At 46.3% G+C, this 132,692-nt stretch overlaps 1 protein-coding gene across 1 annotated transcript; it reads left to right on the top strand.

Annotated features, from left to right (window-relative positions):
* Positions 1 to 28,186: 28,186 nt before the first annotated feature.
* LOC143809414 (cytochrome P450 2C23-like) lies at positions 28,187 to 108,929 on the top strand. Its single transcript, XM_077292482.1, has 9 exons — positions 28,187 to 28,399; positions 58,126 to 58,288; positions 87,009 to 87,158; positions 88,870 to 89,030; positions 93,619 to 93,795; positions 95,823 to 95,964; positions 103,014 to 103,201; positions 105,990 to 106,131; positions 108,554 to 108,929. Exons 1-9 carry the CDS (start codon positions 28,220 to 28,222, stop codon positions 108,736 to 108,738), a joined length of 1,488 nt encoding a protein of 495 aa, XP_077148597.1. The 5' UTR covers positions 28,187 to 28,219; the 3' UTR covers positions 108,739 to 108,929.
* The last annotated feature ends 23,763 nt before the right edge of the window (positions 108,930 to 132,692 follow it).

The following is a 132,692-nucleotide window of genomic DNA, read 5'->3' as shown; positions in this document are numbered from 1 at the left end:
AAATGTAATATGAACAATACAAGACGGAGGTCAGGGAGAAATTGTACCAGGGATTCACCATGATAACAAAAGCCTGCTGTGCAAGAATTCTGTGAGAGTCCCTATTTTGGGGCAACAGGATATAGCTGTAGTGGCCTGAGTACAAAATCCCTTTGCCACATACTGTAAGAACAAAGCATATGGTAAATAGGGTACCCAAGATGAAACAATACCAAATGAGGGTAAGGTGGGATTCCCTAGATGCAAGTATACTCCCTTGATGTGATTCCTGTGGGGAAGCTTTGGTTGTCATTATACCAATAATGGGGGCTCTGGGTGTGATTACTACAGATGAGCGAACTTGTTCGGAAAACCGTCGCCTATCACAAATTCGGCATTAACGTACCTCATTTGGATTTGTGTTCAAATTCTCAAGCATTTTTCCTAAAAATAGGCAAAAGTTGGCCAAAGTTCGGTAAATTACTGAGTTCACTAAGGGCTCTCAGACTTAAGTGTTTCTGAGATCAGCCAGGGAACCAAAACGTCCCACACACGTGCACACTGATGATACATGGATAACATCCGTGTGTCATCAGTGTGCCACATGCTGACACCTGGGAATCAGCGGTACTGTTCCCCGGCACCGTGTGCTGAAGTGAAGGCAGCTAACATCACTTTCCCCTGCTCGCGCTGCGATCAACACTAGGAGGGGACAATGTTGAGAGTTGTATTCAACTGATAAAAGTGAGAGCAGGAGGTAGCTGATTGGAGTACACATCAGTAGTGTTGAGCGATACCTTCCGATATCGGAAAGTATCGGTATCGGAAAGTATCGGCCGATATCGTCAAAGTATCGGATCTAATCCGATACCGATACCCGATCCCAATGCAAGTCAATGGGACGAAAATATCGGAATTAAAATAAACCCTTTATAAACTTGTAGGTTCATTCTACATGAAGGAAAACAACTAAGAATAATGTAGGATGTATTGGGGGACGTGGCGGAGACATTAAAGGCACAGAGGTTTAGCCCAATCTAATAGAATAGCAGGATTTTGTTTTGTTTTTTATGACGTTCGGCGTTAGAAAGATTTTGACTATGTTAATTTTTTTTTTATTTTGTCAGATATTGATGTTTCACTACTTCCATGCCCTTCACCTTCTTTTTTACTTCTCCCACACTTTCTTCTTCATTATCCTCATCATCAGCTTCTTTGACATCAACTTCTTCACCTTATTCATCTTCTTCTTCATCTTCTACCTATTATTTTTTTTGTTACATTGTTCATATTCTTTTTATTTTACTATTATCTTCTTCTTTATATTCAACTTCTTCATCATATTCTTATTTGTGACAGGCATTCCCGTAGTTGTTATCTATAAAAGTTTGAAGATTACACCTTCCGTTCTGCCTGTCACAAAACAGTTACATTTGTCCGCGTTCAGTTTGGCCTGCAGCATCAGGCTTTATCCAGGGGCACCACGAGGAGGAACGGACTCACCCCCATACACTGCTTAGTCTTCTTCTGCTTATAATTTAGATAATATTTTTTGCTCTGATATTTAGTGTTATGCTTAATGTTCTTCTGCTCTTTGTTCTGCAGCCTCTTGTTCTTCTGCTTCTCGGTCTTCCAGGTCGTCGTCGTCTCCAGGGTCGTCGTCTCCGGGGTCGTCGTCATCGGGGTGGTCTTCAGGGTCATCGTCTCCAGGGTCGTCGTCATCACGGTGGTTGTCGTCTCTGGTGTCGTCGTCATCTTAGGGGTGGTCTTCCGGGTCATCGTGTTTAGTCTCTTGAACTTGGAAATGTAGCAGAAGGTACAAGAAGGCTGAGAAAATGCCGAGAAACAGCTGATGGAACTGGAACTCGGATGGCTACCCGAAGGTCCAAGAGCCAATGGAACTACCGAGGACCAGCTGACGTTACTGGAACCCGGTTACTAAGCAGGAGGTACCCGTGCCTGAAAGCACTACCAAGGACCACCTGACGTTGGTGGAACTCGGATACCCAGAGGGAGGCACCTAAGCCAAAGGCTCTGCCCGGAACCAGCTGAAGGTACTGGAACCAGGATGGGGAGCAGAAGGTACAAGAGCAAAAGACACTGCCGAGAACCAGCTGACGGTGCTGGAACCCGGATGGGTAGCCGAAGGTCCAAGAGCCAATGGAACTACCGAGGACCAGCTGACGTTACTGGAACCCGGTTACTAAGCAGGAGGTACCCGTGCCTGAAAGCACTACCAAGGACCACCTGACGTTGGTGGAACTCGGATACCCAGAGGGAGGCACCTAAGCCAAAGGCTCTGCCCGGAACCAGCTGACGGTACTGGAACCAGGATGGGGAGCAGAAGATACAAGAGCAAAAGACACTGCCGAGAACCAGCTGATGGTACTGGAACCCGGATGGGTAGCCGAAGGTCCAAGAGCCAATGGAACGACCGAGGACCAGCTGACGTTACTGGAACCTGGTTACTAAGCAGGAGGTACCCGTGCCTGAAAGCACTACCAAGGACCACCTGACGTTGGTGGAACTCGGATACCCAGAGGGAGGCACCTAAGCCAAAGGCTCTGCCCGGAACCAGCTGACGGTGCTGGAACCAGGATGGGGACCTATTCAAGCTTGTCTTCCTAGAGCCCCAACTAGCAGTGTTTGAGCCAAGGGTCAGCAGGAGGAGAAGAGGGAGCAGAGTGTAGGCCGAAGCCTGCACTGGTGGCAGCTTTGGGTCTGTTGTGTCTGCGTGGCAGTTGCAGGACACGTTGCCGGCTGCACAGCAGGGGAACAGCTGGCGGTGCTGAACCCCACTGACACATTGGCTGGTGTTTTTCTCTGTGCAGCTAGAAGTACCGGGCCCCAACTGGCGGTGTTGGAGCCCGGGCTCTGCAGGGGGAGCAGAGTGTAGGCCGAAGCCTAATTGAACCAATTTCAAAGGTAACCTTTAACCCCCCCTCAGGTGTTACAAAGTAGAAGAGCCACAGCTTATGCAGCAGTAGTGCTGCACAAGTCAAAGGTTGCTCTTTTAATTTTTCTCCTTGCACACGCTGAATGAAACACGTATAACATTTAGCCCTTTATACAGTCAAACTGTGTTGGAGGCGCGAGTTCCCTTCGTAATGAGACGCAGCACAGGTGCTGGGTGCAGCCTCCTGAGCATTGTTATTTGCTGTACAGGAGTCTGCGCTGTCGTGTTATCCCCTGGCCTAGCGCTGTTAGCGCTGCCCATCTTCTGACATCATTTAATGTCGGCCGGTGCGGTTCGCGATGACCATGAATCCCAGCCCCGCAGTGTCTTAACATTGTTAAAACACTGCGGGGCTGGGATTCATGGCCTGGCGCAGCACATATGTTCGCCTCTCACACTCGGGTCCTTACACCCGCTTCAGACTGTGCGGCGTCAGCTGATCCCTTATCGCATGCCACGGCCATGAAGCCGCACAGTCTGAAGAAGGCGGAAGGAGATGAGGGACAGGCGAACTGATGCACTGCTCATGCCCATCAATCACACCCTCGCAGTCCCAATAAATAAGACACCGAGGGGCGTTGTGTGGGTCAGGGCGGCCGCAGAGGCGCAGGCAGCCAAACAATGATGCCAGAAGATGGGCAGCGCTACCAAGGGGGTTGCAGCGTGTCATTACAAAGGAAAGTCACACCTCCGGGACGGTTAAATGGTCACACAGAGGACACATTTTAGACGTGTTTTCAGTTCCACATGTGCGAGGAGAATACGTTTATGAGCCACCTTGCACACATGCAGCATTACCGCTGTACAAGGTGGCTGTAAAACGTACAAACGCCTGGGGGAGGGGGGACAGGTTCCCTTCAATTTCAGTTCTTGTGTCTGCGTGGCTTTTGCAGGACACGATGCTGGCTACACAGCAGGGGAACAGCTGGCGGTGCTGAACCCCACTGACACATTGGCTGGTGTTTTTCTCTGTGCAGCTAGCAGTACCGGTGGCAGCTTTGGGTCTGTTGTGAACCAATTTCAAAGGTAACCTTTAACCCCCCCTCAGGTGTTACAAAGTAGAAGAGCCACAGCTTATGTAGCAGTAGTGCTGCACAAGTCAAAGGTTGCTCTTTTAATTTTTCTCCTTGCACACGCTGAATGAAACACGTATAACATTTAGCCCTTTATACAGTCAAACTGTGTTGGAGGTGCGAGTTCCCTTCGTAATGAGACGCAGCACAGATGTCAAGAATCCCACCTTGGTGCTGGGTGCAGCCTCCTGAGCATTGTTATTTGCTGTACAGGAGTCTGCGCTGTCGTGTTATACCCTGACCTAGCGCTGTTAGCGCTGCCCATCTTCTGACATCATTTAATGTCGGCCGGTGCGGTTCGCGATGACCATGAATCCCAGCCCCGCAGTGTCTTAACATTGTTAAAACACTGCGGGGCTGGGATTCATGGCCTGGCGCAGCACATATGTTTGCCTCTCACACTCGGGTCCTTACACGCGCTTCAGACTGTGCGGCGTCAGCTGATCCCTTATCGCATGCCACGGCCATGAAGCCGCACAGTCTGAAGAAGGCGGAAGGAGATGAGGGACAGGCGAACTGATGCACTGCTCATGCCCATCAATCACACCCTCGCAGTCCCAATAAATAAGACACCGAGGGGCGTTGTGTGGGTCAGGGCGGCCGCAGAGGCGCAGGCAGCCAAACAATGATGCCAGAAGATGGGCAGCGCTACCAAGGGGGTTGCAGCGTGTCATTACAAAGGAAAGTCACACCTCCGGGATGGTTAAATGGTCACACAGAGGACACATTTTAGACGTGTTTTCAGTTCCACATGTGCGAGGAGAATACGTTTATGAGCCACCTTGCACACATGCAGCATTACCGCTGTACAAGGTGGCTGTAAAACGTACAAATGCCTGGGAGAGGGGGGACAGGTTCCCTTCAATTTCAGTTCTTGTGTCTGCGTGGCTTTTGCAGGACACGATGCTGGCTACACAGCAGGGGAACAGCTGGCGGTGCTGAACCCCACTGACACATTGGCTGGTGTTTTTCTCTGTGCAGCTAGCAGTACCGGGCCCCAACTGGCGGTGTTAAAGCCCAGGGTCAGCAGGAGGAGGAGAGGGAGCAGAGTGTAGGCCGAAGCCTGCACTGGCGGCAGCTTTGGGTCTTTTGTGTCTGCGTGGCAGTTGCAGGACACGTTGCCGGCTGCACAGCAGGGGAACAGCTGGCGGTGCTGAACCCCACTGACACATTGGCTGGTGTTTTTCTCTGTGCAGCTAGCAGTACCGGGCCCCAACTGGCGGTGTTGGAGCCCGGGCTCTGCAGGGGGAGCAGAGTGTAGGCCGAAGCCTAATTGAACCAATTTCAAAGGTAACCTTTAACCCCCCCTCAGGTGTTACAAAGTAGAAGAGCCACAGCTTATGCAGCAGTAGTGCTGCACAAGTCAAAGGTTGCTCTTTTAATTTTTCTCCTTGCACACGCTGAATGAAACACGTATAACATTTAGCCCTTTATACAGTCAAACTGTGTTGGAGGCGCGAGTTCCCTTCGTAATGAGAAGCAGCACAGATGTCAAGAATCCCACCTTGGTGCTGGGTGCAGCCTCCTGAGCATTGTTATTTGCTGTACAGGAGTCTGCGCTGTCGTGTTATCCCCTGGCCTAGCGCTGTTAGCGCTGCCCATCTTCTGACATCATTTAATGTCGGCCGGTGCGGTTCGCGATGACCATGAATTTCAGCCCCGCAGTGTCTTAACATTGTTAAAACACTACGGGGCTGGGATTCATGGCCTGGCGCAGCACATATGTTCGCCTCTCACACTCGGATCCTTACACCCGCTTCAGACTGTGCGGCGTCAGCTGATCCCTTATGGCATGCCACGGCCATGAAGCCGCACAGTCTGAAGAAGGCGGAAGGAGATGAGGGACAGGCGAACTGATGCACTGCTCATGCCCATCAATCACACCCTCGCAGTCCCAATAAATAAGACACCGAGGGGCGTTGTGTGGGTCAGGGCGGCCGCAGAGGCGCAGGCAGCCAAACAATGATGCCAGAAGATGGGCAGCGCTACCAAGGGGGTTGCAGCGTGTCATTACAAAGGAAAGTCACACCTCCGGGATGGTTAAATGGTCACACAGAGGACACATTTTAGACGTGTTTTCAGTTCCACATGTGCGAGGAGAATACGTTTATGAGCCACCTTGCACACATGCAGCATTACCGCTGTACAAGGTGGCTGTAAAACGTACAAACGCCTGGGGGAGGGGGGACAGGTTCCCTTCAATTTCAGTTCTTGTGTCTGCGTGGCTTTTGCAGGACACGATGCTGGCTACACAGCAGGGGAACAGCTGGCGGTGCTGAACCCCACTGACACATTGGCTGGTGTTTTTCTCTGTGCAGCTAGCAGTACCGGGCCCCAACTGGCGGTGTTAAAGCCCAGGGTCAGCAGGAGGAGGAGAGGGAGCAGAGTGTAGGCCGAAGCCTGCACTGGCGGCAGCTTTGGGTCTGTTGTGTCTGCGTGGCAGTTGCAGGACACGTTGCCGGCTGCACAGCAGGGGAACAGCTGGCGGTGCTGAACCCCACTGACACATTGGCTGGTGTTTTTCTCTGTGCAGCTAGCAGTACCGGGCCCCAACTGGCGGTGTTGGAGCCCGGGCTCTGCAGGGGGAGCAGAGTGTAGGCCGAAGCCTAATTGAACCAATTTCAAAGGTAACCTTTAACCCCCCCTCAGGTGTTACAAAGTAGAAGAGCCACAGCTTATGCAGCAGTAGTGCTGCACAAGTCAAAGGTTGCTCTTTTAATTTTTCTCCTTGCACACGCTGAATGAAACACGTATAACATTTAGCCCTTTATACAGTCAAACTGTGTTGGAGGCGCGAGTTCCCTTCGTAATGAGAAGCAGCACAGATGTCAAGAATCCCACCTTGGTGCTGGGTGCAGCCTCCTGAGCGTTGTTATTTGCTGTACAGGAGTCTGCGCTGTCGTGTTATCCCCTGGCCTAGCGCTGTTAGCGCTGCCCATCTTCTGACATCATTTAATGTCGGCCGGTGTGGTTCGCGATGACCATGAATCCCAGCCCCGCAGTGTCTTAACATTGTTAAAACACTGCGGGGCTGGGATTCATGGCCTGGCGCAGCACATATGATCGCCTCTCACACTCGGATCCTTACACCCGCTTCAGACTGTGCGGCGTCAGCTGATCCCTTATGGCATGCCACGGCCATGAAGCCGCACAGTCTGAAGAAGGCGGAAGGAGATGAGGGACAGGCGAACTGATGCACTGCTCATGCCCATCAATCACACCCTCGCAGTCCCAATAAATAAGACACCAAGGGGCGTTGTGTGGGTCAGGGCGGCCGCTGAGGCGCAGGCAGCCAAACAATGATGCCAGAAGACGGGCAGCGCTACCAAGGGGGTTGCAGCGTGTCATTACAAAGGAAAGTCACACCTCCGGGACGGTTAAATGGTCACACAGAGGACACATTTTAGACGTGTTTTCAGTTCCACATGTGCGAGGAGAATACGTTTATGAGCCACCTTGCACACATGCAGCATTACCGCTGTACAAGGTGGCTGTAAAACGTACAAACGCCTGGGGGAGGGGGGACAGGTTCCCTTCAATTTCAGTTCTTGTGTCTGCGTGGCTTTTGCAGGACACGATGCCGGCTACACAGCAGGGGAACAGCTGGCGGTGCTGAACCCCACTGACACATTGGCTGGTGTTTTTCTCTGTGCAGCTAGCAGTACCGGGCCCCAACTGGTGGTGTTAGAGCCCAGGGTCAGCAGGAGGAGGAGAGGGAGCAGAGTGTAGGCCGAAGCCTGCACTGGTGGCAGCTTTGGGTCTGTTGTGTCTGCGTGGCAGTTGCAGGACACGTTGCCGGCTGCACAGCAGGGGAACAGCTGGCGGTGCTGAACCCCACTGACACATTGGCTGGTGTTTTTCTCTGTGCAGCTAGCAGTACCGGGCCCCAACTGGCGGTGTTGGAGCCCGGGCTCTGCAGTGGGAGCAGAGTGTAGGCCGAAGCCTAATTGAACCAATTTCAAAGGTAACCTTTAACCCCCCCTCAGGTGTTACAAAGTAGAAGAGCCACAGCTTATGCAGCAGTAGTGCTGCACAAGTCAAAGGTTGCTCTTTTAATTTTTCTCCTTGCACACGCTGAATGAAACACGTATAACATTTAGCCCTTTATACAGTCAAACTGTGTTGGAGGCGTGAGTTCCCTTCGTAATGAGACGCAGCACAGATGTCAAGAATCCCACCTTGGTGCTGGGTGCAGCCTCCTGAGCGTTGTTATTTGCTGTACAGGAGTCTGCGATGTCGTGTTATCCCCTGGCCTAGCGCTGTTAGCGCTGCCCATCTTCTGACATCATTTAATGTCGGCCGGTGCGGTTCGCGATGACCATGAATCCTAGCCCCGCAGTGTCTTAACATTGTTAAAACACTGCGGGGCTGGGATTCATGGCCTGGCGCAGCACATATGTTCGCCTCTCACACTCGGGTCCTTACACCCGCTTCAGACTGTGCGGCGTCAGCTGATCCCTTATGGCATGCCACGGCCATGAAGCCGCACAGTCTGAAGAAGGCGGAAGGAGATGAGGGACAGGCGAACTGATGCACTGCTCATGCCCATCTTTCACACCCTCGCAGTCCCAATAAATAAGACACCGAGGGGCGTTGTGTGGGTCAGGGCGGCCGCAGAGGCGCAGGCAGCCAAACAATGATGCCAGAAGACGGGCAGCGCTACCAAGGAGCTTGTTGCGTGTCAATACAAAGGAAAATCACACCTGAGGGACATTTTAATGGTCGCAGAGGACTCATTTTTAGACGTGTTCAGTTCAACATGGGCAAGGAGAATAAGTTTCTGAGCCACCTTGCACACATGCAGCATTACTGTCGTACAAGGTGGCTGTAAAACGTAAAAACGCCTGGGGGACGGGGGACAGGTTTCCTTCAATTTCAGTTCTTGTGTCTGCGTGGCTGTTGCAGGACACGTTGCCAGCTACACAGCAGGGGAACAGCTGGCGGTGCTGAACCCCACTGACACATTGGCTGGTGTTTGGCTCTGTGCAGCTAGCACATCTGGGCCCCAACTGGCGGTGTTAGAGCCCAGGGTCAGCAGGAGGAGGAGAGGGAGCAGAGTGTAGGCCGAAGCCTGCACTGGAGCAAGTTGAAAGGGAAACTTTAACCCCCCCCAGGCGTTTGTAGCTGAAAGAGCCATCGTGTACAGCACTAATGCTGGAAAAGGTAAACTTAGCTCTTTTAATTATGGTCCTTGCACATGCTGAACCTAACACTTATGAAAAGTGTCCCCTCCTACCGTGATACCGTCCGGTAGGTGGAACTTTCCTTTGTGATGTGACGCAGCACAGCCGTCATTCTTACCCCCTTGGCGCCGTGCGCCGCCTCCTCAGCGTTGTTTGAATCAGTCCCGTAGCCTGCGCTGTTAGGTTAGCCCTTGGCCATGCACACATTTTGCGCTGCCCGTGTTCTGACATCATTTGGTGTCAGACTGGCTGCGCCTGTGCGGCTGCGCTGGCCGAGATCCCGCCTCGCAGTGTCGTCTAATGTAATCCCACCGCGGGCCTGGGATCCGTGGCCATGCGCAGTGCATATCCTCACCTCTCACTCCCCTCCCTACGGCTTCTTCAGACTGTGCGGTGTCACGGCCGTGGCATGCTATTAGGGACCAGCTGACACCGCACAGTTTGAAGAAGCCGTAGGGAGATGAGTGAGAGGTGGAGGTTCAGATATGCACTGCGCATGTCCATGGATCTCAGGCCCCCAGTGGGATTAAATCAGAAGACAGTATGAGGCGGGATCTCGGCCAGCGCGGCCGCACAGGCGCAGCCAGCCTGACACCAAATGATGTCAGAAGACGGGCAGAGCAAAATGTGTGCATGGCCAAGGGCTAACCTAACAGCGCAGGCTCCGGGACTGGTTCAAACAACGCTGAGGAGGCGGCGCACGGCGCCAAGGGGGTAAGAATGACGGCTGTGCTGCGTCACATCACAAAGGAAAGTTCCACCTACCGGACGGTATCACGGTAGGAGGGGACACTTTTCATAAGTGTTAGGTTCAGCATGTGCAAGGAGCACCACGAAAAGAGGCACTTTTTCCCTTTGCATCATTACTGCTGCACAAGGTGGCTCCTTCAGTAACAAACGCCTTGGGAGGGGGACAGGTTCCCTTAAATTTAACTTGTTGTGCCTGCGTGGCGGTCGCAGTACACGTTGCCGTATACACAGCAGGGGAACAGCTGGCGGTGCTGAACCCCACTAACACATTGGCGAGGTGTTTGGCTCTGTGCGGACAGCACTTCTGGACGGCAACTAGCGGTGTTGGAGCCCAGGGACAGGAGGAGGAGGAGGAGGTGGAGGAGATAGGAGGGATTGCCACACACACAGCTGGGGAACAGCTGACGTTACTGAACCCCAATAACAGAGGAGCGACTGTTGACTGTGCGTACAGCACTACCAGGCAACAACTACCGGTGTTGGAGCCCAGGGACAGCAGGAGAAGCAGAGGAACACAATGTAGGCCGAAGCCTGATTGGAGAAAGTCGAAAGGGAGCCTTTAACCCCCCCCCCCCAAGGCGTTTGTAGCTGAAAGAGACAGCTTGTGCAGCAAAAAAGATGCAAAAGGAAAAGGTGGCTCTTTTCATGATGCTCCTTGCAAACACAGAACTAAACACTTATAAAATGTGTCCCCTGATACCGTGAGACCGTCCCGGAGGTGGGACTTTCCTTCGTAATATGACGCAGCACAGCCGTCATTCCTACCTCCTTGGCGCCGTTCCCCGGCTCCTCAGCGTTGTTTGATTCCGTCCCGGAGCCTGCGCTGTTATGTTATCCCTTGGCCAGGCACACTTAGCGCTGCCCATCTTCTGACATCATTTGGTGTCAGGCTGGCTGCGCCTGTGTGGCCGCGCTGGCCGAGAGCCCGCCTCGCAGTGTCGTCTAATGTAATCCCACCGCGGGCCTGGGATCCGTGGCCATGCGCAGTGCATATCCTCGCCTCTCACTCCCCTCCCTACGGCTTCTTAAGACTGTGCGGTGTCACGGCCGTGGCATGCTATTAGGGACCAACTGACACCGCACAGTCTGAAGAAGCCGTAGGTAGATGAGTGAGAGGTGGAGGTTCAGATATGCACTGCGCATGTCCATGGATCTCAGGCCCCCAGTGGGATTAAATCAGAAGACACTGCGAGGCGGGCTCTCGGCCAGCGCGGCCGCACAGGCGCAGCCATCCTGACACCAAATGATGTCAGAAGACGGGCAGCGCTAAGTGTGCCTGGCCAAGGGATAACATAACAGCGCAGGCTCCGGGACGGAATCAAACAACGCTGAGGAGCCGTGGCACGGCGCCAAGGGGGTAGGAATGACGGCTGTGCTGCGTCATATTACGAAGGAAAGTCCCACCTCCGGGACGGTTTTACGGTATCAGTGGACACATTTTATGTGTTAAGTTCTGCGTGTGCAAGGAGCTAAACAAAAATAGCTACCTTTTCCTTGTGCAGCATTACTGCTGCACAAGGTGGCTCTTTCAGTAACAAACGCCTTGGGGGGGGGGACAGGTTCCCTTACATTTCAGTTGTTGTGTCAGCGTGGCGGTCGCAGGACACATTGCCGGCTACACAGCTGGGGATCGGCTGACGTTACTGAAACCCAATAACACTGGGTCGTATGTTTTGACTGTGCAGACGGCACTTCTGAGCCTCAACTGGCGGTGTTGGAGCCCAGGAATTAAAGTTCAGGTGGTAGAAAGATGAACACAACAGGAGACCTGGATACTGTAGACAGTCACCTAATTATTTAATCAGGAAGAGGAGTGGCAAATTCCTGCGAGATCCAGGCCTTGTTCATTTTCAGGAAAGTAAGCCTGTCAACGTTATCGGAGGATAGTCGCATGCGACGGTCAGTTAGTACACCACCTGCAGCACTAAAGACACGTTCCGATAATACACTGGCCGCAGGGCAAGACAGCACCTCCAATGCATACTGGCTTAGCTCTGGCCATGTATCCAGCTTTGAGACCCAAAACTTGAAAGGTGAAGAGCCGTCTGGGAGTACAGCAAGAGGGCAAGACATGTAGTCTGTCACCATCTGACGGAACCGTTGCCTCCTGCTGACTGGAGCCGTCTGTGATGGTGTAGACTTTTGTGGCGGGCACAGAAAACTGTGCCACAGTTGGGCCATACTGGTCTTGCCTTGGGCAGAGGCACTGCTTCTGCTCCCTCTTTGTGCAGAGCCTCCACCACTGCCTGGACGCACTGAGCTGCTTTGGAATGCACTAGCAGCACTTCTCTCAGTTGGAATGGAGAAGATGATGGAATTCACCAGTGTGTCTTGGTACTCCCGCATTTTTCGCTCCCGGTTTAACAGTGTGATGAGGCTTTCTACGTTGTCCCGGTAGCGAGGATTGAGGAGGGTGAACACCCAATAATCAGACATGTTGAGAATGTGGGCGATGCGGCGGTCGTTTCTCAGGCACTGCAGCATGTAATCCACCATGTGCTGCAGACTGCCAACTGCCCAAGAAACGCTGTCCCCTGCTGGAGGCGTGATCTCTGCCCGCTCGTCATCACCCCACCCTCGCTGTACACACTGAGTACTGGACAATTGTGTAACTCCCTCCTCTGGACGGATGTCTTCCTCCTCCATTGACTCCTCCTCATCCTCCTCACAAACTGTCCCCTGCCTACGCGTTTGTGAGGAACCACGTGGCGCTGACTGTCCAGAAGATGATGGAAATGCTGAATCCTCATCCTCCACCTCTTCCACAACATCAACCCTTAGCGCTTGCAGTGATTTTTCAAGCAGGCAGATAAGGGGGACAGTCATGCTGACTAGTGCATCATCTGCACTCACCATCCGCGTGGAATAATCAAAGGGACGCAAAACCTGGCAGACGTCATTCATAGTGGCCCACTCTGTGGTTGTGAAGTCTGTACGGCGCTGAGTGCGACTTCTTTGCGCCTGAAGCAGCTGGTACTCCATTACAGCTTGCTGCTGCTCACACAACCGCTCCAACATATGTAACGTGGAATTCCACCTGGTAGGTAGGTCACATATGATGCGATGTTCCGGCAGGCGGTGTCGGCGCTGCAGAGCCGCAATGCGCGCTTTTGCTGTGCTGGAACGCCGCAAGTGAGCACACTCTAGGCGGACCTTGTGCAGCAGTGCATCAAGATCCGGATAGTCCCTCAAAAAACTCTGCACGACCAAATTGAGCACATGTGCCAGACATGGGATGTGAGTGAGGTTGCCGAGGCCCAGAGCTGCCACCAGATTTCGGCCATTATCACACACTACCATGCCTGGCTGGAGATTCGCTGGCACAAACCACACATCGCTCTCCTGCTTGATGGCATTCCAGAGCTCCTGCGCTGTGTGGCTTCGATTCCCCAAATAAATTAATTTCAAGACGGCCTGTTGACGTTTGGCCATGGCTGTGCTCATGTCGGTTGTAACAGGTAAACGTTCATCACGGGTCCATGTGGAGGTGGACTGTGACGGCTCCTGCAGCGATGATTCTGAGGAACTGGTGTAAGAGGAGGAGTCAATGCGTACAGAATGGATTCCTGCAATCCTTGGAGTGGGCAGGACACGTCCTGCGCCACTCGCACGGTCTGTACCTGGCTCAACGACATTAACCCAATGGGCAGTGAAGGAAAGGTATCGCCCCTGTCCATGTTGACTGGTCCACGCATCGGTGGTGAGGTGGACCTTGCTACTGACGGCGTTCAGTAGCGCGTGTTTTATGTGTCCCTCCACATGCTTGGGCAGGGACGGCTTGCCTGCTGAAGTAAAAGCGGCTGGGCACATTGTACTGTGGGACTGCCAATGACATCAAGTCACAGAAGCTGTCAGTCTCCACCAGCCTGAATGACAGCATTTCCAGTGACAGAAGTTTGGCAATGCCTGCAGTCAGAGCCTGTGCTCGTGGGTGGTTTGACGAGAAAGGCCGCCTTTTCTCCCATGCCTGTACTACCGATGGCTGTAGACTGGGCTGGGAGTGTGTGGATGACTGGGAAAGTGGTGCTGCGGGTGGAATTACAGCGGGTCTCTGGACAACAGGGCCAGAGGTTCTTCCACGGCGATCCTGGGAGGAAGCCGAACCAGCTGCGTGTGAGCTGGAGGAAGAGGCAACACGAGCTGAAGAGGTGGTAGCTGCCGCTGTTGGTTGGCCTAGCTCTTCAGTGTGTTTTTCTAACTCCGCCGGGTGCCTGGTGCGCACATGTTTCCACATGTTGGAGGTATTGAGGTTGCTGAAATTTTTCCCTCTTTTGACTTTGTGATGACACACCTTGCATTTGACATAGCAAATGTCATCTGCAACTGTGTCAAAAAAGGACCAGGCACTGCAAGTCTTGGGAGCGCCCTTTTTGGCTTTTGGAAGAGACATGCTCCTAACGGGTGCTAAAGTGGAGGCTGCAGGATCCACAGTCTTCCCCCTCCCTCTCCCTCTTTGGGCCGTACGGGGAATCTCTACCTCAGAGCTGCTCCCACCACCTTCCTGTCCCTCACGCCAAGATGGGTCAAGGACCTCATCATCTACACTACCCTCTGCCCCCAACTGCTCCTCCTGGGTAGTCTCAGCAGCAGAGCACGCACCAGTAAGTGGCACCTGAGTGTCATCATCAGCTGATGCGGCCTGCGATGTGGTGAACGGAGCCACTGGCCCACCCGCCTCTTCAGAGGAAGAGAGAAAAAGCTGTTGGGCATCACTGCACCCTGCCTCTTCTTCCATTTTTCCAATGCTGCTTGGCTGGCCCCCTGTTTCCAAGCCAAGAGATTCAGAGAACAGAAGTAGAGACGGCTCCTGTCCTCGGCTCTCTGTCTGCCTGGGCAATTTGGCAGGTGGTGAAGAGACAGATGGCTGCTCTCCAGTGCTCTGTGTCTGAGAGGATGTGGCACTAATTGAAGTTGATGCATTAGCTGCCATCCATCCGACAACGGCTTTAATTTGTTCTTCACGCAGCAGCGGTGTACGGCGCTCTGCGACAAAGCTGCGCATGAATGACTGTTCCCTGGTGAAAGTGGGTGCTGATGAGTCACCGGTGCCCGCAGCAGGCACAGAATCCCCACGTCCCCTCCCTGCTCCGCGCCCACGCCCACGTGCCTTACTCACTGCCTTCTTCATCTTGGTTGACTGATAAAGATAAGCAGAAAAGTACTAACGGATTTGTGTGCTTATTCCTGAACAACTCCTCCTAACAGGTATAAGAAACACTAATTTTCTAAAGTGTGGACTAGACTTTAATATGAGCTAATGTGGCCTACACAAATGTAAAGTGGTGTCACTGGTGTGTTTGGTGAACTTTATTATTTATTTATTTTTTGGGGGCTGAACTGACAACAGATAGAGCTGCAGTCACACGGAGACCGTGCAGACAGCCGTAAACGGCGCTGCAAGGCCCAAAAACCCTCCTCTACGTTATCCTATGTAGTGTTTTTCCACAAGTTAGCTGGAGACGGGTGGAAAGACACTAATAGGAATTTTTTGAAAAAATGTGCAGCAGCCTGCACTACTTAAAACAAAATGAAAATTGATTTTGCGGTATGACGCAGTGAAGAACCCTGAGCTGGAGACAACCAGGCTATGGCTGCTCACAGACTACAGGGCGAGCTGCAGTCACACGGAGACCGTGCAGACAGCCGTAAACGGCGCTGCAAGGCCCAAAAACACTCCTCTACGTTATCCTATGTAGTGTTTTTCCACAAATTAGCTGGAGACGGGTGGAAAGACACTAATAGGAATTTTTTTAAAAAATGTGCAGCAGCCTGCACTACTTAAAACAAAATGAAAATTGATTTTGCGGTATGACGCAGTGAAGAACCCTGAGCTGGAGACAACCAGGCTATGGCTGCTCACAGACTACAGGGCGAGCTGCTGTCACACGGAGACCGTGCAGACAGCCGTAAACGGCACTGCAAGGCCCAAAAACCCTCCTCTACGTTATCCTATGTAGTGTTTTTCCACAAATTAGCTGGAGACGGGTGGAAAGACACTAATAGGATTTTTTTGAAAAAATTAGCAGCAGACTACACTACTTGGAAAAAAAAAAAAGAACAGTATGAGGCAATGAACCACCCTCCCTGAACTGAATACAACCAGCTATGGATGGCCTATGGCTGCACTCAGACTAGAGAGTGGGCTGCACTCACACACACACACACACACAGACCTTGCAGATCGCTGTGAAAACAGCGCTACAAGGCAAAAGCAAGGTGAATAGTAGGTGAACACAGCGGTTGCTAAATTAGCCTTTGGAAAGCACAAAGAAGCAAATCGCTATCTCTAAACTGGCCCTCAGTCAGCAAACAGCGTCCTGTCACTAACTGAATTCACAGCAGAGTGATCGCAAAATGGCGCCAGCGACTTTTAAACTGCATCATGACATCATTTTAGCAGCCAATCACAGCCATGCCAGTAGTTTCATGCCCTCCATGCTGAACAGGATGTGCCCACACTTGGAATCATTCTCATTGGATGAATTTGTGCAGTTTGAATCTGTGAACTTCCGATTCCGGTATCCGATACGCGGCAAGTATCGGAATCCTGGTATCGGAATTCCGATACCGCAAGTATCGGCCGATACCCGATACTTGCGGTATCGGAATGCTCAACACTACACATCAGCCGTCACCTGCGGTATAAATATAAAAAAATTATCTGGGGTTCCCCTGTATTTTTGATATCTAACCAGGCCAAACTGAGAGCTGAGAGCTGCGGGCTGCAACCCTCAGCTGTCAGCTTTATCAAGGCTGGTTATCAAGAATAGAGGGGTTCACACTGTATATTTTAAATATTTAAGTAAATAATTTTAAAAAAATGGTGTGGTCTCCCTCTCATTTTTGACAACCAGCCAAGCTAAAGAAGACAGCTGAGATCTGGTATTCCCAGGCTGGTAAGGGGCCATGGATATTGCCCCCATCTAGCCTAAAAATAGCAGCCCATTGCCGACCCAGAAAAGGCGCATCTATTAGATGCGACAATTCTAGTGCTTTGACTGGCTCTTCCCACTTGCCCTGTGACAGTGACAAGTGGAGTTCATATTTGTGGATTTGATGTCACCTTTGTATTGTGTGGTGACATTAAGCCCATGGGTTAGTAATGGAGAGGCATTTATGAGACACCTATCCATTACTAATCCTATAGTTATATTGTAAATAAACACACAGCCACAACAAAGTCTTTTAATTTAAAGATTGAAACAGACTCCTTTAATTAATCTAAATTAACCCATACTCACGTAATCACCCAGTCCACAAAAGCTATGGCCTCCTGTAACAAAACTAAAATATTAAACCACAATATTCCTTACTTGTCCACCAAAAAGATAATGTTCAATTTGACCAGCAGCGTGTCTAGCGCTGATACATCTAGATGGCAGGTTGCATTGTTGCATCATGCGACTATACAACCTTCCATCAAGCAGAGACAATGAGCAGCGTGTGCTACCGCTGCTCAGTGTCTCACGGTGTTCTCCTATGACCTGACTGATGTCACCACGAGCGTGAGATAGTTCCCACGCTCGTGGTACCATCAGAAAGGTCCTGGGAGTTCACAGACAATTAACTCAGTTCAATTCACTGACATCAGCGCAAGCGCCAGTACAAATTTTCCCATGGCAGCCGTTTTGACATCAGTGAGTTGAACTGAGTTCATTGGCTGTGAACTCCCAGGACCTTTCTGACGGCACCGCTAATGTTAGAACTTTCTCATGCTTGCGGTGATGTCAGTCAGGTAATTTTCTGCAGACAAGTAAGGAAAATTGTGGTTTATTATTTTAGTTCGGATACAGGAGACAATGGCTTCTGTGGACTGGATGATGATGTTAGTATGGTTTAATTTAGCTTCAATAAAGGAGTCTGTGTCATTCTTTCAATTAACCCCTTTCCGACATCGGGTGTAATAGTACGCCGATGTCGGGCTCCCTCCCTTTGATGTGGGCTCCGGCTGCGAGCCCACATCTCTCCCAGGACATGTGAACTGTTTTAAACATCTGACATGTGCCCGCAATAACCGGAGGTGGAATCGCGATCCACCCGTGGCTAGTGTTGAGCGATACCGTCCGATACTTGAAAGTATCGGTATCGGAAAGTATCGGCCGATACCGGCAAAATATCGGATCCAATCCGATACCGATACCCGATACCAATACAAGTCAATGGGACTCATGTATCGGACGGTATTCCTGATGGTTCCCAGGGTCTGAAGGAGAGGAAACTCTCCTTCAGGCCCTGGGAACCATATAAATGTGTAAAAGAAAGAATTAAAATAAAAAATATCGCTATACTCACCTCTCCGACGCAGCCGGGACTTCAGCGAGGGAACCGGCAGCGTTGTTTGTTTAAAATTTGCGCTATTACTTGGTTACGTGAATTCCCGGCTTGTGATTGGTCAGGTCGGCCATGTTGCCGGGACGCGGACCAATCACAGCAAGCCGTGACGAAATTACGTCACGGCTTGCTGTGATTGGTCCGTGTCCCGGCAATATGGCCGCCCTGACCAATCACAAGCCGTGACATCACGGGAGGCTGGACACGCGCTCATTTTAAAATGGGCGCGTGTCCAGCCTCCCGTGACGTCACGGCTTGTGATTGGTTGCGCCGCGGTCAACCAATCACAAGCCGGGAGGCTGGACGCGCTCATTTTAAAATGGGCGCGTGTCCAGCCTCCCGTGACGTCACGGCTTGTGATTGGTTGCGCCGCGGTCAACCAATCACAAGCCGGGAGGCTGGACGCGCTCATTTTAAAATGGGCGCGTGTCCAGCCTCCCGTGACGTCACGGCTTGTGATTGGTCAGGGCGGCCATATTGCCGGGACGCGGACCAATCACAGCAAGCCGTGACGTAATTTCGTCACGGCTTGCTGTGATTGGTCCGCGTCCCGGCAACATGGCCGACCTGACCAATCACAAGCCGGGAATTCACGTAACCAAGTAATAGCGCGAATTTTAAACAAACAACGCTGCCGGTTCCCTCGCTGAAGTCCCGGCTGCGTCGGAGAGGTGAGTATAGCGATATTTTTTATTTTAATTCTCTCTTTTACACATTTTAACATTAATGTTGTTGCGATACCCGATACCCGATACCACAAGAGTATCGGAATCCCGGTATCGGAATTCCGATACAGCAAGTATCGGCCGATACCCGATACTTGCAGCATCGGAATGCTCAACACTACCCGTGGCTATTAACCAATTAAATGATGCTGTCAAACTTTGACATTTAACAAGCGCTTCCAGCAATCGCGCCGGAAACACGCACATTGGTGACCCCGTCACATGATTGCAGGTCACCAGTGTGTTGGCATGACAATCAGAGGTCTCCTGGAGACCTCTATGGTTGTCAGTGCCAGCTTACTGTGAGAGCCACCCAGTGGTCGGCGCTCATAGCTAATGAGTAAATCTGCTATATAGAGGCGATCTGATCATCGCCTCTATGTAGCAGAGCCAATCGGGTTATGGCAGCTTTTAGTGTCCCATGGAGACTATTGAAAGATGCCAAAAGTAAAAAGAAAATATTTTTAAAAATATAAAAAATAAAAAAGTATAAAAGTTCAAATCACTCCCCTTTCACCCCATTTAAAATAAAACAATAAAATAAACTCAAACATACCCATATTTGGTATTGCCGCATTCAGTATCGCCATCTATCAATAAAAGAAAAGACTAACCTGATCGCTAAATGGCGTAGCTAGAAAAAAAGTCAAAATGCCAGAATTTAGTTTTTTTTGGTTGCTGCACATTGCATTTAAATGCAATAACAGGAGATCAAAAGATCGTATCTGCACCAAAATGGTGTTAAAAACATCAGCTTGGCATTCAAAAAATAAGCCGCCCTCACCCAACCCGAAATCACGAAAAATGGAGACTGTACAGGTATCGGAAATGGCGCAGTTTTTTTTAACAAAGTTTGGAAATTTTTTTCAACACTTACATAAAAAAAGAACTGAAACATGTTTGGTGTCTATGAACTCGTAATGACCTGAAGAATAGTAATGGCAGGTCAGTTTTAGCTTTTAGTGTGGGATTGCACTTTTTTGCAATTTAATCGCACTTGGAATTTGTTTCCCATTTTCTAGTACACAACATGATAAAATCATTCATGTTTTTCAAAAGTACAACTCGTCCTGCAAATTACAAGCCCTCACATAGCCATATTGATGGAAAAATGAAAAAGTTATGGCTCTAGGAAGAAGAGGAGCGAAAAACAAAAATGCAAAACTGATGGGCTTGATGTCAACTGACAAAACAAAGGTGACATCAGCCTCCCCAATTGTGACCCCACTTGCCACCGAACCAGGACAAGTGGGAAGAGTGTGGCTAAGTGTCAGATTTGGCGCATCTTATGGATGTGCCATTTCTGGGGCGACTGAAAGCTGGTGTTTTTAGTCTGGGACGGGTCAATATCCATGACCCCTTCCTAGATTGTTAATATTAACCTGCAGCTATCTGTCTTGCCTTTCCTATTTATTAAATATAGGGCACTCCTACGTCATTTTTTATTAACCAGGAAAGGCTAAGTATACAGCTGTAAGCTTATATTAATCACCTGGGAACCTTTATGAATATTGCCTGTTTCCCAGAATATTAATAGCCCCCAGCCGTCGGCTTTCCCTCTAGTGATTATGAAAATTATGGGGGACCCCCATGCTTTTTTTTTTATTACTTTTTTTAATTATCAACAAGAACAGTAAGGTCACCTGAGATCATAACAGCTGTTTCTCCTGCTTTGCAAGTGCCAGTGCCAAACTGATGAAAGTCTATAAGACGCCTCTCCATTACTAATCCTTTAATTATATTGTAAATAAACACACAGCCAGAATAAAATCCTTTAATTGGAAGAATGACGCAGAGTCCTTTAATTAAACTAAATTAAATTACTAAGCTGTGTGCTTGGTGTCACCTGACAATACAAAGGAGACATAAACCCCAGAAATATGAACTCCACTTGACACTGCCATGGGACAAATGGGAAGAGCCAGGCAAAGCGAAAGAATTGGTGCATCTAATAGATGCATTTTTCTGGGGCGGCGGCGGGCTGCTGTTTTTAGGCTGGGGTGGGCCAATATCCATGGCCCCTTACCAGCCTGAGCATATCAGTCTCCAGCTGTTAGCTTTAGGCTTTAGCTTGGCTGGTTGTTAAAAATGGGGGGGTACACACGCCATTTTTTTTAAAATCATTTATTTAAATAATTGAAAAACAGAGTGGGGACCACTCTATTCTTGATAACCAGCCTTGCCAATGCTGACAGCTGAGGGTTGCAGCCCGCAGCTGTCAGTTTTGCCTGGTGAATTGTCAAAAATACAGGGGAACATACATCATTTTTTTTAAATTATTTATTTAAAGTGCAATTGATGGGTCAATTGATGCCACTTTACCTGGTGTCTGCCCCTAATTGTAACTGTTTTGGCAGCTTTTGTTTTGTCTCCCATTGAAGTCAATGGAGTTCGGGTATGTTCATCGAACCGTTCAGCGTACAGTAAATCGAAACATCCGCCGATCCGAACTGAATCAAACCTTGAAAAGTTTGCTGATCTCTAGTCATTACTGTGGGTGAGGAAGGAGCTGGATGTCACTTAGGGTTGGACTGGCCCACACAGAAGGCCAAAGTATTCTCCGGTGGGCCCAAGTGCTGGCACTGTCTACAGCTACAGGCACAGTGGTAACAAAATCCCAGCTGATCAGAACAGTGTTCTGTTCAGTACGCAAACTGCAGTCTTCACGAGAAGAGAGATTCCCCAACGAGCGCACCGCTTGGCATGGTTGTTCCAGGTGCAGTATAGCAGTGATAAGGATCCAGAAGGATTGATCAGCATTATTATCAGTATGACAAGTGAGCAGCAGTCTGAGTACTGATGACTCCTCCCGGGATGCCTAATGCTGGGAGGAGTCAGCAGTAGAGTTGAGCGACTTTTACTTTTTTTGGATCAAGTCGGGTTTCGCGAAACCCGACTTTGTCAAAAGTCAGGTGGGGTGAAATCGGCCGATTATTGCGAAAAATCGGAGGCCGACTGAAACACGAAACCCAATGCAAATCAATGGGGAATCAAAGTCGGCAGTGAGTGGAGGACAGGAAAACACCTACAGTGCCCATTTTAATGCCAAAAACATCAATTCTTATTACTGAAGCTTGTCAATCTTAATTTACTTTATAATAATAGTTAGGCATTGAAAACTGGGGGTCATTTGGCTAAAGTTGTGGGGGGTAGGGCTGGCTCAAGATTTTTGTGGGCCCAGGAAACGCGGAATACTTCACGGCGGTGGAGCAGGGAGAGGTAAGTATTTGAACTTTGCAAGTGCTGAGATCCTGAGCAAGCAGGGGGGGGCCCACTCGTTCGCATTGGCACTGGCACAGGGACCCTCATAGTACGGTGGTGTGTTTGACGGCGGGTGGCGCCTCCCACCGGCAGAGACACTTTTGCGTACTATGAGGGGCCCTGTGCCAGTGACGTCGCCAACGAGTATGCCCCCCACCTGATGAAGGAACCTGAACTTTCATCTGCACCTTCCTCTTTGTCCCCTTTTAAGGTGGTATATTATGCGGGAAGGGGAACCTGACTTTCAGCAGGGTCAGATTCTGGCTGTGTAGAGTGCAAGGGGAATGTAGTGGTTTGGGTCAATGTACCAGCAGACTCATTTAGCAGTGGCTGGGCAATGGGCAGGATGAGGAGGAAACACAGATATAGGCCCAAATATTAAAGTGGGCTAAATGCAGTTCAAATGTGGTAACAGGACTAAACAGGCGGCATTGCTTTGTTCAGTGGAGGACAACTGTAATGAGTGGCAGACACAGTTAGTAGGCCCAAATAATAAAGTAGGCTAAATGCAGTTCAAAACTGGTAACAGGACTAAACAGGCGGCATTGCTTTGTTCAGTGGAGGACAACTGTAATGAGTGGCAGACACAGTTAGTAGGCCCAAATAATAAATTGGGCTAAATGTCTGCCAAAAAATTGTTCATAAATAAACAGGTGGCATAGCTAGGTACAGGCGTGGGCTCATCTGCTGAGTAGCAGACAGTGGTAGTAGGCGCAAAGTATCAACTGGTCTAAATGGAGGCCAGGGCCCCTGTATATTTTAACTATCATCTATCATTTCAACAAATTTGTATTGGCAGTGCCATTGAAGGATTTAACAGCACAGACTACACAGTGGTGGAGCAGGGAGAGGTAAGTATTGCAAGTGGTAGAGCACTGTTCGAGCTGGGGGGTAACACTCTCTCGTGGGCGGCGGTACTGGCACAGGGCCCCTCATATTACGACAATGTGTCTGACGTTGGTTGTGCACCACCACCGTCAGAGACACTTCATTGTACTATGAGGGACCCTGTGCCAGTGCCGTCACCCAAGAGTGGGCCCACCCACCTGTCCAGGCAAACGGCACTCGCGCGGGTGCTTGCGCCAGGTGGTGACCACGGCCCTGTGGGGGGAGTCAGCCCTTTTAGGGAGGTATAAAAATGGCCTATGGTGGACATTCAACAGCTGCAAATGGAGGAATTGGAGAAGTCAGTAAGAGGAGGCCAAAAGCAAGACATTTTTCAGGCAAGCTACGTGTCAGCAGGGGAAGGTGGGGCCAAATAATTTGAAATCCATGATAGGTTCATTTTAATGAAGGTTAGATCATCAACATTTTGAGTAGCCAGACGAGTCCTTTTTTTGGTCAGTATTGAACCAGCAGCACTGAAGACTCTTTCTGATAGCACACTAGCAGCAGGGCAAGCGAGCTCCTGTAATGCATATTCTGCCAATTCAGGCCAGGTGTCTATTTTAGATGCCCAGTAATCAAAGGGGAATGACCTGTGAGGGACAACAGCTCAGGCTTTAAAAGCTGTTTTCCTACTCCCAGATAAGGGAGCCTTCGAGGCCTTGTGTAGCCAGACAGTGACGCTGGCTCAACACCTCCAGCCTTAGGTGCTATGTGCTTTTGCCACTACCACCAGATGCACCACCACCACCATCAGTACCAGCTGGCAACCACCACCCACGGGCTCTTCCACCAGACTTCCTCATTTTTTGGAAAATCTAACCAAAATAACAACCGTTATATGGTACTGTAAAACAAGGTAGAAGGTGTACATAAACTTGATGAGAATTTAAATCTCCCTTTTTTTTGGGAGACTGAACCAAAACTCAGGCCCTGTGCATAAAACAACACAATGTAAGTGGCAGAAAGTGGCTGGCTGATATAAGACAAACTAACAGGACTGAAGTATATCCACTTTGTGAGAATTTGAATCTCACTTTTTTGGGGGGAGACTGAACCAAAACTCAGGCCCAGTGTATATAACAACGCAATCTAAGTGGCAGAAAGTGGCTGGCTGATATACGACAAACTAACAGGACTGAAGTATATCCACTTTGTGAGAATTTGAATCTCACTTTTTTTGGGGGGAGACTGAACCAAAACTCAGGCCGAGTGTATAAAACATCACAATGTAAGTGGCAGAAAGTGGCTGGCTGATATACGACAAACTAACAGGACTGAAGTATATCCACTTTGTGAGAATTTGAATCTCACTTTTTTTTTTGGGGGGGGGGAGACTGAACCAAAACTAAGGCCCAGTGTAAAAAAACAACACAATGTAAGTGGCAGAAAGTGGCTGGCCGATATACGACAAACTAACATGACAGAAGTATATCCACTTTGTGAGAATTTGAATCTCACTTTTTTTGGGGGGAGACTGAACCAAAACTCAGGCCCAGTGTATATAACAATGCAATCTAAGTGGCAGAAAGTGGCTGGCTGATATATGACAAACTAACAGAACTGAAGTATATCCACTTTGTGAGAATTTGAATCTCACTTTTTTTGGGGAGACTGAACCCAAACTCAGGCCCAGTGTATAAAACAACACAATGTAAGTGGCAGAAAGTGGCTGGCTGATATACGACAAACTAACAGGACAGAAGTATATCCACTTTGTGAGAATTTGAATCTCACTTTTTTTGGAGACTGAGCCAAAACTCAGGCCCAGTGTATATGATATATGGAAGATATATGAAAAAATACAAGGACTGTAGTACAATTTCAATCTCCCTACAATGATCTCAGGACAAGTATGGCAGCAATAAAAAGGACTGCTGCACACAAAAGTGTGGACAAATAAACAAGATAACTGTGCAGAAAGGAGCAACAGGATTTTTGCTTATAAAAAAGCAGTTGGTTTGCACAGCAGCGTGCAAACAGCAATGCAGCTATCAGGGAGCCTTATAAGGCAGCCTAATAAGCTACAGAACTAATGCACAAAAATATAGCCTCCACTGTCCCTGCAAAAAAAAGGTGGTGTTGGACAGTGGAAATCGCTACAGCACAAACAGTTTGGGGTTAATCTTCCCTCCCTAACTATATCCCTTCTTCTGATGAAGCTGCAGCAACCTCTCCCTATGCTAAGCTCGGCAGAAGTAAGATGGTGGTCGGCGTGCACGCCCCTTTATAGCCCCTGTGACGCCGCAGAAAGCAAGCCAATCACTGTCATGCCCTTCTCTAAGATGGTGGGAACCGAGACCTATGTCATCACGCTGCCCACACTCTGCGCCCTCCTTCATTGGCTGAAAAATGGCACTGAAAGCGTCATACGAAACGTGACTTTGGCGTGAAGATCGCCGACTGCATGGCCGATCCCACACTGGGATCGGGTCGGGTTTCATGAAACCCGACTTTGCCGAAAGTCGGTGATTTTTGAATTTGTCCAATCCGTTTTCGCTCAACCCTAGTCAGGAGTACTCAGTGGCACTAGCACATGACCTGCAATCATGGTAGCACACAAATGTTAGTGCTATTAGTTACACAGGTTGCTGAATCTCTGCAGACTGCAGCTCACTTCTCATACAGAACTGTACGCTGATCAATCCTGTCCTGCTGGATCCTTATAACTGCTATACCATGCCTGGGGCAACCAAGGCAGAGTGGAGCTGCTGTTGCTAATGCAACACCCACTAGGGCCGTGGGGTACTCGGAACTGGGTCGACAGCTCTTAAAGGGGTGGTCACGGCAGTGGTGACCCGGTCCGTGGCCCTGGGCATGCAATAAAAATAAGAAAGGGGAAGTTCATAAGGGATTGTGTGTGACGCCACCTGTGGTGTTCGGCTATAAATGGCTGACGCTGCTTAAGGAGACCAATGGTCATGCAAATGGGATGATTCTGCTCCCCGTAGGTGGAGCAGGGCCCCAGGGCTACCTGCACAGTTTTGTAAGGGATTTGTGGATATTGGGGTGCAGGACTGAGGGTGCAAGAATAACTAGAGGATACAAGGGTTGCAGTTTTCTTTACCTTTAATCCCAGGTTGCAGGTGCATTACAGGGCACAAGTCACAGCTGGTGATGGAGATCCGGGCAGCCTGGAAGCAATTTAGAGTCCACCTAGCCAGGTGGGGATGGAGGCCTTCCTAAAGCGCTGTTCTCTGGGTGCTTGGTGCTTTTACTTCTCCTCAAGTCCCTCTCTTAGTCTGTCCACTAAATGGAACACTACACGCATGGTAGGCAGCTTGGGCCGGTTCTAGGTGTCACTCCCTCGTGGTTACTTTGGGCTCTCATATGCTGTTGTACCTGGGGCCAGGAGACCTGCAATCTCCTGTCCTCCGGATTTGGTTGCGGGGCCTGCAGTTCCCACACAACCATGGACTCCGTTGTCCGGTCTTCGGCGCTCAGTCTTGGGATGAGCTCAGTCACAGCTCCTATCCCCCAGATTCTCCTCACTTCTCTCCTTCCAGACTCTCACTCTCTGACTCTCCCTGACTCACTAACCCTGCCTCCATACCAGAACTTATAGGGAATTTTCCCCAAAAACCGGGTTAAAGCTCCCCCGTCTGGTCTGGAGTCAGAAAAGATGTTGGATGCAGACATCAGCTGGTAAGGGGACCCCTCTTTGCTTCCAGGCATTGCATCACCCCCCCTGAGGAAGGCAATACCACTGTGGCAACTGGACTCCTGGGGTGCCACACTAGCAGCACAGCCAATCAGTGTTAGTTTTGTTTGTGGGGCCCTCTTCCCTGCGCTGACAGAACAACTCTGGTAATGAAGGTAATGAGCTGTGCTATGGTTAGTAATCAGTGCTCCTTCCCCACAATTATTAAAAAATGGAAGAAACACAAGATGTCTGTCAATCTTCCTCAATCTTGGGCTCCATGCAGGATCTCGCTTCGTGGGGTAAAGAAGATTCTGAGAAAGGTCAGGAACCAGTCCCAAATTACAATGACCTGTAGAAAGCTGGGACCACAGTCTCAAACAATACCATTAATAACACTCTACACCATCATGGATTAAAATAGTGCAGGGCACACATGCTCCCCCAATTCACTCCAGCACATGTTCAGGCCTATTTGTAGTTCGCAAATGAACATCTGAATGATCGAGAGGAGGCATGGGAGAAGGTCATGTGGTCAAATTAGATAAAAATAGAACTTTTTTGCATAAACTTTACTCGCCGTGTTTGGAAGAAGAAGTATGAGTAGAACCTAAAGAACATTGTCCCAACCATGAAGCATGTTGAGGGAAACATAATACTTTGGGAGTGCTTTTCTGCAATGGACGACTGCATAGTAATGAAGGAAGGATGGATGGGGTCATGTGCTTCGAAGTTTTGTCCTACAACATCCTTTCAACAGTAAGAGCATTGAAGATGGGTTGTGGTTGTGTCTTGCAGCATGACAATGACCAGAAACAAACAGCCAGAGCAACTAATGAGTACCTCCATAAGAGCATTTCAAGGTCCTGGAGTGGCCTAGCCAGTCTCCAGACCTGAACCCAATAAGAAATCTTTGGAAGGAACTGAAACTCAAAGTTACCCAGCGACAACCCCGAAACCAGAAAGATTTGGAGAACAACTGCATGGAGGAGATGGCCAAAATCTTTGCTGCACTGTGTGAAACTTGGTAAAAACTTCAGGAAACGTCTGACCTCTGTAATTGGAAACAAACATGTACGAGTAGACTTAGAATGCTATTTATCTGCAGTAACGGGGTCATATATGATTTTTTTTAAAATTGCTCCATATTATCTTGCAGCAAAGTTTCATAACATGAACGTTTTATGCAATCAGTATGAAGACTATACATTTCTGTTCTGAGCAATGATTGTTTTTCTTTTGTTTGGCTCCTTAATCCGCTTATCATAGCTAAATCCCATATAATATTTTCTGATTCAGAAGCAAAATGCAATTCAAAGAACTTTGGGGCATTGGATTGGATCTAGTGGGACCTAACAACACCCACATACCAACGTGAAAAGGATAAAGGAGTGAAAGAAGAACAGTCGTAATCAGCTGGAGGGAAAATCAGAGCCATGACAGACCAGCAGAATGTCACCGTTGTCTTGATTGGAATTATCACCTTTATTTTGGTCTTCTTTTACTGGAAATATGCATGGGAGAGAAGAAAGATGCCCCCTGGACCATTCCCATTACCTATTGTAGGGAACTTTCTAAAGATTCAGAGAGATGGACTAATTCCAAGCTTAACAAAAGTAAGTTGGGTCTAAATATCGAAAAGTAAAAGGACTGGGATCAAAATTTTCTACGTGCATTTGAACACTTTAAAAGATTTGATGATTTGAAAAAATTGAGTTATCTCTTTTATTTGTCTTTAAAAAGGGTTGTCTACTGTTCTTTTCTCAGGAACCACCACTCCTCTGCTTCTTGACTTCCTGCTTTCCAGAGATGGATACATTTCTGAACATTGACCTTTAAGGCTATGTGCACACGTTGCGGATTTTGCTGCGGATCCACAACGGATCTGCAGCTGCGGTTCCGCAGCAGCTTTCCATGTGTTTACAGTACAATGTAAACCTATGGAAACCGCAATCTGCAGTGCCCATGCTGCGGAAAAAACGTGGGTTACATTCCGCAGCATGTCAATTCTTTGTGTGGATTCCGCTGTGGTTTACACCTGCTCCATAATAGGAATCTGCAGGTGGAAAACCGTGTGCACATACCCTTAGACCCACAGCATGTTCATTGGGTGCACTTCCCAATGCTGTTAGCAGATTTTTCGTCGGTAGCATCAGAGGAGCAGCACTTTCAAGCTCTACAGTATAGCAAACAGCTTGCAAGCACTGTGCTCCTTTCCTTGGAAACTGGATACCCCTGCTAGTCTGCAGAAGTAGTCAATAACTTAGACAACAAGCAATAAACTATAGATTTTAAAATACTTTAGAGTGGAGAGGGTTTTTCAATAAGTCTAACAATTTTTTTTAAATTTATTAATTGTTTTTTTCCTATCTGCTTTTATTGACATTTTAAATGACAAACATATAACTGCAAAAACTAAGATATGGAGATACCCCTCAGGGTACCCCACAAGAAATTAAAAGTGTTTTCCAGTCTTGGGGCTCAAGTCTATAGTCAATTTACGTGACTGCAGACTTGTGAATCTTCATGCGAGCTGTCAGGATTCTCCAGTGCTGGAGTTCTAGTATGCAATTTACAGACATACGATTACAGTGGTGAAAAAAAGGTATTTAGTCAGCCACCAATTGTGCAAATTCTCCCACTTAAGAAGATGAGAGAGGCCTGTAATTGACATCATAGGTAGATCCGAGTCTCATATCAAAATTGGGCATGAGACAAAAAGAAATGGAAGACGACACCATTCAACCTGTGTGTTTTAACCTGTCCTTAAACCCAACTTTGGCCAGAGCAATCAAGCCTGCAGGTACCGGGTGCTCACATAATAAAGTGCAAACATTAGGGTTGAGCGACTTTTACTTTTTCAGGATCGAGTCGGGTTTCGCGAAACCCAACTTTGTCAAAACTCGGGTCGGGTGAAATCGGCCGATCATTGTGAAAAGTCAGGGGCCGACTGAAACACGAAACCCAATGCAAGTCAATGGGGAATAAAAGTCAGCAGTGAGTGGAGGACAGGAAAACACCTACAGAGTCCATTTTAAAGTCAAAAACATCAATTATTGTTACTTAAGCTTGTCAATCTTAATTAACCTTATAATAATAGTTAGGTTTTGAAAATTGGGGGTTATTTGGTTAAAGTTGTGGGGGGGGAGGGCTGGCCCAATTTTTTCTTGGGCCCAGGAAATGTGGAATACGTCACGGCGGTGGAGCAGGGATAGGTAAGTATTTCAACTTTGCGAGTGCTGTGATCCAGAGCAAGCAGGGGGGCCCACTCGTTCGCATTGGCACTGGCACAGGGCCCCTCAAAGTACGGTGTTGTGTTTGACAGCGGGGGCGCCTCCCACCGGCAGTGACACTTTTGCGTACTATGACGGGCCCTGTGACAGTGACGTCGCCAACGAGTATGCCTCCCCCACCTGATGAAGGAACCTGCACTTTCATATGCACCTTCCTCTTTGTCCCCGTGTAAGGTGGTATAGTATGCGGGAAGGGGGACCTGACTTTCAGCAGGGTCAGATTCTGGCTGTGTAGAGTGCAAGGGGAATGTAGTGGTCTGGGTCAATGTACCAGCAGACCCATCAAGCAGTGGCTTGGTAATAGGCAGGATGAGGAGGAAACACAGATATAGGCCCAAAATAAAAAAGGAGGCTAAAAGCAGAAAAAAATTGGTAACAGGAGTAAACAGGCAGCATTGCTTTGTTCAGTGGAGGACAACAACAAGCAGCAGCAGACACTGTTAGTAGGGCCCAACCAAACTAGTAGGGCAAATACAGTTTCAAATTCTAAATACAGGCCGAAAGCCTGTAGATTGAAACTCAGCTTTGTTTCTTTGAGGAAACCAAGAGGCAGCAGCAGACGTCACTAGGCCCAAACCAAGAACCAGGCCAAATGCAGTTTCATATTGCTGATAGAGGCCGAAAGCCTGTAGATTGAAACTCAGCTTTGTTTCTTTGAGGAAACAAAGAGGCAGCAGCAGACGTCACTAGGCCCAAACCAAGAACCAGGCCAAATGCAGTTTCATATTGTTGATAGAGGCCGAAAGCCTGTAGGTTGAAACTCAGCTTTGTTTCTTTGAGGAAACCAAGAGGCAGCAGCAGACGTCACTAGGCCCAAACCAAGAACCAGGCCAAATGCAGTTTCATATTGTTGATAGAGGCCGAAAGCCTGTAGATTGAAACTCAGCTTTGTTTAGTAGAGGTAGAGTGGGCGCACCCACCTGTCCAGGCAAACGGCACTTGCACGGGTGCTTGCGCCAAGTGGTGACCACTGTCCTCTGGGGCGAGTCAGCCCATTTAGGGAGGTATAAAAATGGCCTATGGTGGACATTCAGCAGCTGCAAATGGAGGAATTGGCAAAGTCAGTAAGAGGAGGGCAAAAGCGAGTCATTTATCACCCAAGCTACGTGTCAGCAGGGGAAGGTGGGGCAAAAGAATTGGCAATCCATGATTGGTTCATTTTAATGAAGGTTAGATCATCTACATTTTGGGTAGCCAGACGTGTCCTTTTTTCAGTCAGTATTGAACCAGCAGCACTGAAGACTCTTTCTGAAAGCACACTGGCAGCAGGGCAAGCGAGCTCCTGTAATTAGTGTTGAGCATTCTGATACCGCAAGTATCGGGTATCGGCCGATATTTGCTGTATCGGAATTCCGATACCGAGATCCGATACTTTTGTGGTATCGGGAATCGGAATCGGAAGTTCCCAGTGTATGGTTCCCAGGGTCTGAAGGAGAGGAAACTCTCCTTCAGGCCCTGGGATCCATATCCATGTAAAAAATAAAGAATTAAAATAAAAAATAGGGATATACTCACCCTCGGACGTGCCCTGGTAGTAACCGGCAGCCTTCTTTGCTTAAAATGAGCGCGTTCAGCACCTTCCATGACGTCACGGCTTCTGATTGGTCGCGTGCCGCTCATGTGACCGCCACGCGACCAATCACAAGCCGCGACGTCATCCCTCAGGTCCTAAATTCCCTTCTAGGAATTTAGGACCTGAGGGATGACGTCATGGCTTCTGATTGGTCGCATGGCGGTCACATGAGCGGCACGTGACCAATCAGAAGCCGTGACGTCATGGAAGGTACTGAACGCGCTCATTTTAAGCAAAGAAGGCTGCCGGTTCACAGCGGTAAAGTCCAGGCTGCGTCGGAGAGGTGAGTATATCAATATTTTTTATTTTAATTCTTTATTTTACACATTAATATGGATCCCAGGGCCTGAAGGAGAGTTTCCTCTCCTTCAGACCCTGGGAACCATCAGGATACCTTCCGATACTTGGTGTCCCTTTGACTTTTATTGGTATCGGGTATCGGTATCGGCGATATCCGATACTTTTCGGGTATCGGCCGATACTATCCGATACCGATACTTTCAAGTATCGGACGGTATCGCTCAACACTACCTGTAATGCATATTCTGCCAATTCGGGCCAGGTGTCTAGTTTAGATGCCCAGTAATCAAAGGGGAATGACCTGTGAGGGAGAACATCGATAAGGGATGAAAAATAGTTTGTAACCATACTGGACAAATGCTGTCCCCTGTCACTTTGAATAGATGCAGCAGTCCCTGTTGTGTCAGCGGTCATTGAAAAATCACTCCACAACCTTGTCAGAAAACCCCTCTGTCCAACGCCACTCCGGATTTCGGCACCTCTAGCACCTCTGTCATGTTGCCCCCTACGGCAAGTGTGAGGACCATCACCGCCTCTGTGTGCTGGGAATGCCTGAACCAAACGGTCTACAAGAGTTGCTTGTTTGGTAGCCAATATTTGCTCAAGGTTCTCATGTGGCATGATGTTTTGCATTTTCCCTTTATAGCGTGGATCCAGGAGGCAGGCCAACCAGTAATCGTCATCGGTCATCATTTTGACAATGCGGGGGTCCCTTTTTAGAATACGCAAGGCATACTCAGCCATGTGGGCCAATGTTCCTGGTGTCAATTCACTGGTCCTGCTGGGTTGAGGAGCACTTTCTTGGAAATCCACATCACAAGTGTCCCGCAAGAAACCTGTAACTGACCTTGCAACGCCACCAGTTTCAAGTGGCCCCTGAGAAGCATCCTCCTCCCATACATAGTCATCCCCATCATCCTCCTCCTCATCCTCTTCGACCGCCACCTCGTCCTGGACAGTTCCCTGACCAGACAATGGCTGACTGTCATTAAGGATTCCTTCCTCCTCGGCTGCAGACGCCAGCTCCTTGATGTGCATCAAACTTTGCATCAGCAGACGCTTAAGTGGGATGCTCATGCTTATGATGGCATCGTCTGCAGTTGCCAGCCGTGTGCATTCCTCAAAACACTGAAGGACTTGACAGAGGTCTTGTAGCTTGGACCACTGCACACCAGACAACTCAATGTCTGCCATCCAACTGCCTGCTCGTGTTTGCGTATCCTCCCACAAATACATGACAGCACGCCTCTGTTCACACAGCCTCTGAACCATGTGCAGTGTGGAGTTCCACCTTGTTGCAACGTCGATAATTAGGCGGTGCTGTGGAAGATTGAGCGATCGCTGATGGTTCAGCATACGGCTGGAGTGTACGTGCGACCGGCGGATGTGCGAGCAAAGTCTTCGCACCTTCAGGAGCAGGGCTGGTAACTCCGGATAATTTTTAACAAATCACTGCACCACCAGGTTCAAAGTGTGAGCCAGGCAAGGCATGTGTTTGAGTTGTGAAAGGGCTATGGCAGCCATAAAATTCCTTCCATTATCACTGACTACCTTGCCTGCCTCAAGATGTACACTGCCCAGCCATGACTGAGTTTCTTGCTGCACGAACTCGGCCAGAACTTCCGCGGTGTGTCTGTTGTCTCCCAAAGACTTAATTTCAAACACGGCCTGCTGAGGCTTAACACTAGCTGTTCCATAATGGAACACCTCGTGTGCAACACTGGCAGCTGCAGATGGAGTGGTCGTGCGACTGCGCTCTGTATACGAGCTTTCGCTTTTTGAGGAGGAGGAGGAGGGGTGGCGAACGCCTACAGCCAACTGTTTCCTAGATCGTGGGCTAGGCAGAACTGTCCCACTATTGCTGTCCCCTGTGGACCCTGCATCCACGACATTAACCCAGTGCGCCGTGATGGACACGTAATTTCCCTGGCAATGCCTACTGGTCCATGCATCTGTTGTGAGGTGCACCTTCCCACTGACAGACTGCCTCAGTGCATGGACAATGCGGTCTTTGACATGCTGGTGGAGGGCTGGGATGGCTTTTCTCGCAAAGAAGTGGCGACTGGGTAGGTCATAGCGTGGTACTGCGTAGGCCATCAGGGTTTTGAAAGCTTCGCTTTCAACCAACCGGTAGGGCATCATCTCTAAGGAGATAAGTCTGGCAATGTGGGCGTTCAAACCCTGTGTACGCGGATGACAGGATGAGTACTTTTGTTTCCTAACAAGAGTCTCTTCTAGGGTGAGCTGGACTGGAGAGCTGCCTATGGTGGAACTAGCGGTGGTGGTGGTTGTGGACATGGCAGACTGAGAGTGAGTTGGTGATGTTGGCCTACATACAGTGCTTCCTGCCAATAACCTTCTGACTCCCTGACTGCTTTGGCCTAGCGACGATCCCTCCACATTTGCTGCTGGTGTCCTAACCGGTGGGCTTACAGTGAGGGAAGCAATGTTGCGGTGCTGACAACCTTCATTCAGACCTGGTGCACCAACGGTACGGGACGTTAGGTAGTTAGTCCAGGCTTGCAAGTGCATGCTGTTTAAATGTCTACGCATGCACGTTGTATTTAAATTGTTAAGAATCTTCCCTCTGCTAAAGGTCTTTTTTACAGATCACTTTTGACTGATCATTGGGATCTTGGTCAAAAAAATGCCACACTGCACTCTTCCTATTATGGAATTCCTTTTCAGGCATTGCACGCTGTGCAACTTTCACAGGATGGCCACGCTGTCCTAAATTTGGTTTTGTCAAACGTTTTTTGCCTGATACGGGCCTGCCAGATGACAGCTGTTGCGATGTAGATTGGTGCTGCTGTGGATAACCCTCCTCCGCTTCTGAGCTACTGGCAGCGCGACCCTCTTCCCCCAATGGCTGCCAATCTGGGTCAACAACTGGGTCATCTATCACCTCCTCCTCCTCAATGTCATGTGCACCTTCCTCAGTGTCACCGTGTAAGGTGCTATAGCGTTCGGGACAGGGCACCATAGTCTCATCAGGGTCAGATTCTGGCTCAGCAAACTGCGAGGGCAATGTAGTGATCTGACTCAATGGAACAGCATCATAATCTAGCTGTGGCTGTGCATCAGTGCACTCCGTGTCCGATTCTTCTAGTAATGGGCAGGGTACAATTTCCCTTTCTAACCCAGGCACGGTATGTGTAAAGAGCTCCATGGAGTAACCTGTTGTGTCGCCTGACGCATCCTTCACTTTTGGTTTGGGAGAAGGACACAAGGAAACGTCTTGTTCCTGACCGGGAGCATCCACTGACGACTGGCTGCTGTGACATTTTGAACTTTGGGAAGAGGAGGCCAAAGAGCTAGAGGCTGAGTCAGCAAGGAAAGCCAAAACTTTTTCCTGCTGCTCCGGCTTTAAAAGCTGTTTTCCTACTCCCAGTTAAGGGAGCCTTCGAGGCCTTGTGTAGCCAGACAATGACGCAGGCTCAACACCTCCAGCCTTAGGTGCTACTGTGCTTTTGCCACTACCACCAGATGCAGCACCACCATCAGTACCAGGTGACAACCCCCGCCCATGGCCTCTTCCACCAGACTTCCTCATTTTTTGGGGGGAGACACAGAACCACAACTCTGGCCCAGTGGTATAACAGTAAACTATGAACGTGGCAGAAAGTGGCTGCCTGATATATACGACACACTAGCAGTACAGCAGAATATACACTGTGTGCGAATTTTAATCTCCCTTTTTTTGGGGGGGAGACACAGAACCACAACTCTGGCCCAGTGGTATAACAGTAAACTATGAATGTGGCAGAAAGTGGCTGCCTGATATATACGACACACTAGCAGTACAGCAGAATATACACTGTGTGCGAATTTTAATCTCCCTTTTTTTGAGGGGGAGACACAGAACCACAACTCTGGCCCAGTGGTATGACAGTAAACTATGAATGTGGCAGAAAGTGGCTGCCTGATATATACGACACACTAGCAGTACAGCAGAATATACACTGTGTGCGAATTTTAATCTCCCTTTTTTTTGGGGGGAGACACAGAACCACAACTCTGGCCCAGTGGTATAACAGTAAACTATGAATGTGGCAGAAAGTGGCTGCCTGATATATACGACACACTAGCAGTACAGCAGAATATACACTGTGTGCGAATTTTAATCTCCCTTTTTTTGAGGGGGAGACACAGAACCACAACTCTGGCCCAGTGGTATAACAGTAAACTATGAACGTGGCAGAAAGTGGCTGCCTGATATATACGACACACTAGCAGTACAGCAGAATATACACTGTGTGCGAATTTTAATCTCCCTTTTTTTGGGGGGGAGACACAGAACCACAACTCTGGCCCAGTGGTATAACAGTAAACTATGAATGTGGCAGAAAGTGGCTGCCTGATATATACGACACACTAGCAGTACAGCAGAATATACACTGTGTGCGAATTTTAATCTCCCTTTTTTTGAGGGGGAGACACAGAACCACAACTCTGGCCCAGTGGTATGACAGTAAACTATGAATGTGGCAGAAAGTGGCTGCCTGATATATACGACACACTAGCAGTACAGCAGAATATACACTGTGTGCGAATTTTAATCTCCCTTTTTTTGGGGGGGAGACACAGAACCACAACTCTGGCCCAGTGGTATAACAGTAAACTATGAATGTGGCAGAAAGTGGCTGCCTGATATATACGACACACTAGCAGTACAGCAGAATATACACTGTGTGCGAATTTTAATCTCCCTTTTTTTGAGGGGGAGACACAGAACCACAACTCTGGCCCAGTGGTATAACAGTAAACTATGAATGTGGCAGAAAGTGGCTGCCTGATATATACGACACACTAGCAGTACAGCAGAATATACACTGTGTGCGAATCTTAATCTCCCTTTTTTTGGGGGGGAGACACAGAACCACAACTCTTGCCCAGTGGTATAACAGTAAACTATGAACGTGGCAGAAAGTGGCTGCCTGATATATACGACACACTAGCAGTACAGCAGAATATACACTGTGTGCGAATTTTAATCTCCCTTTTTTTGGGGGGGAGACACAGAACCACAACTCTGGCCCAGTGGTATAACAGTAAACTACGAATGTGGCAGAAAGTGGCTGCCTGATATATACGACACACTAGCAGTATAGCAGAATATACACTGTCTGCGAATTTTAATCTCCCTTTTTTTGGGGGGGAGACACAGAACCACAACTCTGGCCCAGTGGTATAACAGTAAACTATGAATGTGGCAGAAAGTGGCTGCCTGATATATACGACACACTAGCAGTACAGCAGAATATACACTGTGTGCGAATTTTAATCTCCCTTTTTTTGGGGGGAGACACAGAACCACAACTCTGGCCCAGTGGTATAACAGTAAACTATGAATGTGGCAGAAAGTGGCTGCCTGATATATACGACACACTAGCAGTACAGCAGAATATACACTGTGTGCGAATTTTAATCTCCCTTTTTTTGGGGGGGAGACACAGAACCACAACTCTGGCCCAGTGGTATAACAGTAAACTATGAACGTGGCAGAAAGTGGCTGCCTGATATATACGACACACTAGCAGTACAGCAGAATATACACTGTGTGCGAATTTTAATCTCCCTTTTTTTTTGGGGGGGACACAGAACCACAACTCTCTGGCCCAGTGGTATAACAGTAAACTATGAATGTGGCAGAAAGTGGCTGCCTGATATATACGACACACTAGCAGTACAGCAGAATATACACTGTGTGCAAATTTTAATCTCCCTTTTTTTTGGGGGGAGACACAGAACCACAACTCTGGCCCAGTGGTATAACAGTAAACTATGAATGTGGCAGAAAGTGGCTGCCTGATATATACGACACACTAGCAGTACAGCTGAATATACACTGTGTGCGAATTTTAATCTCCCTTTTTTTGGGGGGGAGACACAGAACCACAACTCTGGCCCAGTGTTATAACAGTAAACTATGAACGTGCCAGAAAGTGGCTGGAATTATTATTTAAAAAAACAATAAATAAAAAATAAAAAAATAACAAGCTCCCTACAATGAGCTCAGGACAAGTATGGCAGCAATAAAAAGGACTGCTGAACACAAAAATGTGGACAAATAAACAAGATAGGTAACTGTGCAGAAAGGAGCAACAGGAATTTTGCTTTTAAAAAAGCTGTTGGTTTGCACAGCACCGTGCAAACAGCTATGCAGCTGCTGCACTAAAATACGACCTCCACTGTCCCTGCACAAAAAGGTGGTGTGGGACAGTGAAAATCGCTCCAGCACAAGTGGTTTGGGGGTTTATATTTCCTCCCTAACTCTGTCCCTGCTTCTAACTAACTGCAGCAACACCTCTCCCTATGCTCAGATCGGCAGAAGTAAGATGGCGGTCGGCGTGCATGCCCCTTTATAGCCCCTGTGACGCCGCAGACAGCAAGCCAATCACTGCCATGCCCTTATCTAAGATGGTGGGGACCGAGACCTATGTCATCACGCTGCCCACACTCTGCGTCCTCCTTCATTGGATGAAAAACGGCGGTGACAGCGTCATATGAAACGCGACTTTGGCACTCTGATCGTGTACCGCATGGCCGATCCCACACTAGGATCGGTTCGGGTTTCATGAAACCCGACTTTGCCTAAAAGTTGCCGATTTATGAAAATGACCGATCCGTTTCGCTCAACCCTAGCAAACATGTGTATGAAAAGAATAAATAGTGGCACTAACCGTTCCTGTAAAATTCAATGTTTTTAAAAAAGAAAAATATCTCTAAAACTGGTTACAGTAAGAGAAGGAGCACATGTGTGGGACGACAATCGTTTGCCAAATAAATCTTGCGAAATGAGACAAGGTGATTTTCTGGATTTGTTTTCTCATTTTAACTCTCATAGTTGTGGTCTACCTATGATGTCAATTACAGGCCTGTCTTATCTTTTTAAGTGGGAGAACTTTCACAATTGGTGGCTAACTAAATACTTTTTTCCCCACTGCACATGTCAACTAGACATGCATGTCTTCACTCAATACAAGTGAATTGAGTGAGAATGGACATGTCTAGTTGAAATGTGGCTGGAAATTTGCAAAGTTCAAACTTATGGTCACCCGACCGCTTACTCCCAGTCCTAACACCAAAGAATCCTGATAAATTCTTCAAAAGTGGTGGCATTTACTATGCCTGAAATAGTCCTAGTCCTTTATTGGAGTAACATTTCTAGCGATATGCATGGAGGCACATGCCGCTTCTGAAATGCACCAAATTGATTAAGCGGAGTGTGCTTGTCCATGAATTTGGCACATCTTATTCCCGCACTCCCCTCATTAAGACTGGCATACGGAACAACAGTCTTAATGTCGGGGTTATATGTGTCAAATCATTTTAATTTCTTGTCTCATGGCCTCCCAAAAATGGTACTATTTAGGCAGGTCATCTAAATGTGAGAAGTCCTACATTTGCTAGATATACTGACTTTTTGCATCAGCGTTTGAGAAGCTTAAGGGTATATGCACACAATGTCTTTTTCAGGAGGATTCCTGATGCGACTTTGCATGGGAAAACTTGGCGATAGTGCAGGCATCTAAATAACGCTAAGTTCACATAGCTTGAGGGAGTTTTTCCTTGACCTTTACACATCTGGAGAAACCATGAAAGTTAGGCCTCATTCAGACGTCCGATTTTCCAATACGTTTGCTTTCCGTGGTTTTCACGAATTGAACTCGTACCTACTATGAGACCATTCACAGGCCTGTGCTTTTAATACAGGCCTCTGAGAGGTCTGTTGGAAATTGCTGAGAGATGCCCAGGACCAGTAGACGTGCAGGAAAATGCAAAACGATTGTCAACCCACACATGTGCTCCTTCTCTTACTGTAACCAGTTTTAGAGATATTTTTCTTTTTTAAAAACATTGAAGTTTACAGGAACGGTTAGTGCCACTATTTATTCTTTTCACATACATGTTTGCACCTTATTATGTGAGCACCCGGTACCTGCAGGCTTGATTGCTCAGTCCAAAGTTGGGTTTAAGGACAGGTTAAAACACACAGGATGAATAGTGTCGGCTTCCATTTCTTTTCTCTCCCATTTTCTTACAAAATATGGTATTGTTTTAGGAATCTCCTTAAAGCACCACTTACACACTTTTTTCTTTATTTCACCACCAGGTGGTATTATTAATGTTAGGTCTCTGTCCCGCTGCTTCGGTCCTGTTGTGTAACCGTAACTCCTAACTGACCGGAAGTGAGAGGTAATGGTCACATGCTCTCAATGTAAGTCTATAAGATTCCCCATCTGGCCTCGTTCTGACTTTCATAGATTTACATTGAGAAGTGACTTCTGGTCGGCCAGCAAGCACTGGTGCGATCCGGCAGGTCATAACCTGCAGAAGATGACCGGAGCAGCTCTGAGAACAGCAAAAAACAGCAGCTTCTAACTATTCTACTACAAGAAAAGCTTTATCTTGCTCTCATCTGTGTTCACAAGACACTTTCACGGAAGGATTTTGGCTTACTCATTTAGATTTTGGCAAAACTGCAGTCTAACTTTTTATGTGTCTGTGTCAGCAGTGGGGTCCTACTCGGTCCTCTGTCATAGTGTTCAATTTCATTCAATTGTGTACGGATAGTTCTTGCTGACACTGATGCACCCTGAGCCTGCAGGATAGCTTGAATTTTTTTGATTGGGGCTGCTTATCCACTATCCGGACTATCCTGCATTGTAAACTTTCATTGATTTCTCTCTGCCTTCAGTGTTCAGGGAGATTAGCTACAGTGTCATGGGTTGTAATCTTCTTGATTATGTTGCGCACTGTGGACAAAGGAATATCCAGATCTCTGGAGATGAACTTGTAACCTTGAGGTTGTTGATATTTTTCAAAGCAAGGAAAAAGTGAATGGCACTAGGGTATACAAATCACCCCTTAGACTCAGATCCACAAAAATCTGAACTCCGCGGTAGAGTAATAGCTGGTATTGGTGCTTACACGAACTCAGGGCAAATCCAAGTAAACAATATAAAGAAAAAAGTGTAGCACTCACCAGCATGAAGAAAAATCCAATAGTAATTTATTCACATATGTGCCACGGATAACGGTTAGACATACAGGACGTGTGAGACATGCGCATGTCAGCTCCAAACACCCAACCACATACAGCAACACTAGGGAAGGGGATAATTAGGAGCTTTCACCAGATAACATACTGTACACGCATCCACACACACACACGATATTAGGTTTATACTTGTGCATGGCCGAGCGGCCATGCAAGCCTTTTATAGATGTAGCCTTCCGGAACCTTCCTAGTGGTCCAATCGAGATGCTACAGGACCTGAGCATGTGACCTCCGACCTCCAATGAGAGGTCGTCCCATGGGCATGCTCAATAGATGAAAAGCAGGACTTAGTCCCTGGAACATCTGCTCACTGCTGATCAATGCTGGTTACAAAGGCTGAACCTAAGGCAGCAGCTGTAACCAGACGCACAGTATCAGCTTGAGCCAGATGCTGGGACCAACGTCTCTGCTGAGCAGAGTCCACTGCAGCTGGGGAAGAATGGGAGACCACAGAGGACATGGTTCGAGATTCCCCCTGTGCAGAGGCGAGAACTTGACACCTAACAGATGTTTTCCTACAATTTTGTCAAGGTGTTTTGTGTGAAATTATGTCAAGTTTGCCTTTTTTTCTCTGTTTTTTTTTTTTTTCCAATACACACAAAAAATAGATATATGTATTTAAAAAAAACATGTGTTGTCTTAATTTTCTTTGAGAAATTCTTTATTTTGTGGAACAACTTCAAGGGTGCCAACACTTTCGGCCATGATTGTAATAGGTGCAGAGGTTGAGACTTGAGGGGCTCCAAAGGTTTCCTTACCCCATATGAAAAGATGATCACTATTAAAGATCTACTTTAGCTGAGGGCCCCATTGCAGATTTTGCAATGGGGCCCACAATTTTCAAGTTATGCCACTGCTAGTGTTGAGCGATACTTTCCGATATCGGAAAGTATCGGTATCGGAAAGTATCGGCCGATACCGTCAAAATATCGGATTTAATCCGATACCGATACCCGATCCCAATGCAAGTCAATGGGACGAAAATATCGGAATTAAAATAAACCCTATATAAACTTGTAGGTTCATTCAACATGAAGGAAAACAACTAAGAATAATGTAGGATGTATTGGGGGACGTGGCGGAGACATTAAAGGCACAGAGGTTTAGCCCAATGTAATAGAATAGCAGGATTTTTTTTTTTTTTATGACGTTCGGCGGTAGAAAGATTTTGACTATGTTAATTTTTTTTTTATTTTGTCAGATATTGATGTTTCACTACTTCCACACCCTTCACCTTCTTTTTTACTTCTCCCACACTTTCTTCTTCATTATCCTCATCATCAGCTTCTTTGACATCAACTTCTTCACCTTATTCATCTTCTTCTTCATCTTCTACCTATTATTTTTTTGGTTACATTGTTCATATTCTTTTTATTTTACTATTATCTTCATCATATTCTACTTCTTCATCATATTCTTATTTGTGACAGGCATTCCCGTAGTTGTTATCTATAAAAGTTTGAAGATTACACCTTCCGTTCTGCCTGTCACAAAAGAGTTACATTTGTCCGCGTTCAGTTTGGCCTGCAGCATCAGGCTTTATCCAGGGGCACCACGAGGAGGAACGGACTCACCCCCATACACTGCTTAGTCTTCTTCTGCTTATAATTTAGATAATATTTTTTGCTCTGATATTTAGTGTTATGCTTAATGTTCTTCTGCTCTTTGTTCTGCAGCCTCTTGTTCTTCTGCTTCTCGGTCTTCCAGGTCGTCGTCGTCTCCAGGGTCGTCGTCTCCGGGGTCGTCGTCATCGGGGTGGTCTTCAGGGTCATCGTCTCCAGGGTCGTCGTCATCACGGTGGTTGTCGTCTCTGGTGTCGTCGTCATCTTAGGGGTGGTCTTCCGGGTCATCGTGTTTAGTCTCTTGAACTTGGAAATGTAGCAGAAGGTACAAGAAGGCTGAGAAAATGCCGAGAACCAGCTGATGGAACTGGAACTCGGATGGCTACCCGAAGGTCCAAGAGCCAATGGAACTACCGAGGACCAGCTGACGTTACTGGAACCCGGTTACTAAGCAGGAGGTACCCGTGCCTGAAAGCACTACCAAGGACCACCTGACGTTGGTGGAACTCGGATACCCAGAGGGAGGCACCTAAGCCAAAAGCTCTGCCCGGAACCAGCTGACGGTACTGGAACCAGGATGGGGAGCAGAAGGTACAAGAGCAAAAGACACTGCCGAGAACCAGCTGACGGTGCTGGAACCCGGATGGGTAGCCGAAGGTCCAAGAGCCAATGGAACTACCGAGGACCAGCTGACGTTACTGGAACCCGGTTACTAAGCAGGAGGTACCCGTGCCTGAAAGCACTACCAAGGACCACCTGACGTTGGTGGAACTCGGATACCCAGAGGGAGGCACCTAAGCCAAAGGCTCTGCCCAGAACCAGCTGACAGTACTGGAACCAGGATGGGGAGCAGAAGGTACAAGAGCAAGTGTCTGCGTGGCTTTTGCAGGACACGATGCCAGCTGCACAGCAGGGGAACAGCTGGCGGTGCTGAACCCCACTGACACATTGGCTGGTGTTTTTCTCTGTGCAGCTAGCAGTACCGGGCCCCAACTGGCGGTGTTAGAGCCCGGGGTCAGCAGGAGGAGGAGCAGGAGGAGGAGCAAGGGGGAGGGGAGTGTAGGCCGAAGCCTGCAGCGGCGGCAGCTTTGGGTCTGTTGTGCCTGCGTGGCGGTCGCAGGACACGTTGCCGGCTACACAGCAGGGGAACAGCTGGCGGTGCTGAACCCCACTGACACATTGGCGAGGTGTTTGGCTCTGTGCAGCCAGCACTTCCGGACAGCAACTAGCGTTGTTGGAGCCCGGGCTCTGCCGGTGGAGCAGAGTGTAGGCCGAAGCCTAATTGAACCGATTTCAAAGGTAACCTTTAACCCCCCCTCAGGGGTTACAAACTAGAAGAGCCACAGCTTATGCAGCAGTAGCGCCGCACAAGTCAAAGGTTGCTCTTTTAATTTTGCTCCTTGCACACGCCGAATGAAACACGTATAACATTTAGCCCTTTATACAGTCAAACTGTGTTGGAGGCGCGAGTTCCCTTTGTAATGAGACGCAGCACAGATGTCAAGAATCCCACCTTGGTGCTGGGTGCAGCCTCCTGAGCGTTGTTATTTGCTGTACAGGAGTCTGCGCTGTCGTGTTATCCCCCGGCCTAGCGCTGTTAGCGCTGCCCATCTTCTGACCTCATTTAATGTCGGCCGGTGCGGTTCGCGATGACCATGAATCCCAGCCCCGCAGTGTCTTAACATTGTTAAAACACTGCGGGGCTGGGATTCATGGCCTGGCGCAGCACATATGTTCGCCTCTCGCACTCGGGTCCTTACACCCGCTTCAGACTGTGCGGCGTCAGCTGATCCCTTATCGCATGCCACGGCCATGAAGCCGCACAGTCTGAAGAAGGCGGAAGGAGATGAGTGACAACAGGCGAAGATATGCACTGCTCATGCCCATCAATCACACCCTCGCAGTCCCAATAAATAAGACACCGAGGGGCGTTGTGTGGGTCAGGGCGGCCGCAGAGGCGCAGGCAGCCAAAGAATGATGCCAGAAGACGGGCAGCGCTACCAAGGGGGTTGCAGCGTGTCATTACAAAGGAAAGTCACACCACCGGGACGGTTAAATGGTCACACAGAGGACACATTTTAGACGTGTTTTCAGTTCCACATGTGCGAGGAGAATACGTTTATGAGCCACCTTGCACACATGCAGCATTACCGCTGTACGAGGTGGCTGTAAAACGTACAAACGCCTGGGGGAGGGGGGACAGGTTCCCTTCAATTTCAGTTCTTGTGTCTGCGTGGCTTTTGCAGGACACGATGCCGGCTGCACAGCAGGGGAACAGCTGGCGGTGCTGGACCCCACTGACACATTGGCTGGTGTTTTTCTCTGTGCAGCTAGCAGTACCGGGCCCCAACTGGCGGTGTTAGAGCCCGGGGTCAGCAGGAGGAGGAGCAGGAGGAGGAGCAAGGGGGAGGGGAGTGTAGGCCGAAGCCTGCAGTGGCGGCAGCTTTGGGTCTGTTGTGCCTGCGTGGCGGTCGCAGGACACATTGCCGGCTACACAGCAGGGGAACAGCTGGCGGTGCTGAACCCCACTGACACATTGGCGAGGTGTTTGGCTCTGTGCAGCCAGCACTTCCGGACAGCAACTAGCGTTGTTGGAGCCCGGGCTCTGCCGGTGGAGCAGAGTGTAGGCCGAAGCCTAATTGAACCGATTTCAAAGGTAACCTTTAACCCCCCCTCAGGGGTTACAAACTAGAAGAGCCACAGCTTATGCAGCAGTAGTGCCGCACAAGTCAAAGGTTGCTCTTTTAATTTTGCTCCTTGCACACGCCGAATGAAACACGTATAACATTTAGCCCTTTATACAGTCAAACTGTGTTGGAGGCGCGAGTTCCCTTCGTAATGAGACGCAGCACAGATGTCAAGAATCCCACCTTGGTGCTGGGTGCAGCCTCCTGAGCGTTGTTATTTGCTGTACAGGAGTCTGCGCTGTCGTGTTATCCCCCGGCCTAGCGCTGTTAGCGCTGCCCATCTTCTGACCTCATTTAATGTCGGCCAGTGCGGTTCGCGATGACCATGAATCCCAGCCCCGCAGTGTCTTAACATTGTTAAAACACTGCGGGGCTGGGATTCATGGCCTGGCGCAGCACATATGTTCGCCTCTCGCACTCGGGTCCTTACACCCGCTTCAGACTGTGCGGCGTCAGCTGATCCCTTATCGCATGCCACGGCCATGAAGCCGCACAGTCTGAAGAAGGCGGAAGGAGATGAGTGACCACAGGCGAAGATATGCACTGCTCATGCCCATCAATCACACCCTCGCAGTCCCAATAAATAAGACACCGAGGGGCGTTGTGTGGGTCAGGGCGGCCGCAGAGGCGCAGGCAGCCAAAGAATGATGCCAGAAGATGGGCAGCGCTACCAAGGGGGTTGCAGCGTGTCATTACAAAGGAAAGTCACACCACCGGGACGGTTAAATGGTCACACAGAGGACACATTTTAGACGTGTTTTCAGTTCCACATGTGCGAGGAGAATACGTTTATGAGCCACCTTGCACACATGCAGCATTACCGCTGTACGAGGTGGCTGTAAAACGTACAAACGCCTGGGGGAGGGGGGACAGGTTCCCTTCAATTTCAGTTCTTGTGTCTGCGTGGCTTTTGCAGGACACATTGCCGGCTACACAGCAGGGGAACAGCTGGCGGTGCTGGACCCCACTGACACATTGGCTGGTGTTTTTCTCTGTGCAGCTAGCAGTACCGGGCCCCAACTGGCGGTGTTAGAGCCCGGGGTCAGCAGGAGGAGGAGCAGGAGGAGGAGCAAGGGGGAGGGGAGTGTAGGCCGAAGCCTGCAGTGGCGGCAGCTTTGGGTCTGTTGTGCCTGCGTGGCGGTCGCAGGACACGTTGCCGGCTACACAGCAGGGGAACAGCTGGCGGTGCTGAACCCCACTGACACATTGGCGAGGTGTTTGGCTCTGTGCAGCCAGCACTTCCGGACAGCAACTAGCGTTGTTGGAGCCCGGGCTCTGCCGGTGGAGCAGAGTGTAGGCCGAAGCCTAATTGAACCGATTTCAAAGGTAACCTTTAACCCCCCCTCAGGGGTTACAAACTAGAAGAGCCACAGCTTATGCAGCAGTAGTGCCGCACAAGTCAAAGGTTGCTCTTTTAATTTTGCTCCTTGCACACGCCGAATGAAACACGTATAACATTTAGCCCTTTATACAGTCAAACTGTGTTGGAGGCGCAAGTTCCCTTTGTAATGAGACGCAGCACAGATGTCAAGAATCCCACCTTGGTGCTGGGTGCAGCCTCCTGAGCGTTGTTATTTGCTGTACAGGAGTCTGCGCTGTCGTGTTATCCCCCGGCCTAGCGCTGTTAGCGCTGCCCATCTTCTGACCTCATTTAATGTCGGCCGGTGCGGTTCGCGATGACCATGAATCCCAGCCCCGCAGTGTCTTAACATTGTTAAAACACTGCGGGGCTGGGATTCATGGCCTGGCGCAGCACATATGTTCGCCTCTCGCACTCGGGTCCTTACACCCGCTTCAGACTGTGCGGCGTCAGCTGATCCCTTATCGCATGCCACGGCCATGAAGCCGCACAGTCTGAAGAAGGCGGAAGGAGATGAGTGACAACAGGCGAAGATATGCACTGCTCATGCCCATCAATCACACCCTCGCAGTCCCAATAAATAAGACACCGAGGGGCGTTGTGTGGGTCAGGGCGGCCGCAGAGGCGCAGGCAGCCAAAGAATGATGCCAGAAGACGGGCAGCGCTACCAAGGGGGTTGCAGCGTGTCATTACAAAGGAAAGTCACACCACCGGGACGGTTAAATGGTCACACAGAGGACACATTTTAGACGTGTTTTCAGTTCCACATGTGCGAGGAGAATACGTTTATGAGCCACCTTGCACACATGCAGCATTACCGCTGTACGAGGTGGCTGTAAAACGTACAAACGCCTGGGGGAGGAGGGACAGGTTCCCTTCAATTTCAGTTCTTGTGTCTGCGTGGCTTTTGCAGGACACTTTGCCGGCTACACAGCAGGGGAACAGCTGGCGGTGCTGGACCCCACTGACACATTGGCTGGTGTTTTTCTCTGTGCAGCTAGCAGTACCGGGCCCCAACTGGCGGTGTTAGAGCCTGGGGTCAGCAGGAGGAGGAGCAGGAGGAGGAGCAAGGGGGAGGGGAGTGTAGGCCGAAGCCTGCAGTGGCGGCAGCTTTGGGTCTGTTGTGCCTGCGTGGCGGTTGCAGGACACGTTGCCGGCTACACAGCAGGGGAACAGCTGGCGGTGCTGAACCCCACTGACACATTGGCTGGTGTTTTTCTCTGTGCAGCTAGCAGTACCGGGCCCCAACTGGCGGTGTTGGAGCCAGGGCTCTGCAGGGGGAGCAGAGTGTAGGCCGAAGCCTAATTGAACCAATTTTAAAGTAAACCTTTAACCCCCACTCAGGTGTTACAAAGTAGAAGAGCCACAGCTTATGCAGCAGTAATGCTGCACAAGTCAAAGGTTGCTCTTTTAATTTTGCTCCTTGCACACGCTGAAAGGAACACGTATAACATTTAGGACCTTACACAGTCAAACTGATTTTGAGGCGTGAGTTCCCTTCGTAAAGAGATGCAGTACAGCTGGCAAAAATGCCACCTTGGTGCTTGGCGCGGCCTCCTGAGCATCGTTATTTGTTGCACAGGAGTCTGCGCTGTCGTGTTATCCCTTGGCCTTGCGCTGTTAACGCTGCCCATCCTCTGACATCATGTAATGTCGGCCGGTGCGGTTTGCGATGACCATGAATCCCAGCCCCGCAGTGTCTTAACATTGTTAAAACACTGCGGGGCTGGGATTCATGGCCTGGTGCAGTACATATGTTCGCCTCTCGCTTGGTTTCTTACACCCGCTTCAGACTATGCGGCGTCAGCTGATCCCTTATCGCATGCCACGGCCATGAAGCCGCACAGTCCGAAGAAGGCGGAAGGAGATGAGGGACAGGCGAAGAAATGCACCGTTCATGCCCATCAATCACACCCTCGCAGTCCAAATAAATAAGACACCGAGGGGCGTTGTGTGGGGCAAGGCGGCCGCAGAGGCGCAGGCAGCCAAACAATGATGCCAGAAGACGGGCAGCGCTACCAAGGAGCTTGTTGCGTGTCAATACAAAGGAAAATCACACCTGAGGGACGTTTTAATGGTCGCAGAGGACTCATTTTAGACGTGTTCAGTTCCCCATGGGCAAGGAGAATAAGTTTCTGAGCCACCTTGCACACATGCAGCATTACTGTCGTACAAGGTGGCTGTATAACGTAGAAACACCTGGGGGAGGGGGGACAGGTTTCCTTCAATTTCAGTTCTTGTGTCTGCGTGGCTTTTGCAGGACACGATGCCGGCTACACAGCAGGGGAACAGCTGGCGGTGCTGAACCCCACTGACACATTGGCTGGTGTTTTTCTCTGTGCAGCTAGCAGTACCGGGCCCTAACTGGCGGTGTTGGAGCCCAGGGTCAGCAGGAGGAGGAGAGGGAGCAGAGTGTAGGCCGAAGCCTGCACTGGAGCAAGTTGAAAGGGAAACTTTAACCCCCCCCAGGCGTTTGTAGCTGAAAGAGCCATCGTGTACAGCACTAATGCTGGAAAAGGTAAACTTAGCTCTTTTAATTATGGTCCTTGCACATGCTGAGCCTAACACTTATGAAAAGTGTCCCCTCCTACCGTGATACCGTCCGGTAGGTGGAACTTTCCTTTGTGATGTGACGCAGCACAGCCGTCATTCTTACCCCCTTGGCGCCATGCGCCGCCTCCTCAGCGTTGTTTGAATCAGTCCCGGAGCCTGCGCTGTTAGGTTAGCCCTTGGCCATGCACACATTTTGCGCTGCCCGTCTTCTGACATCATTTGGTGTCAGGCTGGCTGCGCCTGTGCGGCCGCGCTGGCCGAGATCCCGCCTCATACTGTCTTCTGATTTCATCCCACTGGGGGCCTGAGATCCGTGGCCATGCGCAGTGCATATCCTCGCCTCTCACTCCCCTCCCTACGGCTTCTTCAGACTGTGCGGTGTCACGGCCGTGGCATGCTATTAGGGACCAGCTGACACCGCACAGTTTGAAGAAGCCGTAGGGAGATGAGTGAGAGGTGGAGGTTCAGATATGCAGTGCGCATGTCCATGGATCTCAGGCCCCCAGTGGGATGAAATCAGAAGACAGTACGAGGCGGGATCTCGGCCAGCGCGGCCGCACAGGCGCAGCCAGCCTGACACCAAATGATGTCAGAAGACGGGCAGCGCAAAATGTGTGCATGGCCAAGGGCTAACCTAACAGCGCAGGCTCAAGGACTGATTCAAACAACGCTGAGGAGGCGGCGCACGGCGCCAAGGGGGTAAGAATAACGGCTGTGCTGCGTCACATCACAAAGGAAAGTTCCACCTACCGGACGGTATCACGGTAGGAGGGGACACTTTTCATAAGTGTTAGGTTCAGCATGTGCAAGGAGCACCACGAAAAGAGGCACTTTTTCCCTTTGCATCATTACTGCTGCACAAGGTGGCTCCTTCAGTAACAAACGCCTGGGGGGGGGGGACAGGTTCCCTTAAATTTAACTTGTTGTGCCTGCGTGGCGGTCGCAGTACACGTTGCCGTATACACAGCAGGGGAACAGCTGACGTTACTGAACCCCAATAACAGAGGAAGGACTGTTGACTGTGCGTACAGCACAACCAGGCAACAACTAGCGGTGTTGGAGCCCAGGGACAGGTGGAGGAGGAGGAGGTGGAGGAGATAGGAGGGATTGCCACACACACAGCAGGGGAACAGCTGACGTTACTGAACCCCAATAACAGAGGAGGGACTGTTGACTGGGCGTACAGCACTACCAGGCAACAACTAGCGGTGTTGGAGCCCAGGGACAGGTGGAGGAGGAGGAGGTGGAGGAGATAGGAGGGATTGCCACACACACAGCAGGGGAACAGCTGACGTTACTGAACCCCAATAACAGAGGAGGGACTGTTGGGACTGTGCGTACAGCACTACCAGGCAACAACTAGCGGTGTTGGAGCCCAGGGACAGGTGGAGGAGGAGGAGGTGGAGGAGGTAGGAGGGATTGCCACACACACAGCAGGGGAACAGCTGACGTTACTGAACCCCAATAACAGAGGAGGGACTGTTGGGACTGTGCGTACAGCACTACCAGGCAACAACTAGCGGTGTTGGAGCCCAGGGACAGGTGGAGGAGGAGGAGGTGGAGGAGGTAGGAGGGATTGCCACACACACAGCAGGGGAACAGCTGACGTTACTGAACCCCAATAACAGAGGAGGGACTGTTGACTGTGCGTACAGCACTACCAGGCAACAACTAGCGGTGTTGGAGCCCAGGGACAGGTGGAGGAGGAGGAGGTGGAGGAGATAGGAGGGATTGCCACACACACAGCAGGGGAACAGCTGACGTTACTGAACCCTAATAACAGAGGAGGGACTGTTGGGACTGTGCGTACAGCACTACCAGGCAACAACTAGCGGTGTTGGAGCCCAGGGACAGGTGGAGGAGGAGGAGGTGGAGGAGATAGGAGGGATTGCCACACACACAGCAGGGGAACAGCTGACGTTACTGAACCCCAATAACAGAGGAGGGACTGTTGGGACTGTGCGTACAGCACTACCAGGGAACAACTAGCGGTGTTGGAGCCCAGGGACAGGTGGAGGAGGAGGAGGTGGAGGAGGTAGGAGGGATTGCCACACACACAGCAGGGGAACAGCTGACGTTACTGAACCCCAATAACAGAGGAGGGACTGTTGACTGTGCGTACAGCACTACCAGGCAACAACTAGCGGTGTTGGAGCCCAGGGACAGGTGGAGGAGGAGGAGGTGGAGGAGGTAGGAGGGATTGCCACACACACAGCAGGGGAACAGCTGACGTTACTGAACCCCAATAACAGAGGAGGGACTGTTGACTGTGCGTACAGCACTACCAGGCAACAACTAGCGGTGTTGGAGCCCAGGGACAGGTGGAGGAGGAGGAGGTGGAGGAGGTAGGAGGGATTGCCACACACACAGCAGGGGAACAGCTGACGTTACTGAACCCCAATAACAGAGGAGGGACTGTTGGGACTGTGCGTACAGCACTACCAGGCAACAACTAGCGGTGTTGGAGCCCAGGGACAGGTGGAGGAGGAGGAGGTGGAGGAGGTAGGAGGGATTGCCACACACACAGCAGGGGAACAGCTGACGTTACTGAACCCCAATAACAGAGGAGGGACTGTTGAGACTGTGCGTATAGCACTACCAGGCAACAACTAGCGGTGTTGGAGCCCAGGGACAGGTGGAGGAGGAGGAGGTGGAGGAGGTAGGAGGGATTGCCACACACACAGCAGGGGAACAGCTGACGTTACTGAACCCCAATAACAGAGGAGGGACTGTTGACTGTGCGTACAGCACTACCAGGCAACAACTAGCGGTGTTGGAGCCCAGGGACAGGTGGAGGAGGAGGAGGTGGAGGAGGTAGGAGGGATTGCCACACACACAGCAGGGGAACAGCTGACGTTACTGAACCCCAATAACAGAGGAGGGACTGTTGACTGTGCGTACAGCACTACCAGGCAACAACTAGCGGTGTTGGAGCCCAGGGACAGGTGGAAAAGCAGAGGAACACAATGTAGGCCGAAGCCTGAGAAAGTCGAAAGGGAACCTTTAACCCCCCCCCCCAAGGCGTTTGTAGCTGAAAGAGCCAGCTTGTGCAGCACAAAAGATGCAAAAGGAAAAGGTGGCTCTTTTCATCATGCTCCTTGCAAACACAGAACTAAACACTTATAAAATGTGTCCCCTGAAACCGTCCCGGAGGTGGGACTTTCCTTCGTAATATGACGCAGCACAGCCGTCATTCCTCCCCCCCGGGCGCCGCGCCCCGGCTCCTCAGCGTAGTTTGATTCCGTCCCGGAGCCTGCGCTGTTATGTTATCCCTTGGCCAGGCACACTTAGCGCTGCCCATCTTCTGACATCATTTGGTGTCAGGCTGGCTGCGCCTGTGCGGCCGCGCTGGCCGAGAGCCCGCCTCGCAGTGTCTTCTGATTTTATCCCACTGGGGGCCTGGGATCCATGGCCATGCGCAGTGCATATCCTCGCCTCTCACTCCCCTCCCTACGGCTTCTTAAGACTGTGCGGTGTCACGGCCGTGGCATGCTATTAGGGACCAGCTGACACCGAACAGTCTGAAGAAGCCGTAGGGAGATGAGTGAGAGGTGGAGGTTCAGATATGCAATGCGCATGTCCATGGATCCCAGGCCCCCAGTGGGATTAAAACAGAAGACACTGCGAGGCGGGCCCTCGGCCAGCGCGGCCGCACAGGCGCAGCCATCCTGACACCAAATGATGCCAGAAGACGGGCAGCGCTAAGTGTGCCTGGCCACGGGATAACATAACAGTGCAGGCTCCGGGACGGAATCAAACAACGCTGAGGAGCCGGGGCGCGGCGCCGGGGGGGGAGGAATGACAGCTGTGCTGCGTCATATTACGAAGGAAAGTCCCACCTCCGGAACGGTTTTACGGTATCAGTGGACACATTTTATAAGTGTAAAGTTCTGCGTGTGCAAGGAGCTAAACCAAAATAGCTACCTTTTCCTTGTGCAGCATTACTGCTGCACAAGGAGGCTCTTTCAGTAACAAACGCCTTGGGGGGGGGGGACAGATTCCCTTACATTTCAGTTGTTGTGTCAGCGTGGCGGTCGCATGACACATTGCCAGCTACACAGCTGGGGATCAGCTGACGTTACTGAAACCCAAGAACACTGGGTCGTATGTTTTGACTGTGCAGACGGCACTTCTGAGCCTCAACTGGCGGTGTTGGAGCCCAGGAATTTAAGTTCAGGTGGTAGAAAGATGAACACAACAGGAGACCTGGATAACGTATACAGTGACCTAATTATTTAATCAGGAGGAGGAGTGGCAAATTCCTGCGAGATCCAGGCCTTGTTCATTTTCAGGAAAGTAAGCCGGTCAACGTTATCGGAGGATAGTCGCATGCGACGGTCAGTTAGTACACCACCTGCAGCACTAAAGACACGTTCCGATAATACACTGGCCGCAGGGCAAGACAGCACCTCCAATGCATACTGGCTTAGCTCTGGCCATGTATCCAGCTTTGAGACCCAAAACTTGAAAGGGGAAGAGCCGTCTGGGAGTACAGCAAGAGGGCAAGACATGTAGTCTGTCACCATCTGACGGAACCGTTGCCTCCTGCTGACTGGAGCCGTCTGTGATGGTGTAGACTTTTGTGGGGGGCACAGAAAACTGTGCCACAGTTGGGCCATACTGGTCTTGCCTTGGGCAGAGGCACTGCTTCTGCTCCCTCTTTGTGCAGAGCCTCCACCACTGCCTGGACGCACTGAGCTGCTTTGGAATGCACTAGCAGCACTTCTCTCAGTTGGAATGGAGAAGATGATGGAATTGACCAGTGTGTCTTGGTACTCCCGCATTTTTCGCTCCCGGTTCAACGGTGTGATGAGGCTTTCTACGTTGTCCCGGTAGCGAGGATCGAGGAGGGTGAACACCCAATAATCAGACATGTTGAGAATGTGGGCGATTCGGCGGTCGTTTCTCAGGCACTGCAGCATGTAATCCACCATGTGCTGCAGACTGCCAACTGCCCAAGAAACGCTGTCCCCTGCTGGAGGCGTGATATCTGCCCGCTCGTCATCACCCCACCCTCGCTGTACACACTGAGTACTGGACAATTCGGTAACTCCCTCCTCTGGACGGATGTCTTCCTCCTCCATTGACTCCTCCTCATCCTCCTCACAAACTGTCCCCTGCCTACGCGTTTGTGAGGAACCACGTGGCGCTGACTGTCCAGAAGATGATGGAAATGGTGAATCCTCATCCTCCACCTCTTCCACAACATCATCCCTTAGCGCTTGCAGTGATTTTTCAAGCAGGCAGATAAGGGGGACAGTCATGCTGACTAGTGCATCATCTGCACTCGCCATCCGCGTGGAATAATCAAAGGGACGCAAAACCTGGCAGACGTCATTCATAGTGGCCCACTCTGTGGTTGTGAAGTCTGTACGGCGCTGAGTGCGACTTCTTTGCGCCTGAAGCAGCTGGTACTCCATTACAGCTTGCTGCTGCTCACACAACCGCTCCAACATATGTAACGTGGAATTTCACCTGGTAGGTAGGTCACATATGATGCGATGTTCCGGCAGGCGGTGTCGGCGCTGCAGAACCGCAATGCGCGCTTTTGCCGTGCTGGAACGCCGCAAGTGAGCACACTCTAGGCGGACCTTGTGCAGCAGTGCATCAAGATCCGGATAGTCCCTCAAAAAACTCTGCACGACCAAATTGAGCACATGTGCCAGACATTGGATGTGAGTGAGGTTGCCGAGGCCCAGAGCTGCCACCAGATTTCGGCCATTATCACACACTACCATGCCTGGCTGGAGATTCGCTGGCACAAACCACACATCGCTCTCCTGCTTGATGGCATTCCAGAGCTCCTGCGCTGTGTGGCTACGATTCCCCAAAAAAATTAATTTCAAGACGGCCTGTTGACGTTTGGCCATGGCTGTGCTCATGTCGGTCGTAACAGGTACACGTTCATCACGGGTCCATGTGGAGGTGGACTGTGACGGCTCCTGCAGCGATGATTCTGAGGAACTGGTGTAAGAGGAGGAGTCAATGCGTACAGAATGGATTCCTGCAATCCTTGGAGTGGGCAGGACACGTCCTGCGCCACTCGCACGGTCTGTACCCGGCTCAACGACATTAACCCAATGGGCAGTGAGGGAAAGGTATCGCCCCTGTCCATGTTGACTGGTCCACGCATCGGTGGTGAGGTGGACCTTGCTACTGACGGCGTTCAGTAGCGCGTGTTTTATGTGTCCCTCCACATGCTTGTGCAGGGCAGGGACGGCTTGCCTGCTGAAGTAAAAGCGGCTGGGCACATTGTACTGTGGGACTGCCAATGACATCAAGTCACGGAAGCTGTCAGTCTCCACCAGCCTGAATGACAGCATTTCCAGTGACAGAAGTTTGGCAATGCCTGCAGTCAGAGCCTGTGCTCGTGGGTGGTTTGACGAGAAAGGCCGCCTTTTCTCCCATGCCTGTACTACCGATGGCTGTAGACTGGGCTGGGAGTGTGTGGATGACTGGGAAAGTGGTGCTGCGGGTGGAATTACAGCGGGTCTCTGGACAACAGGGCCAGAGGTTCTTCCACGGCAATCCTGGGAGGAAGCCGAACCAGCTGCGTGTGAGCTAGAGGAAGAGGCAACACGAGCTGAAGAGGTGGTAGCTGCCGCTGTTGGTTGGCCTAGCTCTTCAGTGTGTTTTTCTAACTCCGCCGGGTGCCTGTTGCGCACATGTTTCCACATGTTGGAGGTATTGAGGTTGCTGACATTTCGACCTCTTTTGACTTTTTGATGACACACCTTGCATCTGACATAGCAAATGTCATCTGCAACTGTGTCAAAAAAGGACCAGGCACTACAAGTCTTGGGAGCGCCCTTTTTGGCTTTTGGAAGAGACATGCTCCTAACGGGTGCCAAAGCGGAGGCTGCAGGATCCGCAGTCTTCCCCCTCCCTCTCCCTCTTTGGGCCGTACGGGGAATCTCTTCCTCAGAGCTGCTCCCACCACCTTCCTGTCCCTCACGCCAAGATGGGTCAAGGACCTCATCATCTACACTACCCTCTGCCCCCAACTGCTCCTCCTGGGTAGTCTCAGCAGCAGAGCACGCACCAGTAAGTGGCACCTGAGTGTCATCATCAGCTGATGCGGCCTGCGATGTGGTGACCGGAGCCACTGGCCCACCCGCCTCTTCAGAGGAAGAGAGAAAAAGCTGTTGGGCATCACTGCACCCTGCCTCTTCTTCCATTTCTCCAATGCTGCTTGGCTGGCCCCCTGTTTCCAAGCCAAGAGATTCAGAGAACAGAAGTAGAGACGGCTCCTGTCCTGGGCTCTCTGTCTGCCTGGGCAATTTGGCAGGTGGTGAAGAGACAGATGGCTGCTCTCCAGTGCTCTGTGTCTGAGAGGATGTGGCACTAATTGAAGTTGATGCATTAGCTGCCATCCATCCGACAACGGCTTCAATTTGGTCTTCACGCAGCAGCGGTGTATGGCGCTCTGACACAAAGCTGCGCATGAATGACTGTTGCCTGGTGAAAGTGGGTGCTGATGAGTCACCGGTGCCCGCAGCAGGCACAGAATCCCCACGTCCCCTCCCTGCTCCGCGCCCACGCCCACGCCCACGTGCCTTACTCACTGCCTTCTTCATCTTGGTTGACTGATAAAGATAAGCAGAAAAGTACTAACGGCTTTGTGTGCTTATTCCTGAGCAACTCCTCCTAACAGGTATAAGAAACACTAATTTTCTAAAGTGTGGACTAGACTTTAATATGAGCTAATGTGGCCTACACAAATGTAAAGTGGTGTAACTGGTGTGTTTGGTGAACTTTATTATTTATTTATTTTTTGGGGGCTGAACTGACAACGGATAGAGCTGCAGTCACACGGAGACCGTGCAGACAGACGTAAACGGCGCTGCAAGGCCCAAAAACCCTCCTCTACGTTATCCTATGTAGTGTTTTTCCACAAGTTAGCTGGAGACGGGTGGAAAGACACTAATAGGATTTTTTTAAAAAAATGTGCAGCAGCCTGCACTACTTAAAACAAAATGAAAATTGATTTGGCGGTATGACGCAGTGAAGAACCCTGAGCTGGAGACAACCAGGCTATGGCTGCTCACAGACTACAGGGCGAGCTGCAGTCACACGGAGACCGTGCAGACAGCCGTAAACGGCGCTGCAAGGCCCAAAAACCCTCCTCTACGTTATCCTATGTAGTGTTTTTCCACAAATTAGCTGGAGACGGGTGGAAAGACACTAATAGGATTTTTTTGAATAAATTAGCAGCAAACTACACTACTTGAAAAAAAAAGAACAGTATGAGGCAATGAACCACCCTCCCTGAACTGAATACAACCAGCTATGGATGGCCTATGTGGCTGCACTCAGACTAGAGAGTGGGCTGCACTCACACACACACACACACAAACCTTGCAGATCGCTGTGAAAACAGCGCTACAAGGCAAAAGCAAGGTGAATAGTAGGTGAACACAGCGGTTGCTAAATTAGCCTTTGGAAAGCACAAAGAAGCAAATCGCTATCTCTACACTGTCCCTCAGTCAGCAAACAGCGTCCTGTCACTAACTGAATTCACAGCAGAGTGATCGCAAAATGGCGCCAGCGACTTTTAAACTGCATCATGACATCATTTCAGCAGCCAATCACAGCCTTGCCAGTAGTTTCATGCCCTCCATGCTAAACAGGATGTGCCCACACTTGGAATCATTCTCATTGGCTGAATTTCTGCATTTTGAATCTTGGAACTTCCGATTCCGGTATCCGATACGCGGCAAGTATCGGAATCCCGGTATCGGAATTCCGATACCGCAAGTATCGGCCGATACCCGATACTTGCGGTATCGGAATGCTCAACACTAGCCACTGCTGATTTAAGTTTAAATATAAGCAAATAAGTTGAAAATTTCAGATTCACATTCCATCACCAAATCAAATTGTCTTAAGATATGTTTGACTCCATGTGAATGCCTCTTTTAAAATGCTGTCGATTTTGACAATTTCACAGATGGCAAGAACATATGGCCCCATTTATACTGTTTACTTTGGCACAAGACCTATTGTAGTTCTCACTGGATATCAGATTATAAAAGAAGCACTTGTTGACATGGGAGATGCATTTTTGAATCGTGGTGCCCTTCCATTGGTGGAATGTATTTTGAATCATGGTGGTAAGTCATAAATTAATTATCCAAATTAATATCCAAATATTAATATTCCAAATTGCCAGTTCACATCGAGCTCCATAGGCTTACATTGTAAGGGCTCATTCAGACATCTGTCAAATCGGTCTGAGATCAAACTGCAATCCAAGAGAAGAAAATGTCCAGCTTCACCGAATCCGTGAAAAAAAAGTTTTTTTTATTCACAAACTTAAACATGGAGGATACAAACTTCAGCACAAACCATATGGGTAAGAATCTCAACGCGTTTCTGGAGACTAAGCTCCCTTAATCATGATTCTTACCCATATGGTTTGTGCTGAAGTTTGTATCCTCCATGTTTAAGTTTGTGAACAAAGAAAACTTTTTTTCATGGATTCAGTGAAGCTGGACATTTTCTTCTCTTGGATTCTACACGCCTGGACACAGCAGGTCCGTGCTCCCAAAACTCAGCTTATGCATCACGGGTGAGCTGGTTTTTATTCCTTCTCATCAAACTGCAATGCATGGATTGGCCGTGACTCTCTCGATCCGAGTGTGACAGCCTCTTAGGAATACAAGAAGCTGTGATACTCAGGTCGGGAGATCCGTGGTCAGTCTGTGCATTGCCGTTTGGTACTGGTGCCATCAGTGTTTTACATCAGTTCGTCATCCGCCTGTCCATAATTACCATCAGTGTCTCCTCCGTGTGTCTTTTTTTCCCATGCGTGTGTTATCAGTGTTTTTCTGGTATGACTAAAGAAAAAAATTATAAAGTTTCTCCTATACTTTGCAATTTTAAACATGGAGAGCACATGCCATCCGTGTGCTATATGTATTTTCTATGGACCCATAGACTTGTAGAGGTCCTTATTATCGGTGCTGCGCATATGTCTCTGTGTGTGTTACATGGACACATGGTTGCTGTAAAAACATGGACATGTGCATACCAGAATAGGTTATAATGGGTTTGTGTTCTATCTGTGAGAAAAAAGGATATAACACATACTGAAAACGTGGAAGTGTGAATGAGGTCTAATGCTGTACTTAGACAGGCTAGTGTGCTTGGCTTCTCCTGAAATGTGTTGAAGGGGTATTTTAGTTATTAAAAGTTACCAACTATCCACATGATAGGATAATAGGTTAATAGGCTAGCCAATAAGCTAATGCTGTTCTAACTGCTGCAACCAACTTTTGCACACCCTCAAAGCACACACTGTTTCACACTAGTCTGCTGCCGCCAGTGCTGATACCTCCAACAGGCACACTGTTCATAATGTTCTGTCTGTATTATGCTGTTGTTGACAGAGCTTGCAGTGTTTGTCTTAGGCTACGTTCACACGATCCGGATTTTGATCCGGATCCGTAGCGGATTTTCAGCTGCGGATCCGGATCAGTTTTCCATGTTGGTTACAGTACAATGTAACCCAATGGAAAACCAAAACCGCTGTGCTAACGATCCGTTTTTCCGCTGGAAAATCCGCGCGGATTTTCCAGCGGAAAAAAGAAGTAGCATGTCAATTCTTTCAGCGGATTCCGCACCGGTTTTCCAGCAGCTCCAATAGGAAACTGCTATTGGAAACCCGCAGTGGAAAACGCTGAAGAAAAAGGATCAGAAAACGCAGCTCAAATTCACTGCGGAATTTAGCTGCCGTTTTCCAAAAACGGGCAGGAAAAAAAAAGGATGGAAATCCTGATCGTGTGAACGTAGCCATACACATCCCCTACCTGTCCATCATGTCCTATAATCTGCTGTTGCTTCCACTGCCACTAATCAGTAATCTCCTGTCCATTGTGTTCTCTATACTACACTGCAAGCCTAACATATCTTGCCTGTCCTATCATATTCTATACTATGCTACTGCTGCTGCTAAGTGCATCTCATGCCTATCCATTATTTTCTTTTTTTTTAAATCAGACACATTTTTATTAACAAAATGTAAATCAACAGACAATCTCAATATTGCCAAATTTAACAGAGTCACAAATTTCAAAACTACCTTCCCTCCCCCTCCCCTTGTATTACATATATGAACAGCAAATGATTAATAATACATTCACCTTCATTCAGGATCATCTTCTCTCCACCCATGGTGTCCACAATGTCTTAAATGTTTTTTCCCATTTTCTTTTAACATAAATTCTCTTTTCTATGTTCACAATAGAATCAGAATGTCTCAGAAATTCTCTCAGTGTCGGTGGTTCTTCATTTATCCAGTATCTGGCGATTAGTTTCCGCGCAATATATAGTAATCTAGGTATTGTCACCTTATATTTATTATGTACCCGAATCTCCTCCACATATCCAAGAATACACACCACAGGATTCCTTCCAATCCTACAGCTATATGCTTCCTCAAGGGCATTAACCATTGTTATCCAATATGGGTTCAGCCTTGGACACTGCCATAGCATATGGAGGATCCCTGCCCCTTCAGCCTGACAACGAGGACACTCAGAACTCTGTCTCAGATCAGCTCTATATAGCCATTCAGGAGTCCTATATACTCTATGAAGTACATATATCTGCGAGAGTCTGCCCGGTTCACGCAATGACAGTTGGGGTATATATTCCATGATCACCTCCCATTTGTCCTCCTCTATCCTTCCCAGTTTCTCCTCCCATTTTCCTTTTGCTTTAATTGGATAATTATTTAAGAAGGTATACATTAAATCTTTATAAATATGTGACACCACCCCTTTTGTTCCCCCTTCTGCGCAAACATAGCCCTCCAGTATATCTTTATGGATGTCCATATTAACCGTTTTGCTCTGTGTTACATATGCATATCTAAGCTGTCCATACTGGAAACTACAGACCTCCGATAGCCCATAGTCCTCCTGTAACTTTTCAAAAGACACTAGTCCTTCTATGTCTTGTACCTGAACCATGTACTGTATTCCCAGTCTCTTCCAACTTTTAAATTCCCCCATTTTATCAAACTCCAGCAATGTTTCATTTTGTCATATCGGGGAAAAAATTGTCAAATTCTCCAATTCCCTAGTCTTTTTTATTGCCTCTCAAACTTTATGTATCAGCGCTAATGTGGGGTATACCAATCTCAACCTCCTAAAGCTACCTGCCTCCAGCTCCTGAACCAATGGATCCATCCCCAACACCTGAACCAACATCTGTTGTGCTAAACCCGTGCCAGCTACTTCCCCCCACCCTTTCATCTGTTGGCCCGGAGCAGCTAAATAATAGATCCAAGGGTTCAGAAGGGCCAATCCCCCTGCCTCCTTGGGCCTCTGCAATAACTCAAGCCTGATCCTCAACTGCTTTTTCCCCCACCCAAGATCTCTTTATTTAGAATCAATGATACGGAACCATCTTTTGGGAAACTATATGGGGGCATTGTGTAACACGTATAACAGTTGGGGCATCAGAATCATCTTAATCAAATTTATTGTTCCCACCACTGAAATATGCAATTTACACCATGTCCATATTTTACTCCTAAATTTACCCAACAATGGAATCAGATTCAAGTCTATATAGCTCAAAAGCGGAAGTGATACCTGAATACCCAGATACTGTATTTAAACTTTTGCACCACTGCCAACCTACCACCCTCCCCTGGTAACAGTAAATCATTGCTACATTCATCTGCAGCTAGAATATTGGATTTCTCCCAATTAATTCCTAGGCCCGATATAGTCTTAAATGTCTTAAGAATATTCATCACTCCCAACAACGAATCTCCAGAGTCCTCCAACAAAAGCAGCACATCATTCGCATACAGGGATATTTTTACTTCTATTAGTCCATATCTAAACCCCCTAACTGAGGCCACTTTCCTCACTCTCTGCGCCAGGGGCTCCACTGCCAAAGCAAAAAGCAGTGGAGAGAGCGGACACCCCTGTCTAGTCCCGCTATGAAGAATAAAACTTCTAGACATTTGCCCATTAACTCTAACCCTAGTGGTCAGGGATATATACAGCAGCCGTATCCATGATATAAAAGTCCACCCATATCCAAAACATCTCAGCACCCTCCACAGATAATGCCATTCAACACTATCAAACACTTTATGCGCATCCAGCGACACCACAGCTCTACGACCAATGTTTTCCGAAGGCAGCTGCAAGTTCAGAAGGAGTCTATGCAAATTTATCATTCTATAAACATACTGACCAACTATGCACTTATTAAACTGCATGTTGAATCAAAGAGTGTTGTTTCTTTTTTTTATAAAAAGTTATAACTTTATTGACACAGACAATACACATATTTAATTAAAATAATGCCTCTAAGCCGTAGAAAATTTGTAATAACAGGTAAGCATAGAGAAAGTTTTACAATAATAGCAGGTAAGCACTAAATAACATTACAAAACAGCTTGATTTGTTAGTATTAATGATAGAGCATGCTGAGATAATATCTCAATTCAATTAAAGCATACTAAGAAAATATCTCAATTAGATTAGAGCATGCTGAGAAAATATCTCAATTCAGGTAAGCATTAGATAGATAGATTTTGTAATGTTATTTAGTGCTTACCTTATCAAATGCTTACCTGAATTGTCTGTGTCAATAAAGTTATAACTTTTTATAAAAAAAAGAAACAACACTCTTTGATTCAACACGCAGTTTAATAAGTGCATAGTTGGTCAGTATGTTTATAGTTTGTATAGAGGGTTACCCATCCAGAGTGTGAGGTAATGGGTTTGGGTCATATGTTTGCAAATTTATCATTGTAGACTTATTCGGCATAATCCCAGATTGGTCAGGGTGGACAAGATTCTGAACCACGCCTGCCAGATGGCGAGCCAAGATCTTAGCTGAAATCTTAACATCCGCTGTAAGCAATCAAATGGGCCTATAGGATTCCGCCAACCCTGGATCTCTACCCTCATCAGGGATGACCACTGCCTCTCTAATGGACAGCGGTAATTCACCATCCCATAACGCCTCCTCAAAGACTACCTTCAGTTTAGATGCTACTATCTCTACCATTTATTTATAAATCTCACCCGGGAGACTGTCTGCCCCTGGGGCCTTATTATTTGCTATAGGCATAATAGCTATTTCAATCTCTTCCAGTGTTATGGGCTCTTCCAATCTCCTCCTGTCACTCTCTTTAATACTAGGAAGTCTCGCCACCTCAAGAAACCCTTCTATATCTCCGGATGAGTCCCCTGACCCAGAAGAATACAACTGCTTATAGAACCATCTAAACTCCCCCAAAATAACCTCTGTATCCACTACCTCAGTTTCTTTATCAATCTTTAATTTATATGCATAAGACTAGGGTTGAGCGAAACGGGTCGATCATTTTCAAAAGTCACCGACTTTTGGCTAAGTCGGCGTCTCATGAAACCCGATCCGACCCCTGTGCTTGTCGGCCATGCGGTACGCGACTTTCGCGCCAAAGTCGCGTTTCAATGACGCGAAAAGCGCCATTTCTCAGCCAATGAAGGTGAACGCAGAGTGTGGGCAGCGTGATGACATAGATCCTGGTCCCCACCATCTTAGAGAAGGGCATTGCAGTGATTGGCTTGCTGTCTGCGGCGTCACAGGGGCTATAAAGGGGCGTTCCCGCCGACCGCCATCTTACTGCTGCTGATCTGAGCTTAGGGAGAGGTTGCTGCCGCTTCGTCAGAAGCAGGGATAGCGTTAGGCAGGGTCCACTAACCACCAAACCGCTTGTGCTGTAGCAATTTCCACTGTCCAACACCACCTTCGGTGTGCAGGAACAGTGGAAGCTATTTTTATTTTTTTTTCCCCTCAGCGCTGTAGCTCATTGGGCTGCCCTAGAAGGCTCCGTGATAGCTGTATTGCTGTGTGTACGCCACTGTGGAAACCAACTGCTTTTTTCAAAGCACATATCCTCTTGTTCCTTCCTTTCTGCACAGCTATCTTTTTTGTTTGTCCACACTTTTTATTTAATTTGTGCATCAGTCCACTCCTATTGCTGCCTGCCATACCTGGCTTAGATTACTGCAGGGAGATAGTAATTGTAGGACAGTCCCTGTTTTTGTTTTTTTTTTTTTTTTGTGGGAGATTAAGATTGGCATTTCTGCTACAGTGCCATCCCTGTGTGTGCCATCTCTCACTGAGTGGGCCATAGAAAGCCTATTTATTTTTTCCGTGATTTGTGTTCTAAATTCTACCTCAACACAAAAACACTACATCAATCAGTGGTAGAAAAATATTGGCCTCAGTCAGGGCTTGTGTGCCACTGCTGTGTGTGCTATCTCTCATTCAGTGGGCTATAGAAAGCCTATTTATTTATTTATTTTTTTTCTTATTATTTGGTTTCTAAAGTCTCCCTGAAAAAAAAAATAAAAAATAAAAAAACAGTGGGAGAGTAATATTGCCCTTTCAGCTTGTGTGCCAGTCTTGACTCCTGGGTGTGCCACCTCTCTCTCATTCAGTGGGCCATAGAAAGGCTATTTATTTTTTTGGTTTTTTTAATATTATTTGGTTTCTAAAGTCTCCCTGAAAATAAAAGAAAAAAAACTTAAAAAAACAGTGGGAGAGTAATATTGCCCTTTCAGCTTGTGCGCCAGTCTTGACTCCTGGGTGTGCCACCTCTCTCTCTCTAATTGTGGGCCATAGAAAGCCTTTTTTTTTTTTTTTTTTTTTTTTAATATTATTTGGTTTCTAAAGTCTCCCTTAAAAAACAAAAAATACATAAAAAAACAGTGGGAGAGTAATATTGCCCTTTCAGCTTGTGTGCCAGTCTTGACTCCTGGGTGTGCCACCTCTCTCCCTCTCATTCAGTGGGCCATAGAAAGCCTATTTATTTTTTTTTTAAAATATTATTGGGTTTCTAAAGTCTCCCTTAAAAAACAAAAAATACATAAAAAAACAGTGGGAGAGTAATATTGCCCTTTCAGCTTGTGTGCCAGTCTTGACTCCTGGGTGTGCCACCTCTCTCTCTCATTCAGTGGGCCATAGAAAGGCTATTTTTTTTTTTGGTTTTTTTAATATTATTTGGTTTCTAAAGTCTCCCTGAAAAAAAAAAAAAAACATAAAAAAACAGTGGGAGAGTAATATTGCCCTTTCAGCTTGTGTGCCAGTCTTGACTCCTGGGTGTGCCACCTCTCTCCCTCTCATTCAGTGGGCCATAGAAAGCCTATTTATTTATTTTTTTAATATTATTGGGTTTCTAAAGTCTCCCTTAAAAAACAAAAAATACATAAAAAAACAGTGGGAGAGTAATATTGCCCTTTCAGCTTGTGTGCCAGTCTTGACTCCTGGGTGTGCCACCTCTCTCATTCAGTGGGCCATAGAAAGCATTTTTTTTTTCCTTGATTTGTGTTCTAAAATCTACCTCAACACAAAAACACTACATCAATCAGTGGGAGAAAAATATTGGCCTCAGTCAGGGCTTGTGTGCCACTGCTGTGTGTGCTATCTCTCATTCAGTGGGCTATAGAAAGCCTATTTATTTATTTTTTTTTTTCTTATTATTTGGTTTCTAAAGTCTCCCTGAAAATAAAAGAAAAAAAACTTAAAAAAACAGTGGGAGAGTAATATTGCCCTTTCAGCATGTGCGCCAGTCTTGACTCCTGGGTGTGCCACCTCTCTCTCATTCAGTGGGCCATAGAAAGGCTATTTATTTTTTTGGTTTTTTTAATATTATTTGGTTTCTAAAGTCTCCCTGAAAATAAAAGAAAAAAAACTTAAAAAAACAGTGAGAGAGTAATATTGCCCTTTCAGCTTGTGCGCCAGTCTTGACTCCTGGGTGTGCCACCTCTCTCTCATTCAGTGGGCCATAGAAAGGCTATTTATTTTTTTGGGTTTTTTAATATTATTTGGTTTCTAAAGTCTCCCTGAAAATAAAAGAAAAAAAACTTAAAAAAACAGTGGGAGAGTAATATTGCCCTTTCAGCTTGTGCGCCAGTCTTGACTCCTGGGTGTGCCACCTCTCTCTCATTCAGTGGGCCATAGAAAGGCTATTTATTTTTTTGGGTTTTTTAATATTATTTGGTTTCTAAAGTCTCCCTGAAAATAAAAGAAAAAAAACTTAAAAAAACAGTGGGAGAGTAATATTGCCCTTTCAGCTTGTGTGCCAGTCTTGACTCCTGGGTGTGCCACCTCTCTCATTCAGTGGGCCATAGAAAGCATTTTTTTTTTGTTTGTTTTTTAATATTATTTGGTTTCTAAAGTCTCCCTGAGAAAAAAAAAAAAATAAATTAGGTGGGAGATTAATATTGACATTAGTGCTTGAGTGACAGTCCTGCGTGTGTGTCATCTCTGTGATTTTGTGCCACAGAAAACAGAGTGTGTAACATTGTGCCTGATTTTCCTTGTGGTCTCACCAACCTGTTAAGGGATATTGAAATCATACTGAAGTTATAGCTCACCGTGTAAGTTGTTTGACAGCAACAAATAAAGTTACTTTGGTTGAGATTTTAAAACAATGAGGAAGTCTGGTGCAAGAGGTCGTCGTGGGCGTTCATTGTCAGCTGGTAATGATGGTAGTGGTAGTGGAGCATCAGGTGGTCGTGGGGATAAAAATATTCCACCTAAGTCTGGAGCTGTGGAGCCAGTTTCGTCGTCAGGCTACACAAGGCCTCGAACGCTCTCTTTTCTGGGAGTAGGAAAACCGCTTTTAAAGGCGGAGCAGCAACAGCAAGTTTTGGCTTACATTGCAGACTCAGCCTCTAGCTCTTTTGCCTCCTCTTCCGAAACTGGTAAATGTAAAAGCAGCGCGTCGCTTGTGGATGTTCACGGTCAGGGACAAGTCGCTTCCTTGTCCTCCTCAGCAAAAACTACAACAAGAGAGAAGGATGCAGCAGGCGACACAACGGGTCACTCCATGGAGCTCTTTACACATACCGTCCCTGGCTTAGAAAGTGAAACATTTAACAGGCCATGCCCATTACAAGTAGATTCTGACATGGAGTGCACTGATGCACAGCCACAGCCAGAGTACTATGCTGCTCCTTTGACTCAGACCACCACATTGCCCTCTCAGGGTACAGATCCACAATCAGACCCTGATGAGACTATGTTGCCCCGCCACGAACGCTATACCACCGACCGACACAGTGACACAGACGAAGTTGCACACGAGCTCGAAGAGGAGGTAATAGATGACCCAGTTATTGACCCCGATTGGCAGCCATTGGGGGAACAGGGTGCAGGCAGCAGTAGTTCAGAAGCGGAGGTGGAGGAGGGGCCGCAGCAGGCATCAACATCGCAACAGGTTCCATCTGCCAGGCCCGTATCTGGCCCAAAACGCGTGTCAAAGCCAAAACCTGTTGGAGGACAGCGTGGCCATCCGGTTAAAGCTCAGTCTGCAATCCCTGAAAAGGGATCCGAGTCTAGGAAGAGTGCAGTCTGGCATTTTTTTAAACAACATCCAACTGATTAGCGCAAAGTCATCTGTCAAAAATGTTCAACTAGCTTAAGCAGAGGTCAGAATCTGAAAAGTCTAAATACTAGTTGCATGCATAGACACTTAACCACCATGCATTTTCAAGCCTGGACTAACTACCAAACGTCCCTTAAGGTTGTAGCACCCTCGGCCAATGAAGCTAGTCAGCAACGCAACATCCCTTCCGTCACTGTAAGGCCACCATTTTCCGCACCACCGGCAGTATCTGTGCAGCTTTCTTTGCCAGCCAAAAGCAGTCAGGGTCAGGGAACCACCAGTTTTGTAGGAGGAAATATTGCATCTAGGGCACCGGCGGAAACAATACCGTCTCCAACCGTCTCTCAGTCTGCCATGTACACCGGCACACCCGAAAGTTCCACGATCTCCAGCTCTCCAGTCCAGCTCACCCTACATGAGACTCTGGTTAGAAAAAGGAAGTACTTATCCTCGCATCCGCGTACACAGGGTTTTAACGCCCACATAGCTAGACTAATCTCGTTAGAGATGATGCCCTACCGGTTAGTTGAAAGCGAAGCTTTCAAAGCCCTGATGGAGTACGCTGAACCACGATACGAGCTACCCAGTCGACACTTTTTTTCCAGAAAAGCCATCCCAGCCCTGCACCAGCATGTTAAACAGCGCATCGTCCATGCACTCAGGCAATCTGTGAGTACAAAGGTGCACCTGACTACAGATGCATGGACCAGTAGGCATGGCCAGGGACGTTATGTGTCCATCACGGCACACTGGGTGAATGTGGTGGATGCAGGGTCCACAGGCGACATCAATTTAGGGACAGTTGTGCCTAGCCCACGGTCTAGGAAACAGTTGGCTGTAGGCGTTCGCACCCCCTCCTCCTCCTCCTCCTCGTCCTCCTGCAGAAGCTACAGCTCTTCCACAGAACGCAGTCTGCCAACCACTCCATCGGCAGATGACACTGTTGCACACCAGTTGTCCCATTATGGGCCAGCTACTGCCAAGCGTCAGCAGGCTGTATTGGCTATGAAGTGTTTGGGCGACAACAGACACACCGCGGAAGTTCTGTCCGAGTTCTTGCAACAAGAAACGCAGTCGTGGCTGGGCACAGTAGATCTTGAGGCAGGCAAGGTAGTGAGTGATAACGGAAGGAATTTCATGGCTGCCATCTCCCTTTCCCAACTGAAACACATTCCTTGCCTGGCTCACACCTTAAACCTGGTGGTGCAGTGCTTATTGAAAACTTATCCTGGGTTCTCCGACCTGCTCCTCAAAGTGCGTGCACTTTGCTCACATATCCGACGTTCGCCTGTACACGCCAGCCGTATGCAGACCTATCAGCGGTCTTTGAACCTTCCCCAGCATCGCCTAATCATAGACGTTGCAACAAGGTGGAACTCAACACTGCACATGCTTCAGAGACTGTGCGAACAGAGGCGTGCTGTTATTTATTTGTGGGAGGATACACGGGCAGGCAGTAGGATGGCAGACATGGAGTTGTCAGGTGTGCAGTGGTCTAAGATACAAGACATGTGTCAAGTCCTTCAGTGTTTTGAGGAATGCACACGGCTGGTTAGTGCAGACAACGCCGTAATAAGCATGAGCATCCCCCTAATGCGTCTGCTGATGCAAAGTTTGACGCACATAAAGGAGCAGGCGTCTGCACCAGAGGAAGAGGAAAGCCTTGATGACAGTCAGCCATTGTCTGGTCAGGGCAGTGTACAGGACGAGGTAGCGGGCGAAGAGGAGGTGGAGGACGAGGAGGATGATGGGGATGAGTATATTTTTAATGCCGAACCTTTCCCGGGGGCACAGGAAATTGGTTGCGTGTCACGGCCGGGTTCTGGTTTTTTGAGGGACACAAGTGACGTAGATTTGCCTGCAACTGCCCCTCAACCAATCACAACCGGAGATTTGACAACTGGAACTTTGGCCCACATGGCGGATTATGCCTTACGTATCCTAAAAAGGGACACACGCATTACGAAAATGATGAACGATGACGATTACTGGTTGGCCTGCCTCCTTGATCCACGCTATAAAGGCAAATTGCAAAATATTATGCCACATGAGAACTTGGAACTAATATTAGCAACCAAACAATCAACTCTTGTTGACCGTTTGCTTCAGGCATTCCCAGCACACAGCGCACGTGATCGTTCTCACACGAGCTCCAGGGGGCAGCAGACTAGGAGTGTTAGGGGTGCACACATCAGAAGTGGCGTTGGACAGAGGGGTTTTCTGACCAGGTTGTGGAGTGATTTTGCTATGACCGCAGACAGGACAGGTACTGCTGCATCAATTGAAAGTGACAGGAGACAACATTTGTCCAGTATGGTTACTAACTATTTTTCATCCCTTATCGATGTTCTCCCTCAACCGTCATTCCCATTTGATTACTGGGCCTCCAAATTAGACACCTGGCCAGAATTGGCAGAATATGCATTGCAGGAGCTTGCTTGCCCGGCAGCAAGTGTCCTATCAGAAAGAGTATTCAGTGCTGCAGGTTCAATATTAACCGAAAAAAGGACTCGTCTGGCTACCCAAAATGTTGACGATCTAACATTCATTAAAATGAACCACAACTGGATTTCAAAATCTTTTGCCCCACCTTGCCCGGCCGACACCTAGCTTTCCTATGAAAAGCTCTTGCCTGTGAATTACTTTTCTAATGTCTAATTTGCTGCAGCTGATTGTACAGCATACGACATGTTTACACCTCCCTAAATGGCAAAACTCCCCACACGGGGCCGTGGTATCGCGACTTGGCGCAAGCACCCGTGAGACTGCTGTTTGTCTGAAGAGGTGGGTGTGCTCGCTTTTGGTTGACGGCATTGCTACTGGGTCCCTCATAGTACAATGTAGTGTCTCTGGCGGTGGTGGTGCGCACCCAACGTCAGACACACCGTTGTAACATGAGGGGCCCTGGGGCGGTCCCGCCGGCCTCAAGAGAGTTCCCCCCTACCCCAGCTCAAAATGTGCTCTACCACGTGCAAAATTATGTCGCACAGCTCCACCAATCTTTAGTCTATTCGCTGACATCATTCAATGTCTGGCACTGACAATACAAATTTGTAGACATCTATGATGCAACTTAAAGTAGTCTGTGTCTGTGTCCTATATTGGCACCATTAAATAGTTACTGCCAAATTACTATGTCAGAAACTCAGTAGATGAGCCCACCCCTGTACCTAAGTATGCCACCTTTTTTTTTGTTTTGGTTGTTTTGCGAGACATTAACATCTATTTATATTTTGGGAGTACTGGGACAGACACTCCTTGCACTACTCCTCCACTCACCACCAAGCTGCCTGTGTATCCATGTAACCGCTGTAAAGCTGCCATGAGCCTATTGTTTGTTATTTTAGGCCTTTGATAGCCTGTCTGCGGTCCCTACTTTAAATACTCCTCCACTCACCACCAAGCTGCCTGCCCGTGTATCCATGTAACCGCTGTAAAACTGCCATGAGCCTATTGTTTGTTATTTTAGGCCTTTGATAGCCTGTCTGCGGTCCCTACTTTAAATACTCCTCCACTCATCACCAAGCTGCCTGCCCGTGTATCCATGTAACCGCTGTAAAACTGCCATGAGCCTATTGTTTGTTATTTTAGGCCTTTGATAGCCTGTCTGCGGTCCCTACTTTAAATACTCCTCCACTCACCACCAAGCTGCCTGTGTATCCATGTAACCGCTGTAAAGCTGCCATGAGCCTATTGTTTGTTATTTTAGGCCTTTGATAGCCTGTCTGCGGTCCCTACTTTAAATACTCCTCCACTCATCACCAAGCTGCCTGCCCGTGTATCCATGTAACCGCTGTAAAACTGCCATGAGCCTATTGTTTGTTATTTTAGGCCTTTGATAGCCTGTCTGCGATCCCTACTTTAAATACTCCTCCACTCATCACCAAGCTGCCTGCCCGTGTATCCATGTAACCGCTGTAAAACTGCCATGAGCCTATTGTTTGTTATTTTAGGCCTTTGATAGCCTGTCTGCAGTCCCTACTTTAAATACTCCTCCACTCACCACCAAGCTGCCTGCCCGTGTATCCATGTAACCGCTGTAAAACTGCCATGAGCCTATTGTTTGTTATTTTAGGCCTTTGATAGCCTGTCTGCGGTCCCTACTTTAAATACTCCTCCACTCACCACCAAGCTGCCTGCCCGTGTATCCATGTAACCGCTGTAAAACTGCCATGAGCCTATTGTTTGTTATTTTAGGCCTTTGATAGCCTGTCTGCGGTCCCTACTTTAAATACTCCTCCACTCACCACCAAGCTGCCTGCCCGTGTATCCATGTAACCGCTGTAAAACTGCCATGAGCCTATTGTTTGTTATTTTATGCCTTTGATAGCCTGTCTGCGGTCCCTACTTTAAATACTCCTCCACTCACCACCAAGCTGCCTGTGTATCCATGTAACCGCTGTAAAACTGCCATGAGCCTATTGTTTGTTATTTTAGGCCTTTGATAGCCTGTCTGCGGTCCCTACTTTAAATACTCCTCCACTCATCACCAAGCTGCCTGCCCGTGTATCCATGTAACCGCTGTAAAACTGCCATGAGCCTATTGTTTGTTATTTTAGGCCTTTGATAGCCTGTCTGCGGTCCCTACTTTAAATACTCCTCCACTCATCACCAAGCTGCCTGCCCGTGTATCCATGTAACCGCTGTAAAACTGCCATGAGCCTATTGTTTGTTATTTTAGGCCTTTGATAGCCTGTCTGCGGTCCCTACTTTAAATACTCCTCCACTCACCACAAGCTGCCTGCCCGTGTATCCATGTAACCGCTGTAAAACTGCCATGAGCCTATTGTTTGTTATTTTAGGCCTTTGATAGCCTGTCTGCGGTCCCTACTTTAAATACTCCTCCACTCACCACCAAGCTGCCTGCCCGTGTATCCATGTAACCGCTGTAAAACTGCCATGAGCCTATTGTTTGTTATTTTAGGCCTTTGATAGCCTGTCTGCGGTCCCTACTTTAAATACTCCTCCACTCACCACCAAGCTGCCTGCCCGTGTATCCATGTAACCGCTGTAAAACTGCCATGAGCCTATTGTTTGTTATTTTAGGCCTTTGATAGCCTGTCTGCGGTCCCTACTTTAAATACTCCTCCACTCACCACCAAGCTGCCTGTGTATCCATGTAACCGCTGTAAAACTGCCATGAGCCTATTGTTTGTTATTTTAGGCCTTTGATAGCCTGTCTGCGGTCCCTACTTTAAATACTCCTCCACTCATCACCAAGCTGCCTGCCCGTGTATCCATGTAACCGCTGTAAAACTGCCATGAGCCTATTGTTTGTTATTTTAGGCCTTTGATAGCCTGTCTGCGGTCCCTACTTTAAATACTCCTCCACTGACCACCAAGCTGCCTGTGTATCCATGTAACCGATGTAAAACTGCAGTATTTTGCTTATAAAAAAGAAAATACTGGAGAGATATCAAATGCAGACATTTTAACATTAAAAACAAAAACATATACAACAAAAAACTGGTACAGTACAAAAATTGGCCACCAGCTACAAAAACTTTCTCCTGCAAGTAGTTAACTGAAAGGTTTTTTTCCATTGAAAACACAGATATGGCATCCACCGAGTGTTGTCCTGTCGCGTCTTCTTTATATTATTGCCAAGAAGCTGCAACTGAATAAAGCTGAGCTTCTACCTTCTGCCTCTTATTAACTGCTTTTTTTAAAAAAAATTGTCCACCAGCTACAAAAACTTTCTCCTGCAAGTAGTTAACTGAAAGGTTTTTTTCCATTGAAAACACAGATATGGCATACACCAAGTGTTGTCCTGTCGCGTCTTCTTTATATTATTGCCAAGAAGCTGCAACTGAATAAAGCTGTGCTTCAACCTTCTGTTCCAAATTACCATTTTTAAAAATGCCATTGGCTGTTCCGGCCTACTAAAGGTGTCTGTCTGCCCCTGCCTGGTGTTGTCCTCAACTGAATAAAGCTGAGCTTCAACCTTCAGTTCCAAATTACCATTTTTAAAAATGCAATTGGCTGTTCCGGCCTACTAAAGGTGAATGTCTGCCCCTGCCTGGTGTTGTCCTCAACTGAATAAAGCTGAGCTTCTACCTTCTGTTCCAAATTACCATTTTTAAAAATGCCATTGGCTGTTCCGGCCTACTAAAGGTGAATGTCTGCCCCTGCCTGGTGTTGTCCTCAACTGAATAAAGCTGAGCTTCTACCTTCTGTTCCAAATTCCCATTTTTAAAAATGCCATTGGCTGTTCCGGCCTACTAAAGGTGTCTGTCTGCCCCTGCCTGGTGTTGTCCTCAACTGAATAAAGCTGAGCTTCAACCTTCAGTTCCAAATTACCATTTTTAAAAATGCAATTGGCTGTTCCGGCCTACTAAAGGGGTCTGCCCCTGCCTGGTGTTGTCCTCAACTGAATAAAGCTGAGCTTCTACCTTCTGCCTCTTACTAACTGCTGTTTTTTTATAAAATTGGCTGTTCCGGCCTACTAAAGGTGTCTGTCTGCCCCTGCCAGGTGTTGTCCTCAACTGAATAAAGCTGAGCTTCTACCTTCTGTTCCAAATTACCATTTTTAAAAATGCCATTGGCTGTTCCGGCCTACTAAAGGTGAATGTCTGCCCCTGCCTGGTGTTGTCCTCAACTGAATAAAGCTGAGCTTCTACCTTCTGTTCCAAATTACCATTTTTAAAAATGCCATTGGCTGTTCCGGCCTACTAAAGGTGTCTGTCTGCCCCTGCCTGGTGTTGTCCTCAACTGAATAAAGCTGAGCTTCAACCTTCAGTTCCAAATTACCATTTTTAAAAATGCAATTGGCTGTTCCGGCCTACTAAAGGTGTCTGTCTGCCCCTGCCTGGTGTTGTCCTCAACTGAATAAAGCTGAGCTTCTACCTTCTGTTCCAAATTACCATTTTTAAAAATGCCATTGGCTGTTCCGGCCTACTAAAGGTGTCTGTCTGCCCCTGCCTGGTGTTGTCATCAACTGAATAAAGCTGAGCTTCAACCTTCAGTTCCAAATTACCATTTTTGAAAATGCAATTGGCTGTTCCGGCCTACTAAAGGTGAATGTCTGCCCCTGCCTGGTGTTGTCCTCAACTGAATAAAGCTGAGCTTCTACCTTCTGTTCCAAATTACCATTTTTAAAAATGCCATTGGCTGTTCCGGCCTACTAAAGGTGAATGTCTGCCCCTGCCTGGTGTTGTCCTCAACTGAATAAAGCTGAGCTTCTACCTTCTGTTCCAAATTACCATTTTTAAAAATGCCATTGGCTGTTCCGGCCTACTAAAGGTGTCTGTCTGCCCCTGCCTGGTGTTGTCCTCAACTGAATAAAGCTGAGCTTCAACCTTCAGTTCCAAATTACCATTTTTAAAAATGCAATTGGCTGTTCCGGCCTACTAAAGGGGTCTGCCCCTGCCTGGTGTTGTCCTCAACTGAATAAAGCTGAGCTTCTACCTTCTGCCTCTTACTAACTGCTGTTTTTTTATAAAATTGGCTGTTCCGGCCTACTAAAGGTGTCTGTCTGCCCCTGCCAGGTGTTGTCCTCAACTGAATAAAGCTGAGCTTCTACCTTCTGTTCCAAATTACCATTTTTAAAAATGCCATTGGCTGTTCCGGCCTACTAAAGGTGAATGTCTGCCCCTGCCTGGTGTTGTCCTCAACTGAATAAAGCTGAGCTTCTACCTTCTGTTCCAAATTACCATTTTTAAAAATGCCATTGGCTGTTCCGGCCTACTAAAGGTGTCTGTCTGCCCCTGCCTGGTGTTGTCCTCAACTGAATAAAGCTGAGCTTCTACCTTCTGTTCCAAATTACCATTTTTAAAAATGCCATTGGCTGTTCCGGCCTACTAAAGGTGTCTGTCTGCCCCTGCCTGGTGTTGTCCTCAACTGAATAAAGCTGAGCTTCTACCTTCTGTTCCAAATTACCATTTTTAAAAATGCCATTGGCTGTTCCGGCCTACTAAAGGTGTCTGTCTGCCCCTGCCTGGTGTTGTCCTCAACTGAATAAAGCTGAGCTTCAACCTTCAGTTCCAAATTACCATTTTTAAAAATGCAATTGGCTGTTCCGGCCTACTAAAGGGGTCTGCCCCTGCCTGGTGTTGTCCTCAACTGAATAAAGCTGAGCTTCTACCTTCTGCCTCTTACTAACTGCTGTTTTTTTATAAAATTGGCTGTTCCGGCCTACTAAAGGTGTCTGTCTGCCCCTGCCAGGTGTTGTCCTCAACTGAATAAAGCTGAGCTTCTACCTTCTGTTCCAAATTACCATTTTTAAAAATGCCATTGGCTGTTCCGGCCTACTAAAGGTGAATGTCTGCCCCTGCCTGGTGTTGTCCTCAACTGAATAAAGCTGAGCTTCTACCTTCTGTTCCAAATTACCATTTTTAAAAATGCCATTGGCTGTTCCGGCCTACTAAAGGTGTCTGTCTGCCCCTGCCTGGTGTTGTCCTGAACTGAATAAAGCTGAGCTTCAACCTTCAGTTCCAAATTACCATTTTTAAAAATGCCATTGGCTGTTCCGGCCTACTAAAGGTGTCTGTCTGCCCCTGCCTGGTGTTGTCCTCAACTGAATAAAGCTGAGCTTCAACCTTCAGTTCCAAATTACCATTTTTAAAAATGCAATTGGCTGTTCCGGCCTACTAAAGGTGAATGTCTGCCCCTGCCTGGTGTTGTCCTCAACTGAATAAAGCTGAGCTTCTACCTTCTGTTCCAAATTACCATTTTTAAAAATGCCATTGGCTGTTCCGGCCTACTAAAGGTGAATGTCTGCCCCTGCCTGGTGTTGTCCTCAACTGAATAAAGCTGAGCTTCAACCTTCAGTTCCAAATTACCATTTTTAAAAATGCAATTGGCTGTTCCGGCCTACTAAAGGGGTCTGCCCCTGCCTGGTGTTGTCCTCAACTGAATAAAGCTGAGCTTCTACCTTCTGCCTCTTACTAACTGCTGTTTTTTTATAAAATTGGCTGTTCCGGCCTACTAAAGGTGTCTGTCTGCCCCTGCCAGGTGTTGTCCTCAACTGAATAAAGCTGAGCTTCTACCTTCTGTTCCAAATTACCATTTTTAAAAATGCCATTGGCTGTTCCGGCCCACTAAAGGTGAATGTCTGCCCCTGCCTGGTGTTGTCCTCAACTGAATAAAGCTGAGCTTCTACCTTCTGTTCCAAATTACCATTTTTAAAAATGCCATTGGCTGTTCCGGCCTACTAAAGGTGTCTGTCTGCCCCTGCCTGGTGTTGTCCTCAACTGAATAAAGCTGAGCTTCAACCTTCAGTTCCAAATTACCATTTTTAAAAATGCAATTGGCTGTTCCGGCCTACTAAAGGTGAATGTCTGCCCCTGCCTGGTGTTGTCCTCAACTGAATAAAGCTGAGCTTCTACCTTCTGTTCCAAATTACCATTTTTAAAAATGCCATTGGCTGTTCCGGCCTACTAAAGGTGTCTGTCTGCCCCTGCCTGGTGTTGTCCTCAACTGAATAAAGCTGAGCTTCAACCTTCAGTTCCAAATTACCATTTTTAAAAATGCAATTGGCTGTTCCGGCCTACTAAAGGTGAATGTCTGCCCCTGCCTGGTGTTGTCCTCAACTGAATAAAGCTGAGCTTCTACCTTCTGTTCCAAATTACCATTTTTAAAAATGCCATTTGCTGTTCCGGCCTACTAAAGGTGTCTGTCTGCCCCTGCCTGGTGTTGTCCTCAACTGAATAAAGCTGAGCTTCAACCTTCAGTTCCAAATTACCATTTTTAAAAATGCAATTGGCTGTTCCGGCCTACTAAAGGGGTCTGCCCCTGCCTGGTGTTGTCCTCAACTGAATAAAGCTGAGCTTCTACCTTCTGCCTCTTACTAACTGCTGTTTTTTTATAAAATTGGCTGTTCCGGCCTACTAAAGGTGTCTGTCTGCCCCTGCCAGGTGTTGTCCTCAACTGAATAAAGCTGAGCTTCTACCTTCTGTTCCAAATTACCATTTTTAAAAATGCCATTGGCTGTTCCGGCCTACTAAAGGTGAATGTCTGCCCCTGCCTGGTGTTGTCCTCAACTGAATAAAGCTGAGCTTCTACCTTCTGTTCCAAATTACCATTTTTAAAAATGCCATTGGCTGTTCCGGCCTACTAAAGGTGAATGTCTGCCCCTGCCTGGTGTTGTCCTCAACTGAATAAAGCTGAGCTTCAACCTTCAGTTCCAAATTACCATTTTTAAAAATGCAATTGGCTGTTCCGGCCTACTAAAGGTGTCTGTCTGCCCCTGCCTGGTGTTGTCCTCAACTGAATAAAGCTGAGCTTCTACCTTCTGCCTCTTACTAACTGCTGTTATTTTATAAAATTGGCTGTTCCGGCCTACTAAAGGTGTCTGTCTGCCCCTGCCAGGTGTTGTCCTCAACTGAATAAAGCTGAGCTTCTACCTTCTGTTCCAAATTACCATTTTTAAAAATGCCATTGGCTGTTCCGGCCCACTAAAGGTGAATGTCTGCCCCTGCCTGGTGTTGTCCTCAACTGAATAAAGCTGAGCTTCTACCTTCTGTTCCAAATTACCATTTTTAAAAATGCCATTGGCTGTTCCGGCCTACTAAAGGTGTCTGTCTGCCCCTGCCTGGTGTTGTCCTCAACTGAATAAAGCTGAGCTTCAACCTTCAGTTCCAAATTACCATTTTTAAAAATGCAATTGGCTGTTCCGGCCTACTAAAGGTGAATGTCTGCCCCTGCCTGGTGTTGTCCTCAACTGAATAAAGCTGAGCTTCTACCTTCTGTTCCAAATTACCATTTTTAAAAATGCCATTGGCTGTTCCGGCCTACTAAAGGTGTCTGTCTGCCCCTGCCTGGTGTTGTCCTCAACTGAATAAAGCTGAGCTTCAACCTTCAGTTCCAAATTACCATTTTTAAAAATGCAATTGGCTGTTCCGGCCTACTAAAGGTGAATGTCTGCCCCTGCCTGGTGTTGTCCTCAACTGAATAAAGCTGAGCTTCTACCTTCTGTTCCAAATTACCATTTTTAAAAATGCCATTGGCTGTTCCGGCCTACTAAAGGTGAATGTCTGCCCCTGCCTGGTGTTGTCCTCAACTGAATAAAGCTGAGCTTCTACCTTCTGTTCCAAATTACCATTTTTAAAAATGCCATTGGCTGTTCCGGCCTACTAAAGGTGTCTGTCTGCCCCTGCCTGGTGTTGTCCTCAACTGAATAAAGCTGAGCTTCAACCTTCAGTTCCAAATTACCATTTTTAAAAATGCAATTGGCTGTTCCGGCCTACTAAAGGGGTCTGCCCCTGCCTGGTGTTGTCCTCAACTGAATAAAGCTGAGCTTCTACCTTCTGCCTCTTACTAACTGCTGTTTTTTTATAAAATTGGCTGTTCCGGCCTACTAAAGGTGTCTGTCTGCCCCTGCCAGGTGTTGTCCTCAACTGAATAAAGCTGAGCTTCTACCTTCTGTTCCAAATTACCATTTTTAAAAATGCCATTGGCTGTTCCGGCCTACTAAAGGTGAATGTCTGCCCCTGCCTGGTGTTGTCCTCAACTGAATAAAGCTGAGCTTCTACCTTCTGTTCCAAATTACCATTTTTAAAAATGCCATTGGCTGTTCCGGCCTACTAAAGGTGTCTGTCTGCCCCTGCCTGGTGTTGTCCTCAACTGAATAAAGCTGAGCTTCAACCTTCAGTTCCAAATTACCATTTTTAAAAATGCAATTGGCTGTTCCGGCCTACTAAAGGTGAATGTCTGCCCCTGCCTGGTGTTGTCCTCAACTGAATAAAGCTGAGCTTCTACCTTCTGTTCCAAATTACCATTTTTAAAAATGCCATTGGCTGTTCCGGCCTACTAAAGGTGTCTGTCTGCCCCTGCCTGGTGTTGTCCTCAACTGAATAAAGCTGAGCTTCAACCTTCAGTTCCAAATTACCATTTTTAAAAATGCAATTGGCTGTTCCGGCCTACTAAAGGTGAATGTCTGCCCCTGCCTGGTGTTGTCCTCAACTGAATAAAGCTGAGCTTCTACCTTCTGTTCCAAATTACCATTTTTAAAAATGCCATTGGCTGTTCCGGCCTACTAAAGGTGAATGTCTGCCCCTGCCTGGTGTTGTCCTCAACTGAATAAAGCTGAGCTTCTACCTTCTGTTCCAAATTACCATTTTTAAAAATGCCATTGGCTGTTCCGGCCTACTAAAGGTGTCTGTCTGCCCCTGCCTGGTGTTGTCCTCAACTGAATAAAGCTGAGCTTCAACCTTCAGTTCCAAATTACCATTTTTAAAAATGCAATTGGCTGTTCCGGCCTACTAAAGGTGTCTGTCTGCCCCTGCCTGGTGTTGTCCTCAACTGAATAAAGCTGAGCTTCTACCTTCTGTTCCAAATTACCATTTTTAAAAATGCCATTGGCTGTTCCGGCCTACTAAAGGTGAATGTCTGCCCCTGCCTGGTGTTGTCCTCAACTGAATAAAGCTGAGCTTCAACCTTCAGTTCCAAATTACCATTTTTAAAAATGCAATTGGCTGTTCCGGCCTACTAAAGGTGTCTGTCTGCCCCTGCCTGGTGTTGTCCTCAACTGAATAAAGCTGAGCTTCAACCTTCAGTTCCAAATTACCATTTTTAAGTATGCAATTGGCTGTTCCGGCCTACTAAAGGTGTCTGTCTGCCCCTGCCTGGTGTTGTCCTCAACTGAATAAAGCTGAGCTTCAACCTTCAGTTCCAAATTACCATTTTTAAAAATGCAATTGGCTGTTCCGGCCTACTAAAGGGGTCTGCCCCTGCCTGGTGTTGTCCTCAACTGAATAAAGCTGAGCTTCTACCTTCTGCCTCTTACTAACTGCTGTTTTTTTAAAAAATTGGCTGTTCCGGCCTACTAAAGGTGTCTGTCTGCCCCTGCCTGGTGTTGTCCTCAACTGAACAAAGCTGAGCTTCCACATTCTGGCTTTCACCCTATACTATCAGATATTAAATTGCATTTGGCCTACTAGTGTGGTTAGACCCTTGAAACAGTGTCTGCTGCTCTTGGGTTTGCTACTCCACTGAACAAAGCAATGCCGCCTGTTTATTCCTGTTACCAATTTTGAACTGCATTTAGCCCACTTTATTCTTTGGCCCTATATCTGTTTCCTCCTCATCCCGCCCATTGCCCAGCCACTGCTAGATGAGTCTGCTGGTACATTGACCTAGACCACTACATTCCCCTTATACTCTACACAGCCAGAATCTGACCCTGCTGAAAGTAAGGTTCCCCTTCCCGCATGTTATACCACCTTACACAGGGACAGAGAGGAAGGTGCAGATGAAAGTGCAGGTTCCTTCATCAGGTGGGGGGGCATACTCGTTGGCGACGTCACTGGCACAGGGCCCCTCAGAGTACGCAAAAGTGTCGCTGCTGGTGGGAGGCGCCCCCGCCATGCAAACACACCGCCGTACTTTGAGGGGTCCTGTGCCAGTGCCAATGCGAACGAGTGGGCCCCCCCTGCTTGCTCAGGATCACAGCACTTGCAACGTTGAAATACTTACCTCTCCCTGCTCCACCGCCATGGCGTAGTCCATGTTTCCTGGGCCCACTAAAACCTTGAACCAGCCCTACCCCCACAACTTTTGCCAAATGACCCCCAATTTCCAGTGCCCAACTATTATTATAAAGTTAATTAAGATTGACAAGCTTCAGAAAACAAGAATGGATGTTTTTGGCAGTAAAATGTGCACTGTAGGTGTTTTCCTGGCCTCCACTCACTGCCGGCTATGCTTCCCCATTGACTTGCATTGGGTTTCGTGTTTCGGTCGATCCCCGACTTTTAGCGATAATCGGCCGACTTCACTCGACTCGACTCTGGACTAAATCGGGTTTCACAAAACCAGACTCGATCTTAAAAAAATGAAAGTCGCTCAACCCTACATAAGACGATTATGTCTGCGCCGCCGTCACAACTGACAACAGATGTCCCACTCTTTCACCTTCATCATAAAATTGTGTTTTCTGGAAGGCTCTCCTCTGCTCTGCTTTTATTGTATATACCTTATTAACCTCTTCCTGGGCTCCCGAAAGCCTACTCTGATTTCCTACTGACGGGTTCGCTATCATATCCATTTCTGCCCTCTCCAGAGTCTCCGTGACTTCCCGGTCCTCTAAACTAGTTTTAGACTTAATGTCAGGACTCTGAATATTTTTTACCTTTTGTGCATTACTGCCCTTTCCCAACATGGCACTTTGGTCTCATGTGCACTGTGTCTTCCTGCTATAAAACTCCACCCCAGCCTTCAGTCTGTGCTAGAGTATTCTGCCTTGTATCCAGCTCCTGACCTCTGATTACTCCCTGGCTATACACCTGCTCCTGTGAACCTGTGTGGTGATCCTGCTACTCTGCTCTGAGTTCCTGCTGCATACACCAGTTCCAGTAATCCTCCTTCATCTGCTGCTCGTGTTTACTTCATCTGCATTTGCTGGACATGTAAGCTGCTGCTGGAATAACCTGAGACTATTAACCAGGCCTCCCTGGTTGAGCTTAGATATTATTTGAACTGCCTTATAAGCATATCTATCTGTGTTTGGACTAAGACAAGGATTTATTCGTGTCAAGTTTCCTCAAGAATAACTGTGCTTCATAGACTTTCTGCTTGATTGCATTTCCCTCTGAAGTTTCCTATAGACTGCTAAGCTGCATATATTATTTGCACCAAGTGTTGTGGACTTGAGTTTCTCTCTGTACCTGTTTGAATCACCGTGTGATAATATAGACTTTACCACTTATAAAACTGTGTTCTGTAGTTGTCTTGTTCCACGCAAAGAGTCTCCTGAGTTATCCCCTATAATTATTATACTTACATCTAGAGATTTACCGAAACAAGAGGCCCCTCAGAACTGCCTTCATAGCATCCCACACCATCCGGTTATCAGCACTCCCCTCTTTAAACTGCCAATTCTCTCCCATTCCTTTCTTGTTGACATTCATATTAATATATTCGAGCCATAACAGGTGCAACCTCCACCCATCTCCCTGCCCAATCCTCCCCCCTTTCCGCTAAATAAACAGCTCTATGGGCTTCTGGTCTGAGATCACCCTCTGGAGGTATTCCACTCTGCAGGCCATTTGTGTCATTAGATCATTACCCAACGCTATATCTATTCATGAGAGAGACCCACGAGTCACAGAATAGCAAGAACAACACACTTCATTCTCATTTCTCACTCTCCACAGGTCCACCATTCCAAGCTCTTTTATATAATTCCCAAATTACTTCAATTTCTTGATACCTTTACCTATTTCCTGTTTGTGTCTATCCCACTCCTCATCTATAATATTATTGAAATCACTAGGGTTGAGCGAAACGGGTCGTGCATTTTCATAAGTCGCCGACTTTTGGCAAAGTCGGCGTCTCATGAAACCTGACCCGATCCCTGTGCGGGGTCGGCCATGCGGTACGCGATCTTGGTGCCAAAGTCGCGTTTCGTATGACGCGTTTAGCGCCATTTTTTCAGCCAATGAATGAGCGTGGGCAGAGTGATGACATAGGTCTTAGGGGAGTGAACGCCTATCGTCATGTTATCGCTTGTGCGCAGTAGGGATTTGGAATGTGCAATACGAAATTTTCTGTGCTGGGACGACGGAGGAGAGAGAGAGAGAGAGAGAGAGAGAGAGAGAGAGAGAAAAAAAAATTTAAATTCCTTCATTGGGTTTCGTGTTTCGGCCGAAACCCGACTTTTCACGGTGGTCGGCCGATTTCACTCGACTCGACTTTTAAGACAGTCGGGTTTCACAAAACCCGACTCGACCCTAAAAAACTAAAGGTCGCTCAACCCTAGAAATCACCAATAATCAATAATGGTGATCCCGTGCCCCGCTTAAATAGTTCTAGTATCTTGTGAATCTTTTTCCTGCAGTACCGAGGTGGTATGTACATGGCCATTATACATATTGATTGACAATAAATTTTACAAATTACAAAAATATACTGGCCTTCACTATTAATATGGCTTTCAATTTCTTGGAAGGGCATAGATGCTCCTATCAGTAAAGAAACCCCCCTAGCATATGAAGAATATGTGGAATGATTTGCTTTCCCAATCGATCTTCTCTTCATCACCTCCACCTTCTCCCCAAGTAGATGTGTCTCCTGAAGGCAAAGTACATCCAGTTCCTTCTTCCTAACATATTCCATGATGGCCGTTCTCTGTGTTCCCTCTGACAATCCTCTTACATTCCAGGTAAGGATTTTAATTCTATCTCCCATCATATGATCCTATTTGCGCAAGTTCCCGACCTCTTAAAGTACTATGCTGTTTCTTGTATTTAACAAAACCCATCCCTAAACAGTTAACCCCATCCCTCCCCTCCCTCCTCCCTCCCCAATATTCAATAATCTAACAAACCATAACAATTCTCTTGTTGTATTTCTCCTCTGTTACCAGAGAGTGGGTGATCCTACATTTAGCTACCCTATAAACATTATCTCTCAACCGCTATCTATCTATAGCACCTCCACATTTCCTCCTCCTATACATATCATCATTATTACGATTACAATTAGTCCCTCCATGGTCCATATCAATTAATATACAGGAACAGAAAAGTCTCCATATAGTAACACCATCTTCGCTTTCTCCCTCTCAGGAAACAACTCAGCATTAGTGATGAGCGAATATAGTCGTTACTCGAGATTTCCCGAGCACGCTCGGGTGTCCTCCGAGTATTTTTTAGTGCTCGGAGACTTAGTTTTTATTGCCGTAGCGAAATGATTTACATCTATTAGCAAGCATAAGTACATGTGGGGATTTCCTAGCAACCAGGCAACCCCCACATGTACTTATGCTGGCTAACAGATGTAAATCATTCAGCTGCGGCAATAAAAACTAACTCTCCGAGCGCTAAAAAATACTCGGAGGACACCTGAGCGTGCTCGGGAAATCTCGAATAATGAGTATATTCGCTCATCACTACTCAGCATTCCTCTCCGCTCACTTCCTCCTGTCCTTGTCTGCCTTGAGCCTTTTGTTATTTAAGTAAAGCCACTTAGTGGCCTCTTCCGGTGTTGGGAGATAATGAACCGTTCCCAGGGCTACAACCCTGGGCTTTGCTGGGTACAAAGTAGAATAAATCAAATCCAAGTCTCTCATTCTTTTCTTTACCGCTCCATATTACATTCTCTGCTTCTGCACCTCAGCCGAGTAGCCAGGGTAAATGGAAATTTTGTGGCCATTAATGCACACATCATTAGCCATACTTGCTTTTCTCAGTATAATGGCTCTGTCTCTGTAGTTAAGGATCCTAGCAAGCATATTATAATTGCAAAATTCAAATATGTATATGAAGAGCTACGCAGATACATTGAGCATTGAAGCAGATTTGTGTTTATTACATCATCAGTCACTTATATATATATATATATATATATATATATATATATATATATAGATAGATTTCTTGGACCTTCATTGTAGCAATATAATTGGCTACTCTTATCTCTAAATATGTGCTGGCATTAGCATACATACATCTTATTGGCTCAAAGTGATTCCGTCGACACCCAGCTGAAGAGTCTAGGTCTCACTTAGTTTTGTTTTCTCCCACTTTCCTATGTTTTTTCTCCCACTTTCCTATGTTTTATCTAAGGCTAGGTTCACATTAGCGTTTCTGTGCACAGCGTATCATCTACATGCGCAAACGCATGCCAAAATGCATTCAAAAGCATGCTTTCGCCTGTGCATCATTTTGCGCATGACACAAGCAAAAACGCTGCGTGTGCATGCATTTAAATGCGTTTTGGCATTTGGTTTGCATTTTTTTGCATTTGGTGGAGGTGACATCATTTCCTGGACATGCGCAGTCTAAAGTACGCATGCGTATCGAACGCATGCGTACGCATGTCCTTGCGTACCAATGTGTTCCCATACACAGTAATGCATTTTTTTTACGCAATCATCCGCAATCGTCCACATGTGGATGATTGTACAATGTTTGACACCTCAAAAAAATGCAACATGTTGCGTTCTTTGGACACCGCCGCACAACACGAAATGACACATGCGTACGCAACTGCATGTGAACACATGCAAAAGTATGTCCCTGCATACACCATGTTAAAGATCTGTACGCATGACACATGCGGATCGATGCGGATTGTACGCTGCGCACACAGACACAAATGTGAAACCGGCCTAAGTCTGTTAGACAAAGATATTCCTAAGGCATCTTTTACACATACCGTTGTTTTGCGGCACGTTTTTGCGGACCAAATAGATTTCTATGGGGCCGCAAAAATGGGCCGCAACAATTTCATGGTGCGCCATATGTCCATGAGGGCCGTATTTACGGACGTGAAAAAAGATTGAGCCTGCTCGATCTTTTTCACGGCTTACAGACACGGCCCCCATTGAAAATCAATGGGGCTGCAAAAACAACGGAAGTTTGTTTTTGCAGTGCACCGTGAGTTCCGGTTTTCCGAACACGTTTTTTTTTTTCCAATATTATTTCCATAGTATAGGAAATCTGAAAAACAGCGATCCGCAAGTTATTTTTGGTCCATTATGATGGCAGGCTATGAAAATTGTGGCGATACAGACCGCAATAACAGGCCGCAAAAAACACAGTATGTGTAAAAGAATCCTTACGGACACCTTATCACAAAACACACATACTGGCTCAAACTCAATCTTGGAAAGCAGGAGAAAATACATGTATAATATCCGCAATAGAGTCAGAATAGATACACGATTCCTGCTCTCACAATGCAGTACTGCTGTGCACCCAATCTGCACAGTTTAAATATAAGAAACTTGAAACTGCTCAAAAAAGGAGACGCTTTTTGCACATCTTAAAAAGCCGATGTTTCCTCACTTTCCAAACAAGAAACCTGTTACCACTCTCCAAAAAGGGTCATTATTTGTACCAGCGCTCGTCAAAAAACCTGGTCTTCTTCCTTATACAGAGAATAAGTATAAACCAGCTCACCTGTGATGCAATGGCTGAACTTCGGGAGCACGGACCCGCTGTGTCCAAGCATATACAATCCAAAAGAAAAAAAATTGTCCAGCTCCACAGAATCCGTGAAGAAAAAATTTCTTTATTCACAAACTTTAACATGGAGGGTACAAACTTCAGCACATACCATATGGGTGTGAAACTCAACACGTTTCTGGAGACTGAGCTCCCTTAATCATGACTTTCTTCCTTATAAACCTCATGTGCTTTATCAGTGACATAGTTGTCATCTGCCTCCAAAAAAGAATAATTTTTGGATTTTTTCATATTTTTATTTTAAATGCATAAAAAAAGTCAGTGCAATGTGTTATTAAACCGTGCAATCTGTGATTTTTTGCCTTGGACAGATTCAGAGGAATATTTCATGTGCATGGTTTCACTGAGTAAAAATGGTCCGAGTGCGATCCGATGTTTTGACGAATTGTACTCGGACCAAAACTACTGTTATCTACACAAGACCTAATAGTGAGTCATTTATTACAGAGTACGGTGTTAGTAGATTTTGATTTGGGTGAAGAAAATAACAATACACTTTGATATTTTATAAAGGGTTAGCATTTTCCAATGGAGAGTCCTGGACTTTCTTGAGACAGTTTTCTCTCCTGACCTTAAAGGATTTTGGAATGGGTAAGAAGAGTTTAGAAGAACCTCTACAGGAGGAGGCCCAACACCTATTTAATCACTTCAAAAGCTTAAATGGTATGTGTCCATTTTTTTATTTAAAATTTAAAATTAAATCATCAAATTGTGGGAGTGGTGGAGCTGATGGTCGGCTCCCTGACTCTCTAATGGATTAAATGTATTTGATGTTCATGTATGTTATAAAACGGTAACACTCACTGGGGCTGCAGTTAGCTTAGGCAGGGCTAACTGTAATGTCCGGCCCAGCTTAGGATGGGGAACTGAGAGTTAGTGTCAAGTACAGGAAGTGACATAAGCGGTGAGTTTTGAGTAGCAACTAGCAGCAGACTGAGATCGGGGGCTGCTAGGGATGACGAGAGCCTAGAACCTCTAGTCTAGGCAGTAGATTACCAGAGAGCCCCTATTCATGAGTCCTCTTTTTGCAGGCCTGGGAACCTCGAGATAGACGTCAGGGCCTGGGTGCACTCAAACTATAAAAGGCAGAATAAGAGGAAAACCAGATATTTTGCTAGAAAAAGAGAAGGTCCCCTAGGGCTAGAGAAAATAGTAAAATAAATGTTCTACTTATACCAAGAAGGAGGTCTGAAGTTGTGTTCTGTACCTGTGGGAAAGATGCCACCCCATTGAACCTTATCCACTACATCTGACTGTAAATACTGTAAATATTGCCATTTGCCAAGTAAAAATTTAATAGTTTTATGGAATCCATTTCCCTTGGAGTTATTACTGCCAAGGATCCAGATTAAGGAAGCCTGGAACACATGCAGGCCTGCAGCCCTGAAGTAAGTGTGATGTGTTCCACATGTAAGAAGAGGGACCAGACCAGGGTATCTTTCTTGCATCGGGTCCGGAACTGTCAGGACTGTCACCTTTGTTGTCTGGAGGAAAGCTTAGAAACCCGGACCGACCTTTGCACCCCACAACATTGGGCGTAGCTAGGCTAAAAAGGGAAGAGCGTGCAAAAAAGCAGACAGACTTGGCGGAAGCACACTGCATGTTGCATGTGAAGTTTGGGGCTCCTTCCTCTGAGTACCCTTTCAGTGCAGGGCCACACTATAGTATCCCTTCTGCCACTTATAGAGACTGTGACCAGAGAACTGTCTTTTGTCCGTTGGCTTCTGCTGCTGAAGGTACCCAATGCAATGGGACAGTATATATCGCATGCGTGCCGCCTAAGAAGGACGGGTGACTCACTGAGAACTGTACCCTTTCTCACCCGCATACGTCTGCCGAGCTTCATTAAGCACCAGCAATATTGTAGCCTTCTCTTCACTCTTCAACCCGAATCCCAGACTCAGGACCCCGCACAAGACTACGAGGACTCTATGTCACCGCCAGGAACCGGATCATCAATCCCTGCAGGACAACACCGGATTCAACATGTGCTAACCACATTGGCACCCACATGCAAACCTAAGACTCTGCAGTCAGGAAGCCGTCATACTGATGGATGATCTGAATGAACAGTTGGTATACCATTGGCCCCCTTTACACCCCTCAATATACCTTTTGTGCCCATACCATTTGCCATACTCCTGCCTCTCCTTTCCACACCCTGCGTGGAGTATTCCCTGTTCACGTAAAGGTTAACATTAACCCTTGCTCTGCCTCCTGTCCATTACTGCATCCGGCAACATGCGCACACACAGCAGTACACCAGGACAAGGAAACGTGTTGTCTGTAGGATGCTAGAGTGAGTGGGGACAGTTGCTCACCCACGACTACCTCGTTTGAGCATCTTATAAAATCACACCTTGTATCTCTTTAGGACAACCATTTGACCCCAGTACCACTGTCATTTGTGCCTCCTCTAATATCATCTCAAGATTAGTGATGGGGATACGCTTTGACTACAGTGATAAGAGGTGGATGGATACCCTGGCTGACTCACGGAAAGCTTTCCACATTGTGTCATCAACTTGGGGTCAGGTGAGGCAGCAGTTTTGCCAATTATAAGAGTAAAATAAATATAAGAATTTAATTTGATTTTGAAAAAAAAAAGACTTTACAGATTAATAATGAATATTGGAGGTTATTTAAAGGGAAACTGTCAGCAGGATTGAGCTGAGTAACCTACACATAGTGTGTGCTGTTATACTGATTAAAATGATACCTTGGTTGAAGAAATCCATCTTGTGGTTGTGTTTTGGTGGGGCTTGTTTTGGGGTCTTCATGTGGTTTTCTGATTAGCGATTCATACTCAAGACTGCTGACAGGTCACTGATCCCTCAGTTACCTTCCCCCTAGTTTACATAGTGAATATATCCACATAATGAAAGAAAACATTCTGCCGGCCGTGGCACCTGCGCTGCACCATAATCGTAGGTTTATTGTGCTCATGATAAATGTGGTTGAGGTTATCCTGATCATAACAAATAAATAAATAAATTAAAAAAATTGCGCTGGCGCCGGCGGTGCCATCTTTGAGGAGGATTTTTTTCTGTAGCAGGATGGCGCTGCCGGCGCTTGCGCAAGAGCAGCTATTGGATCACCTCTATATACACAGATAGCTGCTACTGCGCAGGTGCCGCGGGTGCCATTTTCAAATGGATTTTTTTTTAAGATCAAGACAACCGCAACATATTTAGTATTAACACAGTACACATGCGATTATGCTGCAGCGCAGGTGCCATGGCCGGCACCTGCCTGCAGAATGTTTTTTTTTTCCAGTATGTGCATATATTAATTATGTAAACTTGGGGCAGGTCACTGAGGGATTATGAATACCTAATAAGAGCACCACATGAAACTCCGCCCAAAGGCAGCCCCGAAGCACAAACATCATTAACTCAAAACTGAAAATAAAGATTAATCAACAACCACAAGACAGAATCCTTTAACCAAGGAATCATTTTAATCAGTATTACCTCACCAATCTGACACTGTGTGTAGGTTACTGTGCACAATCCTGCTGACAGGTTCCCTTTAAGTAATATTATAGTGATGCCTTTAACACCTCCTTTATTGGAAGGTACTCAAAAGAGTTGGTTGGTTTACAAAACCCATAATTCATAGTACTCCTATCAGTGCATTAAATAATTAATGTTTCTGTCAACAAGACCTTCATTAGAAAAATGCAAATGACTGTAGAGGCAGGTGTACAAGTCAACACAATTGGGAGCCGGGAATCCATCAAAACGAAGAAATGTGCCATGATTCTCTATTTCTCATGAATATTGGAGTGATAGCCTATCCGTGCACCCTTCATTTAGTAGAAAGATATCCAACCCGCCACAAGATTCACCGATTCTAGATACTCCAATATGGAATCTATCTATGGAATCTAAGTTATATCCTATCGGAAGCACAAATATCAGTCCTAAGTAAAGGTCTAGGCTTTTCTCCAACAAATGACTTTGACATTTTTCAAACTCTGATGGGTGTCAACAAATTGGCTCTCAATTTAACTATTAAATGTCATTTTTTTAATCCAATGCTGGCATTGTTTCAACTATAGAAGAAACTGGACATATATTTTCAGACACGTTTAAATCCTTTAGTGAACAAAAATCCCTGCTAGACTTGAAACAGAAAGCGAAACATCAAAAATATATATAAATATATATCTTTGAATAAAAATGTCATTATGGGAAATAAATACTTCTACCCTCTGCAATCAAGACCATCAGTATTAGACCAGTTCCAAGATTGCATAGAGAAATATCTCATTGAATTACAGTAAATAAAAGGATAATGAATGCAGAGGAAAATAAACATCCGAATTTAACAAAGGCAGAAAGAAAAGCTATTTATGATATAAAAAACAACAGCAACCTCTTGGTGAAAAGAGCGAATAAAAGAGGCACAATAGTCTTACTAAATGCAGGACTGTATGAGAAATTGAATATATAATATACCTATATACCACTCATTCCCAAAGATACCGTATATACTCGAGTATAAGCTGACCCAAGTATAAGCCGAGACCCCTAATTTTGCCACAAAAAACTGGGTAAACTTAATGACTCGAGTATAAGCCTAGGGGGGAAAATGCAGCAGCTACCGGTAAATTTCAAAAATAAAAAGATACCAATAAATGTAAAATTAATTGAGACATCAGTAGGTTAAGTGTTTTTGAATATCCATATTGAATCAGGAGCCCCATAAAATGCTCCATACAGTACATGATGGGCCCCATATAATGTTCCATACAAAATACGCCCCATATAATGCTCCAAATAAAAAATATTCCCCATATAATGCTACACAAAGGTTAATAATGGCCCCATAATATGCTCCATAGATTATGCCCCATAAGTGCTCCATAGATTATGCCCCATAAATGCTCCATAGATTATGCCCAATAAGTGCTCCATAGATTATGCCCCATAAGATGCTCCATAGATTATGCCCCATAAGTGCTCCATAGATTATGCACCATAAAATGCTCCATAGATTATGCCGTATAAGATGCTCCATAGATTATGCCCCATAAGTGCTCCATAGATTATGCCCCATAAAGTGCTCCATAGATTATGCCCAATAAGTGCTCCATAGATTATGCCCCATAAGATGCTCCATAAGTGCTCCATAGATTATGCCCCATAAAATGCTCCATAGATTATACCCCATAGGGATGCTCCATAGATTATGCCCCACAAAATGCTCCATAGATTATGCCCCATAAGTGCTCCATAGATTATGCTCCATAAGATGTTCCATAGATTATGCCCCATAAGTGCTCCATAGATTATGCCTCATAAGATGCTCCATAGATTATGCCCCATAAGATGCTCCATAGATTATGCCCCATAAGTGCTCCATAGATTATGCCCCATAAAATGCTCCATAGATTATGCCCCATATGCTGCAATTAAAATAAAAAAATCACATACTCACCTCTCGTCGGTCAGGCCCCTGACATTTGCGATATTCACCTGGCCTCGTTCCACCACTGCATGCCACTCTGTCTTCCGGCTCTATGACTATTCAGGCAGAGGGCGGCACACACAGTAAACATGTCATCGCGCCCTCTGACCTGAACAGGCAGAAGATGCGGAAGACAGAGCGGCACCCGGCGGTGAAACAGGGTCAGGTGAATATAGCGCAATGCTCACTCACCCTCCCCCTTTATACTCACCTGCTAACAGCACGGTCCCTGGCAGCTTCTCACTGTCAGATGGTCTCCGGGAGCCAGGAGCTTCTTCCTATGTTCAGCGGTCACGCACCGTTCATTAAACTAATGAATATGCATCCATATTCATTACTTTAATGTGTGGTACCAAGTGACCGCTGAACACAGGAAGCGCTGCCCGAGACCATCAGAGGAGCAGGGACCGCGCCAGGAGTATGTGACAGCCGCCGCTCCCCTCCCCCGCCGACCCCCTTCCCCGCCGACAATGACACGAGTATAAGCCGAGAGGGGCAATTACAGCCTAAAGAAATGGGCTGAAAATCTCGGCTTATACTCGAGTATATACGGTACATAAAAATTTCTTTCCTTCACCCATGAGACCAATCGTTGCAGGAATCTGGGTAGATTTTTACTTACAACCACTAGTTCGAGAAATTGCAAGCTATGTAAGAGACTCAAAATACATCACAACAATCTTCAATAATGCTATTTGGAAAGAAAACTTCTCATGGTTGTCATGTGATGTTGTGAGTCTACTGTATACCCGTCTAACCCTCATTCAGTTGCACTATCCAGCCTATCCTACCACCTTGACAAATATAGTAATTATGAAGTGGAAATTAAGGATTTTATTAGTTCTGCAGTAAATTTTCTGCTACATCATAACTACTTTAAATTTGACAAAAAATTTTCCTCCAACATAATGGCGTTAGTATGGGAGCCAAAGTTTCCCTCTCCCTGGCAAATATAGTTACCGTATGTCACACTGGGAAGAACTTTATGTTTGCAATGATGATAATATTTACAATCATAATATCATATGGTATGGTTGTTTCATTGATGAGCTCCTCCTGATATGGGGGGGGGGGGGTACTAAGGAGGAGGCCATCACATTCACCAATTACATTAACAAAAACAAATTCAATTTAAAATTCACTTCATTTTTTCATACTGATCACATTTTTGGATTTACATTTAAAAGGTGACACACTAAATCAATCAATAGTTATATCACTACATAAAAAACCAATAGCCAGTAACTCTATACTAACAACTACATCATGTCATCCAAAATATATAATTAACAATATTGCATATGGTGAATTAATTAGGACAATATGAATATTGGAGTGATATCCTTTCTGTGCACCCTTCACTAAGTAGAGTTTCATGTTAGCTTTTGAAAAAGTGCAAAACTTATTAGACAGTTCCCAGAGCGGGAAGTTGAATTTCCCTGCTTGAATGAAAACATTTGTCAAATATTAAAAAAGTCATATCAAAAATATATAAAAATGGTGAAGAAGATTGTATGTCTTATACATTTTAAAAGCAGGTGAATGTTTCACTTGGCTCTCCACTGTTCAGTCCAAGGGCTCATTTTAATTTACAATATATGAACTGTATGTATAATCCTATTCATTACATCTTTTTATTTTCTTTTAGCTATATGATATTTTCCCTAGAATAATGAAGTATTTACCTGGACCCCATAGAAAAACATTTCAACTTGTTAAATCCCTTAAAGACTATGTGAAGGAAAGCATCAAGACTCACCAGAAGACACTGGATTCAGCCTGTCCCCGAGATTACATTGATTGCTTCCTTATCCGAATGAATCAAGTCAGTACATTTTTACAACACCAGCTATAGTGGTTATAAGTAAATAAATAATTAGGACTTAAAATCTCTCATATGTATAAGAAGAGTTACAATATGGCAGCTGTAGGCTTGACCCATTGAGGCATATCTAAGCAATGATTGGCCTGTGACTTACGGCACTTGTCTCCATTCATTTTTTTTTTAACTCTTGCTTTCTGATTAAATATGCCATTGGGGTTAATCCAAAAAAACACTAAGGTGACATAAATTTTATAGAGGGAATTCAATGTCCCTCCAGTGGTCCTCTTCAGTCATCCACATAGGCAGACATACATTAGACCTGGTCTTCACCCGTCTCTGCTCCCTATCTAACTTCACAACCTCTCCCTCTATCTGACCACCATCTACTCACCTGCTCATCACTGTCCTCTTCATCTCTCACCCATGTCCATCAACTGGCGCACCCCGCAGAAACCTTGCAAATCAACACACGCTCTCTCTCTGATTCTATTCTACCACTGTCCTCCATATCTTCTTTTCACAACACAGACACTGCCACTAGTTTTTCTACAATACCACTCTTGAATCTGTTAATGACTCGGTCACCCATCTCATGCATAGCAGAGTGGGACAAATAAAAAGAGAATCCTGGCACAATAACATCACTGAAAAGCTTTGTCAAGTATCCAGAATTGCAGAGCGGTGTTGGTAGAAAACGCATTTGCAGATGACTTCACTGCATTCAAACAAACAACACTAGCATTCAAATCAGTTCTCTCCTCTGCTAAACAGACCTACTTTACATCCCTCATGTCTTCCTTATCCTACAACCTCAATTTAAATATTCAACACTTTTAACTCCCTCCTCCACCCATCACTGCCCCCTCCAACTTCCCTAATCTCTTCCGAGGACTTTGCCACGCACTTCAAAAAGAACATAGATCAAACAACTCTTTATTGTTCGACCACCACAACCCCTTTTATACCAGACCAATGCCCTAACCCCATAACTTTCCTCTCCAATATCATTGAAGGAGAGCTTACTCATGTCCTCTCCAAATCATACCTTACCACCACACTTGACCCCATCCCATCCTACCTCCTCCCCAACCTCAGCACCACACTTATCCCATCCGTAACCCATCTATTCAACCCATCTCTAACTTCTGGTACCTTCACCTCTGCTTTCAAATATGCCACAATCACACCTATCATCAAAAAGCCATCCTTTGACCCGAGCACTATATCCAGCTATAACCTCATATTGTTGCTCCCATTTGCATCCAAACTCCTTGAGCAGTACATCCACGCTGAACTTTCCTCTCACTTTGCCTCTAACTCACTCTTCAACAGCTTACAATCTGGTTTCCGTCCCCACCATTCCACTGAAACTACCTTGACCAAAATTACTAACAACTTACTTACACCCAAAGCTAACAGAAAATTCTCTATACTCTTCCTTCTAGACCTGTCCTCTGCCTTTAACACAGTTGACCACTGCCTCCTACTACAGTTCCTCTCTTCTTTTGGCAGGAAAGAGCTTGCCTTATCCTGTATCTCTTCATACCTTGCCAACTGCACATTTAGTGTTTGCTATTCCCACACTACCTCCTCATCTTGCCCTGTCTCTGTTGGTGTCTCTCAAGGCTCTGTCCTAGGACCCCTACTCTTCTCCATCTATACCCTTGGCCTGGGACAACTCAAATTCCTATGGCTTCCTATTTTTTGTATTTGCTAATATTATTATTATTACGCCTACTACATATTGGGATAGGATCTTGGAGACAAGACGACCCAATTAAATCCCCCTGTGGTGCCATATCAGTGATAGTGAAATTTATCTGCTAAGTATCACAGATTGTAGATGATCTCTTAGGATTCCAGAAAAAAAATAAGTGATATGTTTCTAAAAAAATAGAAGATATCATCTTCAAGATTTTATATCAAGTCCAGTTGACTTCTACTCGACACTTCTAGATATTCTATGACTTGACCACGATATAATTAAAAATGTTCTTGCTAAAATTATGGTTTGCTTTGCCTTACAGGAAGAAAAGAATCTGAACACGGCTTTTCACTTAACCAATTTGATAGAAACTGTATTTGACATGTTCCTTGGAGGCTCAGAGACTACTGCAATTACATTATACTTTGGTTTATTGATACTTATCAAATATCCAGAAATACAAGGTAAATGGAGGAAATATCTCTGTGGTCAGCTTACAGAAACATTCATAGGCTGAAAACATATCCTATGCTACTAATCCAAAACTTGGCTCATTAAGTATATCAGAGCATTCTATTGTGACTGCACATGTGCCTGTATGAATGGCACGTGTTCAGCAAACATAGAAGCGTAGGTTGAAAAAAAGACCTAGCTACATAGAATTCAACCTTTCTCCACCAATACATTCCTATCGCTCAATTATATATAACCCTTGTATAATAAATGTAATAGCATCTGCCATTACTACCTCTTGTGGTTGGGCATTGCACGTTTTGACTGCCCTAGTAGTAAAGAACCCTTTTTTTATTTAACTGCATTACTCTGCATTTATCTACATTAAATCTAATTTTCCAATTGTATGCCCATTCAGTCATTTTATCCAGATCGTTTTGCAATATTATAATGTAAAGGTCAGATTTTAATATCCCACTTAGTTTGGTGTCAGCAAAGACTGACACTTTACTCTCAATCCCATCAACAAGGTCATTAACCCCTTTCTGACATCGGACGTACTATCCCGTCGAGGTGGGGTGGGCCCGTATGACCACCGACGGGATAGTATGTCCAGCGCGATTGGCCGCGTTTACGGGGGGAGTGCGGCCGATCGCGGCCGGGTGTCAGCTGACTATCGCAGCTGACATCTGGCACTATGTGCCAGGAGCGGTCACGGACCGCCCCCGGCACAATGCGATCAAACATGATCGCAGTGTTCCGGCGGTATAGGGAAGCATCGCGCAGGGAGGGGGCTCCCTGTGGGCTTCCCTGAGACCTCCGGAGCAACGCGATGTAATCGCGTTGCTCCGAGGGTCTCTTACCTCCTCCTTCCTGCAGCAGGCCCGGATCCAAGATGGCCGCAGCATCCAGGTCCTGCAGGGAGGTGGCTTCACTGCGCCTGCTCTGAGTAGGCGCCGGGAAGCCTCCAGGAGCTGTGCACGTCAGATCGCCGATCTGACACACTGCACAGCAAAGTGTCAGATCGGCGATCTTACACTATAACATCATGCCCCCCGGGGCAATGTTATAGTGTAAAAAAAAATAATTCACACGTGTAAAAAAAAAAAAATTCAAAAAGAAAATGCAAAAAAAATATATATATTGTTCCTATAAATACATTTCATTATCTAAATGAAAAAAACAAACAAGAAAAGTACACATATTTAGTATCGCCACGTCCATAGTTACCCGACCTATAAAACTGTCCCACTAGTTAACCCCTTCAGTGAACATCGTTAAAAAAAAAAAAAAAAAACGAGGCAACAAACAACGCTTTATTATCATACCGCCAAATAAAAAGTGGAATAACACGCGATCAAAAAGACGGATATAAATAACCATGGTACCGCTGAAAACATCATCTTGTCCCGCAAAAAACGAACCACAATACAGCATCATCAAAGAAAAAATAAAAAAGTTATAGTCCTCAGAATAAAGCGATGCAAAAAAAATTATTTTTTCTATAAAATAGTTTTTATCGTATAAAAGCACCAAAACATAAAAAAATTATATAATTGAGGTATCGCTGTAATCGTACTGACCCGAAGAATAAAACTGCTTCATCGATTTTACCAAATGCAGAACGGTATAAACGCCTCCACCAAAAGAAATTCATGAATAGCTGGTTTTTGGTCATTCTGCCTCACAAAAATCAGAATAAAAAGCGATCAAAAAATGTCACATGCCCGAAAATGTTACAGATAAAAACGTCAACTCGTCCTGCAAAAAACAAGACCTCACATGACTCTATGGACCAAAATATGGAAAAATTATAGCTCTCAAAATGTGTTAAGGCAAAAAATATTTTTTGCAATAAAAAGCGTCTTTCAGTGTGTGATGGCTGCCAATCATAAAAATCCGCTAAAAAAACCTGCTAAAAAAGTAAATCAAACCCCCCTTCATCACCCCCTTAGTTAGCGAAAAATTAAAAAATTAAAAAAATGTATTTATTTCCATTTTCCCATTAGGGTTAGGGTTAGGGCTAGGGTTAGGGCTAGGGTTAGGAATAGGGCTAGGGTTAGGGTTAGGGATAGGGTTAGGGCTAGGGTTAGGGCTAGGGTTAGGGCTAGGGTTAGGGTTAGGGCTAGGGTTAGGGCTAGGGTTAGGGTTAGGGCTAGGGTTAGGGTTAGGGCTAGGGTTAGGGTTAGGGCTAGGGTTAGGGTTAGGGTTAGGGTTAGGGCTAGGGTTAGGGCTAGGGTTAAGGCTACAGTTAGGGTTGGGGCTAAAGTTAGGGTTAGGGTTTGGATTACATTTACAGTTGGGAATAGGGTTGGGATTAGATTTAGGGGTGTGTCAGGGTTAGGGTTACCTTTGGGATTAAGGTTAGGGATGTGTTTGGATTAGGGTTTCAGTTATAATTGGTTTTTTTTCCCTGTTTAGGCACATAAGGGGTTCTCCAAACGCGACATGGCGTCCGATCTCAATTCCAGCCAATTCTGCGTTGAAAAAGTAAAACAGTGCTCCTTCCCTTCCGAGCTCTCCTGTGCGCCCAAACAGGGGTTTACCCCAACATATGGGATATCCGTGTACTCAGGACACATTGGACAACAACTTTTCGGGTCCAATTTCTCCTGCTACCCTTGGTAAAATACAAAACTGGGGGCTAAAAAATAATTTTTGTGGAAAAAAAAGGATTTTTTATTTTCACGGCTCTGCGTTATAAAGTGTAGTGAAACACTTGGGGGTTCAAAGTTCTCACAACACATCTAGATAAGTTCCTTGTGGGGTCTAGTTTCCAATATGGGGTCACTTGTGGGGGGTTTCTACTGTTTAGGTACATAGGGGACTCTGCAAACGCAATGTGACCCCTGCAGACCAATCCATCTAAGTCTGCATTCCAAATGATGCTTCCGAGCTCTGCCATGCACTAAAACAGTGGTTCCCCCCCACATATGGCATATCAGCGTACTCAGGACAAATTGGACAACTTTTGGGGTCTAATTTCAACTGTTACACTTGGAAAAATACAAAACTGGGGGCTAAAAAATAATTTTTGTTGAAAAAAAATAATTTTTATTTTCACGGCTCTGCGTTATGAACTGTAGTGAAACACTTGGGGGTTCAAAGCTCTCACAACACATCTAGATGAGTTTCTTAGGGGGTCTACTTTCCAAAATGGTGTCACTTGTGGGGGGATTCAATGTTTAGGCACATCAGTGGCTCTCCAAACGCAACATGGCGTCCCATCTCAATTCCTGTCAATTTTGCATTGAAACGTCAAACGGCGCTCCTTCCATTCTGAGCTCTCCCATGCGCCCAAACAGTGGTTTACCCCCACATATAGGGTATCAGCGTACTCAGGACAAATTTTACAACAACTTTTCAGGCCCAATTTCTTCTCTTACCCTTGGGAAAATAAAAAATTGGGGGCGAAAAGATCATTTTTGTGAAAAAATATGATTTTTTATTTTTACGGCTCTGCATTATAAACTTCTGTGAATCACTTAATGGGTCAAAGTGCTCACCACACATCTAGATAAGTTCCTTACGGGTCTACTTTCCAAAATGGTGTCACTTGTGGGGGGTTTCAATGTTTAGGCACATCAGGGGCTCTCCAAGCGCAACATGGCGTCCCATCTCAATTCCAGTCAATTTTGCATTGAAAAGTCAAATGGCGCTCCTTCACTTCCGAGCTCTACCATGCGTCCAAACAGTGGTTTACCCCCACATATGTAGTATCGGCGTATTCAGGACAAATTGTACAACAACTTTTGGGGTCCATTTTCTCCTGTTATTCTTGGTAAAATAAAACAAATTGGAGCTGAAATACATTTTTTGTGAAAAAAAAGTTATATGTTCATTTTTATTTAAACATTCCAAAAATTCCTGTGAAACACATGAAGGGTTAATAAACTTCTTGAATGTGGTTTTGAGCACCGTGAGGGGTGCAGTTTTTAGAATGGTGTCACACTTGGTTATTTTCTATCATATAGACCCCTCAAAATGACTTCAAATGAGATGTGGTCCCTAAAAAAAATGGTGGTGTAAAAATGAGAAATTGCTGGTCAACTTTTAACTGTTATAATTCCCTAACAAAAAAAAAATTTGGTTCCAAAATTGTGCTGATGTAAAGTAGACATATGGAAAATGTTACTTATTAAGTATTTTGTGTGACATATATCTGTGATTTTATTGCATAAAAATTGAAATTTGGAAAATTGCAAAATTTTCAAAATTTTCACCAAATTTCCATTTTTTTCACAAATAAACACAGATAATATCAAAGAAATTTTGTCACTAACATGAAGTACTATATGTCACGAGAAAACAGTGTCAGAATCACCGGGATCCGTTGAAGCGTTCCAGAGTTATAACCTCATAAACGGACAGTGGTCAGAATTGTAAAAATTGGCCCGGTCATTAACGTGCAAACCACCCTTGGGGGTAAAGGGGTTAATAAATAAGTTAAAAAGAATCAGTCCTAGCACAGATCCCTGTGGATCCCTGCGGTCCCCAGTGCTGACTATATCCCATTTAGAGAATGTACCATTTATGACAACTCTTTGTTTCTGGTCATTTAGTCAATTCTTTACCCATATAGTTTCCCCTAGTTCTTGCTTCTGTAGCTTCACTATAAAGCTGTTATGTGGGACAGTACTGTATCAAATGCCTTTGCAAAGTCCAGATAAATCAGATCAGCCACATTATCAACATCCAGATTTGCACTTAATTCCTCATAGAAGGAGTTCATCTACCAGCTGAAAGAGGTAATTGTCTTGAATTGCGCATAAGAACTTGCAGCTTTTCGGACAACCAGGAGATTCTATGTCCCATTGAATGTCTGGGTAGTTTAAATCCCCATAATAAGGACCTTATTAATATTTGCTGCCTTTTTAATGTGCTGCAGCATTTCATCCTCTACCTGTCCAGCTATATTAGGAGGCTTATAGCAAACTCCAATTAGCAGCTTTTCATTACTGCCATCCCAATGTACATTACCCACACTGACTCTACATTGTCGCAGTACCCTCCAATGTAATCATTGAGCACAGGTCTTAAATTGGATTTAGTGAAAATACACACCCCTTCATCTTTTTTATCTTTGTCCCTTATAAATATAGTGTAACCCTCTACATTTGTCACCCAGTCATGGCTTTCGTCCAGCCAGGTTTCCATAATGCCCAGCACATCGTATTCTGTTGTTGACATAAGAGTCTTCAAGTTGTTCATTTTGTTTCCAAACTTTTTGCATTTGTGAGCAGACATTTAATATTATTAGCACATTTATTACTCCTACTCACCTACTTTCCTTGTATATCCTAACCCCCATAAATCCTCATTATCAGTGTGCATTGTAAAGAGAAAACCCAGTTGTCAGGATGAAGTAGTCAATTTGACTTTGAAATGCGTTGAAAATAAACCACTATTCTTCAGAACCTGTCTTCATATCCTTCATATCAGCAGCACATATAAAGTCCACATCCCCTGCTTTAATGGTATATACCCCGGTGAGCAAGAAAAGCAGAGACCTGCCCCACTCCCAAAAGTGATGTCTGTTTTTGGAGCAGGGCTGGTCTCTGCTTGATGCATTCCCCATCAGAACTGTTTCAAATATTTCAAGGCATGGAGAAAAGGTTTCTGGATAATGTGGAGGCACGGGGGTCGGCAGGCACCCAGGTCCGCTAGCCGAAACTGCATGGACCAGGGATCGTCCCGCCAAACACCCGCTCTCCCTTTAACATGGGCAAAATGCTACTCAGACAACACAGGGTGAGGGTAAAACACTGTGGCTATATTTTATTGAACCACAAAAACAGGCACATAACATGTAGAACAGTCCCAGCAAAATACACCAAGTTGGTGCACATTACAAAGTCTCACCCTTTCGCTGACTCGCCAGGATTATGGCAGCTGTTACTTCAGAACTTCTGGGGTCGACAACCCCACCTGTGGCATGCACACAGAGAGGAGGTAACAGCAAGCAAAGGAAGATGACAGTACATTGAGGTACAAGGCCAGTTGACCTGAGGGTCACAAACTGGCTTCTCCAAACATCTGCATGGAGCCAGGCGACTGGCGGATACCAATCCTGGCTTTCTCCAAATGTATGCATGGTTCAGCGATTGTCAATGGAGCAGATTTGTATCCCTCGTGATGAAGCCATGATATATTGGCAGCAGTTTTGTAGGGTCTCCTGGATGTCTTTGCAGAATCTCTGGCTGTCTTTCTCTCTCTGTCTTTTACTCTCTATAGAGGCATGTAACCTTTTTTTATACTTAAAAAGTGTCCTTCATTCAGTATTGTTATAAAGAGTAAGAATGGAGATGAGGTCAAGCAGCATTACTTGATTATTTAATCTATTTGAATAGTTTTCTCTCCTCTGTTTTCAAAGTCACCAAAACTATATGGCCTAACACAATGCTTAATTAGCATATCAGTAAACATCACAAGTCATCAATGATAAGAGCACAATATGTTATACAAAATGTCAATATTACAGGCTTACACAAGCAAACATCTGTTTTCTTGACCAACACACAAATTCAAAAGCCAACATACAGATAACTGTCTATTCTTCTTGGTTTGCTAAAAATAGACGTCTGGTTAATAAAGATACAATGCTGTTTCTCCACAGATACATTTTTAGCAGGTGGTACACCTTCTGTTATCACTGGAGAAAGACATATTATATGGCATATAAGTTTATGGATATTACGTCACCAGTTCTGCCCATGCAGTTGGTTCCCTTTTCCTCCAAAATTTTGGGCTGATAAAACTAGTAGATAGAGAAAACATTCACCCTAAAATCCTGTTTAGTTTTGGAGCTGCTGCCTGACATTGAGTACTGTTGGTCAGCTTACTTGTACCCAGAATACCCAAGTCCTTTTCCTGTTCTGTAGTCCAGAGTATATTCCCTTTGAATTACAACATGGAGCAAAGTATCGTGAAAGAAAATGAGTATATAATTGAAAATGAACTTTTATTGTTTTTTTTTGTATGTCTCACATGTTTACCTTCTGACATAGAAAAGTTTGTAAAAGTTGAAGTTGTCTACGTTTTTTCTTTGACTGACCTGCAGATAAAGCTCATGAAGAGATTGACCAAGTGATTGGACAAGAGAGGGCACCTAAGGCAGATGACAGGAATCAAATGCCCTACACAAATGCCTTGTTGCATGAGATACAGAGAATTAGTGATACTTTCCCAATGGGTGCAATGCGATCTACCACTAGAGATGTGACCTTCCATGGTTACCACATCCCCAAGGTAAATCCAATAACTTAATGTAAGATGTAAATGGGCTAATAATATATCATAACTGTAACTTAAAGCTTACAGTGTGCAATGACTCTGTTGCCTCCTCACCATCAGAGCTGCCACCTCACCAACACCAGAGTTGCTGCAAATCCCCAATCTACTGTCTCCTTCCCCATCATCCTGTAGAATGTAAGTCCACAAGGGCAGGGTCCTCTTCCCTCTGTACCAGTCTATTATTGTTAGTTTGTCTACTGTAAGTGATATCTGTAATTTGTATGTAACCCCTTCTCATGTACAGCACCATGGAATCAATGGTGCTATATCCATAAAAAAAAAAAATAAATAATAATAATCATCAAGGCATCAGTATGATGAGCTTTAGAACTTGAAACTAAATTTTTAAAATTGTCACAAACATCAAGGCACATTTGGGGTTAGTTCTACTGATGACTAATTTGAAACAATCTAGTCTGTAAGAAGTTTTAATCCTGATAGATTAGGCATAGATGTGTTTAAACATAACATCTTAGGGTACCGTTACACTAAACGATTTACCAACGATCACGACCAGCGATACGACCTTGCAGAGATCGTTGGTAAGTCATTGTGTGGTCGCTGGGGAGCTGTCACACAGACAGCTCTCCAGCGACCAACGATGCCGAAGTCCCCGGGTAACCAGGGTAAACATCGGGTTACTAAGCGCAACCCTGCGCTTAGTAACCCGATGTTTACCCTGGTTACAAGCGAACACATCGCTGGATCGGTGTCACACACACCGATCCAGCGATGACAGCGGGAGATCCAGCGACGAAATAAAGTTCCAAACGATTTGCTACGACGTACGATTTCCAGCGGGGTCCCTGATCGCTGCTGCATGTCAGACACAGCGATATCGTATGGATATCGCTGGAACATCATGGATCGTACCATCGTAGTGACAAAAGTGCCACTGTGAGACGGTACCCTTAGACTGTTCAATTTGGCCAAACATTCATGAGTTCTCATCGAAGAGTGAAGCGCTAGAGATAACTCTGGCAGAGGCTTATTTTGGATTTTGGAGTACTAATTCAAACTTCTCTCCCCTGACCTCAACAATTAGGGGAGATTTAGGAGTTCTCCATACAAATTAGATGATTGCCTGGTCCCTCTGAAATTGGCAAGTTCGGTATACTTTAATCCAATGTGCATAGTAGATTCAAGAGTAGTGCAATGGAAAAACATGACTGCCTTCTTCCAAAAAATAGCACCAGAAGTTGCACAAAATGCGGCAACACTATCATTTCATAATATTGCCACTTCAAAAGATGCTCAGAACCTATATCGCTTCCAGTGATTTTCTGTGGAAATTGCATGGGTTTGTGCCTGATTATATGCCTCTGTTTGAAATAAGAGTGGCTGTAACCCCCTTAAATTAGTTAGGAGGAATATGTACACACTTTTGGCTGACTTGCCATAAGGGTTTAATGACATGTCATTGCAGCTCCCCAGAGTCCTGGTTGCTGCAGTAATGTCATTCTTCCACCAGGAGGAGTGATATTACGTCTGATGGCACTAAAGGAGTTCATCTGTCCAGGTATCACGGCATCACAACACACTTCACACTCCAGACCACCAGGGGGAGCCATGCTCCTATCTAGTAGGGCACTCCTCACAGAAGGGTAAAACTGGTGGGTTGGATAGAAAGTTAGGGAGAAGCTGGCTGGGCTTTGCCCAGGCAACACCTGTCAGGCAGACAGGGCGAAAGGAGGAACATCTGAGCTGCAGACAGAAGGTCCCTGTCAGGGGTGGGATCCTGACAGAGGCTTAGCACGAGATAAAAAGCTACGGAGCTGCGCCTGCCCCACGTGCGGCAGTATCCTAAGAAAGGACACGAAGAGAGGTGTATTGTAGAGAGTGAGAAACGAAGTCACAGTACAAGGAGAAAACACCGGGAGGAGTTCTGCCCCGAGACAGGCAGCCTCCTTCTGAGGCGTGTAGCCGATGGCCGGACACCGAGGGAGTAATTGACTCTACGCATTACTTCAGAGACCGGCAGGACAGTCAATTCCAAGTTGGCTGCCGACCTTAATACCTAAGAAGACACGGTGGCAGGCAAATTGTGGGGGTCGGGGCGTCTCTAGGGTCCCTATAAACAAGCCTCAGGCCATCCCAGTCAAACGGGTTTGGCCTATCCATACCATCTGGGGGACAGAGAGGAAGAAATAACATCTAGAAGATCTACAAAGGTTGGTTGTACTATCCCGTGGTGTTCAGCAGGGAAGTACTACAACACACAGGCGCTAGTAGGAAGGGTACTGATTTCCACCTGGATAAGAGAGCTCTGGATTTGCCTTCAGACCGGCTGGACTCTGCCTGCCCTGTCATCTGGTGCTCTGGGCTGTGGATGCTGAAGCCTTCAGTAAAAGGTAAAGAGACTGCAACCTTTGTGTCCTTGTTATTCACTGCGCCTTACATCATCCACCATCACCACCTACACATCTGGGAAGCCCTGGGGACACACTTCACCTGTGGGAAGGTATACCATCTAGCTGCCATTTCATCACCCCAGTGGACCCCTAAGCAGCGTCGGTCACCCTGACCAAGTACCACAGGTGGCGTCACGAACACTAGACCAACTACACCTTTAATTGGACGCCCCTGAAAGGGCCACGGACCGGGTCGGGCCACCGTGACATCCCCAGAACCGAGAGAGACCCGGTACCGAGTACCCCATTGCCCTGACGTGGGGGTGCTCCAAATCATGACTCCAGCTAGAATACCAAGCATTAAATTAAATTTTTTTGTCTTTTCTTTTCAGGGAACAAATGTCATGCCCATGTTGACAACAGTACTGAATGACCCCTCATTATTTGAAACACCAGAAAAATTCAATATGAAACATTTCCTAGATGAGAAGGGAAAATTTAAGAAAAATAATGGTTTCATGCCTTTTTCTGCAGGTTTGAATAAACAATATTATCTTTTTTATTAAGTTATAGTATCATATACTATTTCCAATGGTTAAAATGACAATCCTTGTTCTTTCCTAATTGCCGGAAGACTGCAGCCCGCATAATTTGTATGGAGTGGCTGGTGGTGCATGTACCCTGTTGGCCCATTCTAAATCTACGGCGTAATAATAACTGCGAGTTACTATCAATGCGAAAGCTTAACCAGCCTGGGGCGAGTCAGGTGGATGTAGAAGTGTCCCAATGGTGGGACCAATGTCTAACAATAATCACCCATTCATATTTAGATATTCATATTATTTACAGACTGGAAACCATTAAAGGAGTTGTCTATACTAGGACATCCTCTTCTCAATCTAAATGTTTGCCTTCATAAAAATAAAACCACTTTTACTCATATCCCGTGCTGGTGTCATTCCAGTGGTGTCAGCACGCGCATTTCCTGGGGCTCACGTGCGGTTGTTTTGTCACGTGAGCCCTGTGCCAAATAAGCACTGGTGTCACTACTAAGATACATTAATAATCAAGATGAAGAGAGAAGCCAGCTGCATCTCTCACATCTTCTTGATTCCGGAGCACGCTCAGTTGATCTCCGAGTATTTGTTAGTCTTCGGAGATTAAGTTTTCATCAGCACAGTAGAATGATTTACAGCTATTAGCCAGGCTGAGTACATGTGGGGGTTACCTGGTTGCTAGGGAATCCCCACATGTAATCAAGCTGGCTAATAGCTGTAAATCATTCAACTGCAGCGATAAAAACTTAATCTCCGAACACTAACAAATACTCGGAGATCACCTGAGCGTGCTCCGGAAAACCCAAGCAACGAGTACACTCGCTCATCACTAGTATTTTTCACAAAATTCGGTAAATGATTGAGTTTCCACTAAGGTTGTGATCTTATCGGTGGTTCTGATCACTGTAAGATCGTTACTGTTGTTCAGAGCGCTATGGGGACACACTGTCAGATGCAGCTTTTGCCAGGGTCACACTTGCGAGTGTGATGTGAAAAACTCATGCCAGTGCCCAGCACAGCCGACGGCACTCGGACCGGAGAGTGCGACTGCATGTATTTCTATGTTATGTTGCCGCATGCTTCGGTCCGAGTGCTGGCAGCAGTACCGGGTATTGATGCGTGAGTTTCTCGCATCACACTCGCAAGTGTGACCCCGGCCTTTGACTCTGACCAACGGTACTGTAAATCATTACCACTGGTCAGAGAGCCAGACAAATAACAGCGTGAGCCTGCAGCTGTGATCGGACGTAAAAAAGTTTACCTCTGGTCACGAGCGTCAGCTGATAGGACTACTACTCCCATCAGCAGATGCCTACCGCCACTAATAACCGCGATAGCACGTGGCGGCTGCCACTGCCTGCACTCTAAATAAATAATGTAAAAAAAAAGGTGTGGGTTCCCCTGTATTTTTGATAACCCTTACAGCTGATGGCTTCAACCCTCAGCAGTCAGCTTTAGCAAGGTTGGTCTTCAAGTATAGAGGGGTCCCCACACAATTTTTTTTAAAATTATTTAAATAAATAATTTTTTAAAAAATGACATGGGATCCCCCCATTTTTGACAACTAGACAAGCTAAAGCAGACAGCTGGATGCTGGTATTCTTAAACTGGTAGGGGCCCATAGATGTTGGCCCCCCAGTCTAAAAATAGCAGTCCACAGCCACCCAGAAAAGGCGCATCTATTAGATGAGTCAATTCTGGTGCTTTGCCCAGCTCTTCCCACTAGCCCTCTGACTTTGGCAAGTGGGATTCATATTTGTGGGGTTGATGTCACCTTTGTATTGTCCGGTGACATTAAACCCACGGCTTAGTAATGGAAAGGTCTCTATAAGATGCCTCTCCATTACTAATCCTATAGTTTTATTGTAAATAAATACACTTTGCCAGCAGGGCTCTTGAACTGTGGGGCCTTAGTCAGATCACCGCTAGTACAGTGAGAAAAAGTTTCACGGTGCAGTGGTGAATTCATCACAGTTCACTGGGAGAAATTATGATGATGAACTTGGGCCCCCAAGTTAATGTTATCCAGGTTTGGGCTTGGATACTGCTCTGGTACCTGAACCAAACCTTTTTTTTTTTAACTGCTGAATCCTCAGACTGCAGACATCCAGGGTTTCGCTCATCTCTAATCAGGACAACCACAGACTTTCTAATGGTCATTTATGGGCTATCCACATCTATCTCAAGAACAGAACCCTACTGCATGCGTGCAAAACTCTCTGCATTCATTTAGAAATTTTAAATTTCCAAATATACTGTATATATATATATATATATATATATATATATATATATAATGTGGATATAACATAAATATCCCGGTTGGGAATAATTTTACGGGTCCTCATAGTTTGATAGTTTGGATAATTTAATATACTAATACACGGTCTGTATTACAGGAAAGAGGGCATGCATTGCTGAAAGTTTGGTACGCCTACAACTCTTTATTTTCATCACGGTCATCCTACAAAAATTCACCCTGAAGTCTATAGTGGACCCCAATAATCTCGACATCTCACCTACAGAAAGTGGCATAGAAAATCTTCCTCCGACCCATAAAATCAAATTCATTGCTCGTTCTTAGAAAAGTCAAAAGGACAATGTGTTCAAAATGAAGAGTATTTTACACAAAATTGCCCACAACTGAGTCTTATTGGACAGAGAACTCAACTTAATAAGAGAACTTCAACCAAAAAAGAACTAAATGCTTATAGAGTATAATCCTATAATACCAAATATTATTAGATTATTAGACAATATTAAAAAATTGAAAGTTAAAATATAGAGGCTGCTGAGTTTTCACTATTGGGAACAAACAGACTGATACAGTAAAGTGCAAGGTGCATAACAATGTAAATAATTATTTGCACAAAATAATACAATAAACCAGTCATACAAAATGCTTGAAAAGCCAAAAAATGAAAAAAATATGAAAAAATGTAGAGGAAAGAATAGAAACACATCTCTCTATATAAAGCAAGGCTACATGTGCAGGAAATCACAAAGATTCAAGGCTTAGACAACAGTAGGGCTGAATGCAGCCAAATACAAGTGTAGTCTATAAAAGTCACACTTAACCCGCTAAAGCTTTAAAATAATGAGACAGTATTACATAAGTGTGAGCAAATGAAAGAAATGAACATAAAATACTTACAGAGTGGTAAAGTCAGTTTGTGTGTGCCCCGTCCCACAAGAATTTCTATACATTTCTTTCATTTGCTCACACTTGTGTAATGTAATACTGTCTCATTATTTTAAAGTCCCCTGAGGCTATGTGCACATGTTGTGGATTTTCCCGCGGATCCGCAGCGATTTTGACTCTGCGGATCTGCAGCAGTTTTCCTTGCGTTTTACAGTAGCATGTTATACTATGGAAAACCAAATCCACTGTGCACATGCTGCGGAAAAAACGCGGAAACGCAGCAGTGTATTTTCCGCAGCATGTCAATTCTTTTTGCGGATCTGCAGTGTTTCTGCACCCATTGACTTGCATTGAGTCAGGCACATCCGCAGCAAAACCGCAGATGTAAAAAAGATCTGGTTTAGCTGCAGGTGAAACGCTGCAGATTGGGAGGAGGGAGTGCGTGGGTGGAGTGTAGGAGGTGACAGTGTGCGAGTCTGTGTATGCGGGTGAAGTCTGCAGACTGTCCTTGGGCCTGCGGGGGTCTGCCAGGACATCTACGGGGCTGTCCAGGGCTGTGCAGCGCTGTCTGGGGGTCTGCAGGGCTGTGCGGTGCTGTCCGGGGCTGTGTGGCGCTGTCCGGGGCTGTGCGGCGCTGTCCGAGGGCCTGCGGGCTTTTGCGGCACTGTCCGGGGGTCTGTCCGGGGGGTCTGCGGGCTGTGCGGTGCTGTTCGGGCATCTGTGGGGCTGTGCAGCACTGTCCAGGGGTCTGTCTAGGGGGTCTGCAGGCTGTGCGGGGGGGTCTTTGGGGGGCTGTGTGTGTGTGTGCAGGCATAGCTGGATGGGACTTGTAGTCCCAACAGTGACAATGATGACACATTAGCCAATGATGGGACAATAGTAGTCTCATCATCTGGCTAATGTGTTGAATGTAAAAAAAAAAAAAACACCACATACACACATATACAGTACAGACAGTACACACAGTACATGCAACATACAGTACATACTCACCAATCACCTTGATCCCTAAGCCCTTGCTCACCTGTAACAAATAATAAAATAATAAACCAACAATATACTACCTGATCAACAGTAATCCAATTAATATGATTGTCCCACGACGATCTCCCGTGGAGAGCTGCCACATCAGCTGATGCGACCACTCTCAAGGGGCTCCGGCGATACAATGACGGAAGGTATCCTTCCGCACTGTATCCCTCCACTGCTGTGGTACAGTATAGTTCATACTCTCACTTGCGGCACTGCTGCGTGGGAAATTTCCCATGCAGCATTGCCATAAAGTGAGAGCAGTGAACTAAAGTAACCTCTTCAGTGATGCACTGCAGGAGCCATTGTCTCCTGTCAGTGTGTCACTGAAGGTCTATAGAGCTGTCACATCTCCTGATATGACAGATCTATAGGGGAGATCATCGTGAGACACTCATTATTAATTGGACTGCCTCGGAAAGGGTGTATATGTTTGGCTTGTTATTTTTTATTTTTTGCAGGCGATCAAGGGCATCGCAGGAATTAGGCGTGCTTGTAAGTATGGTGAAATTAAGAATATTAAAATACTTTTTTCTGTCTGTCTTTTTTTAACTCTTTCACTACTATAGGATTAGTAATGGATAGGTGTCTTATTGACGCCTCTCCATTACTAACCGGGCTTGATGTCATCAAACAATACAAAGGTGACATTAACCCCTTATTACCCGATATGTCACCGCTACAGGGCAGTGGGAAGACGATGTCTTTTATTTTAACATATTGAGGTTACAGACATTTGCTTGGGATCAGCAGGTAAAAAGTGAGGGTGCGAGGAGTGAGAACAGGACGACGGCCATTTTGCGCACTCAGCGCTTCTACGGGTCTATCTGTAGATATATCTATAGATAGTTATATGAATTCTTTCTATCTATCTATCTATCTATCTATCTGTGTGTAATGGAATGTGGGTTGGACAAATGTAAAAGAGGAGGTTGGACAAGAAATAACATCACTTATCTTTTTTTGTTCAATAATAGATCTTTATTTAGCTTTCAAAAACACATACAAAAACGCATGCAAAAAACGCATCAAAAAACACATCAAATCCAAGAGATGCGGATTCAGTGTGTAAAAATACGCAGGCAAATCCGCAACGTGTGCACATACCCTGAAAGTGTGGGCCTCCTATCTTTCATCAAGATGAATGAGTCATGGACCTCCAATTACTTTTCCACTCCAGTCGTAGACTGGGTAAACTAGGCTATGGTGTCATTTTTAGTGTACAGCATTGATCTCACATTATTCCAGTCTGTGACACCTTTGTCGTGGCTTCTGTGCCTGTTGTTGCTACTGCTGCTGATGTTGCAAACAATTTTATGAAATGTGGAGCCCCGAAGTTGGGTCTCAATCTGGTGGGCTGCCTGTAGTGGAAGGTGTGTAAGAGCCCCATTATGCTATTTCCATTCTGGGGAAAGTGAGAATGGCTGTTCTGTGGAATTAATGACGCTATATAAGTGAGTAAAATAAATTGATGCCACTTTAGTGATGTCTACCTCTAATTTTTTTAAATATTAGGACTCCAAGGTTGGTCTCCTTCATGGGTCTTCCCTGAATTTGGCATGGCTTTCAGAACATCAGGCCTACACACTTGTCACTCATCCACCTATTACTGATCAATGTTTAACCCCTTAATGACAGCCAATACGTCTTTTAACTAACCTGACATATTAGAGAATAGCCTCCCCATACAGGTGACAATCCAGCAGCTGTTGGATGTACACTACAGCTGACAACTTGCTGCATCAGCCATGATCACTGTTTGCACCGTCCAAATCTGTTTATCCCCTTAGATGCCTCTGTCAATAGTGACTACATCATTATAAATGGTTAACAGAGTGTGGGGGCTCCCTCTTTATCCAAATTGGTGCCCTCAGATCATGATTGTGTGGTCCCGATGTTTGCCATGGCAATTCACGACCAAATAGTGGCCTTAGGCCATGTGCACACGTTCAGTATTTTTCGCGTTTTTTTCGCGTTTTTTCGCTATAAAAACGTGATAAAAACGTGAAAAAAATGCTAACATATGCCTCCTATTATTTACAGTGTATTCCGCATTTTTTGTGCAAATGTTGCATTTTTTTTCCGCAAAAAAATCGCATCGCGGAAAAAAAAGCAACAAGTTCATTAAAAATGCGGAATTGCGGGGATTCCGCACACCTAGCAGTGCATTGATCTGCTTACTTCCCGCACGGGGCTGTGCCCACCATGCGGGAAGTAAGCAGATTATGTGCGGTTGGTACCGAGGGTGGAGGAGAGGAGACTCTCCTCCACGGACTGGGCACCATATAATTGGTAAAAAAAAAAAGAATTAAAATAAAAAATAGTCATATACTCACCTTCGATGGCCTCCGGAGTCTTCCTGCCTCAGCGGTGCATGCTGCCGCTTCAGTTCCTATAGCTGGTGTGCGGTGAAGGACCTGCGATGACGTCGCGGTCTTGTGATTGGTCGCGAGACCGGTCATGTGACCGCTCACGTGACCGCAACGTCATGGAAGGTCCTGCACACACACAGCATCTATAGGAACGGACGCCGCTGAGGAGATCCGCTGTCTGCAGGTGAGTATAACCATTTTTTTTTATTTTTTTTTATTATTTTTAAACATTCTATCTTTTACTATAGATGCTGCATAGGCAGCATCTATAGTAAAAAGTTGGTCACACTTGTCAAACACTATATTTGACAAGTGTGACCAACCTGTCAGTCAGTTTTCCAAGCGATGCTACAGATCGCTTGGAAAACTTTAGCATTCTGCAAGCTAATTTCGCTTGCAAAATGCTAAAAAAACGCAAAAAAACCAGGAAAAAAAACGCAAAAAAAATGCGGATTTCTTGCAGAAAATTTCCGGTTTTCTTCAGGAAATTTCTGCAAGAAATTCTAACGTGTGCACATACCCTTAGAGTCTGACTGCTATAGTAATCTGTTCAGAAGTTAGAAACATTTAGGTGGTAAAAATACACTTTTTCATTTCTGTCATGCCACTTTGCATTAATTCCTGTAAAGCACCTGAAGGGTTAATAAACTACCTGACAGCAGTTTTCAATATGTCAGGGGGTGCTGTTTTTAAAATGGTATCACATTAGGGGGTTTCCCAATATATGAGATCCCTAAAGTCACTTCAAACATGGTTAAGTCCCTAAAAAAATAAATTTAGTAAATTTCCTTGAAAAAATGAAAAATTGCTGCGACATTTTTAAACCTCCTTAAATGCTAACAAAATAAAAGAACATTTTACAAATGGTGCTGATGTAAAGCCGACATGAGGGAAATGTTATTTATTAATGGTTTGCTGTGGTATGACCATCTGGATTAAAGGGATAAACATTCAAATTTTGAAAATTGCAAATTTTTTAACATTTTTCTCAAATTTTTGTTATTTTTTATAAATAAACACAAAACATATTGACCTAAATTTACCATTATCATAAAGTATAATGTGTCTTTAAAAAAACATTCTCAAAATCACTGGGATTTGTTGAAGCGTTGCAGAGTTATTACCACATAAAGTGACACTGGTTAGATTTCAAAAATTTGGCTCCGTCACTAAGGGGTTAAGCTACAAATGCTGTTCCAAGCTTTGACCCAGGCCCTGTCCCATGGTGAAACGTGAAATGTGGCCTGCATTTGAGCACACAATTAGCACAAAGGATTTCTATACTGAAATGTTGCCTGCATTCTGTAGCACGCTGTTAGTCAAGTCAATTTAGATACAGAAATGTCGACTCCTAAATGGAGAAAAACTAGTAGCACTAAATATTTATATACTTAAATGTAGCCTTGTTTCAAGAACACGCTATTAGCACTAACAATTTTTATTTTCAAATGTGGACTCATGCATGGCAAAAAATATTTTTCTAGAGAAATGTGGCTCAGATTATAGGAGATTTATGTAGTTTACTTAGGCAAATAGGTTACCAACCCTAGCGTGTAGGCTCAAATAATGCAAAACATGTTCATGGTGTGAAACAGACAGCTCTAGACCTGGAAGTTGGCATGGATGCTATTCTATCATACTGCAACCCCACATGTAAAATGCTCATGCAGACCACCATAGTTTCAGTCCTGGAGCAATCTGTCAAAACATCGGATCGCATTCTGACCAATGTTATTCAATAAGCCAGAGCACATGTTCAATTCTTTCCTCTGAATATGTTGATCCAAGAAAAAAATAATCGCAGTATGCAGGATTTACCTCAGATAATTGGACCACACTCGTCCACTCATATCTATGGGTCAGCGGAAAACATTGGACCACACTCGGATGACATCCGAGTATGGTCTCTGTTGTGAATTCGGTTTGTGGGCTCCCCCGGTGGTTTGTTATGGTAGTGTCTCTTATGTGCCTTCTTCCATCTCTGATTACCTGTCGCCACCCTCTAGGGGAGTTTCCTATTTAAGGCTGCTTGGCTGTTAGTCATATGCCGGCCAACAATGTGCTAGTAGCATTCTGTTGCATTCACCTGCTTCAAGTCCCAGTTCAGCTAAGTTGAATTTTGTTTCTTGTTTTGCTATTTTTGTCCAGCTATCTGCAATGTGACCTTTCAGTGCTGGAAGCTCTTGTGGACAGAAAATTACTACTCCAGTGGCATGAGTTGTCACTGGAGTTTAAAGTAGTTTCTGGATGGTGTTTTTGAATAGTGTTTTTAGGTTGACCGTGAAGTAACACTTTCCTGTCCTTCTGCTATCTAGTAAGCGGACCTCACTGTGCTAAATCTGCTGTTCATCCTACGTATGTCATTTCCTCTGAACTCACCGTCAATATCTGTGGGGGGCTACTATCACCTTTTGGGGTTCATCTGGAGGTAAGGCAGGCCTGTATATTCCTCTTATAGGGGTAGTTAGATCTCCGGCTGGCGCGTGGTGTCTAGGGCATCGTAGGTACATCCCCCGGCTACTGTAAGTGTTGGGTCAGGTTCAGGTCACGGTCGACCTTAGTTTCCATCACCCGAGAGCTAGTCCGTTTTGTATTTTTATTCCCCTGGTTATTGGGGTAACCATAACAGTTTGGCCGGCCAGTAAAAAATCTATGTGTTAAAATATGCACTAAAGCAGGAAGGAGGAGAAAAGGTTTTTTTTTTTTCTGTGTTTGAAAGTGCACCTTAGTTTGCTCATTTGTATTCCTTGCTTAAACTGCAGTCTTCAGCCTTTTTTTTTTCTCCTCTCCTCTTAACCTCTGAATGCTTGGGTTACACCCATTTGAATCATGGATTCACAGAGTTTAGTTGCAGGTTTGCATAACCTTGCGACAAAAGTACAGAACCTACAAGATTTTGTTATACGTGCTCCAATGTCTGAACCTAAGATTCCTCTGCCTGAATACTTTACCGGAGACAGATCCCGGTTTTTGAGTTTCAGGGAAAATTGCAAATTGTTTTTGTCTCTGAGATCTCACTCTGCTGGTGATCATACTCAACAAGTTAAAATTGTTATCTCTCTACTGCGCGGCGACCCACAAAGTTGGGCATTTGCATTATCGCCAGGGGATCCTGCGTTGTTAAATGTAGATGCGTTTTTTCAGGCTTTGGGGTTGCTTTATGAAGAGCCTAATTTGGAGATTTTGGCTGAGAAAGCCTTGATAGCTCTTTCCCAAGGGCAAGATGAAGCTGAGATATACTGCCAGAAATTCCGTAAATGGTCGGTGCTTACTAGATGGAATGAGTGCGCTTTAGCAGCTAATTTCAGAGAAGGTCTCTCTGATGCCGTGAAGGATGTCATGGTGGGGTTCCCTGTGCCTACAGGTCTGAATGATGCCATGAAATTGGCTATCCAGATTGATCGGCGTTTGCGGGAGCGCAAATCTGTGCACCATATGGCGGGGTCTTCTGAGGAAAAATCTGTGCACCATATGGCGGTATCTTCTGAGCAAAAACCTGTGCACCATATGGCGGTGTCTTCTGAGCAAAGACCTGTGCACCATTTGGCGGTGACCTCTGAAAAGGCATTAGAGCATATGCAATGCGATCGTGTTTTGTCTAGAGGCGAACGTCAAAATTACAGGCGCAAAAATGGATTGTGCTTCTACTGTGGTGATCCAGCTCATGTTATATCAGCATGCTCTAAACGTATAAATAAGGTTGATAAAAAGGTTGATAAATCTTTTTCTACAGGTACCTTGCAGTCAAAATTTCTTTTGTCCGTGACATTGATTTGTACCTTATCATCTGTTACTGTGAATGCTTATGTGGATTCTGGCGCCGCTCTGAGTCTCATGGATTGGTCCTTTGCCAAGCGTTGTGGGTTTGATTTGGAGCCGTTGGAAGTTTCTATTCCCCTGAAGGGTATTGATTCTACACCTTTGGCTAGCAATAAACCACAATATTGGACACAAGTGACTATGCGTCTTACCCCAGACCATCAGGAGATTATTCGTTTCCTTGTATTATATAACCTACATGATGTCTTAGTGCTTGGATTACCATGGTTACAGATTCATAATCCCGTCTTGGACTGGAAATCTATGTCTGTGTTGAGCTGGGGATGTCGGGGTATTCATGGGGATGCACCTTTGGTTCCTATTTCTTCATCTACTCCCTCTGAGATCCCAGCATTTCTGTCAGATTTTTATGATGTCTTTCAAGAGCCTAAAGTTGATTCTCTCCCTCCCCACAGAGAGTGTGACTGCGCTATTGAATTGATCCCCGGTAGTAAGTTTCCTAAGGGTCGCTTGTTTAATTTGTCTGTGCCCGAACATACTGCTATGCGGGAGTATATCAGAGAATCCTTGGAAAAGGGTCATATTCGCCCCTCGTTGTCTCCACTAGGGGCAGGATTTTTCTTTGTAGGTAAAAAGGATGGTTCATTGAGACCTTGTATCGACTATCGACTTTTGAATAAGATTACAGTTAAATACCAGTACCCGTTACCTTTACTGACTGATCTGTTTGCTCGCATAAAGGGGGCTAAGTGGTTCACTAAGATCGATCTACGTGGTGCGTATAATTTGGTGCGGATTAAGCAGGGGGATGAGTGGAAGACCGCATTTAATACGCCTGAAGGCCATTTTGAGTATTTGGTAATGCCTTTCGGTCTCGCAAATGCCCCTTCCGTTTTTCAGTCCTTTATGCACGATATTTTCCGTGAATATCTGGATAAGTTTATGATTGTGTATTTGGATGATATTCTTGTTTTTTCGGAGGACTGGGAATCTCACGTTCAACAGGTCAGGAGAGTTTTTCAGGTTTTGCGAGCTAATTCTCTTTTTGTAAAGGGCTCAAAGTGTAGTTTTGGAGTTCAGAGAATTTCCTTTTTGGGATATATTTTTTCCCCTTCATCTATGGAGATGGACCCTGTCAAGGTCCAGGCTATTTGTGATTGGATGCAACCTACTTCTTTGAAGAGTCTGCAAAAGTTCTTGGGTTTTGCTAATTTCTATCGCCGATTTATAGCGGGTTTTTCTGCCATTGCTAAACCTTTGACTGATTTGACCAAAAAGGGTGCTGATGTTGCTAATTGGTCCTCTGCGGCTGTGGAGGCCTTTCAAGAGCTTAAGCGCCGCTTTTCTTCCGCTCCTGTGTTGCGCCAACCTGATGTGTTACTTCCGTTTCAGGTTGAGGTGGATGCTTCGGAGATCGGAGCAGGTGCAGTTTTGTCGCAGAAAGATCCTGACTGCTCAGTAATGAGACCATGTGCGTTTTTCTCCCGAAAGTTTTCGCCCGCTGAGCGAAATTATGATGTGGGAAATCGGGAACTTCTGGCCATGAAGTGGGCGTTTGAGGAGTGGCGTCATTGGCTTGAGGGTGCTAGACACCAGGTGGTGGTCCTCACTGACCACAAGAATCTAATTTATCTTGAGTCGGCCAGGCGTCTGAATCCTAGACAGGCGCGCTGGTCGTTGTTTTTCTCCCGATTTAACTTTGTGGTGTCATATCTGCCTGGGTCCAAGAATGTGAAGGCGGATGCCCTCTCTAGGAGTTTTGAGCCTGACTCGCCTGGTGATTCCGAACCTACCGGCATCCTGAAGGATGGGGTGATATTGTCAGCTGTCTCCCCAGACCTGCGGCGTTCTTTGCAGGAGTTTCAGGTGGATAGGCCTGATCGCTGTCCGCCTGGTAGATTGTTTGTCCCTGATGATTGGACCAGTAGAGTTATCTCGGAGGTTCATTCTTCCGCGTTGACAGGTCATCCTGGAATTTTTGGCACCAGGGATTTGGTGTCTAGGTCCTTCTGGTGGCCTTCTTTGTCTCGAGATGTGCGCATGTTTGTGCAGTCTTGTGATGTTTGTGCTCGGGCCAAGCCCTGCTGTTCTAGGGCCAGTGGGTTGTTGTTGCCCTTGCCTATTCCTAAGAGGCCTTGGACGCACATCTCTATGGACTTTATTTCTGACCTTCCGGTTTCTCGTAGGATGTCTGTCATCTGGGTGATTTGTGACCGTTTTTCTAAGATGGTTCATTTGGTACCTTTACCCAAATTGCCCTCCTCCTCTGAGTTGGTTCCTCTATTTTTTCAGAATGTGGTGCGTTTGCATGGTATTCCTGAGAATATAGTGTCTGACAGGGGTACTCAGTTTGTGTCTAGATTTTGGCGGACGTTCTGTGCCAGGATGGGTATCGATTTGTCTTTTTCGTCTGCATTCCATCCTCAGACTAATGGCCAGACTGAGCGTACTAATCAGACCTTGGAGACTTACTTGAGGTGTTTTGTGTCCGCTGATCAGGATGATTGGCTTGACTTTTTGCCGTTGGCAGAGTTTGCCCTTAACAATCGGGCCAGTTCTGCCACTTTGGTTTCTCCATTTTTTTGTAATTCAGGGTTTCACCCTCGGTTTTCGTCCGGTCAATTGGAGTCTTCGGATTGTCCTGGAGTGGATGCTGTGGTTGATAGGATGCATCGGATTTGGGGACAGGTTGTGGACAATCTGAAGTTGTCCCAGGAGAAGACTCAACAGTTCACTAATCGTCATCGGCGTATTGGTCCTCGTCTTTGTGTTGGGGACCTGGTGTGGCTGTCTTCTCGATTTGTTCCTATGAAGGTCTCGTCTCCTAAGTTTAAGCCTCGGTTTATCGGCCCTTATAGGATTCTGGAGGTTCTTAATCCTGTGTCCTTTCGTTTGGACCTCCCAGCATCTTTTAATATCCATAATGTTTTCCATCGGTCATTATTGCGGAGGTATGAGGTACCGGTTGTTCCTTCTGCCGATCCACCTGCTCCTGTGTTGGTTGAGGGTGAATTGGAGTATGTGGTGGAAAAGATCTTGGACTCCCGTGTTTCCAGACGGAAACTTCAGTATCTGGTTAAGTGGAAAGGTTATGGCCAGGAGGATAATTCTTGGGTGACAGCATCCGATGTTCATGCTCCCGATTTGGTTCGTGCATTTCATAGTGCTCATCCAGATCGCCCTGGTGGTTCTGGTGAGGGTTCGGTGCCCCCTCCTTAAGGGGGGGGTACTGTTGTGAATTCGGTTTGTGGGCTCCCCCGGTGGTTTGTTATGGTAGTGTCTCTTATGTGCCTTCTTCCATCTCTGATTACCTGTCGCCACCCTCTAGGGGAGTTTCCTATTTAAGGCTGCTTGGCTGTTAGTCATATGCCGGCCAACAATGTGCTAGTAGCATTCTGTTGCATTCACCTGCTTCAAGTCCCAGTTCAGCTAAGTTGAATTTTGTTTCTTGTTTTGCTATTTTTGTCCAGCTATCTGCAATGTGACCTTTCAGTGCTGGAAGCTCTTGTGGACAGAAAATTACTACTCCAGTGGCATGAGTTGTCACTGGAGTTTAAAGTAGTTTCTGGATGGTGTTTTTGAATAGTGTTTTTAGGTTGACCGTGAAGTAACACTTTCCTGTCCTTCTGCTATCTAGTAAGCGGACCTCACTGTGCTAAATCTGCTGTTCATCCTACGTATGTCATTTCCTCTGAACTCACCGTCAATATCTGTGGGGGGCTACTATCACCTTTTGGGGTTCATCTGGAGGTAAGGCAGGCCTGTATATTCCTCTTATAGGGGTAGTTAGATCTCCGGCTGGCGCGTGGTGTCTAGGGCATCGTAGGTACATCCCCCGGCTACTGTAAGTGTTGGGTCAGGTTCAGGTCACGGTCGACCTTAGTTTCCATCACCCGAGAGCTAGTCCGTTTTGTATTTTTATTCCCCTGGTTATTGGGGTAACCATAACAGGTCTCATTTTCACGGACTGACATAATGGAGAAAATGAAGAAACTTTTTTTAACTCTCCACATCTGAGATAATGGGATCACACTCTGATCAGAGTCTAATCAAAGTGTGATTAGCATAATCAGAATGATTTTCTCAGGTGAGAGAAAAACTTTTGTGTGACCCTAGCTAAAGAAAGAGATGGAGATCAATTGTGTGGCCTTTTCTTCTGCTACTTGAGGACACCAGATATAGTATTCATGGATGTCATTCTATAGGAAGAGGTGTCAATAATAAGTAGCCTTTGTTCTAATATCCTGAGATATGATTGTAGACATTGCAGCTCCATAAGTGATATACCACAAAATTTTCAAGTAAGGATAAGATGAATCCAAATAAACTTGTGTTTTGTAGCCTCATATTTGAGGTTCATGAGTGGTTAAAATGCCTGCTGAAGTATGAAGTCTTGGAGTGACTGAAAACTAGAGATAAGTGGATCCCAAAACAATGCGAGAGAAGGTGAGATCCTGGATCTGGAAGTCCTAAGAGATGTCATTCATGAGAGATGGCCATGATGGCAAAAAAATCTAAGAGAGGCTGTTGTCCTATGACACCAGTTGCTGTATGGAGCATCATAAAAATCAGCATAGCACAAAAACACGAAAGTTACTGACCGGTAGCTGTTTTTTCCGTCCATCCTGGACAGGAAACCTGAAATAAAAGGGCCATACATCTCCGCCACTTAAGTTGGGTTACAGAGCATTAGAGGATCTCCGGTTAATTTACATACATAACCAACAACACTTTATGAAAAAACACCCAAACTATAGTGCACACCCAAAAAGTGAGAAGGGGGGAATATACCGGTGTCATGAGTTCCAGAAAAAATGGCAAGCGGTAAGTAACCTTGGTGTTTTCCCTTCCCCATGACAGCACAACTGAGAGATTTTTGAAGAAATGAAACACCTTAGGGAGGGGCCACCGCTTGTAGCACCCTCCTACCCATCCAAGATGAAAAGAGGAACAATACCAGATGTGCCGAGTGCTGAGTCAGTCAATGTCTCAATTTTTACCTTAGTTGCAGAAAAACCTACAGTTATACTTTAAATGCTTAATCAACCTGTTACCATGTATTAATCACATTATTCCATATATTTAGATAACCAATAACAGAGGAACTTGACCATATGGTAATTAGCTAACCACCCCTTTCTATATGCAATTATCAAAACATGTATGTACAATAAACTAGTATTGATGGAATGCTAGGCCAGCGTCACACTAGAGAGGAATACGGACGTATGAGAGGCGCAAAAACAACGCATTGCACACGGACCAATAATTCTCTATGGGGCAGCTTCTATCTACCGTATATATCTCAGCCGTATTTTAAGGGCTGAGAAAATCGCAGCATGCTGCGTTTGTCAGCGCATTGTGCAAAAAATCTGCCAATGAAAGTCTATGGGGGCGAAAAAAATACGGATTGCACACGGACCATGCATGTGACTTGCGAGAAATACGCAAGACTTTTGCAGGTGACAGGAAATGTGCCAAGCCCTCAATCAGGAAGCTTAGACAAGCTAATTAGCTTAAAAAGCCAGACAGACATCCCGGTAGTCTACAGCACACCTCCACGGAGTCACCTGCATCATGGCTTCTATCATCAATGTGGATATGCTTCTGGTCCTGGTCAAAGAGAGGCCAGAAATATGGGATCAAAGGGATGCCCATTATTCAATCCGGACCGGAAAAGAGGCTGCATGAAGGAGCATATGTGGGCTCCTTTTCCCGGATTATGAACAGCGGTCATGTGAGGCACAGAAGCAAATAAGTAAGTTCACTCATGTTTCTCAAATAATATTCTAAACTGCAGTAACTAACAGGTTTTCACACTATCCCCTTAAATCGTGTTGTGCTGTTTGTGATTTTTTTTATTATTATTACTGAAGATTTTTTTTTAGAAATGCAGCTTACTAGGCCACATTGATATTTAAATCACTGACACCTTGTTGTACCACTGTGCACAATGGCCTTATACATTATTTTCGTCTCTGTCATTGCAGCGGAAGATGTTATGAGACGATGGCGCAACATTCGGGACCAGTACCACAGAGAAAGGCAGCAGCGGGCCAGGAGTGGGGCATCAGCTCCTTCAAAACGAAAATATATTTATTTTGACAGTCTGTTCTTTCTGGATCCCAGTATGGATCTTAGGCCGTAAGTACAAACCTCACACCACACTACACATATGTTTTGAATGCTCATATATTAAATTTTATTTTATTATTGTCATACTTTCCTAACAGAACTCAGTCCAACCTCACTGAGAAGGAGACCGCCTCCGACTCAGAGGCTGTGATGGATCCAGTCAGGGAAGGGGAAGAAGTGGCTGGCCAATCTTCAGATACTTCCAGGTCCATCCCTCCTGGTCCATCTTCTGCTGCACCACAAGCTCCGGCAACAACTGGGCCAGATGCTGCACCACTTCCCACAGCACCAGCAGCTCCAGTAATCCTGGGAACAGCAGTAGCCCTACTGTCCCTCTGGAGACCTCCCCACAGCCTGCTGTGACTTCACGCCGTGGCCGCAGAAGGAGAGCTTATGGAAAGTAGAAGGCATGTGGGCACTGGTGTCCTAATCTGGCCAGGGCTACTCAGGATGAGGGTGAGGAGGCATATTCATGGAGCCTGGCCCGGTACATCTGTCCCCTACCCCGTGAGGGGTGAGGCGACGTGTGAGAGGGTGCTTTCAAATCCTTCTTGATGCATGCACCCCCCAAATAGCCCTTATGAGTTATTTGAATATATTGAGAGGTGGCAGCTGTCACCACGTAACCTCATGAGTATTCAAACAACTCAACAAGTGCATGCTCATGAGAGTTCTGAAACACCTCCTCCTTGTGTGCCTACACCTCAACTCTTTCCCCCCCAAACCCACCAATGCCTACACCTTACCAGATGCCATCCTACCAGCAACCTTTCCAATATGGCCACTTATCCAGACCCAGTGTTGGAGGCTGGTCCCAACCTGGGTTTGGATGACATGGCCATATTGGGGGGTATGAGTCACGTGACTATTACCATCCTCATGAGACCCATAGTGTAAACCCTTATGGCCAATCCACAACTGGCCAATACGAGTATGCACAGTATTTGGAGCAGGGGCAACAGAGATTACCCACACAGGGTGTTAGGAGTTCAGTTCCCGCCGCTGCACAGGGGGAATCTCGAACCATGTCCGCTGTGGTCTCCCATTCTTCTCCAGCTGAAGTGGAGCCTGCTCAGCGGAGACGTCAGTCCCATCATCTGGCTCAAGCTGATACTGTGGTTACTGCTGCCTTTCCAGGCTCTGCCTTTGTAGCCAGTACTGATCAGCAGCGAGCAGGTGTTTCAGGGACTAAGTCCTGCTTTTCCCATACTGAGCATGCCCACAGGATGACCTCCCATTGGAGGTCGGGGGTCACATGCTCAGGTCCTGTAGCAGCTCCTATTGGACCACTAGGAAGGTCCTTGAGTGCTACAGCTATAAAAGGTTCGCATGGCCAATTTGTCACGAACCCGCACCTCTGCCACCAATATGTCACGGATTCACACCGTGACCGTCAACCCTACGTCACGGATCAGGGTGACTTTAGGCCAACAGACGGCTATCACATGTGCAGGGGGGCTTATCTTAGTTATCCCTCCACTGCTACTATGTGATGAAAAACACACACAAGGCTATTGACCTCTTAGTTTACAGCAGGGGCTTAATTTAGTTATCCCACTGCTCTTCAATATACCACGAACTGCAGGGATTTATGTATATCCCGCTTACAGTTCCACTTGAAACCTGTAGCTCTCTGGCGCCCCCCTTACCCTCAGGTCAGATTAGGTACTGCACCTAGGATAATTAGTCGCCAGAAAGGCTGCCTGCTATGTACTGGCTATTGGGCACGCTGCAGTGAGGCGATTTAACTACTCCCGCTCAGGCAGGAACAATAATTATCAATGTCGCTGTCGCTACAACGACTCCCAAAGGCACAGTGCACGGTATTGCTGCCACCAGCTTCGATTAAACGGGTCCGAAGCTAACCCAAAACAGTAGCGTAATTCCTTTCAGAAGGCTTAGGGTACGTTTTAGAACAGGAAGAACGAAAACTAGTAATTTATATATTTTACTCCATTAAAGATTAAGGCAGTGTTTATAAAAAGGTATTACAAGGATGTTACAAAGGAGACAATTGCAAATATGTACAAGGTAATTATAAAACAAACAGGGATAAAATGAGAAACAACACTTACATGTGTTCAGATCATTTGAGGCAACCAGGCTAGTAGGCGGAGTTCCCAAATGTCCCAATTCATCAGGGCTCTGGAGTAAGTTCAGGCTCACACAGACCCCACTTACACATACCAAAGCTCGCAAAATCAACAGACAGCCCTGGCACACCAGTCTGACCAAAGAACTGAGGCGAGCTTCCCGGGCTACTGAGCACAGATGGAAAAGATCCCACTCCAAGGAGCACTTCATTGCATTCAAACAGTCCCTCACTACTTTCAAGACCACACTCGCCACAGCTAAACAAACCTACTTCTCATCTCTCATATCCTCCCTGTCTCACAACCCTAAACAGTTATTCAACACTTTCAATTCTCTCCTCCGTCCCCCAGCACCTCCTCCCTCCCCACTTATCTCAGCTGAAGATTTTGCCTCATTTTTCAAGCAGAAGATTGATAACATCAGAGACAGTTTTGGTCAACAACCCCCAGAGCCCTTCCTCCCGACTTCCCAGCCCTCCACCTCCAAAACCAACTTCTCCACCATTACAGAAGATCAACTCTCCACTCTACTCTCAAGATCGCATCTCACCACCTGTACACTTGACCCGCTCTCATCCCACTTCATCCCAAACCTCACCAAAGTCTTCATCCCAACCCTAACCCATCTCTTCAACCTATCACTAACAACTGGTGTTTTCCCCTCAAGCTTTAAACATGCCTCAATCACACCTATCCTCAAAAAGCCTTCTCTTGACCCATCCTCTGTATCTAGCTATCGCCCTATATCACTTCTCCCTTATGCCTCCAAACTACTGGAACAACACGACTACCTTGAACTGTCCTCCAATCTCTCTTCTTGTTCCCTCTTTGACCGCTTACAATCTGGCTTCCGGTCACACCACTCCACTGAAATTGCCCTAACTAAGGTCACCAATGACCTCTTAACCGCCAAGAGCAAGCAACACTACTCTGTCCTCCTCCTCCTCGACCTGTCGGCTGCCTTCGACACAGTGGACCATTCCCTATTATTACAGACCCTCTCATCCCTTGGCATCACAGACTTGGCCCTATCCTGGATCTCATCACACCTAACAGACCGGACATTCAGCGTCTCCCACTCACACCACCTCCTCACCTCGCCCCCTATCTGTCGGAGTCCCACAAGGTTCAGTCCTTGGGCCCCTGCTCTTCTCCATTTACACCTTTGGCCTGGGACAGCTCATAGAATCTCATGGCTTCCAGTATCACCTCTATGCTGATGACACACAGATCTACATCTCTGGACCAGATATCTCCTCCCTACTAACCAGAATCCCTCAATGTTTGTCCACTATTTCATCCTTCTTCTCCACTAGATTTCTGAAACTTAACATGGACAAAACAGAATTCATCATCTTTCCCCTATCTCACGCGACCCCCCCAACGAACCTATCCATTACAGTGCATGGCTGCCCACTCTCCCCAGTCCCACAAGCTCGCTGCCTCGGGGTAATCCTTGATGATGATCTCTCCTTTAAACCACATATCCAAGCCCTTTCCACTTCCTGCCGACTTCAACTCAAAAATATTTCATGAATCCGTACATTCCTCAACCAAGAATCTGCAAAAACACTAGTCCATGCCCTCATCATCTCTCGCCTTGACTACTGCAACCTCCTGCTCTGTGGCCTCCCCTCTACACTCTCGCACCCCTCCAATCTATTCTAAACTCTGCTACCTGACTAATCCACCTGTCCCCCCGCTATTCCCTGGCCTCTCCTCTCTGTCAATCCCTTCACTGGCTTCCCATTGCCCAGAGACTCCAGTACAAAACCCTAACCATGACATACAAAGCCATCCACAACCTGTCTCCTCCATACATCTGTGACCTCGTCTCCCGGTACTTACCTACACGCAACCTTCGATCCTCACAAGATCTCCTTCTCTACTCCCTTCTTATCTCCTCTTCCCACAATCGTATACAAGATTTCTCTTGCGTATCACCCCTACTCTGGAACCCTCTACCACAACACATCAGACTCTCGCCTACCATCGAAACCTTCAAAAAGAGCCTGGAGACCCACCTCTTCTGACAAGCCTACAACCTGCAGTAACCACCGATCAACCAAACCGCTGCATGACCAGCTCTATCCTCACCTACTGTATTCTCACCCATCCCTTGTAGATTGTGAGCCTTCGCGGGCAGGGTCCTCTCCTCCTGTACCAGTTATGACTTGTATTGTTTATGAATATTGTACTTGTTTTTATTATGCATACCCCTCCTCACATGTAAAGTGCCATGGAATAAATGGCGCTATAACAATAAATAATAATAATAATAATGGCCGCACGGCCATGCGCTAGTATAAACCTATTATTGTGTGTGTGTGTATGTATGCTTGTTCTGGTCATTGCTCCTTAATCATTCCCATTCCTTGCATTGTTGAATGTTCACGAATGTTGGAGCTACCTAGTGCCTGACAGTGCTATCCTACACCAGAGCACAATCAGTACTGCTTCAAACCAGCAGTGTCCGCCTGCATGGCACTGCATGCACTCTGTGCTGTAATCTTAACTTATCCTGACAACTGGTCAGTGTAGGGTGGGAATTCCCGCTTGATCTCTGCATCTGACTCAGAGCGTCCTCAGGCGCGGGCTCAAAAGCCACCGAGGGTCAGAGCGGGATCAATTACCAGCTTAGTGGGGGTGAGTCTCAGGGATCCCACTAGCGTTTGTCTGCTGCATCCTGTGTTTGCTAACAGCGCACAGCGTTTCATTTGTTTCACTGCGACTCTGTGAAGCAACAGAGTTCGCTTTAGTTCTTACCGGGTGTCTGAACCTGAGTTTACTCCGGCGTAGTACCGCCATATAGTGCCGCCATTACTTAGCAGCAGGTTCCATCTTTGCACGGTGGATCCCAGGCTGGGAACGAACCTTTACCATCTTTAATCTATTTGCTGAGTTCCGCCAGCCGTAACACAGGGTGAAGGATAATTGGCCCAACAAAGGCCACGAGAGCAACAACCTGAACTGCCGCCATCACTTCCACCAACTTATCGTAATCTGTAAAAAATATTTCTTATGGTTGCAAATTTTGTTGGATATCCACAGATTTGTTATTCTTCTGTGAGAGCACTTTTTTGTTTATGTTGAATTTTTGTTATGCCAAGTTTATATATATATAAACAAATCACAACATAGAGACAGCGTTATCTTGCCAGGAAGTAGCACCCTGAGGTGAAAAGAAATAATTTGTAAAAATATTCCGAACTTTCACACCAGAAAGGGGATGGTGCTGTGGAAGGACATGTGGTGTAGGGCTACCCACATTAGGCAACATGCCTTCAGCACTATCAGCTAAGGAGCACTCGTGTAGTCTGGTGAAGTTATGTAATACTACACAAGCTTTAATAACTTCATTGACGTTGGCTTCACTCAACTGAATTGCAGACTGGAGGACCCGCCATTTGGCACAAAGAATGCCAAAGACGCACTCCACCAGTCGCCGTGCCCCTGATAACCACAAATTAAAGACCGGCCGCTGGTGGTCCAGGTTCCGATGGGGATATGGCATCATGACATGCCTTGTCAACTGAAAGGCCTCATCTGCCACAAGGACATATGGCACAGCTTCTACATTGGAGCCTGGGAGTTGGCGTGGTGGTAGGCCCAACTGGTTATTGCGCAGCAGCCAACCCATAATGGAATAATTAAAGACTCTAGAGTCTCCAGTTCTCCCATAGGCCCCAATATCTACAATTATAAACCTGTAGTGACTGTCAACTACAGCTAACAGCACTACAGAGAAATACTGTTTATAATTGTAGAATTGGGACCATGAGTAAGGCGGCTTACGCACCCGGATGTGTTTCCGATCAAGGGCTCCAATACAATGTGGGAAATCACAATGGTCCTGAAAGCCACATGCAATCTTCATCCAATCTTCCATTTTGGGCACAGACGTCACCAGTTCGTGTAGTCTGGACCAAATTTCCACACACGTAGCCCGCACTATGCTGGAGGTAGTGGACCTCCCAATTAAAAATTCAAGATGTAGGCCAGCATAAGAGATTCCAGTTGACAGGAAGCTGAAAGCAGAAAAAAATATCAATTATTACCAATGTTAAAATGCTTGTGAAAATTCATAGTCAACACAAGTAATGTGTGGATATAAAAAGGCAGGATACCAGTACCTTCAAAAATATACACTGGTTATAGAAATGTAACATTAAATACATATTTTAAGTTGTAATTTAATATAATTTAGACATATAATATTAATCTATTTACTTCAGCTGCTAGGTCAACAAAAAAATACATTTAGATTAGAAAAACATCATCAACATAGAGTATGTGAGGATGGTGAATACATACCGTAAAGTAAGGAGAAGACGCTCCTCTGCGGATACACATTTCTGCATCCTGGTGTTCTGATATGTAATTCTAGGTCACACTGTCTCCAACAAAATATCAAATGTGGATATACTCATGCGACAGTACTGGTAAAATTTGTCAGGATGTGCCCGCAGAGATGTTTATAGCCGGTGAAAATGGCCTTTAGTGATGTGTTGCCTCAAAAGTGGATGTACCCACATTCTTCTCCTCCGCGGACCCACTATCACTGGGTATGGCTGGCCAAAACGACGTGACAACACCCAGTTATATAACACCCGCTCAATTGGGGTTAAATGCAGAAGGTCAGACATGTTGCCAAAGAACCACCAACAGAAGCACAGCAATAAAATGGCCAGATTGGAGGTTGCTACCTGTTGTACAGGCCTTAAATAAGGTTGGTGATGATGATTTAAAATAATTTCAGGCCTGAAAACTGTTAATTATCTATTTTGGAAGGTTGCAAGAAAAAAACACAGTACGGATGCTATACGGATTACATACGCAGGATTACATGTGCAAAATACGCTGCCACACCTTGCCAACGGATTACATACAGAACACTGTTTAGAGAACATTTCTGCATATTACGCCCATAAAAAACCGTATTCCTATGCTAAGTGTGACGCTGGCCTTAGTCTGTAACCCTCGGTGTACACTGTCATTCTTGAGCGCTCAAAATACTCAGCCTAATTGGGAACGGCCACAGCATACACAAGGATAGATTTATCCTAACCAAATTTTCATAACATCTGGCGCCTGAATGTGGGGCAGTGGACGAAATGCATGGGGACACTGCTGACCAGAGAGACAGGGGTGCCAGCCATAGCCTTGGCTCACGGGATGGAGACTGCAGCTCCCTAGTAAGTTAAGAATATTTTGACATCTTACCTGAATGTCCCATGTGCCCAGTACTGGTCTATACCTCTTGCAGGTCAGGTGTGGTCACCACCGCATTCCCAGGTAGTGTAAAAAGTGCATGCTCTTATACATACCCTGAGATATAAGCCAAGGTGTCTGCTGCGTGCTGTGTTTTATGTGGTTATGTTTGTGTAGATCTGGGAGATAGTTGGAACAGTGACTGATTTTGCTTTTGGTTGCTGGAAAACCGATAACAGGAAGTCAAATCACTCGATAAGTTATCACAGGTACTCCTGTGCCGGAGGGAGAGGTGCTCCCAGATTTCCAGGCACGGATGGTGATAACTTATAGGGACATCATAGATTCCCATAGCTGGTGAGCCAGGTAGGACAACCGGCGTGGAGGGTGATAGTCCCAGGCATCTGAGTGCCCTGTGCGATTGGCAGTTGTTGGCTACCAGAACGGCTAGTACGTGCCACAGAATAATAAAGAGGGCTTCTGAGTCACCCGCCAGGGCTGTGGGGTACCCAGTACTGGCTCCAGTGTTCACAGGGGGATGTCACGGTGGTGACCCGGTCCGTGGCCCTGGGCACCCATGTAATAGGGGAAATTGAATAAAGTTTATGTTCATGACGCCACCTGTGGTATTCAGTCAGTGGGGACCAACGCTGCTTTAAGGGGTCCTCTGGGGTGATGTTATGGCAGATAGATGGTATAACTTCCCACAGGTGAAGTATATCCCCAGGGCTCCCGGTGTGTAGATGAAAGATTGTGAATAGTGCAGTAAAGAAAGAGGAAACAGGTTTGCAGTCTCTTTATCTGGTTTACTGAAGACTTCAGGCAACCACAGTCCAGGGTACCAGAATCCAGGGCTGGCAAGGTCCGGCCGGTTGGAAGCGAATCCAGAGTCCCCTTTACCAGGTGGAGTTGAAAGCCTTCCTCTAGCGCGGTGGTGTTGTAGTCCCTTACTGCCTATGGCTTCAGATAAGGTCCTCACAGTTCTTCACTCTGTCCCCCATATAGGATAGGACAATACCTGTATGACAGGTAACTCGATCCTTTTTACAGGGACTCTATCACGCCCCGGGCTCTATGTGTTACTGTGTTTTCAGGTGTGTGTGGCGGACAGGTAACTTGCAGTTCAGCTGTCCCGCTGGTCTCTGCTATGTGTCTTATAGTCCCACAAATGCCTCAGTGTTCCAGCTACCGGTGCTTTTGCCAGGGAGACAGTCTGCTCGCTGCTGTCTTCCCCCTGGTGTCCTTCTCCTGTCCTTCGCTCTCCTTCACTCTCACTGAACAATGTCCTTTCCTTCTATATGTCTCTTTCTCCAGGAGATGTAGTACTTCAGACTACATGGCGCCTTCAGACCTTCTGACACTCTATGTAGGTCTGCTCTCTTCTGTCTCTCTGACAATCTGATCTCTCTTTCCCTCCAAACCACAATATATCAACATATGCAGGGGAGTAACCTAGAAAAAGGATCAAAAGCTCCCCCCTGTTGCCTGGAGTGTGAACATGTTGTGTGCAATGTGATTACCTGATAAAAGATATCCTTCATCGCTTCCAAATGTAACATCACTTTCCCCATGACGAAAGCAATGCTAATGTGATGACCAGGACCCTGGGGCGCCACACTTCAATCCTCTGGGGCGTCTATTCATGTTGTTATGTAAAGTGATGTCGCTTTCAACACAGTTGTACCAGAAGGCATTTTGTACACTTCCCCTAAGGCCTCTTTCACACTTCAGTTGTTTGGCGTCAGTCTAAAACCGCCATTTTCATCAAATAACGGATCCGTCATTTTTTGTGACGGATCCGTTATTTTCCCCATAGACTTGCATTAGCGACGGATTGTGGCGGATGGTCGTCCGTTCCATCCGCCATACGACGGATCCGTCGAAATTTGGCGGACGTTGTCTAGACATTGACGGACTTTGTAACGTTTTTTTCTACGCCTAATTGGCGGTTTGCGACGGATCCGCCATTTCATAGAATGGGCTCCTATGGGCGACGAATCCGTCGCGATCCGTCATTTAGCGGATCCATCGCCCCAATCCGTTTTTTTCAACTGAGCATGCTCCAAAAAGTAGATACTTTTCACAGACAACCCCAAAACTTTATAAACAGGACAGGTAGGCCTCATTTCTCAATGTGTCATCAAGAGAGAACACAGACCCTGCCAGCAAGAGAGAGACCGTGCCAGCAAGAGAGAGACCCTGCCAGCAAGAGAGAGACCGTGCCAGCAAGAGAGAGACCGTGCCAGCAAGAGAGAGACCGTGCCAGCAAGAGAGACCCTGCCAGCGAGACAGACCCTGCCAGCGAGACATACTCTGCTAGCAAGAGAGACAGATCCTGCCAGCAAGACATACCCTGCTTGCAGCCATCAAGACCCTGCCAGAGACTGCTATGTGAGTACTGCCATCCAGCGTGTCTGTGTGCCCGCCTTGCATGTTTTTTATTTTTCATACTGTGCTGGTATTTTTAATGGCTGTGCTGTGACGTGTGTGTGTGTGTATAAATTCTGTGTGATGTGTTCTGCCTTTTTTTTATTTTTCATACATTAACATACTGTACTGCTATTTCAAATAAAGAGCAGTGTAGCTCCTACTTTCCAACCAAAAAAAAGAAAAACAAAAAAAAAAAAAATGGTAATAAAAATGACACAAAACTGTCCGTAGTATGATTTCAAGATAAATTTATAACTGGTCTACATTCAATAAAGGTGTTTGAGGTTCTATATATATAAATGCAGAATGCAAACCTTTGGTATACAAAATGTTATCTGGTTATAGA

This window comes from Ranitomeya variabilis, chromosome 2 (genome assembly GCF_051348905.1).
Source record: "Ranitomeya variabilis isolate aRanVar5 chromosome 2, aRanVar5.hap1, whole genome shotgun sequence".
NCBI lineage: Eukaryota > Metazoa > Chordata > Amphibia > Anura > Dendrobatidae > Ranitomeya > Ranitomeya variabilis.
Note: the sequence above shows the minus strand (reverse complement) of the source record. Positions and strands in the feature narration are given on the sequence as shown.

Excerpts from the sequence above, each read along its gene's own strand:
- LOC143809414 (XM_077292482.1), top strand. The coding sequence starts at position 28,220 with ATGACAGACCAGCAGAATGTCACCGTTGTCTTGATTGGAATTATCACC. Across the intron at positions 95,965-103,013 it reads CAAATATCCAGAAATACAAG|ATAAAGCTCATGAAGAGATT; the intron begins GTAAATGGAGGA and ends ACTGACCTGCAG. Across the intron at positions 103,202-105,989 it reads ATGGTTACCACATCCCCAAG|GGAACAAATGTCATGCCCAT; the intron begins GTAAATCCAATA and ends TTTTCTTTTCAG.